This window comes from Capra hircus, chromosome 5 (assembly GCF_001704415.2).
Source record: "Capra hircus breed San Clemente chromosome 5, ASM170441v1, whole genome shotgun sequence".
NCBI classification, from domain to species: Eukaryota; Metazoa; Chordata; class Mammalia; order Artiodactyla; family Bovidae; genus Capra; species Capra hircus.
The window spans coordinates 93,729,580-93,854,610 of record NC_030812.1 but is presented as its reverse complement, the minus strand read 5'-3'; the positions used below and the strand labels follow the sequence as shown (position 1 = coordinate 93,854,610).

The window sequence follows — 125,031 nt, the reverse complement described above, 5'->3', positions numbered from 1 at the left end:
CAGTTCAGTCACTTAGTCATGTCCAACTCTTTGCAACCCCATGAATCGCAGCATGCCAGGCCTCCCTGTCCATCACCAGCTCCTAGAGTTCACTCAGACTCACGTCCATCGAGTCAGTGATGCCATCCAGCCATCTCATCCTCTGTCATCCCCTTCTCCTCCTGCCCCTAATCCCTCCCAGCATCAGAGTCTTTTCCAATGAGTCAACTCTTCGCATCAGGTGGCCAAAGTACTGGAGTTTCAGCTTTAGCATCATTCCTTCCAAAGAAATCCCAGGGCTGATCTCCTTCAGAATGGATTGGTTGGATCTCCTTGCAGTCCAAGGGACTCTCAAGAGTCTTCTCCAACACCACAGTTCAAAAGCATCAATTCTTTGGCGCTCAGCCTTCTTCCCTTGGGCTTCGCTTGTGGCTCAGCTGGTAAAGAGTCTGCCCACAATGTGGGAGACCTGGGTTCGATCCCTGGGTTGGGAAGATCCCCTGGAGAAGGGAAAGGCTACCCACTCCAGTATTCTGGCCTAGAGAATTCCATGGACTATACAGTCCATGGAGTCACAAAGAGTCGGACACGACTGAGTGACTTTCGCTTTCGCTTTTGCAGCCTTCTTCACAGTCCAACTCTCACATCCATACATGACCACAGGAAAAACCATAGCCTTGACTCAAACTACCACACAATTGCACTCATCCCACATGCTACTAAAGTAATGCTCAAAATTCTCCAAGCCAGGCTTCAGTAATACATGAACCATGAACTTCCAGATATTCAAGCTGGTTTTAGGAAAGGCAGAGGAATCAGAGATCAAATTGCCAACATCTGCTGGATCATCAAAAACACAAGAGAGTTCCAGAAAAAACATCTATTTCTGCTCTGTTGACTATGCCAAAGCCTTTGACTGTGTGGATCACAATAAACTGGAAAATTCTGCAAGAGATGGGAATACCAGACCACCTGACCTGCCTCTTAAGAAACCTGTATGCACATCAGGAAGCAACAGTTAGAACTGGACATGAAACAACAGACTGGTTCCAAATAGAAAAAGGAGTACATCAAGGCTGTATATTGTCACCCTGCTTATTTAACTTATATGCAGAATACATCATGAGAAGTGCTGGCCTGGATGAAGCACAAGCTGGAATCAAGATTGCCAGGAGAAATATCAATAACCTCAGATATGCAGATGACACTACCCTTATGGCAGAAAGTGAAGATGAACTAAAAAGCCTCTTGATGAAAGTGAAAGTGGAGAGTGAAAAAGTTGGCTTAAAGCTCAACATTCAGAAAACGAAGATCATGGCATCTGGTCCTATCACTTCATGGGAAATAGATGGGGAAACAGTGGAAACAGTCGCTGACTTTCTTATTTGGGCTCCAAAACCACTGCAGATGGTGATTAAAGCCATGATATTAAAATTGCTTAGTCCTTGGAAGGAAAGTTATGACCAACCTAGACAGCATATTTAAAAGCAGAGACATTACTTTGTCAACAAAGGTCTGTCTAGTCAAGGCTATGGTTTTTCCAGTAGTCATGTATGGATGTGAGAGTTGGACTATAAGAAAGCTGAGCACTGAAGAATTGATGCTTTTGAGCTGTGGTGTTGGAGAAGACTCTTGAGAGTCCCTTGGACTGCAAGGACATCTAACCAGTCCATTCTAAAGGAGATCAGTCCTGGGTGTTCATTGGAAGGACTGATGTTGAAGCTGAAACTCCAATACTTTGGCCAACTGATGGGAAGAGCTAACTCATTTGAAAAGACCCTGATGCTGGGAAAGATTGAGGGCAGGAGGAGAAGGGGACAACAGAGGGTGAGATGGTTGGATGGCACCACTGACTCGATGGACATGAGTTTGGGTAAACTCAGGTAGTTGGTGAGGAACAGGGAAGCCTGGCGTGCTGCAGTCCATGGTGTCACAAAGAGTCAGACATGACTGAACCACAACAACAAGAACAAAACGTAAGTGTTTTCTCAATTTCTGTGAATTGTCCTAGCAAATTATTGATCCTGAGGAGAGGGCCATGGGAACCTCTGGATTGTAGCCATTCGGTCAGATGTATGGGTGGCCTTCTGGGACTTGAGACTCCCTCTGCAGAGGAGGCAGTCTTGTGAGACTGAGCCCTTGACCTGTGAAAAGTGAAAGTGAAGTTGCTTGGTCATGTCCAACCCATTTTGACCCCTATCAGGCTCCTCCATCCATGGAATTTTCCAGGCAAGAGTACTGGAGTGGGTTGCCATTTTCTGATAAACTCCTTACTTTTAAACTAGCTGGAGCCAACTTTCTTGTCTGTAGCTGGGTAAAGGCCTTCTTACTGGGGAAGACAAAGGTCTGTCTAGTCAAAGTTATGGTGTTCCCAGTAGTCATGTATGGATGTGAAAATTGGACTATAAAGAAAGCTGAGCACCAAAGAACTGATGCTTTTGAACTGTGGTGTTGGAGAAGACTCTTGAGAGTCCCTTGGACTGCAAGGAGATCAAACCAGTCAGTCGTAAAGGAAATCAATTCTGAATATTCGTTGGAAGGACTGATGCTGAAGTTGAAGCTCCAATACTTTGGCCACCTGATGCAAAGAACGGACTCAGTGGAAAAGACCCCGATGCTGGGAAAGATTGAAGGCAGGAGGAGAAGGGGATGGCAGAGGATGAGATGGTTGGATGGCATCACTGACTCGATGGACATGAATTTGAGCAAGCTCCGGGAGTTGGTGATGGACAGGGAAGCCTGGCATGCTGCAGTCCATGGGATTGCAAAGAGTCAGACACGACTGAGCAACTGAACTGAACTAGGGAAGAAGTGTTCAAGCAACAAGGCAGAATCAAGACAGGAAACTGTGCTTTTGGAGGAAATGGAGGACCTAATGGAGGGGACTAGGTGGTGGAACGTGGACTTCTTGTTCCCATGGTAACACTGAGTCCTGTCCCCAACTTGCTGCTCAGGATACATGTTCTCTTCCAAGTGGAACATGTAAGTTTCTAAGAGTAGCCTTTGTTTTTATCGGTCACCATACACCTCAGGGAGTGGGGCCAAGAGTCAGGATAAAAGATGGGTCCTGTACAATCTACTCTATGTTTATGCTCAGTCGCTTCAGTTGTGTCCAACTCTTTGTGAACCTATGGACTGTAGCCTGCAAGTCCACTCTATTCATGGGATTCTCCAGGCAAGAAGACTGAAGTGGATTGCCATGCCTTCCTCCAGGGTATCTTCTTGACCCAGGGAATGAACCTGCATCTCCTGCATTGTCAGGCAGATTCTTTACCCAGTGAGATACTACACTGTATCAATAGACTGTCCACACTTCTTGCTTTATTTAAACAAATGCATCAGTATACAGAATGGTTAAAATTTAAAGTACTCTAAAGATCATCTCCAACTCTCTTTGAGTCACATTAAAACTGAGGTCCAGAGAGCTTAAGAAGATAACTAATATGGTTATAGGGGCTTCCCTGGTGGCTCAGATGGTAGAGCGTCTGCCTGCAATTTGTGAGGCTCGGGTTCAATCCCTGGGTTGGGAAGATCCCCTGGAAAAGGAAATGGCAACCCACTCCAGTACTCTTGCCTGGAAAATGGACAGAGGACAGAAGAGCCTGGTAGGCTATAGTCCATGGGGTCTCAAAGAGTTGGACATGACTGAGCGACTTCACTTCACTTCAATATGATTATGGTTGTCTGCTCTTTACAAAGCTTTGTGTCTATAAAAACTTTGGTCCTTGCAGCAGCCCTGTGAGGTTAAGTGACTGGGCCAAAGGCTCTTGGATTAGCCTGTGGCAAAGCTGAGCCTGAAATCTGCACTTCAGGGGCTCTGCAGGCCAGTCCTGGCTTGCAATGGCAGCTGAACTGTTGCAACAACATCTAAGCATAGACTTCTGTGTTTATAAAAGTACCACTCTGAGATCACGTTAAAATGAAAAAAATAAAATCTTCAATCACAGAATCGCAGAGTGAAAAATACTGCTCTATACAATTTTTGTTTCTGTGCAGAAAGGATGACTAAGTAATCTAGGCTCTCCTTAGAAGCTGCAGAAGGGTCTTGTGCAATTCCCTCTCTTACAAAACACCCATCTTATCACAAACCACAAAATCTGATTATTTATTTCAAAAGAAATACAGAACTGGAAGTGATAACTCATGTTTTTTGTAACAAATGTGAACTCTGAGTCATGATCTGTCCAATATTAGAACACAAACCAGGAGTGTGGCACTGGTTTCTCTGCTGGGAGCTCTATTTCCCTGTGGTCAGATTAATGCATTAAACAATTTGGTGGAATAATCTACACGAGGTTAAATTGCAATTAAAGGTGCTAGATAAGATGTGTTTTAACAGGGGTTGCCTTGTGCAATATATGTATAAACATATGCACAGAGTTTTACATTCTATAAAAATACAGAAAAAAACATAATGGTATTTTTAGCAAACATGAAAACAGTGTGCTGTTGCTTCAATACAAAGTGTCCATGAGAATTCTAGGCTAAGTCTTCTATTTCTATAACGGTTAACTTATAACCGCTTAATAGAACAAGGTCATTTTTGGAACACATCATCCAACATCTGGTCTACCATCTGCTGGCTGAATAAAAATTCACATGACTCAGGCACAAAAGGAGCAATTTTCTACATCATTTCAGTTCTCATTCTTCTCTCAGTTACAAAAACAAAGGCTATATGATCATTTGAAAGATGCTCTCAGAAAGACACTTGAACTTCATTTTGTGCAAAAGGTAGGTTTCTGAAAAAAAAATTGCATAAATTATTTTTTCCCTGTTTTATTGAACCTCATTTCCTATGCACGGGAAATGTCCAAATTTTAAATAAGTTTTATTCTGAATCTTTTAAAAATATAGGAGTTCAAATTTTTATGGAATACTGTTATTTATGTTTGTATTTTTTAAAATTTATGTTTTGTTGAAATAGTTGGTATATAACATTATATGTCACAGGTGTACAATATAGGGATTTACCATTTTTAAAGGTTACACTCCAATTATAGTTATTATAAAATATCAGTTATATTCCCAAAATATAGTTCACATCTAATAGTTCACATCTCAGTCCTTTGCCCCTATGTTGCCCCATGCTGTTATTTATTTTTTTAAATAATCTAATTGAAGAAAGTGGGGAAGACCACTAGACCATTCAGATATGACCTAAATCAAATCCGTTATGATTATACAGTGGAAGTGAGAAATACATTTATGGGACTAGATCTGATAGACAGAGTGCCTGATGAACTATGGACAGAGGTTTGTGACATTGTACAGGAGACAGGGAGCAGGACCATCCCCAAGAAAAAGAAATGCAAAAAAGCAAAATGACTGTCTAGGGAGGCCTTACAAATAGCTAAGAAAAGAAGAGAGGTGAAAAGCAAAGAACAAAAGGAAAGATATACCTATTTGAATGCAGAGTTCCAAAGAATAGCAAGAAGAGATAAGAAAGCCTCCCTCAGTGATCAATGCAAAGAAATAGAGGAAAACAGTAGAATGGGAAAGATTAGAGGTCTCTTCAAGAAAATTAGAGATACCAAGGGAACATTTCATGCAAAGATGGGCACAATAAAGGACAGAAATGGTATGGACCTAACAGAAGCAGAAGATATTAATAAGAGGTGACAAGAATACACAGAAGAACTGTACAAAAGATCTTCATGACCCAGATAATCACGATGGTGTGATCACTCACCTCGAGCCAGACATCCTGGAATGTGAAGTCAAGTGGGCCTTAGAAAGGATCATTATGAACAAAGCTAGTGGAGGTGATGGAATTCCAGTTGAGATATTTCAAATCCTAAAAGATGATGCTGTGAAAGTGCTGCACTTACTATGTCAGCAAATTTGGAAAACTCAGCAGTGGCCACAGGACTGGAAAATGTTAGTTTTCATTCCAATCCCAAAGCTAAAGAATGCTCAAACTACTGCACAATTGCACTCATCTCACATGCTAGTAAAGTAATGCTCAAAATTCTCCAAGCCAGAATTTACCAATACGTGAACCATGAATTTCCAGATAGTCAAGCTGGTTTTAGAAAAGGCAGAGGAACCAGAGATCAAATTGTCAATATCCTCTGGATCATTGGGAAAGCAAGGGAGTTCCAGAAAAAACATCTATTTCTGCTCTGTTGACTATGCCAAAGCCTTTGACTGTGTAGACCACAATAAACTGTGGAAAATTCTGCAAGAGATGGGAATACCAGACCACCTGACCTGCCTCTTGAGAAACCTGTATGCAGGTCAGGAAGTAACAGTTAGAACTGGACATGGAACAAGACACTGGTTCCAAATAAAAAAAGGAGTTCATCAAGGCTGTATATTGTCACCCTGCTTATTTAACTTCTATGCAGAGTACATCATGAGAAATCCTGGATGGAAGAAGCACAAGCTGGAATCAAGATGCTGGGAGAAACACCAATAACCTCAGATATGCAGATGACACCACCCTTATGGCAGAAAGTGAAGAAGAACTAAAGAGCCTGTTGAAGAAAGTGAGAGAGGAGAGTGAAAAAGTTGGCTTAAAGCTCACCATTCAGAAAACTAAGATCATGGCATCTGGTCCCATCACTTCAAGGCAAATAGATGGGGAAACACTGGAAAGAGTGTCAGATTTTATTTTTGGGGGCTCCAAAATCACTGCAGATGGTGACTGCAGCCATGAAATTAAAAGACGCTTACTCCTTGGAAGGAAAGTTATGACCAACCTAGACAGCATATTCAAAAGCAGAGACATTACTTTGTCAACAAAGGCCCACCTAGTCAAGGCTATACTTTTGCCAGTAGTCACGTACGGATGTGAGAGTTGGACTATAAAGAAAGCTGAGCACTGAAGAATTGATGCTTTTGAACTGTGGTGTTGGAGAAGTCTCTTGAGAGTCCCTTGGACTGCAAGAAGATCCAACCAGTCCATCATAAAGGAGATCAGTCCTGGATGTTCATTGGAAGGACTGATGTTGAAGCTGAAACTCCAATATTTTGGCCAACTGATGTGAAGAGCTGCTTATTTGAAAAGACCCTGTTGTTGGGAAAGATTGAAGGCAGGAGGAGAAGGGGACGACAGAGGATGAGATGGTTAGATGGCATCATGGACTCAATGGACATGAGTTTGGGTTAACTCCAGGAGTTAGTAATGGACAGCAAGGCCTGGCATGCTGGGATCACAAAGAGTTGGACACAGCTGAGCGACTGAACTCAACTGAGTGGATATTGCCTGAAAAATTATTAGTCTGGTGTTCCCATAGCCATTTTCTTTTTCCTTCATTTTTTCCCATATTTCTAAATTAGATTATTCTATAAGGAAGTGTTGTCTCACCTCCACTATTTATTCATATATTTAATTACACCTCCTTTTTATGGAATCATGGATAATTTTATTATTTATTGGTAATTTTCTTCCAGCTGAAACCGTTGAGAGTTCTTTCTAGTCGGCTTTTGTGTCATTTTGACGTGTTCCCATACATATATATATATATATTTTTTTTTTTTTTGCTTGTTTTTGTGTACTTCATTACTTTCTGTGAACACAAGATGCTCCAGATTTATTTTGTATTTTCCCTTCCCTAGTCCTAAAGTCAATCACTTCTGCAGAGCCCTCAGCCCTTTTGACGATGGTGTTTAGAAGCCATGGTCTGGACACTAGTTCTGCTCATTGCTATTCGGGTGTCATGACTTCTAATTCCTACTCGTGGGTTAGTATAAAGACATGTACATTTATGTCTTTCTATCTATCCTGTTTCAAAGTCCACTTTGATATGAGTATCTGTCCCCAACTTTCTTTTCATTTCCATTTTTATGGAATATATTTTTTTAATCCTCTCACTTTCAGTCTGTATGTATCTTCAGCTCTGAACTGAGTCTCCTGTAGGCAGCATATAGACGGGTCCATTTTTTTAAAATCCAATTAGCCACCTTATATCCTTTGATTAGAGCGTATAGTCTGTTAACATTTAAAATAATTTTTGATAGGAATGTACTTAGCCATCTTGCTGCCTGTTTTCTCGTTGTTTTTTAGTTCTCTGTTTTCCTCTCCTTTTAGTTTCTTCGTTTGTGGTTTGTTGATTGTCTTCAGTGTTATGCTTGTGTTCCTGTATCTATTATAGGTTTTTAATTTGTGGTTTCTGTGGTGTTCATATACAGTGAACTATCTACTAGTTGTAAAATGGTAGGCATTTAAGCTCAAACACATTTTAATAGAGATACATTTTTAACTCCCTCTGCCCATGTTATGTGTTTTTGGTACCATATTTCACATTTTCATGTTTGTGTGCTGGGTCGCTAAGTCATGTCCCACTCCGTGACCCCATGGACTGCAGTGCTCCAAGCCTTCCCTGTTCATGGGATTTTCCTGGCAAGAATACTGGAGTGTGTTGCCATTTCCTCCTCTAGGATTTTACATTTTTATGTTTACCCCTTATTTCTTTTTTTTTTTTTTCAGTTTCTAAAAGGAAGATTTATTCGACAAGTTTCACTTAGCGCAATACACCTAAAAGGAAAATCACAATACAATGAAAAATTTAAATCAAGGCCTCAGAATTTCATACAAACACCAAGACCAAAATCCTAAAGTATTGGTATTGCGTGTCAAATTTCCCCCATTAACTTAAAAAAAAAGCTTAAACTTATGTGCCATAGAGGTTATTAAATGAAACTAGAATTAACAAACATGCCAAATGTTTCACTTTTAATTGTAGACACAGCTCCTATATTGAGTTTTACAAAAAAAAAAAGCATGTCTTTCAACATGCATCCAGACAGTGTTCAATGTAATGTGATGTAAGAGCAACATTTAACATAATTCAACTGCTTTAACCTAAATACACTTACTGCTTAAGTACATCCTACAATAGAACTAACTTGAGAAAAGCTGAAAATTATTTAACAGTAATAGTTTACTCAACCTAGTTGTTACATCCTAGATGAATGTGTGTTCAAAAATACTGAACCTTAAGTCTTTAAAACAATCCTGATTTCCACTTAGAGTAAGCATAAATCACAAGCTTGTATTGCAAAACTGTTAAAACTTAAGTTTTTCTTTTAAAAAATGTTGACCAAGAGTCAGTGACCAGGGCCAGTTACACTCCCCATCCACCACTCATACTGGACATGCTAGATATCCCTCCCATTCCGTTCACTCCCACAGATGCTCGGCTTCCACTACTGTAGTAGCTGCTGCTCACTGCTCCTTGGCTGCCTATGCAATGTGTGATTGAAAATCACTGGAGTTTTCCTGTAAAACTTGGTCGTATCCACTCATGCTGCTCTGGCCACCATAGCCGCCTCCATAACCACCACTCAGCTGCTGGCTAGCCGGGCCACCGTAACTGGACTGGTTTGACAAGCCCATGCCTCCCATCATTTGGCTACCATAAGCACCACCGCTTGCTCCTGCTGTAGAATTCAAGTAGAGTTCTACATATCTGTGTTCACCGCTTGCTCCTGCTGTAGAATTCAAGAAGAGTTCTACATATCTGTGTTGCATATTTGCTTTGTCTTTCGACATAGCTGCCACAGCATCTTCGTGAGTTGCAAATTCGACATCTGCTTCACCAGTTACTCTGCCATCAGGACCAATTTCAATATGCACTCTCACAGGGTTGAGTGGTGAAAAAAAATTATAAATGCCATTCTCAGTGGCTCTGTAAGGCAATCCCCGCATGTGTACACAGTGTCCTGTTGTGCTCTGGAAAGTAGAGCCACCATCCCCGTATCTGTGATCAGACATTCCTGAAAAACAGTAATTGAGGTCTCTTCCGAATCTATCTGACCCAAATCCATAGCCATCATTATAGCCATTATAATCATCATAGCCTCCATAACCTCCACCATAAGCACCACGCCTCATCCTTTCAAAGCCCGCTCCTCTTCCAATGCTGTTATACCCTCTGCCAGCCCCAGGTCTGTCATAGGGACCTGGTCGCTGCATGGCCATAAGTTTTCGTGGTGGATCATAGTGAGTTCTAACTTCAGCTCGACTGCTCTTAAAGATTTCGATATACCTGTGCCCTATTCTTTCCTTGTGTTTCTTTAGAGCCTTTTCAGCTATTTCCTGTGAAGCAAACTGCACGAAGGCCTCCCCCGTACTCCTCCCCTGGAAGTCCACCGGCAATGTTATCCCATTTGGCACGATTTCCAACCCTGAGAAGAACTGAACAATTTCTTCCTTGCTACATCCAAAGGGGAGTCCTCTAAGCCGTACAAAGCCATCATTGGCCGTGTCAGGACTATTTGGACCAGTATGCTTCAACACCCAATCCATTTCAACGTTGTTTGACTTGAATACTTCAACATATCTGTGTCCCATAGTTTCTCTGTCTTTTTTCAGGGCCAATTTGACTTCATCTTCTGATTCAAGTTCAACAAAAGCCTCTCCACTCGGTCTGCCTTCTCTGGTGTAGATGAAACGAATACCTTGAGCCCCATTTTGAATTTTGCAGTCAGAGAAAAACCGCTGCACTTCGTCTGCAGAGCAAGACCAAGGCAAGCCCCGGACCTTCACCACGAACCCCTCACCGCCTTCGGTGCCCAACATCATGGTCTCCTAGTGGGTGCTGGCGTCGAATCAGACTGCAAGACGGGGGACCGCAGTCAGACCTGCAAACACAACTTCGGCGCGGCTGAGACGAAAATCTACCCCTTATTTCTTGTAGCTATAGTTGATAAAAAATTTTTTTAACCTTCATACTAGCTTATTTAAGTGGTTGATCCACAGACTCTATTATATACTTGCCTTTACCAGTGCATTTTTCCTTTTCCATAATTTCTTATTTCTTATTGTAGCTTTTTCCTTTTTCACTTAAAGAAGACCCTTTAATGCTTCTTGTGAGGTTGGTTTAGTACTAATGAACTCTTTCAGTTTTTGCTTTTCAGAGAAATTCCTTCTCCTTCAATTCTGAATGATAACCTCAAGTTGTACATTTTCTCTTTTAAAACTTTAACTATGTTATGCCACTCCCTTCTGGCCTGTGAAGTCTCTGCAGAAAAATCAATTGTTAGCCTCATGGGGCTACCTTACACGTGACTCTTTCTCTTGCTACCTTTAAAATTCTCTTTAACTTTTGTCATTTTAATTAAGAGATGTCTCTGTAGGGTCTCTTTGGGCTCATTTTGCTTGGTGACTCTTTTTCCTGTACCTGGAAATCTATGTCCTTCCTCAGGTTCAGAGAGAGTTTTCAGCCACAATTTTATTAAGTACACCTTCTATCTCTTGCTCACTCGTCTCTCCTTCTGGGGCCCCTATATTGCTAATGTTAGTAAGATTGATGTTGTCCTAGAAGTACTGAGGCTATTCTTATCTATCCTCTTTTTAAATTTGTTTTTCTTTTTGTATTCTGAGTGGATGATTTCCATTATTCAATCTTCTAGGTCACTTATGTGTTCTTCTGTATCAACTAATCTGCTGTTAATTCCTTCCGGTGTATTTTTCATTTTAGCTATTGTAATCTTCAGCAATGACTGGTTCCTTTTTATATTTTTCAGTTCCTTGTCAAAAACGTCACTCTATTTATCTATTCTTTCCCCAGGTTTCAGTTAGCATTCTTATTACTGATGCTTTAAACTCTTTATCTAGCAACTTATTTATCTCTGCTTCATTTGGGTTTTTTTTTTTCCTTGTTCTTTCATGTTAAACAAATTCCTCTGTCTTCTCAATTTGTTTAACTTTCTCTGCCCCATGAAATTAGGTGAAACAGTTACCTTTTATGGTCTTGAAGGCCTGTCTTTGTGTAAAGCATCCTGAGCAGTCTGCGGTGCCCCGTGGTTCTGGTGGGAGAGCTGGATCTGAAGTGAGCATGTTTTCCCTTGGGTGTGCTGGCAGCCCCCACCTCGGTGGGAGGTGAGGCCAGAGCTGGAGCCACTTAAGCCAGAGCCAGGGACAAACTGGAGCTTCTCTTATGATCAATGGCTGTTACCCTGACAGAGGTGGAGATGGGGCCCAAGAGGCTGTGGCAGGAGGCCTGAGGGAGTTGTTTCTCCCTGATACGTGATGGTCATGATGGTGGTTTCTCCCTCGATGTGCATCGCAGCCAGGGCCTGAGGGCTTGCTTGGTGCTTCACTTTAGTGCTGGTTTCACCTTTTCCCTGGTATACGTGACGTGGTTAGAGGCTGGATCGGGGTCAGAGGGGCTGTTGCCACACTACTCAGCTGGTTTTGCTCTCATTAGTTGTGGTGGTCTCCACCCCGGAGCTAACTGCACTCCTCCCAGGTGTGGGCAGGGACGCGCATGCTGACAGTGGCTGCCTCAGTCTCCGTCAGAGGCAGAGGCAGGGACCACGCTGGCTCCGTTCCCCTAAGTGTGTGCGTGCTCGTGGCAATGGCAGCCCCCACCCTAGTGCTGGTTAGCTCTAAGACCCTCTCTTCCCAGTCTGTCTGCTCCTTCTGAGCTTGGAGCTCCCCCAGGACCCATTCTACCCTTTTCCAGCATCCAGCAGTCCTCTTTTACAACTGCTTTGGGCTACTCTTCCCTTGTTTAGTCGGATCCCATTTGTTTTCTTTCATACCTGACTCGTAATTTCTATTTCACTAAGGATATTCTTTCCTGTTTCCCAATTCTTCATATAAAATTTTTCTGTCATTTTGGGGGCATGAGGTGGGAGTGGGCGATTAAAACTTGCACCAAATGTGGCATTATAATCTAGTCTGATTATAATCAGATCAGTATTGATCATTGGAGCTGGGTCTCAGTGTATTATTCTCCACATCTAAATTCTCCTTTAGCAGACTGGCTACATAAATTATCTTGGGAAAGTATAAAACCTGCCTCTAATTATCTTCTGGATCTAACTACCAAATTCCAAGAAATATGGAAACTACAACAAATTAAATAAAACCATGTGTAATCAATCAGCTAAATTCATTGAGGAATTATGTAGGAAAAATGAATCAATTCCAACAAATCAATGTCATAGGAAAAAAGTGTGTATGGGTGAAGCAGTATAGGTTAAGAGACTAGGGGGACATTTCAAGCACATGCAAATGTGGACCCTTTTGGATCCAGCTTCGAACAAACTAATTAAAAAAATTTTTTTGAAACAATCAGGGAAATCATTTAATAAATTTAAGCTATTATTAGTTAATATTAAGGAATTATCATTCATTTCATTGGATATGATAAGGGTATTTTAGTTATGTTTTAAAAAATTCATTAAATTAAAAAAAATTCTTATTTGCTAGAACAGGGGTAAGCAAAAAAAAAAAAACAAAACATGTGCTTAGTCACTCAGTCATGTCTGATTCTTTGCAACCCCATGGACTGTAGCCTGCCAGGCTCCTCTGTCCATGGTGATTCTCCAGGCAGGAATACTGGAGCAGGTTACCATACCCTCCTCCAGGGGATCTTCCCAACCAAGGGATTGACACCAGGTCTGCTGCACTGCAGGCGGGTTCTTTACTATCTGAGTCACCAGGGAAGCAAACAATAGCCACAAATAAAAATAAACTTTGACTGGAACACATTCTACCCACTGCCATTGACTATGGATGCTTTCCTGATACGACAGCAGAGATGAGTAGCTGCAGTGGAGATAGGGCAGCCTGCACAATGTCAACTGTTTACTCTCTGGTCCTTCACAGAAACTGTCTGTCAACTGGCTAGTAGGGGAGAAGAATAAATAAGTAGTTTGAGATAAACCGATGTATACTACTATATACAAAATAGATAAATGACAAGGATCTATGGCACAGGGAACCATATTCAATATCTTGTAGTAACCTATAATGGCAAAGATCTGAAAAAGAATACATATATATACATGATACATAATCACTTTGCTGTATACCTGAAACTAACACCACATTGTAAATCAACTACACTTCAACTAAAGAAATCATTGTAACAACTCCTTGAGGTGGATATTATGAAGGCTGATTTATTAATGAAACATTAGAGGCTTGGAGACATTAATTAATTTATAGCTAGGAAAGAGCAGAGAAAGAATTTGCCTGGTACTGTCCTTAGTCACTGTTGTCACTGATATGACATATTCACATTGTTAAGTGGACAAGCCACATCTGTTTAAAGGTCAAGAAATATTTCACAAGCATGTAGAGTCTATAAAAGAACACAAACATTGGCACCTTCAGCAGAGAAGCTTTTCATCAATGCTGTTCCCTGGTGGCTCAGCTGGTAAAGAATCCACCTGGAATGCAGGAGACCTGGGTTTGACCCCTGGGTTGGGAAGATTCCCTGGAGAAGGGAACAGCTACCCACTCCAGGATTCTGGCCTGGAGAATTCCTTGGACTGTATAGTCCATGGGGTCGCAAAGAGTCTGACACGACTGAGCGGCTTTCACTTCATTTCATGAGCCTTAAAAGACCGATTTTCTGGTCGGTGTTAGAGTTGCTAAGTTTGCCTGCTTGTTAAGGTAGATGTTTGGTCTTCACACCCATTTATCTCTTTACATTTCTCTCTCTCCTGTAAGATTCAAGGCTTAGTAGGGACCGTATCTATACCATGTACACTAAGCCCAGCTCCTGGAATAAGAAGAGAAGCTCAAATGTGTTTCCTGAATGAATGACCAACAACATCCACATCACAACCTCATCCCTGAGTGTCAAGTCTCCTTGTGCTGGACACAGAGGCACAAACAGATCCTAAAGCTCCAGCACCAAGAAAGGACTCTTGCTGCACATTAAGCGCTCAGCCTGTACACCAGAAGATCATTTATTATTGCTTGATGGTCTGCTTTTCTAGGTGATGGAGGAGATGTAACCTATTTCTTAACCTCTAGAGTGGTTTTCGTGGCAGAGGCCTGGGGAGGCATACTGTGGTTGGAGCAGTTGTTTTAGTTGCGAAGGTCAATGCCGGGGTGTTACATGCCCATTCTTGCCTGTGCTGATATTAGTCTACTCAACCTGGCTCTGTCCTTTTCCGGAGATTTCAAGCGAATGAATCATGCTTGGCTGCCATTAAAAGGGGAAGGAGATGACTGCTGGATGTGAGGGGGGATATTTGCAGAGTCTGGAGTAAGGTATCTTTACAGATAGACAGGATGTGAATTTAGCACCTGAACAGCCCCTATGGTAGAAAACTAGACACAAAATCCCCCCATGCACACAGGGGATGCTGAACATCAAGGTTTGGACCTCTGAGCAACGATGCTAGCTTTGCCCTTCTTCAGTGCAGGGGTATTAAGTCAGTTTTTCAACTAGCACAAGGCAATGGCTGGTGCATTCCAGGGAAATGGGTGCAACAGAGAGAAACACATCCACAGATCCAGGAAATGATTAACTTTTATTCCTGCCTCATATACAGCATACTGTCTGCCAAAATTAGGAGTTAAATATAATTTAATGGAGATAAAATACTGAAAATATCATTGGGACAATTTAAAAAAAATGTTATCATGAATACAGAAAGAAAAAGAGCCAGTAAACAAAACAAAGCTGAAACAGGTGAAATAAGAACAAAATCTCTCCAACTTTGAGATAGTACATATTCATTTCTCTTTCCCAGGTTGAAGTTCCCTGGGGCAGCTATTGAGATCAGGCTGCAGAGGAGAAGGTAATTATTGCACTGAGAGTGTACGTGATTCACGGAAGCAAGCCTACGTCCCAGACAGGGAAGCCGAGGCTACTGGAGACTGCATCTAAGTCTTCTTCTGCTTTACTGAGGTCTCAGAGAAGCGGAAGCTTCAGGACACTTGTGGTCACTGCCCCAGATGTGGCTGGACTTGGTTTTTCCTGAGTCCTTAGCTCTTACCAAGGTTTAAAAATGGGTGCTCTCATTGTCTGTCGTGTTCAGCTGCAAATATTCCAGGGTGCCCTTCTTGTAGCTGGCCACCCGGGTTGGTTTTCGGTTCCTTATCCCCAAGGCCTGTCTTTTCTGTAAAGAGCTGGCGATCATGTCGGCGAACTCAGCTTGCAAGCGCTGTTGATTCTCCCTGGAGAGACAAGAGTATGGAGGGAAAAGGGAACTTCTCAGCCATTCAAATAGACTAGCCCTCAGCTCCAGAACTGCCTGTTTCATTCACTGATTCCTTGTTGAATGCCTACTCTGTGCTGCATGCGGGAAGTCCAGAGAACACAGAACGACCCTTGGCTTCCACCAATAAGCCTAAAGAACTGTCACCCTTGCTCTGTGTAGTTGTAGGGAAAGCAGAATATATTTCAAGCAAGAAATTATATTTTGATTTCAAAGTAAGATAACACAATGTGGAATTCAGAGGTGAGGTTAGGTTTACACATACCACTGGAGCTAGAGGAAGAGAAGCCAAGAGGGTGCTAAGCCCTAGTGTGTGTGCTACGTAGCTTGTCGTGTCCGACTCTTTGCAACCCCATGGACTATAGCCTGCCAGGGTCCTCTGTCCCTGGAATTCTCCAGGCAAGAATACTGGAGTGGATTGCCATTCCCTTCTCCAGGGAGCTTTTCCGACCCAGGGATCAAACCTGGGTCTCCTGCATTGCAGGCAGATTCTTTACCGTCTGAGCCACCAGTCACCACAAAACTCTAAGAACGTGTTGGTCCCACACTTTCCTAGGAATGTGGGTCTTTTCTGGGGAGGGCTCTGAATGAGTGGAGGGTTTTAAGAGATTAAGAGCACCTGGGTTGCTCTTAGCAAGGGGCCAGGTTCCCCCATGCCATACGGATGCTCTGCACTGTTTTGGCATCTCTATGGTGTTGCCATCTGTCTGGGTCCCGCATCCAGGCGTCTGCACGACAGGGCTTCTCTACCACAGCAAAAGCTGTTCCAATAGCCACGTGACTCACTGCAGTGGCCCAAATGCAACTGGAAGACCATTTGAGTCACCTTTAGGGAAACTGAAACCGGTTAATTAGACCTGCAGCCTGTTTTCCTCATCTCAGGGAGAACACACACTCCATGTGAAGACCCCAAACCACAGTCCTGAAGCTGGGGAGTTCCTGTTCCATCAGGTGACTCAGCAGAGAGCTGTACGCAGGGGTGGAAATGCACTGGTCTCCTGTCCCTAGTGTGCTCTACTCTTGACCACATGTGCAGGGGGTGAGCCCTAAACTGTCCTTTGGTCTCCTGAGCGAGCCTGAAACACTCCAGCAGCCAGAGAAGGGGGGTTTCCAAGCCTTTTCAATGTGTGTCAACTCTCATCTTGGATTCAATGCCTCATTGCCACTGGCAAAGCACTCGCCAACAGTTCAACTGCCTGCACACAGTACAAGATACAAAGCCAAGACCTCGACTTCCCGGCTCCTCCCCACCCAGCCAGCAGCTTACGCAGTTGGAGGGGTCGGCAGGTTGTACTCCTGGTCCTTCACCCCGGTCAGCCAGTAGGTGGTCTCAGTTCCTCTGCCCTAGAAAGACAAGAAAGGTGTGGACCATGGAGGCCAACAAGGCAGTCGGCTGTAACCCACCGTTCTGACGAGCATCAGCTTCCAAGAGACGTTTCCCCTCTGAGTTTGTCATCACAGCCTATATTTCAATACAGCACCTGTTCCTGGTATGATTTGTGTTATCTCCAGACCAATCTTTATTTCTAAGCACCTTTAAAAAAGTATCTCTCATCCACCAGGCATTTTTTTTTTTTTTTCAAACTAGAATTTTCTTTTATTCCCCAAAAGACATTTCCAAATATCACCTTAGCAACAGCACAAAAACTCTAAATGAAGAAGGAAGAAAATTCGTCTATGGTCCTGCTACTCCAATGAATCCAAATGGTTTCTGTCGTCCACATTTTATTCTGGCCGTTTTTGCCACAAAACTTTTGCCACAGTTTCCCCACCTGAAGTGTGTAAATTACAAACACACGTGCCTCATGATAAACACGCACTAACTGACATTTGCTGGGTACATCTGCAGGCTCTAAAATAAATGGTAGCAACAGGAAATTGTTTTTGGCTGGAGGTTGTGTTTGAAAAGCAGACTGGATAGTTATATTTTTAAAAACCACTCATTCAAAAAAAATCTAGTGATTTGGGGCTGTGTTTGACTGACTGTAATATTTGAACTTCCCAAGTGTTGCCAATGGTAAAGAATCTGCTTGCCATTGCAGGATATGCAAGAGACTTGGGTTCAATCCCCGGAAGTAGGAAATGGCAACCCACTCCAGTACGCTTCCCTAAAAAATCCCACGGACAGAGGAACCTGGCGGGTTACAGTCATGGCGTCGCAGAGTCAGACACCACTGAGCACATACGCCTAACCACTTGCACTGTAATAATCCACACACCACTTCTATTTTGGGGGGAACACTGCAGAGAATGTGTTTACAGAGAATTAAAATAGCCAGTGTTGTTCGGACACAACTACCTAAAGGAGGCTCTTCCAAGTTGCCATCAGTGTAGGGGCCGATGCTGCTACGGCTGGTGGAGGCAGATGTTCGGAGCCATTCACTGCCTTCAGATCAGTTGTGAGTCTGGTCAACCTTCAACAGACAGCCTGTGGGCCACCTGGTGGCTCTGAAAGGCGGTTGCTCTAAATGTGCGGGACAGCAATTCCCACTCTTCTCTATGCCTCACAGTCACTTGATTAAAATACAGATCTCCGATCTATACCCAAAGAGAGTTGGACTCAGCAGGTCTGGTGGGGTGTCCGTGTTTAATTGTTAAGTCATGTCCGACTCTTTGTGATCCCGTGAACTGTAGCCCACCAAGCTCCTCTGTCCATGGGATTCTCCAGGCAAGAATACTGGAGTGGGTTGCCATGCTCTCCTCCAGGGGATCTTCCCAACCCAGGAATTGAACCCACGTGTCTTATGTCCCGTGCCTTGGCAGGCAGGTTCTTTACCACTAGAGCCACCCGGTGGCGCTATTAGGTATATATCTCGATGGATTCCTTACCTTTAAGTAGGTTTCTCCTCTTACTTCATAGAGGAACTGGCACTCTGTCCTCTTCAGGATGGCTATGGTGGAGCCGCTGACATGGATTCTCAAGGCTGGAAATGCAAAATAGATCAATGAAAACCGCGTCCATTTTGAATGCTATCATAGGGCCCCGTTTGTTTCCCCTTGAGCCAGAATATTTACTATGAGTGCTCTTGACGGCTTAGATATTATCATTAAACAAACAAAAAAACACTTTAGAATAGCATCAGTGAGATGAGAACTATTATCAGACACGGGGAGAGGGTCTGGTGCTGGTTTTCAGGGTCCTGAGTGAGGAGGCTCTCTAGATTAAGCCCCGGAGCTTCTCATTACAGCTCAGAGATTGGAGCCCCTGGGCCTGGGTTTGGATTTTACTTTGTGGTGCTGAGCTAAAAAGCTGAAATTTGGTTTGGGGTCTCCACGTAAATGGCAACCCACTCCAGTATTCTTGCCTGGAGAATTCCATGGACTGAGGAGCCTGGTGGGCTATAGTCTGTGGGGTTGCAAAGAGTCGGACATGACTAAACAGCTAACACTTTCTCTTTTACATGGATCTAAGAGTATTACGTGGATCTAAGGACTTCCCGGGTGGCTCAGACAGTAAAGCATCTGTCTACAATGCAGGAGACCCAGGTTTGATTCCTGGGTTGGGAAGATCCCCTGGAGAAGGAATTGGCAATCCACTCCAGTACTATTGCCTGGAAAATCCCATGGACAGAGGAGCCTGGTAGGCTACAGTCCATGGGGTCGCAAAGAGTCAGACACGACTGAGCGACTTCATGTTCACGTTCAAGAGTATTCCAGGTACAGCGTGCCTGAATGCACTGCAAATGAACCCAGACTAATAAGAACAGTCAAACTGAGCCATAAAGGAAGAAAAAAATTATGATCAGTAAGCGGCAATATGTAGCAAGGACTGGACTGACCCAGGCTCACAGTCAGTCACTGTGAAGAGTCATTCTTCACCTCACTGGCCGTATTATGCATTTTCATCCTACAGTTCCCCTTGGTTGGGGCAGAATCTTTGTCCTCTAAGAAAAGTCCTCTCCTTTCTTACGGAGGCCAGTGGATTCCATCCGAGAGGCTGTGTTGACTGTATCTCCGAACAGGCAATAACGAGGCATCTTGATCCCCACAACTCCAGCGGCACAGGGACCTGTGAGGGACAGAAGGCAAGAAGGTGGAGGCCACGGAAGTCACAGAGTGGTGTTCAGGTGGGTGAGCCTCTTCTCAAGATCACAACGCTCAATGCCTCATTAGATGGGAGAAGTGGTTTAAGGGGTAAATATGAGCTGTGACCTTGGTTCCAAATGAATGCACTGGTTAGGGGATAGCATCATTATCCAAATCACGCTTTCAGGAAGTGTTTTGCTCTAGCAAAGAAAAGCACATTTTTGAGAAACAAGAAGACATTTTGAGATCAGCACGCAAAGGTGGAAAATGCTCCTTAGTATATTACACGGAAGGCTCACAGCCCAGAGCTCTGAATCACTGGTGGGCACAGTGCACTTGGAGGCTCAGTGGCCTGTCTGTTTTATTTTTGGGCTTCCTTGGTAGCTCAGCTGATAAAGAATCTGCCTGCAATGCAGGAGACCCCCAGTTCGATTTCTGGGTCGAGAAGAACCCCTGAAGAAGGGATAGGCTACCTTCTCCAGTATTCTCGGGCTTCCCTGGTGGCTCAGACAGTAAAGAATCTGCCTGCAATGTGGGAGACCTGGGTTCAACCCTGGGTTGGGACGATCCCCTGGAGGAAGGTATGGCAACCCCTCCAGTATTCTTGCCTGGAGAATCCCCATGGACAGAGGACTCTGGCAAACTGCAGTCCATGAGGTTGCAAAGAGTCCCACATGACTGAGTGACTAAGCATGGCACAGCACAGCATTTTAGGGATTGGTGGCCTGATGATGGAAGACCCAGATGACAAGGACTTGGAATCTTCTTCCCTGCACTGTTCATGTACCACGTGAATGCAGCAGGAAGGGGGAGCCTACAACACAAGGATACCCCAAAAGGCAGAACAAAAGTCAAGGCCAGATGATGCACAGGGGCATATCAGATAGGCAAGGAGGGCTGCTCAAGCAAGTATGTGTGTGGAAAGACTGAATGCAAGGAGTTAAAATTTGTAGAAGTTAAAGATTAACTCAGAAACTACAAAACCAGGTTTTGGATAGAGGCAACTATTGATTTTCTGGTTTGTTTATCAGGTTTTGATCTATATGAGTTTCTTTATAGATCTGTCCTTTGAACACTGTGTTTACAGACACTGGAAAAAACAGAACATTAAGTTGTGCATTGCTTATGTACACTTGAAAAAAAAATACTAAGTACTGAACCTTCCCTGTTAGACTCAATGCCAAAATACAAAACAGAAACAAACAGTAGCAGCAGCAGCTACTTGATTAGATCTCTGAGGAAGCCAGAATACGACAGATAAACTTATCTATGAAACAGATTCACAGACATAGAGAAAAGACTTGTGGTTATCAAGGGGTAGGGGAGGGATGGATCGGGAGTTTGAGATTAGCAGATGCAAGCTATATTATATATACGTATAACCAAATCACTTTGCTGTACACCAGAAACTAACACAGTATCATAAATCAGCTATACTCCAATTTTAAAAAAAAGGTCTCTAAAACTTCTCAATCACATCAGAAAGATAATAAAATCCACTTAAGATACTGTAATATTTTACTGAAAAAAAAATTTACAGAAGTCAGAGATGGGGAGAGGGAGGGAATGGGGAAGAGATAAATAGTAAACGTGCTGTGCTGTGCTTAGTCGGTCATTCGTGTCCAACTCTTTGCTACCACATAGAGTGTAGCCTGCCAGGCTCCTCTCTCCATGGGGATTCTCCAGGCAAGCATACTGGAGTGGGTTGCCATGCTCTCCTCCAGGGGATCTTCCCAACTCAGGGATGGAAGCACTGCACTGCATTGCAGGCGGATTCTTTACCATCTGAGCCACCAGGGAATAGGGTGACTTAAACAGGAGGTCTGGAGCTTGTTACTTTAGTTGGTGGTTGGTGTTTATCATTCCATGAGTGCTGTCGTGACTGCTGTTTCCTAGAACTCTCCAGACACTTATTATAGGCCTAATTATGTCAGGATATGTAACTGGACCTCGTATTTGGCAGGCAGATTCAAGAGTAAGCCTCATGTGAAAACTGATCTCCTCTGAGGATCCTTCAACCTTTCTAATTTAGTTGGTGTGCAGACCTCTGGTGTACACACGGCTCCCGACTACTACAGTGCTCAGCTGCCTACCGGAGTGAATTCCAATGCGAATCCATATTGGGAGGCCAGGAAGATGCTCCAGCTCAAAGGTCCCCACGAAGCTGAGGAGGTCCAAGGCCATCTTGGCAATGTCTATTGCATGCCGGTTGCCATTTCTCTTAGGCAAACCGCTGGCCACCATGTAGGCATCACCAATGGTTTCCACCTGCGGAAGCAGTTTCTCATCAGTGAATCGGTCCCTTCTAAAGGCACCAGAAAGTAAAGATAAGCAGTTTATTGCACATCAAATGCAGAAATGTTCGAGAACTCATATGAGCATAGCCCTGTACACTTATTCTGGGACTAGTTCAAGACTAGTATTATGCTAATTTCTTCAGGGCTTTTATAGCTTAGTTAGGATGCGGTGTGTGCATGCTCAGCCATGTCCAACTCTCTGTGGCCCTATGGACTGTAGCCTGCCAGGCTGTGTGGTTGAAATTTTCCATGAAATTTTCCAAGCAAGAATACTGGAGCAGGTTGTCACTTCCTTTTCTAGAGGATCTTCGCGACCCAGGGATCAAACCCGCATCACTGCGTCTCCTGCATTGGCGGGCAGATTCTTTACCACTTCGCCACCTAGAAAGCCATGGCCTACTGAAAAAGTTGATAAAACAACTATAAAAGATTTTAATTGAATGAAGTACTTTATAATAATGCAAGTCATGTAGATGTGGTGACAGTTCCATAGTGTTGAAACAATCTGAATGGCTTTATGTAATTTTAGGAAACCATCTCTAATTACCAGAAAAGTCATGTTTAGCGCTCTACTTTTCAAAAACTATTTGATAAAAAGATAATTGTAGGTTCCTCTAAGACATAAAAGGGCTTCCCTGGTGGCTCAGGTGGTAAAAAATCTGCCTGCAAGGCAGAAGACTTGGGTTCGACCCCTGGGTTGGGAAGATTTCCTGGAGAAGGGCATGGCAAGCCACTCCAGTATTCTTGCCTGGAGAGTCCCATGGACAGAGGAGCCTGGGAGACTATAGTCCACAGGGTGGCAAACAGTGGATACGACTGAGTGACTTTCATTTTCAGTTCACTAAAGACATAATACACATTCTTGTACCGGATGCTTCCAAACACTTTTCTTGTAATAGGAAGTAGACTTCTATCAACATTATTCTTTGACATTTTCCCTTTTAATTTCATTTTCATAATCATATGCATGGTTCATATGTGTTGGTTAGTTAATTTCTTCTTTCTGAATATCTCTAAAATGCATAATCACTATTCAACCGGAACTCCTGTTAGTAAGACCTTCTGATCTACACAGGGCGAGGATTTCAACTTCTGACCACTCTTATTCTTCCACTTCACTTGTAGCTCAGACTCAACCACTAATTTACTAACTCTTAAATGACAAAGGCAAAGACCTGAGTAAAGTCAGCTCTCTAAAATCTATAGGTTCCACACTGTGGATTCAATGAATCATGATTCAAAAATATTTAAACAAAACTGTAGAAAGTTCCAAAAAGTAAAACTTGAATTTACGACAACTCCAGCAACTATTTTACATAGCATTTACATTGTATTAGATATTAAAGTAATCTAGAAATGATTTAAGTTAAGAGTACATGGGTATGTAGGTTGTATGCAAATACTATGTTATTTTACGCCAGGGACTTGAGCACCTGGGGATCTGGGGATCCGTGACAATCCTGGAAGCATCCCGAGGCAGAGGTGCTAGGGGTAGCAAAGGAAAACTATAATAACAAGAACAGCCAATTCTGGCTCTGCTGACCTGGGGCCAAACCATCATTCAGCCTGTTAGATGGAGCGGTTACCTTGTACACGTCGTGGTGGTCCAGAATGTGGTCAAAGTTCTTATAGATGTCATTGAGCATGTCCACCACTTCCATGGGGGTACTGTACTTGCAGATGGTAGTGAACCCTACAATGTCACTGAAGTAGACTGTGACTTCCTCGTAGAGCTCAGGCTCCACGAAGCCTTTCTCCTTCAGAGACTTGACCACCAGCCTAGATGAGGAAGGAAAGAACAGGGCCTTCAATTTCAGTAAATTCCTTCTTCCTCTACGGAAATCTTTGAGACAGTACTAACTGTTCACCAGGAATTCTAGAACTGAGGATTTCCAGTGAGTAGTGTGGTGAGGAACCAAAGACAGTTTGCAAATACCAAGCCTAGGAACATATTACACACACAGAGCACGTGTATGTAGCCTCAGATGAATAGGAGGTTCAGTAGTAATTTAATACCTGATTATAACTCTAATAAATGTGAGTCGTGTCCAACTGTATGTGACCTCATGGACTGCAGCCTGCCAGGCTCCTCTGTCCATGGAGTTTTCCAGGCAAGAATACTGGAGTGGGTTGCCATTTCCTCCTCTAGGGGATCTTCCCTACCGAGGGATTGAATCCGGTCTCCCACATCGCAGGTGGATTCTTCACCATCTGAGCCACCAGGGAAGCCTTCCTCCACTAAAGATGGCTCCTATTTTATTTTAAATTAATTTTTACTGGAGCACAGTTGCTTGATTAATAAATATAATGTGTTAGCTTCTACTGTATAGCAAAATTAATCAGCTGCACATACACATATATCCCCTCCACTCTGGACTTCTTCCAGTTTAGGCCACACAGAGCAGTGAGTAGAGCTCCCTGTGCTATTCAGTCGATTCTCATTAGTTACCTATTTTACGTGTGTGTGTGTGTGTTAGTCGTTAAGTTGTGTCTGACTCTTCTGTGACACAGTGGACTGCAGCCCAACAAACTCTTCTGTCCATGGCATTTCCCAGGGAGGAATGCTGGAGTCAGTAGCAATTCCCTTCCCTAGGGGATCTTCCCAGTGCAGGGATAAAACATGGGTCTCCAGCATTGCAGGTAGATTCTTTACCATCTGAATCACCAGGGAAGCCCCAGCATCTATATCACACATAGTATCAACAGTGCGAATCTGCCAATCTCAATCTCCCTATTTCTCCCACCCACCCCTCTCCCACTCGGTGTCCATACATTCGTTTTCTACATCTTTGTCTCTGTTTCTGCTTTGCAAATAAGCTCATCCATACCATTTCTTGTAATATGGCCTCTACTATGAGGCTGAAAGAAGATGGCAAAGAGATTAATGCTTTAATTTTCATTTTTATATGAAGGAGAGACAGTGACTGGCCTAAGGTCTCAGACTCAGTAACAGTGGCCAACAGGTGTTGGAACATGCTGCTGCTGCTGCTGCTAAGTCGCTTCAGTTGTATCCAACTCTGTGCGACCCCATGGACGGCAGCCCACCAGGCTCCCCTGTCCCTGGGATTCTCCAGGCAAGAACACTGGAGTGGGCTGCCACTTCCTTCTCCAGTGTTGGAACCTAGGTCGCTCTAACTCTGCCATCCATGCTCCTTCCATGGCACTGGAAAACAATCTCTTTCTTTTAGCAATTTAGATAGTGCAAACCGGGACACAGCTTAGCAAGAACGTGCATCTTTAAACACAATGATCTGATGAAGAAAATGCAAGAGGCAACAATCCTATATAAATGTAGAGAAGGGACTTCCCTGGTGGTCCATGACTAAGACTCTGCACTCCCAATGCAGGGGACCCAGGTTCGATTCCTGCTCTGGGAACTAGATACCACATACCCTAACTAAAATTTCACATGCTGCCAATAAAGATCCTGTGTGCCGCAACTAAGATCCAGCACAGCCAAACTAATACATAAAAATAAATAGAGTAAGAAAAGTACAGAGAAAACCAACACTAGATAAATATGCTTTGGCTTTCCACCTTAAGGGCTGAGGCACAACTCTGGAGTCCTGTACAGTCACATCCGTGGAAGGACTTCCTTACCTTGGGAGCAACATGAAATTAAGTTGGTCAGCCCTGTCCCTCTCTGCCTTGTACAGCTGTGTCCTTTCCTCCACCAGATGTTCCAGGTTCCGGGAATACAGCTGTAGACGTCGGATCAAGGTATCCATGTAACTTTCATTTTTTTGGTCATGGAAAAGGCTATAGGTAGAGACAGATAAAGAGCTCTCCATATTATTAAGAGAACATAAATAATCATTAAAGCAATAGGCAGATATTATGAACAGGTAATTAAAGAAAGAATAAAAACGGCCAACAAATATGGCAAAAAATTTAATCTCGGGAAGGATCAAAGAAATAGAAGAGACATTAGAAAAAAAAGAAAATCAAATGTTAGCACAATGGCAATCAGTGTAAGTAAGATGGAGGAAAAATATACATTATAGTTTTCCTGGAGGAAAATACAGTAAAATGCATCATAAATCTTAAGAATGCTTATGTCAACCAGCCTCTCAATTCTACTTAGAATTATCCGAAGGAAACTATCACGAATGTACTGAAAGTGAACTATAAAGAAAGTAGCAGTTATTCCTCACAAACAATCATTTAAAAGTTCCCCTAAATGTATAACAAAAAGTAATCAAATTATTATGAAATGATGGACTATCAAATACAAATTAAAATTGCGAAGTACACAGAAAGAAACTTCTTTTACATTATTTAAGTGAAAAAAGCCAGTTTATGTAACAGCAAACATTATCATCTCATTTTTAATTTTTGAAAACTGGTCATTACCTGCTAAAAAATAGGTGATTTTTTGTCCTTCTTGTTTGCTTCCTATTTTTAAAAGTTTTAATAAGGAACAACTTTCAATAAAAGGAAATATAAGAAAAGAACCTCATACGGCAGAAAGCATCACAACATTACAGAGCAATTTTCCTTCAATTAAAAAATAAATTAAAAAAAAGGAAAGAACCAAGTAAAGTAAATCTGAGCCTTATATTACCCCTCAGAATAGAGAGTCAGGGTCCTAAAGCAAAAGCCCTAAGTCTATTTTGTTAGATTGAGATGACTTAGATGAGATGCCAGCTCTTCGTGACCCTGTGACCCACCTGGGTGCAGACCCCAGTCGGAAATTATAGCTGTTGTGAGAACTGGAGACAATGTTCACGACACAACCCAAGGGATGAATAAATTCTACTGTTTCATCATCATAACAATAATTAAACTGGTCATTTCTGTGCTCCAAAAGGAGAGACTATGTTGTAATCCCCTTGGTACGGGGTGGGATGTTTGTTAAAAATTTAATACATTTCTTACTATGTTAAAAAAAAAAAAACCCCAAACAGAAAATTGACATGTGGACTTCACTTGTAGCTCAGTCGGTAAAGAATCAACCTGCAATGCAGGACACCCAAGTTTGATTCCTGGGTCAGGAAGATCCCCTGGAGGAGGAAACGGCAACCCACTCCGGTATTCTTGCCTGGAGAATCCCATGAACCTACAGTCCATGGGGGCTGCAGGAACTGGACACAGCTGAGTGACTAAAGCACCACCACCACCACAGTATTATTAACTAATGTATAGATTTTGTTCAAATTTCACAAAATTTAATGCTAGTATCCATTATTTGTTTTTATACCTTATTCAAGATTTCACATTGTATTTAGCTGCACTGAGCAGCTTCAGCTGCATGCAACAAATTCTGGTAAATTCTCTCTTGTTTTTATTCTAAGCATTCTCTAATTTTCCTTGTTATACCTTCTTAGATACACCTATCATTTAAAAGTGGACATTTAATTTCCAAGTACATGGGGTTTTTAAAATATCTTTGATTTTAATTTCTCATTTAAATGCTTTCTTCTCTGCAATCACCGTGTTTTTTCATTTTTCTGACTTTATTGAGGCTTTCAAGGGCTAGGTCTCTCTTGGTAAATGCCACATTTGGACTTGAAAATATGTGGGTATCTTCAAGTATCTTTTGATATTGATTTCTAACATAATCTCACAGTGATAAGAAAACATACTTTGTATGATTTCCACACCTTTAGATCATGAAAGGAGAAGGCAATAGCTAGCCACTCCAGTACTCTTGCCTGGAGAGTCCCATGGACGGAGGAGCCTGGTAGGCTACAGTCCACGGGGTCTCAAAGAGTCGGTCACGACTGAGCAACTTCACTTTCACTTTTCACTTTCATGCATTGGAGAAGGAAGTGGCAACCCACTCCAGTATTCTTGCCTGGAGAATCCTAGGAACAGAGGAGCCTGGTGGGCTGCCATCTATGGGGTCGCACAGAGTCAGACACGACTGAAGCGACTTAGCAGCAGCAGCAGACCATGAAATGTTTGCACCTTATTTCATGTCCCTGGATATGTTTCAGAGACTCCTAGTTTATAGTTGATGGGAACCTGAATAGAATTTGTATACTACTGTTGTATGAAAATTGTATAAATCTTAATCATATTGAATTGGTTCATGGTGCTTTTCAGGTCTACCATATCCTTCTACTTTTCTCTATATTCATTCTATTAACTTTTGAGAGTTTGACATTGAAACTCCAACTAAAAATCTTAATTTATCTTAAATTATAAGATACTTAAAAATAATTGTACTATAAAATAATTTTAAAATTCTTGTACTATAAAATACTTAAAAAATAATTGTACTATGTAGTGGAACTATATGTAACTTTGTTCTGTATTTTCCAAGTCTCCTGTAAATGTGTTATCATACTTTCATAATTTAAAAATTAAAAAAGAAAGAGAAAAAAATTCGTACATTTCTGAATTCTATCACAGATCTGTTACAACTGGAAACTGCTAGGTTTGGGAAGAAGAGAAGTTTTTAACAAGGTCCCCAGGAGATTCTCACCAGAAACCATAAAGAAATCTAGCTGGGTAGAAAGAATGAGGGAGCAGGTGGAAAGGATGAAGATGGATAATCTGATTTCATGATGAATTGATACAATTAAAACAGTTTCCTCAACCTTGGCTGTGTATTTTAATCACCTGAGGAGCTTATTTAAACTCCTGATGATACCCTGCACCCAGATCAATTACATCAGACTCTCTCAGGCAGGACTCCGGCATCAGTAGTTTGCAAATATCCCCAGGTGACTTCAGTGCGCAGCCAAGTAGAGAACCACCACATTAGAGGCTAAATACCAGGGGTCTAGTTCTATCTTCATGAGCTCACATTTCATCTGTCACACATAGTTTCACCTGCTCTTAGTAATAGCTCTGGGAAGGAATGAAAAAGGGCAAGATTGAAATCATTTATTATTTCCTGCTCTTTCCCCACATCGGGTGGTTCAGATCAAGCAATCAATGGCCACACCTTCATTGTCTTCACTCTACCCCAGAGGTCCTCAACATTTCTGGCGCCAGGGACTGGCTTCATGGAAGACAACTTTTCCATGGACTGGGCAGTGGTGGGGGTGGGGGAGGGAATGGTTTCAAAATGATTCAACGACGTTACATTTGCTGTGCGCTACATTTCTATTTTGTGGCAATCTCAGGATACTCTGCCCTGACTTTAGGGTCAGGGTTCACGCTTCTGTGAGAATTGAATGCTGCTGCTGATTTGAAAGGAGGCAGAACTTGGGTGGTAACGTGAGCAAGGAGAAACGGCTGTAAATACAGATGAAGCTTTGCTAGCTGCCCCCCAACCCCGCCTCACCTCCTGCTGTGTGGCCTGGTGTGTGGGGGGTTTGGGACCACTACTCCACCCCATCTCAGTCCTGGGCTTTATTTAGCTTCACTAAGTGTCTGAGCCTCTCTGACTTAACGAAACTACATAAAGAGCTAGAAGGAACTGCAGGAGTCATCTACAGAAAATTCATTCCAATTTTACGAGCAACAGAATTGGTAACCATAACTAGCTATTGTTAGGTCCTAGCCTAGAAACTGGATCTCCTAGGGCTATTTTTCTCACTGCATTGTACCTATCTCCAAACACGGGAAATCTAAAATTCAGTCTTACTGGATAACTGTATGTTACTTTTCTCTTCATCCTGAATTATACTCTGATTCAGCCAAAGTTCCTGATCTTATGATTTTTAAAACTCTAAGGAACTTGCTGATGTTAAGAATTATCCAGGGGTTTTAAGATCCTCAGGATTCTACTAGACTTCTAAATCCTAATTACCTGCAGAAGGGTAAGGGAACTCTATTTTTTTAACAGATATAATCATGATCAGTCAGAATCTATTTTCTAATCAGGCTCGTTTTGCCCTTGAACATAGTACTTAGCTTTTCAAGTGATTATTTCTCGAGAAAATGGTCTGTTCATCTCCATATCATTTTAATTTTTTGGAGACAGGTATTACAATCTGTGATTTTTCATTAGAAAAGGCATTCTCATACTTAGCTACCACTGAATGTCAACTATTAGAAAAAACTGAAGCTAGTGGGGGAAAGTAAAAATGTCCGCCATACCCAAATATCTTGGCCAGGGTATTCTCAATTTTCTTGAAATCTGGCCTTTTTTCTGGATCTTCCTCCCAGCAGCTTTTGACAAGTAGATAGACCTGGAAGAAAGAAGAGGGCGAACTGAAGTAACTCAGAAAAAGACAAATGCCATATGGTATCACTTATATGTGAAGTCTAACATACGGCACAAATGAACCTCTCTATGGAAGAGAGACTCACAGGCTTAGAGAACACAGCTGTGGTTGTCAGAGGAGCAGGGAGACGGGAGGGCTGGGAGTGTGGGGTTGGTAGATGCAAACCACTACCTTTAAAATAGATAAAAACAAGGTCTTACTATAGATAGCACAGGGAACTATAGCCAATCCCCTTGGGATAAACTATAATGGAAAAGACTATGAAAAAGAAGGTATAAATGAGTCACTTTGCTGTACAGCAGAGATTGGCACAAGACTGCAAATCAGCTGTACTTCAAATAGATAAATAAGAGGTGGATTAGCTCAGACGGTGGTATCCTATTCTGTTCCGTGATGTAAGCAACTAAAGCAGGGAATGGTTTTAAAACATCTCAACTCTCACAACGAGTATGAAATGGCCCAGTTCCCTGTGGTCATCACTGCCTGCACTACTTTGCCTCACCCTTCCTTTCGATCCTAGGCTAAGGAAAAACAGCAATATTGATTTGGACCACGTGGGAAGGGAGAGACAGAACGCCTTACTGACATTTGCTGGGTTTGTGCTGGGGAGGGGGATAAATAACTGGGCTTGGTGAGTGCCAGGCAACTCTAAAATGAGAGTGAAGCTGTATGACATTAGTTTTCAGCTGTGCCTGACCATGGGATTGTCTGGGGAGCATTCACAAAATTTCTTAGGACTTCAGGAGCGTCTGAATTAACTGGTTTGTGAAGGGACCTTGTTAGGGTTCTCAGATATAGCAAATACAAATACAGGACACCCAGTTAAACTTGAATTTCAGATTAAAAAATTAATAACTTCCTTAGCACAAATATGTCCCAGGTATGACATGGGCAGAGGACATTAATGTATGTACGTTTGTAAGTTTCCCAGCTGCAGTGAAGAGAAACGAGGCAGGGGGTGGGGGTGGGGGTGGGGGAGGCGGGGAGGGGAGGTGGGAGGATGGGAGGGATGGGAGGGTGTGTTGGGGGGGTGGGTACAGAGGGAGAGGACAGGAAGCCCATGGAGCCATCATCTCATTTGATTCCGCTTGTTTGCAGCTTTTGTGGGATCAAAAAGCATGCTGAAGACCATCTGCTTTAAATTAAGTTTGCTCTTCACTCTCAACACAAACAGGATCACAAATGGTACTAGTTACAGTCCCTGTCTGCATTCGTTTGCTTTAACGAAGAGTGCCTGGGGAGGGAGAGGACCACGGTATAGAACTGTAGTTGCCCGTATTCACCACTAGGTGGTACCCTTGCCCAGGAAAACGATCCGCTGGCTCACTGCCTTAGAGGAAGGGAGGGACAGAAGCGTCGACAAGTGAGCTGATGCAGCGTGCATGCGTGCCCAGTTGCTTCAGTCGTGTCCGACTCTGCAATCCCATGGACCGTAGCCCACCAGGCTCCTCGGTCAACAGCACATGCTCTTCAGGCCAAGTCTGGGAGTTTCAGACCTGTATTCTATTGGAGCCAGCTGCTGCTGGGGCTGCTAAGTCGCTTCAGTCGTGTCCGACTCTGTGCGACTACTAGAAGACAATTCCTCATTTCCTATTCCAGAACCACCCAGCCGCACAAGTCTATGGACAAGGAGGCGGCTTTGGTGAAAGCTGTTTTAAACAGGAGGATATACTCAGACTAGAAAGGAGGGTTTGAGAGGAGAGATGCTGATGTGCGAAGAGGAATTCCAGGATCCAGAAAAGCAACAGGAAGGGAAGGGATGAGGAGAAGGCAAAATAGGAGTGGATGTAGCTCAGAACACCTTGGGGTACAACCTGCCTTTCCTGTTGAAAAACAGAAAGAAATAAAAAAAGGCCCATTCATGCTCGGTAGAGTCTGACCATAAACCTCATCTAGCAGGTCACTTGCAAACTGAAGCAAAATGTTATCTTTATCCTGCAAGGAACAAAAGTTTAAAAAAATTTTCTTCAACAGCCATAAATATTTTTTTTTAACATTTACTTACCATATGCTGGATTATAACCGCTCAGATAAAATTCTAAAGAAAAAATTAGGATTTTTTTTTCTCCACAGTCCTTAAAGGCCTTTGTGAAGGATTATAAAACAATTAAGCAAATACAGAGCGCCTCCATTTTCTTCAGAGGACAGATAGAGTGAATGTACATTTCTTTATTGTTTCTAGATATTGGCATATTTATTTTATAATCAGGAGGCAGTTTTATAAGCCTAGTAACTGTATCACACTGACATCTGCTCTTCTAGCTCCTAAATACTGAGAACGTGATGTGTGCTGGAGGAGCTCTTTTGTGAGTTGGGAGGATGACAGGCTGATAATGGCTCCCAAGGATGTGTCCCAACCCCTGGAACCAGTGAATGCTACCTTACTTGGAAAAAGGGTCTTTGCAGGTGTGATTAAGGATCTTGCAATGGGAAGATAATTCTGAATTATCCTTTTTCAAAAAGGTTTTTTAAAAGCCCAATTTTATTTTATTTTTTAAAACTTTTTGGCTACATGGTATGTGGTTATCTTAGTTCCCTGAGAAGGGACTGAACCAGGCCTCCTGCATTGGAAATATGTAGTCTTAAACAATGAACCACCAGGGAAGTCCCTGGGCTGAAACTTCAGTACTTTGGCCACCCGATGTGAAGAGCCAGCTCATCAGAAAAGACCCAGATTCTGGGAAAGATTGAGGACAAAAGAAGAGCGTGGCAGAGGATGAGATGGTTAGATCGTATCACTGACTCAATGGGCATGAATGAGTTTCAGCAAACTTCAGGAGACAGTAGTGAAGGACAGGGAAGCCTGGCGCTCTGCAGTCCATGGGGTCGCAAAGAACTGGACATGACTCAGCAACTAAGTAACAGCAACAGTCACATGTATCCTCATACAGGAGAAAGTAGGAGATTAGACAGAAATGGAGAATGTGGCCTGGAGGCAGAGATTAGAGTCTTGCGGCCACAAGCCAAGGCATGTCAAGAGCCACCAGAAGCTCCTGGGAGAAGTGAGGAATGGGCTTCCCGTAGAGCCTCTGGAGGAGGCACGGCCTCTGACAACTCATTTCAGACTTCTGGCCTCCAGAACTGTAAGTGGATACATTTCCTTGGTGTTAATCCACTGAGTCTGTGCTCCTTTGCTGCTGCAACCCCAAAGAAACTCATGTGGGAGACATACTCACTTCCAGCTCTTTTTCCTCTGCTGTTTCCAGGAAGAGATCGGGGCGGAAGGGTTTCACTCCGTTGGAATTCTCCACTCTGAAAATCTTCTCTGATGGGACGAGAACCATTCGAATTACAAGAAAGAATGCAGTGTGAAGAAATTTTAGCAGCAGCCTCCAGACTCTGAATGGGTTCCCGGACCTGGATGGGGAGCCGGCGGGAATGTGGCAAAGCCTAGGCTAGCACTCAACAAACAGATGTGAATGAATGGATGGGCCACCAGGGCAAGGGGGCTTAGGCCCTCTTACACCCAGGGAGTACCTCAGTTAAAGCTATAAGCCCTTTAAAACTTAACTCAAAGAGCACTGTCTTAGGGAGGTTTCTTCTGACCGAGATGCTAGCCTGTCCTCCCTACACCCTTCAGCTACCTTCATCCTCCATATGGTAAGAGCTGGCGCGCAGGAAGCACTCAGTGAACCGAGAACTGGACGCATGGAATGAAACACTTCCCCCTAACGAGGACCTACTGTAGAGCACAGGGAACTCTGCTCAGGGTTACGTGGCAGCCTGGGTGGGAGGGGCGTCTGGGGAGAACGGACACATGGATATGCATGGCTTAGTCACTGTGCTGTCCACCTAACACTATCACACCGTTGTTAATCGGCTGTACTCCAATACAAACACAAGGTTTAATGATTTAAAAAAGAATAGTCAAGTTTAATATTCCATGGGGAGTCAGTATAATCTCCAAATCAACTTTCTAGAATTTAAAAAACTATGCTACCCGCCCCCCCCAACACACACACATACATACACACATGAGATGGATAGCATCACCGACTCAATGGACATGAACTTGAGCAAACTCTGGGAGACAGTAGAGGATGGGGAAAGCTTGGCGTGCAGCAGTCCACGGGGGGCACAAAGAGTCAGACATGACAGCAACTGAGCGACAGCAACAACCCCCCCTACACACACACATCAAAAGAGGACATGTGACAGAACTACAACATTCTCTTAGTAAGACCTCAAGGATGCACGTGGTCCTGTTAGTGATCTAGTTCAGGTGTTAAAGACGCATATCTCTTAATGGAATCAGAAGGGAAGCAGGAAATTTCAAGGCACAGCTCTTTAACTCAGTATTGCTGACAGTGGCGGTGGCTGGCAGTAGGGTATTGTCCTGCGCTTTTCAGAGCCCTCTGACATTTCATACTATCATTGAATCCCTCCAACCACCCTGTGCGGTGTACAGCATGGGAGTGACACTGCTCTTGCTGACAAGGGGACTGAGACGTGGTCACAGAAACCTCGGGGTCTCGGTCAGCCTAGAATTCCTGCTGGCTCCCAGAGAAGGTCCTCACCTTTCTGGTCCCGACAGCTGAGCGTGTAGAAGGTTTCTCTCCGCTGGATGATCTCCTGGGCGATGATGCCGTAGCTGTACACGTCTCCTTTCTGCGAAACGCTGGCTACGCGGAGATGCTCTGGGGCCGTCCACAAGTCTGTGTGTTCAGCAGTGAGACTTTAACGTTGAGGGGGTGAGTAGCCCAGAGATCCCCGACGCGCTATTAAGTCCCTCCACCACACTAATGCTGGCGATGGGGGCAGAATAGACACTTGCCTTCCGAGCTGACCAGGTAATGCCAGGATCTGGGTGAGGAAACATGGAATGCCTTCCCTAAAACTGCCTGGGTCATAGTCCTAAAAACCCTCAAGGTCTACCTAGAACAGCGCCTAGGGTACAGGGAGTGCTCAGTAAATGTTTGTGGGGTGAATTCAGTAGAATGTAAGAGGCCGAGGATTTAATAGTTTATGGAACATGCAGCATAAACCTATGAAAGCCTTTATAAATATTTTAAAATTATATATTTAATGTAATATAAAACACTGTGCATGCTCAGTCACTCAGTCGTGTCTGACTCTTTGTGACCCCATGGACTGCTGCCCACCAGGCTCCTCTGTCCATGGGCTCTCCCAGGCAAGGGTACTGGCATGGGTTGCCATTTCCTTGTCCAAGGGATCTTCCTGACCCAGAAATCAAACCCAGGTCTCTAGCATTGCAGGCAGATTCTTTATCACTAAGTCACCTGGGAAGCCCATATAAAACACTACATGTATATAAAGATTTAATAACTATATACTTACAAATTTTATGTAATATAAAACACATTTCTTTTAGTAAATATAAATATATTTACTATATATATGTTTGCTGGTGGTGGTTTAGGCCCTAAGTCATGTCTGACCCTTTTGCAATGTAATGGACTGTAGCCCACCAGGCTCCTCTGTCCATGGGATTCTCCAGCCAAGAATACTGGAGTGGGTAGCCATTCCCTTCTCCAGGGGATTGAACCTGAGCCTCCTGCATTCCAGGTGAATTCTTTACTGACTGAGCCACCAGGGAATCGCCATCTATGTATATTTACTAAAAGGAAATAATGGGCTTTCCAGGTAGTTCAGACGGTAATGAATCTGCCTGCAATGCAGGAGACACGGGTTCAATCCCTGGGTAGGAAAGATCTCCTGGAGAAGTGAATGGCAACCCACAACAGTATTTTTACTAAAAGACAATAAAGACAGCACATTGAAACAGAGAGACAGTCACTGATAATTTCCAGATGTGATATAGTAGCAGCCATGAGGTCAGCTAATACACAGATGTGCTTTCTTTGGTTCCTGTGGTATTCTTTAAAAAAAAAAAAAAGCATACGATTTACTCACATTTTACTAGCGTGCAAGCTATTACTACTGCTTCCCATCAAGTTCATTTCAAGAGTGAAGCACTCCTGTGTCTGGCTCTTATAGTCACTTGGGTTTGGGACCCCCACTACATATCTTATTTTTAATAATGGGGGCATACAATTAATTATTCTCCAACATCCCTTGGGAGTTTTTAAGGATCACCTAGCTCCCTGTAGACTTCTTGAGATTTCTACCTTCAGCAGTTTCAATTACATAAATCAACAGATTCGTGTGTTTAGGTATAGTGAGATGCTTATGATAAAGCACACTTTCCCCATCTGGCTTTCCATCCAAGTGTTCACTGCATTTTCAGATGTATGTCTTGTGAATTTATGTGGCTAGTGATGCATTAAAAATGGATCCTAATGGTTGGGCTTGTAGGAGAGGGAAGTAAATCTACTTATGCTAAGATTTCAGGTAACTGACCCCACAGACAGGCTTATATAACTGCATGTTCGGGAGGGTAGCCTTGGATCTACAATTCATCTGATTTTGTGTCGTGGTGAGTCATTTCATGAAGGGGCTTTGCTCACTCCACGATGAACCCAGGCACCCAGCAGGTTCTCAATAAGCACTAACCGGATTTAGTCCAATGTCTTAGCATCCTTGACATAGCTAAAGTGGGTGCGGGATTGTAATTTTTCGTCCATTATGGAAAACTAAAAGCAGTGCAAAAATAGAATTAGAGGTAGAATTTAGTTTTTGAGAAATTTAGTGGTATTTTGAGGCATATATGGGTCCTAGCCCTCTGAGGCTGTTTAACCCTGAGTTCTAATAAAGAACTGGCAAACGTTCAACATGAAAAGCCCTTGATACTTTACAAATCACTTTTTTTGACTCCCATCACCACTCTTGAAAGGGATACATAACAATATATTTTACCGATAAGACTTAGGTTTTCTAAGCATCATCATTTCTTATCATTATCACAGATAAACAAATGATGTCTAGAATTTGGAAAGGGGTCTTCAGTCTTATACTCTATCTTTTTGGGCAATTCTCTTAGCCTTTCTGAGCTTTAGTTCTGTCTTCTATAAAACGGGAGGGTTCAATAAGGGGATTTCTGAGGTCTCCTACGGCTCTAACTTTCTGTATTTTTTCACACAGTCCTGCCTCCACAAGCCTATAGCTCCTTCGTGATTTCTCCCTTGAATCAAGGGACCCACAGATGGAGGAAACCCACAGAGGAGATCTGTTCAACTTGACAAGCACACACTGAACACTGAGAAGGGGGCAATGCTGGGGAGTGAGCCAGCTACTGCCTCTTACGGAAGTGGTTTTCCTGGTCAGTATCACCGTTTCCTGAGCACTTTACATGGACTTGTGCAAAAATTAAAAAAGAAAAGTGTTTAAGTGGGAAACTAGTGAAAATTTCATTCACGACAGACCTTTTCTTGGAGGCAAAATGGAATTGCAGCCAAAATCGGTGATCTTCACCACCATTCTACTGTCCACCACGCAGTTGGTCGACTTTAGACGGCCGTGGACTTCTGTCTTACTGGAGTGCAGATACGACATTCCCTGTAGTTTTTCAGATACAGGAAAACAAAGAGATATGACACTCCTCAGCTGCTCTGCCCTTTGCAAGAAAGAGGTGACTTGGTGAAATCATTTCGGCATGTGGATAGAATCACCGTCGAGTTTTAAATTTAACTCCATTAACTTTATAAAATATTGTTAAAGCCTTAACATTTGCCTAAGTACTGCATCCAGTTTTGAAGGTTATTTAGGTGACACAGTAAAAGGCAACTGTCTAAAGACTCTGGTTAAGTAGTTGCAGACAATATGAAGCAAAGATTGATCCTATTTTTTAGTGTTTTTTTTTACCACTTATTCAGCCTGTGACCTTGGGTATATCTTTGGTTCTCTGCTACCTCAATATGAATATGAAAATAATACGAATAATAAGGCTTTGCCTTCCAGAAGGGAGAGGTTAGGCTAGATTATTTCTTAAAATCTAATTGCTTTCGATCTCTTTTGAAACAGAATGTTTCATTCGGTTTTGAAAGTTCTTTTTCGGCTGTTGTGACTCCCCCTGGCGGCCAGAGGTGGTGGTACTGCAGACACTAGTGTTCAGCCTTGGTCCTGGGAGTGAACTGAGGCAAATAAGATATTGTACTACCTTTTTTTCCCCAATTGATTCCGATGCTATGTGTCTTTCAGGTGATTTAAGACTGTATCAAATAGCTCACTCTTGGGACTGGTTTTTCTTCATTCTTGAATGGGGCCCTAGTTACTGGTATCCACTTCCTTTTCATAGCATGTCTAGGAAATATACATGTCCAAATTTTTTATTGCCTCATGCAAGATGAATGCCTGCCCTTACATTTTCTCTTACATTAAGGTGAAGATTCAGTTATCTTCCCTGAAACTTTATGTGATTTTTTTTTTTTTTTTACTTCCAGCAAATCTATGAAAAGGTGTGCCTGCAACCCAGTGTAGAAAGAATAAAAAAAATAATAAGTCAATATATATACTGAATACTTGCTTGTCAGGCCTTATACAAAGCCCATGTATTGTTTCGTAAAATCTTCACAAAAACCCTATGACACAGGTAGGTACTCTTTCGTTATTATTTAAGAGATGAAGAAACCAATGCGATAGCTGGCTAGGTCTGTTTTCCAGATTTAACTTTCATAAATATCTTTCATGTCTGTGGGTCTCTTACCTTAGCAATGTCATACAAGACAGAGATCTTAAACTCCCAGTCCATGAATGTACCATCAGGGTAAGAAATGGTGTCATTTAAAACTTCCTGAGCAGGAGAAAAAGAAAAGGAAGATGAGTTGTCTAAAGGATACCACTGTGGAGAGATTCTAACAGGCAAATAATGATCTTTTGTTTTTTATTTTTTAACATGTTGATCACACCCCGAGGCATGTGGGATCTTAGCTGCCCAACCAGGGATTGAACCCACGCCCCCCTGTGGTAGAAGCGTGAAGTATTAATATTGGACCACCAGGGAAGTTCCAATAATGATCTAATCATGAGTCCTTGGGCTCAGGAACAAGCTAGAACTCCACTGTCCTGGTTTTCTTGAACATATGTTTCTTTTCTCTCTAAGAAACACTGGGTGGTTCTTTATCACAAGGAGATGAGCACGAGATGCCCACAGATCCCAAATCCTGGTTCTTCACCAGACAGAGGTAAAGGAGTGAGCAGGTACCTGCCAGGAGAGTGGGCTGGTGAGCCTGATTCACAAGTGCCTGGCTTGCAGGCTCTGTATCATCAAAATTACACTAGTGTTTTCCAACAAGGAATTGCTATCAGGAAATCCCTTTAGCTAGGATTTCATTTTTACTTACAAGACCGATTGCATCAATTGGTTTAATAGCTCTAAGTGTTCCATATTAAGTCCTCTGTCATTAAGACAGAGTTCTTGAATTTTTGCCTTAACTGTATGAGCTAGAGTTTTGAACTCATAGTATTATCATAGTATCTATCAAGATACAGGGTATTTAAACTAAGCTAATTCTTCACAGTAAAACTCTAAGCAGGACCCTAACTGAAAACCTAACAACAATTTCTTGTCTGGGGAAAAAGCCCAGTTTTAACTTAGGTACTGTACCAGTAATTTCCAACAAAGGGCCCAAAGTCATCGGTTGTTTCAGATGAGGTTGCTGAAGCGGTGGGTAACCAGTCAGTTTAAGGGAGGGGAGTTATGAGCAGACAGACTCTTCTGTTAGCACCTGATATGCGGCTTTTGTTTATTTGTTTATTATCTCTTCTCCCTATGAAAATGTCCTCTGTGATAATCTTCACTTACTGGTGTATCTAAATTTTTTGTCACGTTGAAACCAAATGATTCAGATATGGTCTAGCCCTCATATGGAAAGTATTTCTAACTTTGAGGGACTTTAAATTATTATTATTAGGAATGTATGTTTATTTTATTGTATCAGCAGCAATTTAAATGAACATTTTCAGCACCAATTAAAATGATCTTATATATAGCCTTTCTCCAAAGACCATTTGATATGATGCATTAGAATAATATTTTTTCCATTCATAAAACTAACCATATCTAACTGTATTATGCTTTTCATATATGACTTGGCTTAGAGTTACCTGTATTGCGTTTATAATTTTTCCATTTATATTGATAAATGACATTAGTCTTTAATCACATTTTAGTATCAACTATATGTTAGCCTTGTTGAATGTTAAATGAATTTAGAAGATGTTCATGTGTTTCTTTAACTTTAGAGCAGTGTTTATATAGACAATGAGAATTATTCATTGAAGTTTAGAAAAATTAAACTGAATCTGGTTTTCTTTGTAATGAAAATGTTAATGTCTTCTACCATTATTGACTTCCTTAAGTTTTTACTTCTTGAGTCAAGTTTTCATAATTATATTGTTTCTGAAATTTTTCCCTTTTTTAGACTTTATAATTTAATAGTCATGATATATTCTTTCATAATTGAAAGTATCTTTTTCATAGCTTTTTAATTTTCATTTTATTTTTATGCTTGCTTTAAAGATTTAATTAGAAGTATAAGAGGCTTGTGTATTTTATAGTTTTTAAAAAATAAACAACTCAAGAATGCACTTTAAAATTTTATCAGTTTTATAACAATTGAATTGTGGTTTCCTTTCCTTTAGGCCATAGTTATTCTAAACTTTGCATTGAATATTTAGATTATTTTTTAAAAGAGAGAACAGCATTTAGGGCTATGATTTTTTTTTCCTTGAGGATACATTTGAGTTTATGCCATACATACATTTTTAAATCTACATTTTTTTTCTAATAACCATCCAGTTTTCTCTTAATACAGAAACAAATATGCAAATAAAATAAAATGAATGGAGAGGCAATCACTTTTCCACATTTCCGCATTTGTTCTTTGTTTTTTCTTTTTTTTTACATACACAGAATTTTATTAAATTTTTTGTGAGAAAAAGAACACTCTAAGATGCCAAATTTCGTATAAGTTAGAGAACTTAGTGAATATGGTGAAAAAAAATCAAAAGGGGAAACATGATTTAAATAATCTCACAAAAGAGCAAAAATACATCTTCATATAATAATCATCAAACTGTAAAATTAAGAAAGGAAATCTTTTTTATTTCTTTTATAAAAGAATATATTTCAAAGTCTCACCTGTTGATGATTTCATTCAAAAAAATTTATATTCTAAACATATGAGTAGTCTCACTCTTACCAACGTTTTACCAACATGAATGTTTTAATCCATGGTAGATGGGGGATTTAGACTACTCATTCACAGTGAGATAGAATGTCAGCATTTTTTGTAGTACAGCAGTTTTTTCAAGTCTACACTCCTGAATATTTTTTAGCTAGTTAGCTCAGCTGGTAAAGAATCCGCCTGCAATGCAGGAGACCCCAGTTCAATTCCTGGGTCAAGAAGATGCCCTGGAGAAGGGATAGGCATTCTTGGGCTTCCCCGGTAGCTCAGCTGGTAAAGAATCCGCTTGCAATGTGAGAGTCCTGGGTTCGATCCCTAGGTTGGGAAGATCCCCTGGAGAAGGGAACAGCTACCCACTCCAGTATTCTGGCCTAGAGAATTCCATGGACAGAGGAGCCTGGCAGACTACAGTCCATAGGGTCCCAAAGAGTTGGACACAACTGAGTGACTTTCATTTCACTTATAATGATATAATAGGGATAAATGGACAAAATCTGAGTGATCTAGTTTGATAAGCATATGGGCCCATACATGTTTCCTAATAACTCTCTGCTGTTATTATTTCACTGAGTGAGTATTTGAAATTTCTGCTACACTTTTTTTTTTTTTTGGTATATGGTTGGCTGGTTAGAAAATTGGAAATGATTCTGGTTCCTTACCCGGAGGGATCCTCTCTCGCAGTACTCAATCACCCCAAAGATCATGGAATCAAGCTTCACCGTGCCGTAGAACTTGGTTAGGTTGTAATAGTCAATCTGAAGCAACTAAGACATAACACACTCATTTACAAAGCAGCTCAGGCAGAAAAGAGCACCTGATTAAAACCTAACAATATACTAATAAAACATGCCGGGTCTCAGATCTCTGGGAGGATATACTACTGCTCTTGATACAAGGAAGCATCAGTGTGTCTCCTTCTGCACTTGGCATTGATCTGACCTCATGGGCTTTCTTTTGTCTGCAAGAGGACCTGAATACAAACCTTTGACTACTCTCCCATCACATCAGGACCACTTTCTAGGACATGCCAGCATGTTCTGTACCATCAAACATCTCTGACAAAATTTGGGGGGAGAATTTTTAACAAGAAGTATGGTCACCCATTCCTGGTCTGCGGGCTTCTCTGTCAGGACTCCCTAATAACACCTTGTTCCACCAGGGACCTCAATGCTTGGGGAAAACGGAGTAAAGTTATTTCTCACTTAAAGGTCTTAAGTGAGCATACCTTGTTCAATTCTATCTTCTGTTTCTCAGTGAAGTTGCCATCATTGTGCTTGAGATCCTTTAGAATCACTCGCTGCAAAGATCAATTGAATTAAGGAGATAGTGTAGCATGACCGCCAAATGCATGTTATAATCATCTGCTCACATGACTATCTTCCCACTCTACTGTAAGCTTTTGAAAGCGGTAACATTCTTTCACTGCTGTTTATATCCTTGGTGCCTAGTGCCTGGGATGTGGTAGGCTCATATGAGAATGTTTCTTTAAAATGATTAAGTGAAAAAAGGAGGAAGGAAGGAAGGAAAGAAAGGAGGGAAGGAGGAAGGAGGGGAGAAAGGAAGGAAGAAGGAAGAAAGGAAGATACAAAACTTTGCTATGGGATTGTTACATCCCCACTGCAATGATTCAAAATACAATACAGGGTTGCCTGGACTGCTCTGAATCTATTATTTTTCCTTTTCCTTCCTACACTCTCCCCCTCTTAAAAATTCTATTTTTTCTTCAGTAGACCCAGGACTTGTGAATATTGTAAGTGGTGAAGCAGAGCCCTGCCCAGCCCTGTGAAAGGCTCTAACAGCATCCCTTGGGTCAGCCCCAGAATCCGGGCCATCACACTGCCGACATCAGAGCTGGGGCCACAATGAGTCAGAAGGCCCAGCACGTATCCCTGATTGAGAGTTCAGAAAAGCAGAGGAGACTAGTCACCTTTTTGTCGTATTTGCACTGTCGCAGTCTCTGGATTGTGTCTCGCCTCTTGTCCTCATCGATCTGGCACAAGAACAAGCTAATTATTCCAGAGGCTCCACGTCTTGGCTTCCCACCTGCCGGTCAAAGGCTGAGAGACTCTGCCTGAGTCTACTGCGGTTGGTTCACAGCATGCCAGGCAGGCTCAGAAAAACTGTTATTATTGTCCTGTGTCCCCTCTCATGCTCACCTCCCCCCTCCAATGGTACCTTCTTTCCAAGTATCCACCAACCGCACACTTAATTCTGGGTTTTCTCCCCGCTTCTTGTAGCCTGTTTCAGCCAGAGACTTCCTTTGCTTCCTTCCCGCCCAGCCCCCCAGACTATTGGGAACCATCGCCTGTAGCTACAGACAGATGCTCTCAGGGAATCATGTTTGGCGTCTGAATTGCGAACTCATGCCTCAGGGCCCAAGTAGCAGTGCAAGTGAGGACTTCTTGCTGGGGCTTAAGGAGGCAGCCGCATCAGCTTGGGGTTCAGCCTGGAGTTGTGAGATCAGCTGGTTTGTCAATAGAAGCCAGTAATTTATTTGGCGGTGCTGGGTCTTAGTTGCAGCATGTGGGGTCTAGTTCTAGGTGTGGCCGGTGGGATCTAGCTCTCTGGCCAGGTACTGAACCTGGGCCCCTTGTATTGGGAGCGCGGAGTCTTAGCCCTTGGACCATCAAGGAAATCCCAGTAATTAATTTTAAAAGAAGTTAAATATTGACTGAAACACAAAACACACACACACACACACACACACACACACACACACACACACGCAGGCTAGATATGGCTCTTGGTCTGCTACTCGAAAGGCAGAAAAGATTATGAAACATTGCATCTTTCCACTCAATTCTTATAAAAACCTGTGATGTATTTTATTTGTTAAAAGTTACCTCATAGGGACGTTTTGACAATGTGAGTGAAATAAGTAATATCCAATTCCATGCATGATGCCTGGCACAGCGCAGATTAATAAACGTCACTTGTCTCCCCTTCTCCTGTTTCTCATTTTATTTGTGGGGTACAAAGGGTTACATGGCACCATGTGTCACCCGATAATCTACGGAACCTGAGTGTGACTTCTCGTCTAGTGTTCTTTTTACCCTCTCAAGCCTTGATTGCGTCATTTAAACCATTTGAACCTTAGTCCCTTATTTGGGCAATCCTAAAAGGAAGACTCTTGAGAGTCCCTTGGACTGCAAGGAGATCCAATCAGTCCATTCTATAGGAGATCAGCCCTGGGTGTTCTTTGGAAGAAATGATGCTAAAGCTGAAACTCCAGTACTTTGGCCACCTCATGCAAAGAGTTGACTCATTGGAAAAGACTCTGATGCTGGGAGGGATTGGGAACAGGAGGAGAAGGGGACGACCAAGGATGAGATGGCTGGATGGCATCACAGACTCGATGGACGTGAGTCTGAGTGAACTCCGGGAGTTGGTGATGGACAGGGAGGCCTGGCGTGCTGCAATTCATGGGGTCGCAAAGAGTTGGACACGACTGAGCGACTGAACTGAACTGAACTGAACTTACAGGGATACTTAGGGATCAAATGACACCAAGGTGGTGACACTTTCTTACAAGCAAAGGTGTTTTATCCTCAAATGAATCCTCTTGATCATTATTTTCTGTCTGCTGCCCTCCCCTCGAACTTTGCTGACATCTCTCCCTCTGGCTGCCTTGGTTTGCTGACCCTCTCCATTCTAGCCTCGGATACGCTCTTCATCCTCTCGCCCCTGAGTCTTGCTTCCTTACCCAGAGCTCGAACCACTGCCTGTCCCGTCACGTGGCATTTTCCCCTCTCACTGACTCTGGTCGATCCCTGTGGGTCTTCTTCTGGTCCTGTCTGATTCTCAGCAGGGGAAAACCTCTTCTTACAGCTAATCCCTGGTCGCCTGCTCCCCAGCTGGTCTGTAACTCGGCGTAACAGTGACTCCCCATGCTCTGAATCACTTCTAACCTTCCTCCTCATGGCAATTTGTCCCAAAGACCTCCTCCTTAACCAGGTGAGCGGCTAATGATGAATTAACTCATAAAAATTCTGTCATTTACAAGTGGTAGATGAGTTATACTCTTAGGAGTATTTACATTTTAACAAAACACACAGCAACACGATGTTTTGGGCTTATCTCAAAAGAACAAAGTGTAGTACAGGGTTCTGAGGCGGAGGGAGAGGCTTGTGAGGGGTGGAGCCGAGGTAGGACCTGGGCAGAAGTGGGTGGGAGCCCAAACTGGAGTCACACCAGAGACGGGGCCCGCTCTCTCCTTGTAGAGGTCTCCTCCTCCCTTCCTAGGGTACTGCCACTAAGTCATTCAGGTCGATGAATTCTCTCTTTGAAAATCCAATGATCTTACAATCGTTTACAATTACAGTCATAGGTTTTGATGAGAATCAAATGGAAAGATGCCATGTGAAATGTAAATGACTGTAAGATTATTGGATTTTCAAAAAGAGTATTCATTGATTTCTTCCTGACACATGCCAGAGATAGATTGATCTTTTCTTAATTTAAGAATTTTTTAAAAATCATTTATTTTTTTGGTCACACTGCAAAGCATGGGGGAATCTTAGTTTCCTGACCAGGACCCAAACCTGTGCCCACTGCAGTGGAAGTGTGGAGTCCCAGCCGCTGGACTGCTGGGGAAGTTCCTGGTCTTTGTCAATAGCATTTTTATTTCTGTGGCTCAGGATGTAGTAGGAGTGTTACTTTGGTGCATGGACCATTTCTGGAGGAAAGGGAGGCCTAGTCCTCACTCAGCTATGAGGGGATCTGAGCCACTAGAGTGCCGTGTGCAGGACGTGGGGTGGGATGCCCAGAGAGGTGGTGGAAAGGCTCTAAACACAAACCTGACTCATGTGGCAATTTCATTTTTGCTGATTCTAAGGAGGGAGGTGTCTCAAGTCACACCGCCCTGTCGGCTTGGCCCTATTCCGAGGGACTCTGCTCATTCCTTCATGTGGAGGTTCTGGGACTCCACCTCCCCCTAGTTTGCTTTGGTATAAAACCTCTGGGATTTCCCTGGTGGTCCAGTAGTTGAGAAGCTGCCCTGCCAATGCAGGGAACAGGGCTTTGATGCCTGGTCTGGGAGGATCTCACACGCCATGGAGCGACTAAGCCTGGGTGCCCCAACTGCTGAGCCTGTGCCTGAGAGCCGGTGCTCGGTAACAAGAGAAGCCACCGCAGTGAGAAGCCGGAGCACCGCAACTAGAGGGTAGCCCTCGCTCGCTGCAACTAGAGAAAGCCTGCGAGCAGCAACGAAGACCCAGGGCGGTCAAAAACAAATGAATTAAAATCCGAAAAAAACCCAAAAAACCTCTGATGGTTAAGTGTTAGTGTCACACTTCCACAGGGTGGGTTCAGATTGTGGCCCGTTCTTGAAATTCTAGCCCCGTTGCCTCAAAGAGCTCAGAAACAATGAAACAGGTCCAGGCATCGGGCACATGAGAAATGCTCAGAAGAGCTGGCAGGTTACATCTGCAGGAACCTGACTCACTAGTGTGTGTGACCCGGACCCGCTGCTCGACTCTTTGTCCTTCATTTTCCTCATCAGCAAAGTTAGGATGATAAAGTTCATCTCCTGAGGTCCTGGTGAGGAGGAGATAAGGCCACACGGGCCTCGAATTAACCGCAGCCCATGGGAGGCAGTATTGCTGGTGGCTGCTGAGCCTTCCTGGCTGAGCGCAAAAGTGTGGGAAAAGGATTCTTTCTTCAGCAGTGAGAAAGTAAGTCCTATGTCCTGAGTGTGAGAGAGTAGTTCCCCCAAGTTTAGGGGAACTCAGATGCCCTACCCATTCCTACATCCCTTCCATGACAAATCCTCCCTCTCTGCACTCCTCTTCTGGGTCACATGCAAAAAATGAATAACACACCATACCACTGCTGCTGCTGCTGCTGCTGCTAAGTAGCTTCAGTCGTGTCCGACTCTGTGTGACCCCATAGACGGCAGCCCACCAGGCTCCCCCGTCCCTGGGATTCTCCAGGCAAGAATACTGGAGTGGGTTGCCATTTCCTTCTCCAATGCATGAAAGTGAAAAGTGAAAGTGAAGTCGCTCAGTCGTGCCCGACTCTTAGCAACCCCATGGACTGCAGCCCACCAGGCTCCTCCATCCATGGGATTTTCCAGCCAAGAGTACTGGAGTGGGGTGCCATTGCCTTCTCTGTACCACAGCCTCCACCAAAGTGTTCACTGGATCAAGTAGCACCATGAAGAATCAAGGGAAAGGCAGGAACCTGAGAATTCTAACATCTAGGTCTTGGATTCTGAAACAAATGACCCTGCCTGGCACGTTCCGTACCATGGACCAAAGTCTCCTCAGATCCTTGGGGAGGTGCACGAGCCCACACATTCTTCCCCAGGTCAGGGACACCTTACCTTTAGGCTAACGTGGTTGGTCTCGTTGGACTCCAGAGGAAAGATGTCTTCAGGAGGAATGTGGGACCACTTCTTCTGACGAAGCGCGTGTTCTCTCTTATATTTTCTGTGAAAGGAACACAACCAGCCCACAGGCTTTTATTATGCTCTTTCATTATGCCATTCCATTTCTGACCATTAGTTGACATCTAGAGCTCTGATTGGGGGGGGCTTCCCTGATGGCCCAGTAGATAAAGAATCTGCCTGCAATGCAGGAAATATGGGAGACTCAGGTTTGATTCCTGGGTTGGGAAGATCCCCTGGAAGAGAACATGCAAGCTACTCCAGTATTCTCGCCTGGCAAGTCCACGGGGTTGCAAAAAGATTCAGTCAGGACTTAACAACAAAGCCTCTTCAGCCTGAAAGTATGTAATACTTAACCAAATGCTTAACAACAACAACAATATTTAAATACTTAACAAAGACAACAATACTTAACTTAACAACAAAGCCTCTTCAGCCTGAAAGGATGTAATAGAGCAGCTTTGGAATTTTCCATAATGTATTAATAAAAGAGCAGAAATAGCTATTTCCACCTACAGAATGCCAATTCTATGGTCACTATACAGACTTTATTTCAATTCCCCACAACAGTTCAGATGAGGATACTGAAGCCAAGTAACACGTTTAAATTGCTAATAACACAGTTAAGATCACACAACTGGTTAGTCTCAGAGATCTGAGATTACGAGATTTGAGTTCATGTGTCTCAGGAAGACTCCCTAGAGGAGGGCATGGCAACCCACTCCAGTATGTGTGCCTGGAGAAACCCACGGACAGAGGAGCCTGGTGGGCTACAGTCCACAGGGACTCAAAGAGTCAGACACGACTGAAGCAACTTAGCACACACACACGCATGTCTCTGATGGCAAGCTCTAACTCATCCACTCGGTAGCATTCTGCCCTAGGTAGACTTCTTGATGCGGAGTGCCTTTATAATCTGAGCTCTGTCCAGAGACGCTCCTGTGAATGTGCACTATCAACAGGCATCAGCCACCCCTCCACCTGAGAGATGAGCACCGCAGGTTAGCCCGCAGGTACCTGAGCACCAGGAGAGCAATGAGAAGCAGCAGGACCACCGTTCCCGCGAGCGTGAAGACGGCAATCATCAGGATCTGAGGGCCTGTGGCAGAAAAGACAGTGGAAACTATACTAGGAAGGATCCCTGAAAAGACAACAAGTCTTCATTTCACAAGATTCCAGGTGCATACGATAATTTCAGCAAGCGGAAAAGGAGAGATCTTTTAAGATATCTGTTTCTTAGAGAGAGGCAAATGTCATATGTTAACACTTGTATTTGTAATCTAAAAAAAAAAACAAAATACAATGGTGAAGTGGAAGACTTCACCTTCCAATACAGGGGTTGTGGGTTTGATCCCTGGTCAGAGAGCTAAGATCCCATATGCCTCGTGGCCAAAAAACCAAAACATAGAACTGAAGTAATATATTAAAAAATTCAGTAAAGACTTTAACAATGGTCCACATCAAAATGATCTTGAGAAAAAAATTTTTTAAATGATACAAATGAACTTATTTACAAACTAGAAACAGACTCACAGACCTAGAAAGCAAACTTACAGTTACCAAAGGGGAAAGGTGGGAGGGAGGATAAATGAGAATGAACATATACACAATACTATATATAAAATAGACAATCAACAAGGACCTACTGTATAACACAGGGAACTCTACTTAATATTCTGTAATAACCTACTAGGGTGAAGAATCTGAAGAAGAATGGATATATGTATATGTAAACTGAATCATTTTACCATACACCTGAAACTAACACAATACTGCAAATCAACTATATTCCAGTATAAAATAAAAATAAAATTTAGGGCTGGGTTGGGGTAGGGGGTGAGAAGCAGGTTCAAGAGGGACAGGACATATGTATACTTATGGCTGATTCACTTTGTTGTGTGGCAGAAACCAAGACAGCATTGTAAAGAGATTATCCTCCAATTAAAAATGAAAAATTTTGAAGAGTAGGAAATACTTCAAAAGTAGGAAGTCAAGACATACCTGGAGTAACAGGCAAATTTGGCCTTGGAGTACAAAATGAAGAAAGTCAAAGGCTAACAGAGTTTCGCCAAGAGAATGCACTGGTCACGGCAAACACCCTCTTCCAACAACGCAAGAGAAGACTCTACACATGGACATCACCAGATGGTCAACACCGAAATCAGGCTGATTATATTCTTTGCAGCCAAAGATGAAGAAGCTCTATACAGTCAGCAGAAACAAGACCAGGAGTGGACTGTGGTCAGGAACTCAGGTCAGGAACTCTCAGGTCAGGAACTCCTTATTGCCAAATTCAGACTTAAAGAAAGTAGGGAAAACCACTAGACCATTCAGCTATGCAAGCTGCGCGGTTCATCACTCAGTTGTGTCTGACTCTTGCGACCCCATAGAAGGTAGCCTGCCAGGCTCCTCTGTCCATGGGATTCTCCAGGCAAGAATACTGGAGTGGATTGCCATTTCCTTCTCCAGGGGATCTTCCCAACCCAAGGATCGAACCCAGGTCCCCTGCATTGCAGTCAGACTCTTTACCAACTGAGCTATAAGGGAAGCCCCCATTCTGGTATGACCTAATCAAATCCCTTATGACTATATAGTGGAAGTGAGAAATAGATTTAAGGGACTAGATCTGATAGAGTGCCTAAGGAACTATGGGAGGTTAATGACAATGTACAGGAGACAGGAATCAAGACCATCTCCAAGAAAAAGAAATGCAAAAAAGCAAAATGGCTGCCTGAGGAGGCCATACAAATATCTGTGAAAAGAAGGGGAGTGAAAAGCAAAGGAGAAAATGAAAGATATAAGCATCTGAATGTAGAGTTCCAAAGAATAGCAAGAAGAGATAACAAAGCCTTCCTCAGCGATCAATGCAAAGAAATAGAGGAAAACAATAGAATGGGAAAGACTAGAGATCTCTCCAAGAAAATTAGAGATACCAAGGGAACATTTCATGCAAAGATGGACTCAATAAAGGACAGAAATGGTAGGGACTTAACATAAGCAGAAGATATTAAGAAGACGTGGCAAGAATACACAGAAGAACTGTACAAAAAAGATCTTCATGACCCAGATAATCACTATGGTGTGATCACTCACCTAGAGCCAGACATCCTGGAATGCGAAGTCAAGTGGGGCTTAGGAAGCATCACTACCAACAAAGCTAGTGGTGGTGATGGAATTCCAGTTGAGCTATTTCAAATCCTCAAAGATGATGCTGTGAAAGTGCTGCACTCAATATGCCAGCAAATTTGGAAAACTCAGCAGTGGTCACAGGACTGGAAAAGGTCAGTGTTCATTCCAATCCCAAAGAAAGGTAATGCTCGAACTATTGCACAACTGCACTCATCTCACATGCTAGCAAAGTGATGCTCAAAATTCTCCAAGCCAGGCTTCAACAGTACATGAATTGTAAACATCCAGGTGTTCAAGTTGGATTTAGAAAAGGCAGAGGAACTGGAGATCACATTGCCAACATCTGCAGAATCATCAAAAAAGCAAGAGAGTTCCAGAAAAATATCTACTTCTGCTTTATTGACTATGCCAAAGCCTTGACTATGTGGATCACAACAAACTGGAAAATTCTGAAAGAGATGGGAATACCAGACCATCTGACCTGCCTCCTGAGAAATCTGTATACAGGTCAAGAAGCAACAGTTAGAACTGGACATGGAACAACAGACTGGTTGCAAATTGGGAAAGGAGTAGGTCAAGGCTGTATATTGTCACCCTGATTATTTAACTTATATGCAGAGTACATATGTGAAATGCCAGGCTGAATGAAGTACAAGCTGGAATCAAGATTGAATGGAGAAGTATCAATAACCTCAGAAATGCAGATGACACCACCCTTATGGCAGAAAGCAAAGAACTAAAGAGCCTCTCGATGAAAGTGAAAGAGGAGAGTGAAAAAGCTGGCTTAAAACTCAACATTCAAAAAACAAAGATCATGGCATCAGGTCCCATCACTTCCTGGCAAATAGATGGGGAAACAATGGAAACAGTGGCTGACTTTATTTTGGGGGGCTCCAAAATAACTGCAGATGGTGATTGCAGCCATAAAATTAAAAGATGCTTGCTCCTTGGAACAAAAACTATGACCAACCTAACAGCATATTAAAAAGCAGAGATATTACTTTGCAACAAACGTCTGTCTAGTCAAAGCTATGGTTTTTCCAATAGTCATGCATGGATGTAAGAGTTGGACTATAAAGAAAGCCGAGTGACAAAGAATTGATATTTTTGAACTGTGGTGTTGGAGAAGACTCTTGAGAGTCCCTTGGACTGCAAGGAGATCCAACCAGTCCATACTAAAGGAAATCAGTCCTGACTATTCACTGGAAGGACTGATGCTAAAGCTGAAACTCCAATAATTTGGCCACTTGATGCGAAGAACTAACTCACTTGAAAAGACCCTGATGCTGGGAAAGACTAAAGGTGGGAGGAGAAGGGGACAACAGAGGGTGAGAAGGTTGGATGGCATCACTGACTTGATGGACATGAGTTTGAGTAAGCTCTGGGAGTTGGTCATGGACAGGGAAGCCTGGCATGCTGCAATCCATGGGGTCACAAAGAGTCAGACACAACTGAGCAACTGAACTGAACTGAGTGAAAAATGAAAATTAATTTAAAAAATTAAATTTGGAAAAGATATCCTTCTTTTTTAATCTCTTCATTGGTAACAGAGATGCTACGTTTTTGTTCTCTGAAGAAAATTGTTTGGAATGTGCCTCCAAAGTGGTATCATTTCAGTTACCCTTATAGTTTATACATCTTTTTTCTTATGGGAGCGCTTCACTGGTGGCTCAGATGGTAAAGAATCTTCCTGCAAGGCAGGAGACCAGGGTTTGATCCCTGGGTCAGGAAGAACTACTGGCGATGGGAATGGCAACCCACTCTAGTATTCTTGCCTGGAGAATGCCATGGACAGAGGAGCCTGGTGGGCTACAGTCCATGGGGTCGCAAAGAGTTGGAACCGCTGAGTGACTGACACTTTCTTATGGGAATCATCAAATGTTAGATCCAGAACAGACTCTGGATGGGAAGACTATCTGATGTCTTTGAAACTGATATACCTAAGGAGGATTCAAAAAGAAGAAACTGACAACTGGTTTTCCATTCAGAGAACAAATCAGAGGTAAAGTAGGTCAGTGTGGAATGCACAGTAAATGATAGTGTTGCCCACTGGTCCTTTCCACGCTCAACCAGGTCATTGAGCGAAGTCAATAGGAAGTGTAAGGAATTTGACTTTTCGGTATGTAGGTGAAGCTGTACAGATGGAGGAGTTTGAGAAACTCACAGAAGAGTAAGTAAATTTAGGAAAATGTGGATTCAACCCAACGAAGCATTGAAGCTGAGCTCTGCATGGGCGGAAGACTAGAGTGAGAAGGACAACAATAACGAAACTGTACAAGAAGGTCATTGTTCACACATGCCTCACAGGCTGCCTCTTGAATCCTCTGACTTCCTATTCTATTCGGAAGGTAGAGGGTTCAAGAAGAAGAAATGGGATGGACTCCAAGCAACAGATAGTGTATAAGAAGCTAGACGATAATAGCAATATGGTGAAGAAGACAGGTATTTTTCTTACAGCAAAAATATGAGAGATAGTCAAATTCTAACGATAAATGTTCAAGGAAGGTGTCGTCTAAAAATAAAACTGTAAAATATTTTGAGAATATGGCATTTAAAAAATCCATGAGAGACACTGGAGCTATACAGAGAAATGTTATTCTGACAGCTATTGGGCCTTATAAAAATAATAATACTGAAAATATTTAATGATTTTCAATTTAAAGAATCAACCTACAGGTAAATGACAGAAGCCTTCTTATAGCTAGCAAATAAATATTATCAGCCCTGACAAATAAAAGAAAAATACAGGAGAATTTGGGACGTGAGAAGGAGGTAGAAGGAAGCATAGAGACATGAACATCTTCATCTTACACCTGCGGGAAGCAAGAAGCTTTATATATGTTTGATAGAACTCCAGGCTTATGCATATTAATTAAAATTACAAATGTAAAATTATAAACACTAAATGTATTGACAAAAACAACTATATTGAAATGAGCTTAGAGAAAAGTATGCCTAATGAAAATGAACCAAATTTTAACTTATCAATACAAGAAAGATAACATCTATATCTGATAAATCAAGAAATACGTGCATATAATTTAGAAATATGCAAAAAATTAAGCAGAAAGGACAAGACCAAGGATGCACAGAGGCAGGACTAGGTACCCTCACCTTCTGTTATGAATATTTCTATTCTCACATTTTAAAATCATGTGCATGAATTTTTCTACGATAAAAATAAAATGAAAAAAATCATTTAGTGTTTACAACTTTTTTTTGCATCTTTGGACATAAATATTCGTTCAAATTTAAACTTTTTTCCCTAAAAATTGATTCAGTTCAGTTCAGTCGCTCAGTCGTGTCCGACTCTTTGCGACCCCATGAATCACAGCACGCCAGGCCTCCCTGTCCATCACCAACTCCCGGAGTTCACTCACACTCAAGTCCATCGAGTCAGTGATGCCATCCAGCCATCTCATCCTCGGTCGTCCCCTTCTCCTCCTACCCCCAATCCCTCCCAGCATCAGAGTCTTTTCCAATGAGTCAACTCTTTGCATGAGGTGGCCAAAGTACTGGAGTTTCAGCTTTAGCATCATTCCTTCCAAAGAAATCCCAGGGCTGATCTCCTTTAGAATGGACTGGTTGGATCTCCTTGCAGTCCAAGGGACTCTCAAGAGTCTTCTCCAACACCACAGTTAAAAAGCATCAATTCTTCGGTGCTCAGCTTTCTTCACAGTCCAACTCTCACATTCATACATGACCACTGGAAAAAACCATAGCCTTGACTAGACGGATCTTTGCTAGCAAAGTAATGTCTCTCTTTTCAATATGCTATCTAGGTTGGTCCCAACTTTTCTTCCAAGGAGTAAGCGTCTTTTAATTTCATGGCTGCAGTCACCATCTGCAGTGATTTTGGAGACCCCCAAAATAAAGTCTGACACTGTTTCCACTGTTTCCCCATCTACTTCCCATGAAGTGATGGGACCGGATGCCATGATCTTCGTTTTCTGAATGTTGAGCTTTAAGCCAACTTTTTCACTTTCCACATTCACTTTCCACATTCACAAGAGGCTTTTTTGTTCCTCTTCACTTTCTGCCATAAGGGTGGTGTCATCTACATATCTGAGGTTATTGATATTTCTCCCAGCAATGTTGATTCCAGCTTGTGTTTCTTCCAGTCCAGCATTTCTCATGATGTTCTCTGCGTATAAGTTAAATAAGCAGGGTGACAATATTCAGCCTTGATGAACTCCTTTTCCTATTTGGAACCAGTCTGTTGTTCCATGTCCAGTTCTAACTGTTCTAACCTGCATATAGGTTTCTCAAGAGGCAGGTCAGGTGGTCTGGCATTCCCATCTCTTTCAGAATTTTTCACAGTTTATTGTGATCCACACAGTCAAAGGCTTTGGCATAGTCAATAAAGCAGAAGTAGATATTTTTCTGGAACTCTCTTGCTTTTTCCATGATACAGCAGATGTTGGCAATTTGATCTCTGGTTCCTCTGACTTTTCTAAAACCAGCTTGAACATCTGGAAGTTCATGGTTCACATATTGCTGAAGCCTGGCTTGGAGAATTTTGAGCATTACTTTACTAGCGTGTGAGATGAGTGCAACTGTGCAGTAGTTTGAGCATTCTTTGGCATTGCCTTTCTTTGGGACTGGAATGAAAACCGACCTTTTCCAGTCTGTAGTGATGTGGAATTGCTTACTATTCACTGCGGAAAGCCTTGGCCAAGCCAGCTGAGGGCAGAGCATCCTGAGACCTTGTTGCTCAGGAGACACTTGGCTGGCCTGTCTAGTGACAGTCAGTGTTATACACAGTTGTAGTTCAAGTTGCACAGATGAACGTCTGGCCGTGTCAGGGCTTTCATGCCATGATGGGACCTCAGCTCAGGTAGGTAGGTAACCATTGTTATGACCCAAGCATGTGTGCTCTAAGGCAAAAGGGGAGAACTTAGAGGTCAAGCTCACTGACCACCCCTCAGCCTGACGACATCAAGTATTCCTTGCTTGAAACACACTGAATACATTCCTTGAGTTTCCTGTAGTAAAATGTAAATAGAATGAGCCTATTGTCTCTATGTTCATTCTGCCAATTGCCAAACCTAGTTTTCTATAGGAAAAGTTATGTCAAAGGGTGGATAGAACACATATTAAAGATAGGTATAGCTAAATTAGAATGGGATATTTTCAGTGTTTTATCAGAATTGTAACATCATTCATTGGGCAGAGAAGTAAAGTCCATATTTACAAATCTGGCACATCTTATTCAGACAATAAGTAAAACAAAACAAAACCACAAGCTAATTGCATAAACCATAGAATGTACTCTCCTCCAAAACAACTTCAGGGAAAGGAAATTCATGAAGGATCTCTTACCCCGGCCTGGAATATCATTAGGAAGTTTGTGGTTCTTCCAGATGAATGTGGGGCTCTTATCCACAGGGCTAGTCTGGTTCACACGGGTGTCATAGGTCAGAAGAACCTTGTACTGTGTCAGGGCATGAAAGAGAAGATGCGTGAACAGAAAAAGACACTTAGAATGACTTCTGATGAGGCTCACCATCCTTCCCAATGACATCTGAATTTTTTAAAATTATTTTTTATTGGAGCATAGTTGCTTTACCATGCCGTGTTAGCTTCTACTCTACAGCACAGTGAATCTGCCATATATATTTCTCAGTGAAACAAGGCAAATGATACATAGCTGGGAACTAGTTAGGATCTACTTGGTGCTCATCATGAACACTATTAGGCCGCATAGTTTTCTGTTTTTAATGACCATACATTATGCCTGCCCAATAAATATTCTCCGCATCTTTAGAGAATTCAAGTCTTTCATTTTACAAATATGAAAACAGAGGCAAGAAAAATTAAATGGCTAGCTCTAAGTCACATGACAAGGGAGGCACAATATTAAATATTAAATATTTCCACAATATTAAACTGCTATTAAAAATGATGGCTTGAGAAAATACACCATAGTTAAAATTCATTATCTATATTTATACACATCAAGGGGCTGCTAGAGAATTCTACATTCCTTAAGTTCTATCAATTACATGATTTTTGAATCTCTTCTATCTCTATGCTCTAATGTGCTTTCTTATAAAAAGTTTCTTTTTGAAGCAATGTGCCAATAGAAATATTAATATATCCTTAAATTACTGCTGCATATATCAGTCAGTTTTGTAGGAGACTTCTCCAAAATGATCATCCTTCTAAAATTCAACACCGCTCCCTCAAAACATGCTGGACCAAAGTTTTACATTCTCAAAACTATACTCCTAACTTGACAGCAGAATATAAGCTAATATTACATAGTAATATAGTAATATGTATTATATTCACACACAATACTATACCATGTGTATATATAGTGTGTGAATATAAAGCATAACATTACAGGGCTATTTTTATGTGCCTGAGGGATCAAACAATTCATGATGTTCATGAGATTGCAGAGGGAGAGAACAGGGAATGTTTCATTGAAATTTTTAGTTTTGGAAATGAATAAACAATTCTTAAAAAAAAAAAAACAAAAACAAACAATGACCAAAAAGAAAACCTGTCATTTTCTCATTGGTATCCCATCAATAGTCTGGTCTTCATATCAGTGTTTTCTGGGTGGGTATATTTTGTACAGTAAATAGAGTGGATATTCTGAATAAGAAGTTCTATGGAGAAAATGTCTAAGGAATATGGCCCCAAGAGGGGCATAACTGTAAATCTGAAATTAACTTGTGGATTCTAAACATAACTTCTCCTAGTCCTTCGCTATGACTTGCCTTTCAGGATAACCGTCCTCACCCAGTCACCTAATCCCAAGTTCTTGATAAGAACATACTTTGCTGGTGTCCACAGAGGTGTACAGAAGGTACATGGTATTGTCAATATCCCCACAGGCATCCAGAGTCACAGGACCCACATGCCCTAGGGCGAAATCAGAAACAATTAGAGACCATCAGTGACTTCCTGACTGAAAGACCAGTTACATCCTGACACGGGGCATAAAGTAGATTCAGATTGCTCTATTTTACTGAAAAATGCTTGACCTTAATGATGTAATAGAAGGCATTGGTTCTTGGCTCTGAGATCGCTGAAGGATATTTCTACGAGAGACACTATTTAGAGAGAAGGAGAACTCTCTTTCACTGCATGTAGGATGATGACACTAAATGTAATTAGCCAGGAGATTTCTCCTGATGAATCGAGACAAGTTTTTGCTGAGAGTATTAACTAGTGGCACAGTGTGTTTAAGACTTCCCTGGTGGCTCAGACAGTAAAGCGTCTGTCTACAATGCAGAAGACCCGGGTTCAATCCCTGGGTCGGGAAGATCCCCTGGAGAAGGAAATGGCAATCCACTCCAGTACTATTGCCTGGAAAATCCCATGGACAGAGGAGCCTGGCAGGCTACAGTCCATGGGGGTCGCAAAGAGTCAGACAAGACTGAGTGACTTCACTTTCACAGTGTGTTTAAGTCATTGCATAACCTAAAGTAGATTGCCAAAGGGTCAAAATCCCTTCACTATCACTTATTAGCTGAACACGCTAAGAAAATTCAGTTCTTGGAGCCTCAGTTTTCTCATCTATGAAATTTTAGCCACATAGCATGAGTCATGGCTGGTTAGGTTAAAAAAAATTACCAAGTATCAACAATTTCACATGGTTCAAAATAAAAGCTCGTATTGTTTACTGCATCAGGCTCAGTACTAAGTGCCTTATATGCACTTATCATTTTAATCCTCCTGGAACACCATGACACACAAACTGTTATTGTCTCCATTTTACTGATAAGAAATCTGAGGTCAGAGATATTATTTAATTGTTCCAGGTTATAGGTACAGCTAGCAGGTGGCTAAGTACCACTTCTGGTCATAGAGGTGCAAGTAAAAAGGTGGAGGCCACCGTCTGCATCTTCTCCCCCTCCGTCAATTGCTGATATGACTTTCCCCCACTGCCAATGTGACTTTCTAGGAATATAAAGGGTTGGTGCTTCCTTTGTTTCTCTCTTTTCCCCCTTGAGAGCCAGGCTTTGAAGACTACAACATTCAAGCAACTTCATGTATGGGGGAAGCTAGAAAGTGACTACACATGCCGAGGGGAAGGCAGAGACTCAGAAAACCTGAGAAGACCTCAAGTTTCCATCTCAGGCTGATCCTTAGCAGAGATGGCCTGCAACAATAAAAACAAAAAGAAAAAGCAAGTAACAGCAAACCCTGAGAAGGAGAAAATTCACCATTCCCCAGATGATTTTCAGGATTACCACATTATTAGATTTGAATGTCCAGTTTTCAACCAAAATTATAAGTCATATGAAGAAACAGGAAAATATGATTTATTCAATAGAAAAAAATAAAGAAACCAGTGGAAGCCATCCCTGAGAAAGCGATGTTGGGTCTACTAGACAAAGGCTTTAAAACAACTACCTTAAAGATGCTCAAAGACCTAAAGACATGGGTAAAGTCAAGGCAGTGATGTATGAACAAAATGGAAATATTAGCAAAAAGATAGAAATCATAAAAAAAAATTCTGGAACTGAAAAGCATAGAGGCTAAAACAAAAAATTCAAAGGCATATTTGAGCAGGCAAAATAATTAGTGAACTTGAAGATGAAAAAGAAAGTGAAAGTGTTAGTCACTCAATTGTGTCCGACTCTTTATGACCCCATGGACTATAGCCCAACAGGCTCCTCTGTCCATGGAATTCTCCAGGTTAAAATACTGGAATGGGTAGCCAGTCCTTTTTCCAGGGATCTTCCCAACCCAGTGACTGAATCTGGGTCTCCCTTATTATGGGCAGCTGCTTTGCTGTCTGAGCCCCAGGGAAGCTGGAACTAGAAGAAAGGACAATGGAAATCACCAAAACTGAGGAAAATAAATTAAAAAGATTGCAGAAAAGTGGACAGACCTTAAAGGACCTGCGGAATACCACTAAGCAGATCAACGCATGCATTGTGGAAGCCCCAGAGGGAGAAGAGAAAGAGAGAGAATATTTGAAGAAACAATGGCTGAAAATGTCCCAAATCTGATGAAAGATATGAATATAAACATCCAAGAAGCTCAACAAATGCCAAGTAGAATGAATTTAAAGACATCCATGCCAAGACACATTATAAGCAAATCGTCCACAGCCAAAGACATAGAATTTTGAAAGCAGCAGGGACAGAAGTAATTGATCACATATAAGAGATATTTAATAAGATTATAAAGCAGATTTCTCACTATATACTCTGAAGATTAGAAGGCAGTGGGCTGATATATTCAAAATGCTAAAAGAAAAAAATATTAACTAAGGATCTGTTACTCAACAAAGCTGTCTTTCAAAAGTGAGAGTAGAGTAAGATATTCTGAAATAAATAAAAGCTGAGAGATTTTTACCAACCAATCTTCCCTGCAAGAAATTCTCAAGGGAGTCTAGGAGGTTAAAATGAAAGAACACTAGACAGTAGCTTGAAGCCATACGAAGAAATAAACATTTCAGTAAAGGTAAATAAGCAAGCAATTACAAAAACTAGCATTATTATAAAAACAATGTGTTATTCCACTTTTTCTTTTCTACATTACTTAAGAAGTGAATATAGTAAACAAATTAGTCTGAAACTTGTATTACTGTAACTTTGATTTGTAACTCCACCTTTTGTTTTTGACAATTTAGGAGACTAATGCTTAAAAAATAATTAGTTTACTATTTGGACACAAAGTATAAGGATATAGTTCTGCAACACCAATGTCTGAGAGGGATGGAAATGGAGCTGTTAAAGGAGCAGAGTTTTGTATTTACTGAGGTTAAGCCAGTATAAATTCAAATTAGCGGGTCATAATTTTAGGATCTAATCCCCATGGTAACCACAAAGAAAACAGCTAAAGAATACACATGAAAAAAATTTAAACATTTCGGTGTAAAGAAATAAATACAAAAGAAGACAGTAATGGATAAAATGGGGATGAAAAAGCTATGCAGTATATAAAAAACAAATAGCAAAATAACAGAATAAATCTCTCTTTATCAGCATGGAGATCCAACCAGTCCATCCTAAAGGAAATCAGTCCTGAATATTCATTGGAAGGACTGATGCTGAAGCTGAAACTCCAATACTTTGGCCACCTGATGTGAAGAGCTGACTCACTGGAAAAGACCCTGATGCTGGGAAAGACTGAAGGTGAGAGGAGAAGGGGATGACAGAAGACGAGATGGTTGAATGCCATCACCCACTCAATGGACATGAGCTTGAGTAAATTCTGGTAGTTGGTGATGGACCGAGAGGCCTGGTGTGCTGCAGTCCATGGGGTCACAAAGAATCAGACTGAGTCACTGAACTAAACTGATCAGTAATTACTCCAAATGTAAATGGATTAAATTCTCCAATCAAAGATAGAAATTGGAAAATTAGATTAAAAAGTGATCCAACTATTTGATGTCTATAAAGAGATTCACTTTTGATCCCAAGACACAAATAGTTTGAAAGCAAAAGGATGGAAAAGGATATTCCGTGTAAGTATTAACCAAGAGAGCAGAGGTGGATATACTGACATCAGATAAAACTGATCAGACTTTTCATCAAAAAAGTTTATAAGAAACAAAGACTTTAATTATATTAATAAAACACTCAATAGGGCAAAAAGATATAAATAAGTATAAACATTTATGTACCTAATAACAGACCAACAAAATATATGAAGCAAAAACTGGCACAAAATAAACTATTCTACAATAGTGTGCCAGTAGAGAATCTGCCTGTCAATGCAAGAGATGCAAGAGGCCCAGGTTTGATCCCTGGGTCGGGAAGAGCCCTCAGAGTAGGAAATGGCAACCCACTCCAGTATTCTTGCCTAGAAAATTCCATGGACAGAGGAACTTGGTGGGCCACAGTCCATGGGAGAGCAAAGAGTCAGACACAACTGACCACACATGCACTCTTTTATACAACAATAGTCGGAGATTTTAACACTCTACTTTCTCCAATGAACAGAATAACAAGATAGAAAATATGTAAAAAAATAGAGGACTTGAACATAACAAGAAACCAACTAGACGTAACAGACCAATATAGAACATTCTACCCAACAACTGAGCTTTTGCACATTTGTTGCCTCCAGTTAAGTTAAAGGTATTTAACTGTTGACCCATCTATTGCCACACCCTCTCTTTACTGTCCACAGGGAGCGCATCTGGAGAAACTGTAAGTGTAGTTTGCTCTTAGGCACCTGGTACCTTCAAAAGTGATGTTCCTGAAAGCATGAGCAAATTTAGAGGTGGTAACATCTTCTCCATTTTCAAGAAATATCTTCAGCATATGTCCAAAAAGCAAGACTCCATCCAGGTAGGCAGCAGCAAAATCATTTTTTGCCTAAATTAGAAAGGAAAAATCCTAAAATGAGTTCAAAGAAAAAAAACCAAGATTCTGGTCTGGAACCTGGAAAAAACATTGTTGGGGTCAAGCAGGGTAACTTGAAAGGTAAAAGAATATTAATGGAACTGCGGGGATGGGATTAAAGGAAATTTTGGAAAAACTTTCTTTGGACCAGGGCTCTTTCTCACCCCCACATCACAATTCTGTCTTCCCTTGGGATCAATTAACTATGAACACTGCCTTTAGGGAAAGAACTAAAAGCGGCTGGGCTTCCTCCTTCCCATGATGATGAAATATTTTATTTCAACCAGGAAGAACAACATACAGCATTTTCAGTTCTCATAAGGTTTTATACAGAAATAATATTTTCATTTGAAAATAAAAGAGAACAGCAACAAAAACAACCCCACTGCCTTTGAGTAGTGTGATGCGATAGGAAGAGTTTTGCTTGGATGATACCACTGTATTTGCTTGGGAGAGAGTCCTGGCTGGGTGTTAAGGGCAGACACAAATGTCTGCCCTGGCGAACATAAGAGGTCCACTTTCTCCAATGAATAGAATAACAAGACAGAAAATATGTAAATTTTCTCTGCCTCTGTGACAGTTGTGTGGTGGTCTTTACAGGGCTGGATTCAAAGCTCAGTGCCCCTGAGACCGAATGAGCTCAGACAGTTTGGCCCACCTACCTGTAAAGAATCACACTTTTGCCTGCGCCTAGAAGCTGTGCAAGTGAAATGTGAATATGACACCCAGAAGTATATTTGCTAAAAAACATGAAAAGGGAAAAACGAAAACATCTCTCATTGGCTTCAGTGTCTTTTGCTGAAATCATCTTTTCATGAGATGAAAAGCAGCAGTTAAGACCCAGCCCCTGAAGGGGTTAGAGCCCCAAATTTTGGCAGGTTGCAAAACAGAGGGCTTAGAACTGCCAGTCTAGGCAAAATGGTGATTCTCTCAAAGGTCCCCAACTTTCCTTGCTGCTCTTTGGGTCTCGTCATCCTAAAGTTGTTTGGGGGCTTCAGGCCTGACCGCCCCTTACCCCTTCCCTTCTCCAAACCTGCTCTCAACCGTGTGTGAGGCCAGAAAACATCCAGTGACTTTAGCTGGGTTAAGGTGCAGTGACCATCAAAATCCAATGCGGTATTAGAGAATGGGGTTTTGCATTTAATCAAGACATTAATGATTTAATGTCCAATTGGAGGCTCTTCTTCTGGGACAAACGTTAAACCAGGTGGGATGCTGGAATAAAAGGAATAAACCAGGCCTCTCCTGTACAAATTCGGATGATAATCAACCTAATGAAAATACAGGACTGTGTCTTAACCTGGGAATATGTATCTTTAGAGGAACTCTCATACCAGGGCCAGGGATGTAAGGAGCTTCATCGATTCTACATTGTCTAATATGTAGCTCCCCTACGTTAGCAGGGCTTCTTCTGATCATCCTGCAACGTCGCTTCTGTTTGGATGTTATAGCAGCCTGCAGTGTGGTGCTGGACTGCAGCCTAGCACAGTGACATAGAGAACGAATTTGATTTTTTGCAAATTTATTAATTTATTTTCGGCTGTGCTGGGTCATCATTGCTGCATGTGGGATTTCTCTAGTTCTGACATGCGGTAGCTACTCTCTGCTGGCTGTGTGTGGACATTCCACTGTGGTGGCTTCTGAACACGGGCTCTAGAATTGCCGGCTCAGTAGCTGTGGTGCACCTGCTTAGCTTCCCCCATGGCATGTGGAGTTATCCTGGAGCAGGGGCTGAACCTGTGTCTCCTGCACTGGTGGCCAGATTCTTAACCACTGGACCACCAGGGAAGTCCTGGAGTTTTAATAGCAAGAATCCTGCTATTACACATAATTGGCTCAGTTAACATTTGCCGAGTAAACTGGAACCAGTGGGGGGAAGATTTGCTCATTTTAGAATCTGGGTCCTAAATGGAAGAATGGTATCTTACCCTTGCCAGAAGAATAAGAGTATATATGTCTATGCAGTTTACCAGTGAGAAATTATTGGAGGAGGAACTATTTGAGACGGAGTTTTCCGGAGGCAGGGTCAGAACAAGAACATTTTTCATGTAGTCAGGGGCTGTGACATTGTCCATGAAGTACTGGTCACTGGAATAAAAAGCACAAGTTTCTCATGAAAATCAGATTGCTGCAAAAAATGGAAATGGAACTCCTACCGATTTGTACATCAGCTTTGAGATAGTTTAAAACACTTTTTTTTCCCTCTGCAAAACTTTCTACTTTCCCCAGAAAAGTTTATTTTTTTCTAAACCTGCTACCTTGAATAGCAGAACTTAGATGCTGTGATTAACAAACACAAATGGATACGGAAGATCAGAATACAGATACTTGTTTTTTTATAAAGTTTATATGAATTTTAATATTTTAAAAATAAATATTTTGATAGGTTATTCTGAAATTAAAATAAACATGAAGGATCTAGAATATACTAACAAACAGAGGTTCATTTGTTTCTCTAGCAATTCACTGCAGATAATTCTTTAAAAAGAAAGAAGATTTTTGGGGAGCCCTGGATATGTAAGCTTGTTTTCAAGGTTTAATGACTCTTGGCTGATACCTGGAAACTTTCTTTTCCTTAAGTGCTCATAACGCTTCAGAGATTTAGGGATAGGATAGAGAGAAAGTTTATGAGTTCCATTTACTCTCCAGATGGTGAAACATAAACATGGAAAAAAATGAAGCATTTTCTCTAACACTGTATACTTCTTAACATTAGCTAACTGGTCCTTGTATTCTCAATTCCTGGGCTTACCAGTTGGCACTAGTGGTAAAGAAGCCACTTGCCAATGCAGGAGACATAAGAGCTGTGCCCTTGCAATGTGGGAGACCTGGGTTTGATTCCTGGGTTGTGAAGATCTGCTGAAGAAGGGAAAGGCTACCCACTCCAGTATTCTGGCCTGGAGAATTCCATGGACTGTATAGTCCATGGGGTTGCAAAGAGTTGGACACAACTGAGCGACTTTCACCTTCACTTTTGCTGTTTGGGTCTGGAAGATCCCCTGGAGATCTGGCAACCCACTCCAGTATTCTTGCCTGGAGAATCTCATGAACAGAGGAGCCTGGCAGGCTCCAGTCTATGGGGTCATAAAGAGTTGGACACGACTGAAGCAATGTAGCAGTACACATCCTCAATTCCTAGACACATTTGGCAGATTGAGGACCCTTGATACTATATCTATTTATTTTTAAGATATTTATTTATTTGGCTGTGTTTGGGTCTTAGTTGAAGCATGACAGATCCTCATGGCATCACATGGGATCTCCTGCTGTGAAGCACTGGTTTAGCTGGTCTGAGGTATGTGGGATCTTAGTTCCCAGATCAGAGATCGAACTCGTCTCCCCGGTATTTCAAGGTGGATTCTTAACCACTGGACCACCAGGGAAGTACTTGCTAATCATTTTAATGTTTTAATCTGCAAATAATACAACACACTTGAACTGCTGTTAGCCAGGATGACCATCATTTAATATTCAAACAGCAGATGAATATATCTATGTGCTGAGGACTGTGTTGAAGAGTTTGTTTATATTACCATACCTCATCCTAAAGGACCCTTATAGGTATTTTTATTCTCACTTAATAAATGAGAAGACTCAATCTCAAGATGCTAAGTAATACCCAGGAGGCAAATGAACTGAAAGTATCAGAATTATAATTTGAAATCCCAAGTTATGTCTAGTTTCAAATGAATCTCATGATCTTCCCGAAACACAGCCCGGTGTCCTTAGGGAATAGTGATAAAAGGAGGCCAATACTTTGGCAGTAGATGAGGAGTTTCTAAAAATAAAATTACACCAAACTGGTTCCACTGCAGTCACTGAAAGTGGCTATCAATATGGTTGCAGAAATAAAGTGTTGATAATTCTGCCCTCTTTCTTGTACTCTGCAGCTAATAAGGCTCAGCTGACTATATTATCTTCAGAAACTAGATATGCCTGCAGTTCCCATGCTTCATTTTTCTCAACACTGGGACAAGTACATTCAAGGTGTCTGAAATGACTAATCAGATATGATACACTGCGGTAACAGCTTCTGCTCTGAATACAGACAGCAAATGATCAATGATCCAGGCAGATAAGTGAAGTCATATGATTCAGCTGATGGAGCAAGAGACACAAGATGTACCAGCAACACCTGTTTAAAGCTTAATCTGACTCAGATATTACCTTGGCATTTTTTTTATGGGTTCTCCATTAAACTGTAACTACATTAGAAGATGAGTGGTAAAAAAAGCGGGGATGTAATAAAAGATGGTTTCTGTTCTCCAGAATTTTCTCCCCTTAGTGCCAGTGAAGTGCAGGGGAAAATTACCACCCAGTGACTACACTGCAGAGGGCAAAGAATAATCGTGTCAATCAAATTCACTTAACGGGAACTTTCCTCTTACCAAAGGTGGCTGAAGGAAAATAATCTAGGACCAAAGGCCACTAGTAATCGAAGGCGCAGATATAGCTCATGTTCTCAGAAATATGACTGGGATATTAACTGATTTATTACTGCCTGGGAAAAAGACCTTATGATCAGGCTGGAGACCAGGATCTTTGTTGAATGGGCATGTGGGTTGAATGTTTTTTCTTTTTAAATAAAACTTTTGTATTTATTCACTTATTTTTTAGTTTTTAAAATTTTATATTGGAGCATAGTTGATAACAATGTTGCATTAGTTTCAGGTGTATAGCAAAGGGTTTCAGTTATAGATATACATGTATCTGTGCTCAGTTCTGTTAGACTCTTTTGTGATCCCAAGACTGCAGCCCACCAGGCTCCTCTGTCCATGGAATTTTTTCAGACAAGAATACTGGAGTGGGCTGCCATTTCCTCCTCCAGGGGATCATCTCGACCCAGGGACTGAAACAGTCTCTTGTGTCTCCTGCCTTGGCAGGTGGATTCTTTACCACTGCACCACCTGGGAAGCCCATACATGTATCTATTCTTCTTCAAATTCTTTTCCCATGTAGGTTGTTACATAATATTGAGCAGTTTCCTGTACCACACAGTAGAAACCTTTCATATGGTCCTTAGACATGATAGTGATATCAAAGGTATACATCTCTGCTAACTATAATGAATTAAATAAGAATGCTAAATAAGAAATTAAACCCTGGTTACAATATTATCTTTATCCTGAATCCCATTTAAGGCTATGAAAAACATGAGAAAAGAGAATATCTTTTGGAAATCCTTATTTTCTTTCTGAAAGGAGAGTTCTTCCAAATATTATACCTACTTGAATAAATCCACGAGAATAATGACGATGTCTTCAGCCACTGCCCGGTCACCCCTGAGGTTGCGGATGGTTTCCGGTCTACCACACATAACAATCACTGCAGGAGAGAGAGCAAGACAGAGAGAAAAATACACAATAATCTGTTCCCAAGTAAGAAGGGAACCACATGATTGAATCTGAACCCAGTAAGTCTATGCATCATTCATGTTTTAAGATTAACACCAATTTCTCAAATTTATTCCCCCTCCACATTCTTTTTTTAACGGAGTCAGAGTAGAGCTGCATGGGATCTTAAAAAGGATCATCTAGCTCAGGCTTCTTTGTGGTCCAGTGGTGAAGAATCTGTCTGCCAACTCAGGGGACACAGGTTTGATCCCTGCTCTGGGAAGATCCCACATGCTGCAAGGCAACTAAGCCAGGGTGCTACAACCCCTGAGCCAGTGCCCCAGAGGCTGCGAGCCACACTACTGAAGACTAAGTGCCTACAGCCCGCGCTCTGCAATAAAAGGAATCACTGCAATGAGAAGCCTGTGCACAGCAAAGAGGGAGTAGCTCCTGCTTGCCCCAACTACAGAAAGCCCATGGACAGCAGTGAAGACCCAAGACAGCCAAACAACAAAATAAACAGATATTAATACATACAGTTTTAAGAAAGAATCATCTAGTCCATTTCCTTAATTTTACTGATTTAAGGAAACTATAGCCAAGGTGCCAATGAGATAAAAAAACTGGTAGATGACAGAAACAGCTCTGATAAGTATTTGCATCGGTTTAGTGCTTACTCCATTACATAAGGCTGGAGTAGTTACAGAAACTATTTTCATTAATAAATGAAATGCACTACCCACATGTAGGGTTTCCCTAGTGGCTCAGAGGTTAAAGCGTCTGCCTCCAATGCGGGAGACCTGGGTTTGATCCCTGGGTCAAACCCTGGAGAAGGGGCAACCCAGTCTAGTATTCTTGCCTGGAGAATCCCATGGATGGAGGAGCCTGGTGAGCTACAGTCCATGGGATCGCAAAAAGTCAGACATGACTGAGCAACTTCACTTTCACCCACATGTAAAGTTGTTGCAAAATATATAACTTAATGTGAGCATCAATAAAACCTTCCTAAGCACCTTTCCTTGGGTTTTGCTTGCAGCCTCTTAACTCAGAACTCAGTGACAGGGTTCCAATCTGACTCTCTAAGCTCTCCAATGCATTGTAACCAGATTTACGAAATGCATGGCTTGATGAGAAAGATGAGGGAGCTGGGAGATGCTTCCTTAGATCTTTTCCTACACTGTGTTGTCCAGTTGAATTGAAAACATTTTAGGGACATGAATCATTTTATATTTCTTTTTTCCCATATCTCGTTCAATGTTTTGCAAGTGGTAGGTTCTTAATATGGCAAATGCTTGATAATGAAAAGCAAGTGATGTTTTGAGGGATACCAGGAAATCCTGCCAAGCAAGAACCTTTGCTGGTAGAAAATTTGGCACTTGATTCCTGATATATCCTTATTTGTAAAAAGAGTCCTTAATACGTAAGTATTCTGATATATTCTTATTTGTAAAAAGATTTCTGTGGAGGGTGAAATAAATCACTGAATTACTTGGTGAGAATGATTTTATACCATTCACTTTTCATACTTGGTCTATAAATGAAAGATCACTGAGCAGGTGAAATAAAGAGAGAATAAAGCCAAGTGAAACAGTCTTGGCTTATCTTGTAATTTTGCCTAAGGCTAGATATCAATAAATACGTCCTCTTGGTCACTGGGGAAACAGGATTCAGAAGTATACAGACTCAACAGTATACTAGATTGTGGCGAACTTAAAAAGCAGTTTATTGGGACTTCCCTGGTGGTCCAGTGGCTAAGACTCCATGCTCCCAATGCTGGGGCCCTGGGTTTGATCCCTGCTCAGGGAACTAGATCTCAAATGCCACAACTGAGACTAGGCACGGCAAAATAAATGAATGTATTTTTAAAAAGCAGTTCACTGATTGTGGGGACTGTGATATCATTTTGGTTCATAAAAGCTGGCTTTTAGCCTTATCATTACTTTCATAATGCTGATATACTTTAAAATTTTATTTTATTTATTTATTTACGGCTGCACGGGGTTCCACATGGGCTTTCTCTGGTTGCGGTGCAAGGGCTTCTCATTCTGGCAGCTTCTTTTGTTGCAGAGCCCAGGCTCTAGGAAGCGTGGCCTTCAGCAGCTGTGGTGCTTGGGCTTAGCTGCCCCACAGCATGTGGAATCTTCCTGGACCAGGGATCGAACCCGTGTCTCCTGTTTTAGCAGGCAGACCCCCCAACTACTGGACCGTCAAGGCAGTCCCATGTTAATATACTACTTTGCTAATTTCTCCGAGGATAAGGTTTGAATCTGCAAAAGGAACCATATAATGGAGTTGCATGCAGCTACAGATCTTCCCAAACACACAAAATATACAGTAATGATGACAGCTCTGGGGGTAGATTTGTCCAAATCACTCATAGGGAGGTGATGGTTGTGAGGAAGTAGCCGGCAAGAAAACGATCTTGCTTCACGTCCTCTTACCATTGCTCTTCCTGTTCTGATCCATTAAGATGTCCTGAAACTCAGTATCTCCTCTCAACATCTCCTTGAAGCCTAGATTCTGAGAAAAATAGGAAACTCCAGCCTCCAGAGCATTGAGGTACCTAGAACAGAAACGAAGAGAAAGTCTAAGTAATCAGCTTAGTTTCTTCATGGCTTTCCATGTCGTTTGCTTACTGCTTACAGATCTCTTCAAGGAACTTGTTCATCTAAAATCCATGGCCACTGTAACACAATGGGCAATACACACCACAATCCCAAGGGTCAGGATGAATGTCTAATTTAGGGGGAGTATAGGGACAGTTTCAGGGGATCTTCATGTATTCATACACACAGAAGGTATTTCCCAGCTCCCTTCTAAACGCTTCTTGCTATTTGCTGAAGGAAGGCTACTCTGTTCTCATCCCATTATCACATAGAAATTGAAACTTTTGAATCTATAGTACAACAGTTCAGAGCTGATAGGAGTAATTTTTCCTCCTGTATGAAACTAACTTTTGTTCAGCCTAAAGTTTCTAAGATAATGTCTTGATGTTGATTCTTACAGTTCCCTAGATGTGTGTTCTAAGGGGAACCCTGTTGTAGTCCTCTGTGTGCTTTGGTGGAGAGAGATTTCAGGTTCCTTCAAGTCATTCTTTCTGCCACCTTTGCCAGAGTTGTGTGAGCTCTGTAGTTTCATTTTAGCAACGGTGCCCAGTGCTCTGTTCTCTCCAACAGTCTGATTCCTCTGAAAAGCTGTGAGAGAAATGATTTCTAACCTGTTGTGTAGGACAGGCAGAAAGCATATTCTCTGCTATCATGTCTGATTTCCATGCTCCTTAAACAGAGATCATGGTACTTGTCCTCTTTTCTACAGAGGGTTTACTGTGGGGAATTGACAAAACTAACGTGAAAGTACTTTCAAAACTGCAAAGAGTGTCACACATGCAATGAATGAGGATTATATTAATGACATCACGTTCCTTTCGGCCCCTTTGCTTTTACTTATTTATTCACTTCTAATCACTTTTAGTGGAACCGAAGTTTTCATCAAAGCTATATTTATTGCTACTTCACTTATGCCATTTGGAAAGAATTAGAAAAATATTTAGTCAATGTATTTACCATTACATAGACACTTGGTGTCAATCACACTGAGGCAAGGAAAACAGATCATTGTTAACTAACAGACTCTATAAGAAAAGGTAACTTTTTGAAAATATGTTCAAAAATCTTGTCAGAGTTCTCAAGACATATAACATGCTCCATATGATTCCTTTTTATTAATACGAAACATTAGCTGTTGCTATTGATTTAGATCATGAAATCAGAGGAAGTGTCATATGCTTCTAAGTGAAATTTCAATTTGATCTGAAGTTAAGGGGTACCTACTTCAGAGAACTGCGTTTAATAGATCTAGTTCAAATAGGTGTAACAAACAGCCTTATCTAAATATATTTACAGCTTAAGAATGAAATCAGTTAAATGTAAACTATGTACCAGTTGCATGTAAGAAAGTGGGTTGGTTTCCTTTCCCATCCTGTTACTTCATGGAACGAGCATCTGATAATAACTAGGGGTCTGCTGAGAGTTTATGGTTTGTCTCCATGGTTTATGGCTAAATGTCAGAAGGATATTAACGGTCTTGCTTACCAGAAACAGTCCTCAGTCTCTGTACTATTCTTGAAAACATACGCAGTGTTCCAGGGAAAAGGTTTGAATTGAAAATTGCCCTTCCAAAAGTCAACCAAAAAGTACATCAGCTTCCGAGCTGGAGACATCATCCTGGTTAAAGTTTCTTTGTAGTCACATGACAATCCAAAACTCCCAGCTGAAATCATGGGATAGTTTAAATCTGTGTCAAGGCTGTGCCAAGAGGTGAGAAATAAACCAATATCAGGATTAACTTAAGTAGCACAAGTAAGATCCTTCTTTAAGCTGTTTCAGCATGTGGGTGGAAATGACAAGAATGAAATCGGGTCATCCAAGCAGGTATTTGACTTACATAGGTCCCTCTCACTCAAGTGAATTTAAAGAATATTTATTGAATATGGCAACCCACTCCAGTACTCTTGCCTGGAAAATCCCATGGACGAAGGAGCCTGGTGGGCTGCAGTCCATGGGGTCGCTGAGGGTCGGACACGACTGAGCGACTTCACTTTCACTTTTCACTTTCATGCATTGGAGAAGGAAATGTCAACCCATCCAGTGTTCTTGCTTGGAGAATCTCAGGGACAGGGGAGCCTGGTGGGCTGCCATCTATGGGGTCGCACAAAGTCGGACACGACTGAAGCGACTTAGCAGCAGCAGCAGCACTGAACATATACTACATTCTAAGCATACTCGTGGCTTGGTTTCCAGGTGGTGCTAGTGGTCACCTCCCAATGCAGGAGACATGAGAGACGTGGGTTCCATCCCTGGTCCCTGGAGGAGGGCATGGCAACCCACTCCAGAATTCTTGCCTAGAGACTCCCATGGACAGAGGAGCCTGGTGGGCTACACTCCATAGGCTTGCAAAGAGTCAGACACGACTGAAGCGACTTAGCCTGCACACACGCACTGCCTTCTCTGGGCTTCCCTGGTGGCTCAGATGGTAAAGAATCTATCTGCAATGAGGGAGACTAGGTTAGATCCATGGGTCAGAAGATCTCCTGGAGGGTGTGGTAACCCACTTCAGAATTCTTGCCTGGAGAATCCCATGGACAGAGGAGGCTGGTGGGCTACAGTTCATAGAAATGCAGAGTCAGACATGACTGAAGTGACTTAGCACGCACAGGCACACACACACGTGGCTTGGTTACTTTGATTTATTCTAAGATGAGTTTCATCGGGTTGTCCTAACTTCTAGGCTAGGACATATGGACTTTGGGGCATAGGGCTAAGAAAAATAGAAAATGGGCCACCACAGCTATTACAAATGTTGTGAAGCCGAAAAGATGTCCCTGAAATTCCCCTCCATGCCCTGCTTTATTTTCAGCTCTTATACCCACTCCAGTATTCCTGCCTGGAAAAATCCCATGCACAGAGGAGCCTGGCGGGCCACAGTCCACTGGGTCCCAAAAAGTTGGACACAACTTAGCAACTGAGCACACAGGTGCTTCAGACTACCTTTGAGACAGGCATCACCCGAGGACTTTATGATTTTCCTTCTCCTGTTCGGCACATGGATCTACTCGTGGTTCCTTAAACATCAAGTCAGTTCAGTTCAGTCACTCAGTCGTGTCCGATTCCTTGGGACCCCATGGACTGCAGCACAACAGGCCTCCCTGTCCATCACCAACTCCCGGAGTCCACCCAAACTCATCTCCATTGAGTTGGTGATGCCATTCAACCATCTGATCCTAGGTCATCCCCTTTTCCTCCTGCCCTCAATCTTTCCCAGCATCAGGGTCTTTTCAAATGAGTTAGCTCTTTGCATCAGGTGGCCAAAGTATTGGAGTTTCAGCTTCAGCATCAGTCCTTTCAGTGAACATTCAGGACTGATCTCCTTTAGGATGCACTGGTTGGATTTCCTTGGACTCCAAGGGACTCTCAAGAGTCTTCTCCAACACCGCAGTTCAAAAGCATCAATTCTTCGGTGCTCAACTTTCTTTATAGTCCAACTCTCACATCTATACATGACTAGTGGAAAAACCATAGCCTTGACTAGATGGACTTTTATTGGCAAAGTAATGTCTCTGCTTTTTAATATGCTGTCTAGGTTGGTCATAGCTTTTCTTCCAAGGAGCAAGCGTCTTTTAATTTCATGGCTGCAGTCATGCCTTAAACATATCAAGCTTTATTTTCTATCAGGGTCTTTACAAATGCCAGAAATGCTGTGCCCCTGCCTCTTTGCCTGGTTGATTCTTACTGATCCATCAGGTCCTAGATTAAATCTCTTTATCCACCAGGAGAACTTTCCTTGATACCTGATACCAGGTAATCATTTGAGAGAGAATCTGTTTAATCTGTGTCTCCTCCACTTGACTGCAAGCACCATGAAGGTGAGGATCACACCTGGCTCGTTCACCTCAGTATCTCTGGGCTGTCAAGTTCATATGAAGATGTTTAATATGTATTTGAGAAAGGAAAACAACATCTCCTTCCATCTTTGGTGGTCTATTAAAGGTTTTCTCTGTGTAGACAAAGAGTGATCTTGATTCAGGGGGAGATGGAACCAAAAGAAAGGCATGTAGGAGGGATTTTTATTGGGGAAGGGTAATCTGGCAGAACGAAGTATTTCGTGGTAGTGAGAATTACACTGCATGAGACAAACAAGAGGGATGGGGGCAATTTTCCCGAAGCCAGAGAAGTATTTTCCCTCTAAAACATACTGGAAGATTTTTCCTTCTAAGTTGATATGGGCACTGTGTAAAGTACTTTAGTATGTTATTCATATAATCCTCAAATAGCATTATGAAATAAGAATCCTACCACTGTTCCTATTCTTACAGGCCTAAGGATGGAACAGCGCCCTGCCGAGGCCCTAGGGTGCTTTCCTTTGTGTTTGCGTCTGGGAAGACTTCCCTGGTGGCTCAGACAGTAAAGTGTCTGTCTACAATGCGGGAGACCCGGGTTCAATCCCTGGGTTGGGAAAATCCCCTGGAGAAGGAAATGGCAATCCACTCCAGGTCTATTGCCTGGAAAATCCCATGGACAGAGGAGCCTGGTAGGCTACAGTCCACGGGGTTGCAAAGAGTCGGACACAACTGAGCGACTTCACTTCATGTGTCATTTATTCAATTTTCAAATTATCCGAATTCACTATCTTCCCTGAATTTTGCCAGGAGTCTAACTTCATCTCTCGTGCTAAGTCAGTTCAGTATGCCTCTTTGCGACCCCATGGACTCTAGGCTCCTCTGCTCGTGGGCTTCTCCAGGCAAGAACACTGGAGCGGGTTGCCATGCCCTTCTCCCAGGGATCTTCCCGACCCAGGGATCAAACCCAGGTCTCCTGCACTGCAGGCAGATTCTTTACAGACTGAGCCACCAGGGACGCTGCAACTTCATCTCTACTCTTCATTTTGCTTCTCATGCTCAGATGTTAGTAACTGAACTGGAACAGCTACTGTCACTCACCCCACACTGAACAAGGGCAGAGTTACCTAGATGAGGGCATGACAGTGTTAGAGAGGCTGCAGAATACAAGGGCCCCGCACTGCTGACTGTATTACCTGAACTAGACTGCTGTTTGATAAATCACTTAAATATTGATGATTTCGTCCTGACTTCAAGTCACAGGGGTGTGAAAACAACAACAAACCAAGCTACTTACTACATTTGGAAGGTGGAATAGGTACACGAGGGCCCCATGAGGACACAGCCCATCTGTTTTTTACTCTGTAGGAGAAAAAACAAACAAACAACTAATCCCTAAAAATAAAACATGAATCAGTGTACAGGAAAGAAGCGGGCAAGGGGGAGGCTCTGAGAAGGCTGGAAAGTGGGCTCTTCGCTCTCATTCTAACATCTCAGAGATGTCTGAGCTGGGAAAGGCTGTGGAAGGAGGGAAGAGAATTCTGCTGAAGCTGTGCTGTCCAAACATGAACCTGGACTCTCTTTATCAAGGGGAGGACGTCCAGTGGCTAAAGAGGCACAGGCAGCTGTAACATCAGCAGTGTCTGTAGGCCATGTGGTGAACAGACTAGATTTGGAGGGGCTGTGGAGAGAGAGGGCAAGTTCCGGTTTTAGGGGAAGTGACAAGCAGGGCTGCAGAGAAAAAAATGCAGTGTAACTGCTTTGAAGACGACAGATCTCATACTCCACCCTTTCTCAAGGGGCACCTGACTAGGAATATTCCATCGACGGTGCTAGAGAACCATGTTACATCTACCTCTGGAGAGGTACAAAGAGGAGACACACCTTCGCAGAACTGCAAAGTGGAGTGTATTCAACTCTTGCTCACTCCGCACCCTCCACGATTTAAAACGGCGACTGTAATGAGCCACACCTCCTGACATGAGTGTGGCCAATCAGGTTGATTCTATGTTATTAATTAGAGCTTCAGAGCCATGCTCTGTGCCCAGCACTCTGCTTTATGAAGGGCTTTTCCTTAGGTTTCTGTCGTAGAGGGGCATCTCACAGCCTTCTTGCCTCTAGAGAGCTTGGAACACTCTTCAGCTCCGTAAAGCTCTGGTTGGTGTTAGGGCTGGGGTTGGGAGGAGGAAGTAGGCAAGGATCTCTCTCTTCCTATTTCTAGGTTTTGACATTACAGTTACTACTTTAAAGTTAGGTTTCAGATTCTGCTCTTAAACAATCAATCTGCGACCATGTATACGGTGATGACTTGCAATAGGTCTCTGGTGTAGAGTTTTGGGGGCCTCCCCAGTCGCTCAGCAGTAAAGAATTCGCCTGCAAGGCAGGAGCCACATGTTCAGTCCCTGGGTTGGGAAGATCCCCTGGAGGAGGGCACGGCAACCCAGTCCAGTATTCTTGTCTGGAGAATCCCACGGACAGAAGAGCCTGGCGGGCTACAGTCCACGGGGCCCCAGAGAGTTGGACATGACTGGGGACACATGCACATAGGGCTTTGGAACATTTTTTTGTAACAGGGCACCTTGGGTATTTCTTGAGGGGACACAAAGGCAGATCAGTTAATACCAACACTTAAATTTTTTTTAAACTTTAATAAACAATTGAAAACAAAATAATCCCCCTCCATACCACTGACTGTGTACAGACAACATAGCTAAGGTGCTCCCTACCTTCCTGGGTTCCTGGAGGGCCCTCTCACTTGGAAGATAGATGGGGAGAGAGTCAGAGCACCCCATCTCCAAATCAGCTGGGTAGCTGGAGGCAACGGGGGAGATGCTGGTGGGCAAGGGAGATGCTGGTGGACGGGTGGGATGCTGGTGGACGGGTGGGATGCTGGCGGACAGGGGAGATGCCTGTGGACGGGGAGATGCTGTTGGACAGCGGAGAAGCTGGTGGACAGGTGGGATGCCAGCGGACAGGTGGGATGTTGGCAGACAGGGGAGATGCCGGTGGTCAGGGGAGATGCTGTTGGACATCGGAGAAGCTGGTGGACAGGTGGGATGCTGGCGGACAGGTCAGAGAGCCCAGCCACCATTCCCCCAGGGCAGGAGGGTGAAAGCTGACCCCGCAGAGGCAGGCACTCACTGAAATAGTCCTGAGGAGGTCGAGGCCTTCACAGGTACTGCTCCGGCAGTCATTGGACTTATAAATCACACCTTCTGAATAGATGAAGGTAGCATTCACGGTCACATTGAGGCCTGTTATGCAGAATGAGGGAAAAGAGAAGACTAGTGTTATTTCTCAGTAAGTTTATACTGGCTGTGAGATTTATCTTTTGCCAACTGATGTGGGGAGGGGGGTGGAATTGTATATCCAGTTTTAAGCCTAGAAATATTTGAGTTCTGAGTTCTTATGTCACTCCCTGTCACTTCTTTCTTATTATTACTTTAATGACTTTAGCATTTTGTTTTTACTTTTATTTTGGGGCCACGCTGTGTAGCATGTAGGATCTTAGTACCCTGACCAAGGATCGAACTTACACCCCCTTCAGTGGAAGTGTGGAGTCTTTAACCATGGACCACCGGGGAGGCCTCCAATGAACACTTTTTAGACAATGGGATGGGGACTTCAAATTAAAGCTTAACTTATAAGCAGTTCCTCAGGTGTCATTTCAACCCTATCCTGCTTGCCATCTGCACACCATACCATGAGATCTCAGTGCTGGGAGGGTGAGGGGGATGTTATAGAATACAGGGTGATCCCAGATGCTTTCTCTCCTATAGAGAGCTTTGAGGATGGGATGGGACCAAAGTGTATTTGGATATGGGCTCTGGAGTCTAGGAAAGGGACCCTCTCAGCACATGAGAGCATGTGGAGGGTATGGACCAGGTGGAGGGTATGGACCAGGTGGGGGGTACGGATCAGGTGGAGGGTATGGACCAGGTAGGGGGTATGGATCAGGTGGAGGGTATGGACCAGGTAGGGGGTATGGACCAGGTTGAGGCCATGGCACATACAACCTTGGGAAGCTGATTTCCTAAGATTGAAGGAATCTTGTTTTAAAGTTTTCCACCAAGTCCTATGTATTCTTCCAAACCCACAAAGCTTTCCTAAGTACTCGGGGAAAATATTGCTCTCTTCCACTTGGACATCACCAACATGTGAACTCTTTCTATTGCTCAAGTTAGCCCTTAAGTATACGGTCTTAAGTTTTCCTGAACATCAGCACTTAATAAGCTTAGACCATGAATCCATCTTTCCTTCACAAGCTGCATTTCTTGAGTTTACTATGCATGACCATCCATCTGACAAAACGCATCATCAGATGCAGAAATCTGGGCCTCAGTTTACTCTTTCACCGCCCCCACCTTCTGATCCTCCTCTTACTAAGTCCATGCAAAGGCCTCTCACCATTATTGACTCTATTTTACAAAAGAGATGACTGAACTTACACTCAACGACTTGCTCAGTGTCACTCAACTAGTAAATGATGGAGCAGAGTGCAAATTCGGGTAATGTGAGTTCAGAGGTCAAAATCTGAGCAACACACTGCGCTGTTTATTTTATGTGCAGGGTAACTTGTTCTGCTAACAGCAGCAAGAGCGCAGCAACAACATCATTCAACGTCCTTGACAAGAACGACAGTAAGAGTGCCCACAATAAACACAACGGCCATTCAGTGAGTGCACAGTACGGATCAGTCGACGAATTAAGCACTTTACGTGAATCTCCTCATTTAATTCACACCATACTCACCACAGAAAACTATTTACTATGATTTTATAGGTGAAGGAATTGAAGTTCGGAAAATTTAAGTATAACTTGCTCAAGGTCACAGGTGATAAACGGTCGGATAAAAGACTGGAACGTGATCGGCCTCTGTCTGACTCCAAACCTCTGCTTCTAACCACAATGTTCCACCACTTTATTTTAATGAGCGAGTTAGTTCATGGTGGGTAGAGCTCTTAGAGTGGCGACACGATACACTCTGTGGAATCAGACAGATACAGGTTTGACTCCTACTTCAAAGAGACAACTTGTATGACTTCAGCAGAGTTATTAAGCCTCTGCTGTGAAACAGTGTCAGCAATGCTGATTGCACAGAACTGTGGTGAGTAAAGAGATGATATATCTTACCTAGCACCCGTGTGTGTGTGCTAAGGTGCTTCAGTCCTGCCTGACTCTTTGAGACCCCATGGACTGTAGCCTGCCAGGCTCCTCTGTCCGTGGAATTCTCCAGGCAAGAATACTGGACTGCGTTGGATGCCTTCCTCCAGGGGATCCTCCAGACCCAGGGATCGAACCCACATCTCTTACGTTTCCTGCTTTGGCAGGCAGGTTCTTTACCACTAGAGCCACCTGGGAAGCCCCACCAAGCACCTAACAGGTACTCAAAAAACAAGAACACCAAGCTCAGGTAGATCAAGAGAAATAGGTCACAAAGAGAGAAAGCTCTGGAAAACGGACACCAATTTGGGTCCTCGGACTTCAGATCAAATGTTCTTTCTACTACACCACACTGCCCATAGAAGGGGGTTTTATTAAGTGACCTCCTAGTTACGTTACAGCTCTAGATCAGATCCATCCGTTTACATCTGAATCTGGTCTCAGACAGGGTTGAAGAAGTGTATATTGTACAGAAGACAGTTATCACACATCCATGATGTATGACAACTACTGCTGCTATTGACACAGAATTTTAAATAAAGAAAATTGAGACATTCTCTCCTTAGAGGAAGTATCCTCATCCATAAATAACTATTAAGTTGTATGAAACAGTCACTGACTCAGTAATCACAATTGTGGCAATCTCCTCTCAAAGCATGGGAGGATGGTGAAACAATGTATGTGAAGATATTTATTGTCCTGAGTGCTAAGTTGCTTCAGCTGTGTCCAACTCTGTGTGACCTTATGGACTGCAGCCTGCCAGGCTCCTTGGTCTGTGGAATTCTCCAACTGGAGTGCATTGCCATGCCTTCCTCCAGGGGATCCTCCCGACCCAGGGATCGAACCCACATCTCTTACATCTCCTGCATTGGCAGGCAGTTTCTTTACCACTGAGCCACCTGGGAAGTTATTGCAGCAGCTTTTAAATAATCACGAGAAACTAAAAAGCAAGGGAATATCCCACTGTAGGGAATTACCAGATGATCTGGAAGGGTATCTAAGAGATACAGGACATCCATTCACATGATATATGAAGATTAAGCAACTCCAAGAAAGCCACTTGTAGAATAATGTGAAATGAAGAAGGTCAGAAAAGTGTTGGTGTGCTGTAGTGACTCCAATGATGTTCTTAACAAGAAACTTGGAAGCACATGAAAAGAATCTGGAAATATCCAGGTGACTGGAAATTATCAGGGGTGATAACTTTCTCTTTATCATACATGCTTTACCTAATGTTATAATTTATTTTAATAATTAAGAGATATACACAAACTAGTATAGATAGGATGGATTAATAACAAGGTCCTGCTGTATAGCACAAGGAACTATATTCAATATTCTCTGACAAACCACAATGGAAAAGAATAGGAGAAAAATATATATATATATAAACAACTGAATCATTCTGCTGTACACCAGAAATTAATACAACACTGTAAATCAATTATACTTCAATAAAACATAAAAAATAATTTTCGCATCCCCCTAAAACAGGAGTAAAATAAAGGACTGCTACACTGAATTTGGGGCTTCCCTGGTGGCTCAGATAATAAAGAATATGCCTACAATGCAGGAGACAGCTTCAGTCCCTGGGCGGGGAAGATCCCCTGGAGAAGGGCATGGAAACCCACTGCAGTATTCTTGCCTGGAGAATCCCCATGGACAGAGGAGCCTGGAAGGCTACAGCCCATGGAGTCACACCAGTCAGACACAACTGAAGGGATTTAGCATGCATACAGTGACTTTGATTGTAAATTTATCACATCAACTGCATCTTATAAGAATCGCCACCAGAGATGCAAAGAGAGAATAGATGGATTAAAAATCTTCATCAAAGACTCAGCATCTGTAGGAATTTTACTTGATTCATCTTCTTGATAGACAACCCTGTGAAATCTCAAGTCCAGACCAAATCCTGTCTCTGAGATGATGCAGAAGGAATCACAAGGCCCTGACACTCAGTAGTAAATCCAGTTTTATTTGGGGGTTATTTCACTGCTGCAAACACGTGGGTTGGACCCATTATTAGAGCAGAGTGTATAATGAGTGAACTCACTGAGGTAGGGCTCAAATCCTTCTTTCTGAAGATCTACTGCCTTGAAAGAGAGAAGGGCACTTAGAGGAGGCTGGGTGATCAGGCAAAGAACGCGAGGTCTTCACTTAGCAGCACTCTGGCTCCAGAGGAGGTAACAGGGAGAGTTCTGTTACCGTATTCTTACCGGCTTCAAGCAGACGCTGCCTCACGATTTTCACTCCCTCCTTCACCACCTCTTCCAAGCTGTCCAGGAACTCTGGGAAGGCCGAGTTGTTCATCATCAGGACGCTGATCTCGTAGCTGCCATCCTGGCAGTTCCGACTCACGTGGGAGGTCCAGAACGGCAGCCCCGGCCGGAGGAGCAGTGACCACAAAGCCAAGGCCAACAGTGGCGACTTCATGACCTCCCTCACCTCAGCACCATGCTCCTTGGGCTCACTGGCTTCACTCGGGGCTCTCAAGGAGGCAGGAGCTCCAGTCCGACAGCCTGTCGCTGGGTCCCTCAGTCCACTCTTCCCCACGCTTCTCTCTGGTCACCCCACCGGTCACGTGGACCGTAGGAGACAGCCTGCCTGCCGGCAATCAGCAGCTACATTATAGTGGGAGATAAACCAAAGTTCACTCTCTGTGTTTGCTCACGGAAAGGTCAGAGTTATAAACGGGGAGATTACCTGCGCCTCACCCAATTAAAAAACATCAGTTGGTGACACATCACTGAGAAAAGGGGAAAAGAGGAAGAGGGCGGTATTGCACATACCAAAAACGCTTTGGAAATGGAAAATAAAGGTCAAAGTGTTTAAGGCAAGCACAAATATGAAGGGTTATTAGCTTTTAGCTTACAGCTGCTCACTGAAACCAAACCAGGACGATCTGTGTTTCAGTCACCCAAGTCAGCAACTATTATTGAGACCTGACTCTCTGTGAGGCATTGGCAGCCATGAATGATATGGATACATTAATGTCTTCATGGAACCTGTATTCTGGTGGGGAAGACAAAGATTAAATAAGTCATTATGAATAATTAAACTCAATAATCAAAAGCAGTGCAGAGTGCCACGGGAGCACATGACCAGTTGCTGTTGATGTTGTTCAGTCCCTAAGTCCTGTCTGACTTTTTCCATCCCCATGCCAGGCTTCCCTGTCCTTCACTATATCCTGGAGTTTGCTCAAAGTCCTATCCATTGAGTTGGTGATGCCACCCAACCAGCTCATCTTCTGTCACACCCTTCTCCTCCTGACCTCAATCTTTCCCAGCATCGGAGTCTTTTCCAATGAGTCAGCTCTTTGAATCAGGTGGCCAAAGTACTGAGCTTCAGCTTCAGCATCAGTCCCTCCAATAAATATTCATGGCTGATTTCCTTTAGGATTACTTGATTGATCTCCCTGGTGTCCAAAGGACTCTCAAGAATCTTCTCCAGCGCTACAGTTTGAAAGCATCAATTCCTTGGTGCTCAGCCTTCTTTATGGTCCAACTCTCACAAGTAGTACAAGACTACTGGAAAAACCATTGCTTTGACTGCACGGACCTTTGTTGGCAAAGTGATATCTCTGCTTTTAATACACTGTCTAGGTTTGTCATAGCTTTCCTTCCAAGGAGCATCTTTTAATTTCATGGCTGCATGACAGATTAACCTAACCTATTCTGGAGAGTCAAGCATGCTTCCCTGAGGAGGTGTCCTTTGAGCTGAGCCTTGAAGGATGAACAGGAGTTAGCTGAATGGAAGAGAAGGAGAGAATGTGGGCAGGGGCAGAGCTTGTGCAAAGACCCAGAAGCAAGATGTGGCATGGATGTTTGAGGAACTGAAAGAGATACAGTATGACTGGAGTGAAGAAAGCTAGTCCCGTGCAATAAAGAATGCCAGAGGAGTAGGCAAGGGTAAGCCAGGGAGTTTTCTGTAAACCATGAAGACTTTGGAACTTTAATCAACAATGGAATGGATAAAAAAGAGGTGGTACATATACACAATGGAATGTTACTCGGCCATAAAAAGAAATGAAATTGTACCATTTGCAGAAACATGGATGAACCCAGAGTCTGTCATACAGAGTGAAGTAAGTCAGAAAGAGAAACACAAATACCATATACTAATGCATACATGTGGAATCTAGAAAAATGGTACGCACTCAGTAGTTTCAGCCGTGTCCAATGCTTTGTAACCCTATGGACTGTAGCCCGCCAGGCTCCTCTGTCTATGGGATTCTCTAGGCAAGAATACTGGAGTGGGTTGCCATTTCCTCCTCCAGGGGATCTTCCTGACCCAGGGATCAAACTCTAATCTCTTGCATTTCCTGCATTGGCAGGCGGGTTCTTTACCAGTAACTCCACCTGGGAAGCTTGAGAAAAACAATACAGATGAACTTATCTGCAAAGGAGAAACAGACCCAGACACAGAAAACAAACATGGATACCAAGGAGGGAAGACAGGCAGCAAAGCCAGTCTACAGACAGTGGGTTGTGGTGAAGGGAAATACAGTGTTTGTAACAGGTGCCAGGCGAGAACAACAAGCAGCTAATGCTCAAAGACCAAAACTTCCCGATGGTCTTCAGGGAAAGGATTTTAACGACAGAGTTGGGGTGAGGGTTGCAGGGTGTGTGATTAGCTCATGGACACTTTTCTGATGGGTAGAAGGTTGACATGGTGGCATTTCAGGAATCTCAATCATGCATTTTCCAGCTCCAACCAGGCTAGGATCTACATGTTTAGGGTCAGCAGTTTCCACCTAAGTAGGGGGGTGGTCTGGTTTCTCTAAAAAATAACTTAAGGACGTGTGTCAGACACTGTTATATGTTTTTCTCGAGGAGAACTAGGACTTTATGATCCCATGCTTCAGTTTTACTTATTGCTCAAGTTGTTATCACCTTCCTCGCTTGACTGACTCTTCTTAGCTCCCGTTTTTCCCCTTCTTCAATGATTAGTTGATTGAGTCTGTTTTCTGAAACAGGCCAGGGAAACTAAGGTTTGTTTTTTTTCCTAAAGGGAGGAAAGGGGAACACAGAAGGGTCTGCAATGAGGAAGGCGCTGCAGGGCTCTGCTCAGATTCATATATACAAGTATATTTCGAGACTTGTGTCTGGAAGATGAGATTGTTTATGTATGATTGCTTAATAATTCTGAAGGAGGTGACTCATCGGCTGAGAATGAAAGGAGAGCTGGGCTAGTCCGAGGCTTGAGAAGGGAGGGACTTGAAAAGCTACCACGATGAGTGAGAGAAGGGACTGATAAGAGGTGTGTCCTAAGGTTGTTTGGCAGGGGTGAGTAGGGAGACAAGGAGATGAGTGACCAAATCTATGGTGGTCCTACTCAGCCTAGATTTATGATTTTCTCCAGGCATTCTGAGCTGCTCTAGAACAGGTATAGCAAAGGGAATGGCGGGGCTTAACCTGGAGTTTTTCTAGGGACGTGCAATGAAAGAACAAATGGATTAAAAAAGAAATGAAGAAAGCCAAAAGAGTGGGGAGATGGACTATAAGACGTAAACTGGATTTAAAGGCTGAAGAGCATGCAGAAGGGGAGTGAGGGAAAGCCAGAAAGAAGAGGCTTGAGGGAATTCCCTGGTGATCCAGTGGTTAGGACTTTCACTACAGGGAAGGAGCGCTCAATTCTTGGTTAGGGAACTAAGATCCCGCATGCCATGCTGCTGCTGCTGCTAAGTCGCTTCAGTCGTGTCCAACTCTGTGCAACCCCATAGACGGCAGCCCACCAGGCTCCTCAGTCCATGGGATTCTCCAGGCAAGAGTACTGGAGTGGGGTGCCAGCACCTTCTCTGGCATGCCATGAGGCAAAGCCAAAAAAAAAAAAAAAAAAACAGAGAGAGAGAGAGAGAGAGAAGGGGCTTGAAGGGTAGAGTAGTGAGGCAGAACAGGTGGAGAGGCGACAACTGAAACAAACAAACACCTGGAAGGGTACAGTCTGCCGTTAAAGGGCGGACTTTCTACATTAAACGGTGGGCTTTCTGCATTACTGATTTGAGCAGTTCAAGGCGGCTGAGAGCAGGGAGGGAAAATGTCTCTAAACAGAGGAGCTCAAGGAACTCAGAGTCCAGCCTGTTAGACAGTCACCTCCTGGGTATGAAAATCAACCAGATTGATGGCAGGCCCTTACTGGAGAGGAATCCTCTAGGGAGAACAACCAGGACTTTAGTAATGACAGTGGTTGACAAAAAGGGAGAGTGTGTATTGCGGCTGATGATACGGGCCTCAAGGGAACAGAGGTAGGTTTTATTTTTTTTTAAATTTTAAATTATGAGGTATATCATACATGTTAAGGCATATCTGCAATAAACATACACCAATTAAAAGAACAATAAAATGAACACTCACTTATATACATTATAGCCTATAAAACATTACTAGAGTCTTTGTACCACTCTGCACCCCATTCCTAACACATTACCCTCCTTCTCTCAGTCTAGCCTGGAAGTGTATAGAAGAGTTTATGAAGTGATAAAGGGTATTGGGCCACTTATTGATTATGGTGTAGCAATATGGGGAAGACAAAATGCTAGGAGGTAGGACACCAGGGCTTCCCTGGTGGTCCAGTGGTTAAGAGTCTGCCTTGCAATGTAAGGGACCCTGCTTCTATTCCTGGTCCTGGAAGATCCTGCATCTGAGCCCACGTGCGCAAGTACTGAAGCCCGAGTGCGTAGAGCCCGTGCTCTTTAACAAGAGAGGCCACCACAGTGAGAAGCCCCCGCTTGCTGCAACTAGAGGAAGCCTGCACGCAGCAACGAAGACCCAGTGCAGCCAAAATAACTAAACACATGAAAGTTAAGATGCAACACCAGGTGTCCACGTTTGAGGGGATGACTGATGTGGAATAAAGTGGGTTCAATCCTAGTGTCTCCTGGAGGAAGAACGGCAGATGCTCAGACTTCACAGAGGAGTCAGCTTTGATTCAGAAGGAAGGCACTGGGGTTATTTTACAAGGTGGGTGGAGTAGGTGGTAATGAGTGACTGACAGTGGTCAGGAGTAGGTACCCCTGGGGACTTTTAGTGGACATCAGGAAGAATGGAACAGGAGGCTGCAGAGAGGCACATGGCCATCACAAGGCTGATTAACCTTTGCTACAGGTAACAATTTTATGTGTTGCACATTGGGTGGCCAAGCATGGACTCAAACCTGGTTGTCTAACTGTTAATATGTCGCTATTCCCATTTCCTGGGCTAGGAGAAAAAGTAGACTGTTTTTTTCTATTTCATCTGCAAATTGCAAATATGAAAAAAAGCCATGTCAAGGGATGGAGGAAGTAGTAACTGTCAGGTGCTTTTAATTCAGATGTGAAAACAAAAGGCAGATGCAGTTCTGGGAATCCTCTGATTAGAGCATGAAACCAGGAAAACATTCTCAAAAGGGAAGGAACAAGATAACATTCCTTCCTGGATCCTTTAAGGTAAAAATCATACATCTTCTTTACGTTGCAAAACTATTGGCATGTAGATCATGATTAAAGGGAGGGAGGTTCTGCTGGGAAAGTTTCAAGGGTCAAAAGCAAATATTGAACACCGAGTTGGCAGATTTATGAGGTGCACTTTACAATAGAACACAAAAGCCCTAAAGATATGAGAAAAAAAAAAAAAGGGAAACTATTTCACGTGGGAAGGAGCAGCTGAGCAGGTCACCTGCATGTGCCATTCTTTCATTTCTGACAACACTTTGGGTCTCTTTTGTATGTTTCCCATTAAGATCCCCTGCTCACTATTGAAACCCTTAGCATCTCTACATTCTGTAGCAGTCCTAGGCTTCCTCTGTCCCTGATTGAAGTGGAGATGCAAAAGTGAGTTGTTCAAAAAGGATTTTATGAACTAATGTAACTGATGAAACTAAAACATGAAAGCTTTTTTAAAAATAAGCACAAAAGTAAACATTCTGATTTGAACTTGTTGAGGAAAACTGGCTATAGTAAAATACTTCTCTTTTTTCCAGTGTTATTGAGAAATATTTCACATACATCACTATATAAGTTTAAGGCATACAGCATGATGGTTTGCTTTATGTTTGTTGTGAAATGATTATAATAGGTTCAACTAATACCCATCTTGTCATATACAGACAATGAAAAGAGGGAAAAAATGAAAACATTCTCCTTGTGATGAGAACCCTTAGAATTTACTCTCTTAACAGCCTTCCATCAATACAGCAGTGTCAGCCGTGAGTATTTCTGAACCTATGATTTAATAGACTCACCAGATTAGCTGAAATACACCCTGAATGCCTGCAGCCCACTGGACGTGAGTACTTCTGCTTCCTCCAATCAAGCCATTTGTTTACCAAGGGTCTGTTGTGTTTGTGCCCAAATTTGCCAAAGTGATAAAGACTCCACCTGCTAATGAAGGAGACACGGGTTCAATTCCTGGGTCAGGAAGATCCCCTGGAGGAGAAAATGGCAACCCACTCCAGTATTCTTACCTGGGAAATCCCATGGACAGAGGAGCCTGGCAGGTTACAGTCCATGGGGTTGCAAAACAGTGGGATGTGACCTATCGACAACAACAACAAACCTGATTAAACAATTTAAAAACTGTTGAAAAGTTTAAACAAAGACAAATTACTAAGAAAATAGCTGTGGAAAGACTGCTATAAAACACAGGAAAATAACAAAGAAACCTAAGAAACACTTTGTCCTCGGAGAGCTTGTCAATTACCTTAAAACATGTAATACCAAAAGTAGTATTAAGATGCATTTTGCTTAAGAAATCTGATATAGCGGGGAGGGAAAAATTGGGAATTTGAGATTAACAGATACATACTATTATATATGAAATAAAACAACAAGGACCTACTGTATAGAACAGGCAACTATATTCAATATCTTACAATAACGTAATGGAAAAGAATCTGGAAAAGAATATATATATACATATATACATATATATTCACACACATAACTGAATCACTTTTCTGCAAAGCAACTATACTTTAATTAAAAAAAAGAAGAAAGCAAGCTGATACAGAGGTTCAATCTAAGGACTAAGATTCCAAGAAAATTACCTGGCCTGATATCAACCAGTGAGAGAACAAACAAACATGAATATATTTTGAGATTTAAAAAACAACAACTTTTAAGGTATAAATAAAAAATTTTAGATGATTTCTACTTTACTGTCTTTTCCTGTGGAGGAAATACTTACTGGTCCTATTCACACAGGATAACATGATGCCGGACGGGTTCAGGTAACTAAAAGTCTACATGGTTTTGTTGAGCACTCAAGAGTTAAGATAGCTCAGATGGTAAAGGATTTGCCTGCAATGCAGGAGACCTGGGTTTGATCCCTGGTTTCAGAAGATCCCTTGGAGAAGTGAATGGCACCCCACTCCAGTATTCTTGCCTGGAGAATTCCATGGACAGAGGAGCTTGACGGGCTACAGTTCATGGGGTTGAAAAGAGTCGGACATGATAGAGAGACTAACATTTTCACTTAAGTGTGTTTGGTTATGCAAACCTTCTGAGTTAGGCACAGAGAAACGTAAACGGCTTGATATAATATGAGGAAATGTGAAGTTCCCAGGGCTAACCCAGGAACAAGGGAATGAGAGAGATGCAAAGTTAAAATGAAAGAAACGGGAGTTATGTATTGGGTTGGCCAAAAAGTTCATTTGGGTTTTAAGTAACACTGTACAGAAAAATCTGAACGAAATTTTTGGTCAACCCAATAGAAAGAAATGGCCAACGTGATCGGGACTGAAGACTCTTGAGAACAAGGATATATAAAATACATAAGAGGTTGCAGGTTGCTTGTCTTTTCCTTAAGGAAAAGATGCTTAACTCCATTCATACAATAGATTATTTATTGAGCCCCCTAAACCATCTCAGCATTGGAGTTACACAAATGAACCCCTTTCTGCCTTCATGATAATTGTATTCTAGCGGGAATTTAAAACTGGTAAGCATGAGACAGGGTGCTCAGGGCTGGTGCACTGGGATGACCCTGAGGAATGGGATGGGGAGGGAGGTGGGAAGGGGGTTCAGGATTGGGAACACATGTACACCCATGGCTGATTCATGTCAATGGATGGCAAAAACCACTACAATACTGTAAAGTAATTAGCCTCCAATTAAAACAAATAAAAAATAAAATAAAACTGGTAAAACTGGGTGAAAGTTCCTCAGTTGTGTCTGACTCTTTGGAACCCCACGGGCTGTAGCCTGCCAGGCTTCTCTGTCCATGGGATTTTCCAGGCAAGAATACTGGACTGGTTTGCCATGCCCTCCTCCAGGGGACTTCCTGACCCAGGGATCGAACTCAGGTCTCCCACACTGTAGGCAGATTCTTTACCATCTGAGTCACCAGGCAAGCCCACTGTGTAACTCTTCCCAAACCTTCAGTCAAATCTGTGGTAGACACCACTTGCCTAACCTCTGGGAATTGTGGACAAGTGCTCACATCTGTGTCTAGATGGATGGGGCAAGAACAGGAATGGGATGGCTAAGTGATTCTCAGAAGTAGCAGTCTCAAGTCAGAGATGAACATGGTAGTTTAAGTCTTCAGGGCTTGATGAAATACTGGGGAGTGTTTTTGGACTTTCTACAAGGATGAAATAAGAGTCAAAGTCATCTTATGTAGATTTCCAGGTCAGGTAACCCAACTGACACTCGAATCACTACTGTACACTAGGGCTGAAGAGCTAAATTCAGCACCAGCGCCTGGGCGCTTCAGGCTGACAAGTTTGTTTCTTTTCCTGGTTCCCATTCCAAAAGAAACGCTATTTAATCCTTGAGCAATGTTTTCCTCGGGGCTTCCCAGGTGGTGCTAGTGGTAAAGTGCCCACCTGCCAATGCAGGTAGACGTAAGAGACGCTAGTTCCATCCCTGGGTCGGGAAGATCTCCTGGGGGAGGGCATGGCAACCCTCTCCAGTATTCTTGCCTGGAGAATCCCATGGACAGAGGAGCCTGGCGGGCTACAGTCCACAGGGTCACAAAGAGTCAGACACGACTGAGCGACTTAGCACACACAGTCTTCTTCTCCCTCCTTCCCCAGCCCATTATGTATAGTCTTCTTATGTGCTCAGGAAAGGCTGGAGTAGATGAGTGTTATATACTTGCAGGGGCAGCTGGAATTCTGTTCAGTTTCCCAGCGACTCTTGCATTACCTCCTGGGTCCAGGTGGCTATGTTTACATACTAAGGGAAATATGCGTTGGAGACAGCAGTAATGCATCTCAATTGTCATAAAGATCCCCGTGCTCTGGAAATAACTTTGTTTGTTTTCTCTTACCTCCAACACACGGAAGGAAACAGACCCTAGGCTGCCAAAGAGTGGATATTGGGTTGACAAGTCAATTCTGAAAAAGGAACTCTGTATTCTCCTGTAGAGAAGTCAGAGGTTACTCTTCCCCACCCCTACCCACCCCCTATTCTCTCCCTTCAAGGGCAGCTGAAGAATTACTTCCTCATAATTATATGGGTTAAAATAATAGCTTGGGAAAGAAGGGGAAAAAAAAAAACTGATCAGTCCCTTGAAGTGTAAACTTCTTACAAATAGAGTAATTGCCAGTTTTGTTTACTGATGCTTCTCTAGGTAGTAGGAAATGTCAGGCAAGCATTTAAACAACAGAACTGTGTATCTAGAGGTAAAGAAGAGCTTCTTTGAGTCTCAGGAGGCAGTCTGATATTCTTAAACAAAAAAACCAAACCCACAAAACTTGAAGCTGGATTTGAATCATGTCTCAGACCTTTGTTAAGCATATGAACTTGGGCAGATTACCTACAATTGCTGATCTTCAGTTTTATTATAAGGTAAATTTAATTTCTATTCTAGCCAAGAAGGCTGAGCTGTGACCCTTGGTGGCGTCTGGATGTGGATAGGTGTGCCAGGTGATGGATGGGATTTGTCCAGACAATATTCACTCACCTGGAGTTCAACAGTCACACCATAGGTGATTCATTCTCAGGGAAACAGCCAAACAACAGTTGCCAGATTATTCAGGCCCATCTCCAATCCAGTCCATACATGCAGACCTTAGTTCAGAAGAGAAAAAGACCTGGAATAAAAAACTAAAACCACCTGATACACAGCTCAGTAGAATACTGAGTCACAGATATAACTGCCCAGGGGCTCTCTAACAGGCTCCCTCACACAAAGCAGAGGAATGTTGTTCTTCACTTGATCAAAAGTTGGCAGCCTGTTCCGGAGCTTTGAGAGTCCTCGCCAAATGCCTGGGGCTACGGGAGCTGTTGCTGCACCCACTGGGGGACTTCAGTGCATGAGCAGACTGTAGCCACCAGGGCAGAATCCGCTGCAGACCCTCATGCCCATAGGACAAACAGACTTACTGGACAATATTCAGGACATGCCTGGCAAGTCCCAGAAATACTCACAAGAGCTCCAACAAATGAAAATTAAGTTTCTACTAACTATTCTGTTAAGTTTCTAGTAACTACTGTTATTATGAACTTTGCAGAGTCTTGTATGGGGAAGTTTGGTTTAATTAAAGCAGAAAATGATGTTATGAAGTTCCTGGCCCCTCGTTGGCTTCCCTGGTGGCTCAGCTGGTCAGGAATCTGCCTGCAGTGCAGGAGACCCCAGTTCAGTTCCTGGGTTGGGAAGGTTCCCTGGAGAAGGGATAGGCTACCCACTCCAGTATTCTTGAGCCTCCCTGTGACTCAGAGGGTAACCTAGTTAGTGGTTGGTATTCCTGGATGCCATTCTCTAAACGGCAGGATCAACTGCTTCTTCCTTTGTGCTATTTTGTGTATACTAGGTATATCTTCTCTAATTTTAACTGAAATTAATTGAATTGAAAAAGCTAAGTATATGGCAACTTCACTTTATTAGAAAAGAGTGGTAGTGGAAAGAAATTTCAGTTGCACTCAAGAAATAACTGTGTAATTGCTGCTGCTAAGTTGCTTCAGTCGTGTCTGACTCTGTGCGACCCCATAGACAGGCAGCCCACCACGCTCCCCCATCCCTGGGATTCTCCAGGCAAGAACACTGGAGTGGGTTGCCATTTCCTTCTCCAATGCATGAAAATGAAAAGTGAAAGGGAAGTCGCTCAGTCATGTCCAACTCTTCGTGACTCCACGGACTGCAGCCTACCAGGCTCCTCCATCCATGGGATTTTCTAGGCAAGAGTACTGGAGTGGGTTGCCATTGCCTCCTCCAACTGTGTAACTAGATGTGATTAAAACATTATCCCCAAAACAAATACTTGGAATCTACCATAGGAACAAAAGTTTAAACTATGTTTATTTAGATAAACTTTTTTATTATTTGAAATATATTTACACTGCATTAGCAGGATATATTTGAGAGAAAGAACAGAAATTCTGAAATGTAGAATGGCAGATATTCCTTTTCACGTTATGTATCAGATTAGGAAAAGCAAATCTGTCGAATGTTTAAAACTTGGCAAAATTATTTGAAGAAGGAGCAAGTGCCTGGTGAATTAGGATTAGATGTAAAGGGATAAGAAAGTCAAAGGGAGAAAACTTATTAATCCTTCAAGATTGAAGAAACTGGTTGCCTAAAGACATATCATATCAAATGTATCAGACATGGCTACATTTAATACATTCTGTTTTAAAAAAAGTCTGTAAAAAATTGAAAGGAGTCTTACAGTTTTGCTACTGGATTTGAGCAAACTCTGAGAGATAGTGGAGGACAGAGGAGCCTGGCATGTACTGTAGTCCATGGGGTCACAAAAGGTCAGATAAATTAGCAACTAAACGACAAGTTGGAATAATATACCAGTTTTTTATTTTTTGTTTTTGTTTTTGTTTTTTTGTATTTGGAGCCAAGACTTCTTTCTTTTAGGTCTCAAACACTTTTACAGACTTTTGAGATCTAGACAGTGATAGACTGTCCCTAACAAGTAAGGATGTAAAAACAGACTGTGAGAAAGAAACCAAACCCATTTACAGCTGGCATGCATAACATCCCTGTGAAATAGAAGAAGCGTATTTAAATTAAGGTGTTTGTCAGAGAAATGGAGGCCAAGAGCCAACAAGACAGAGTACAAAACTGTAAATTTGTCAGGGAAGAAAATATAGTTATATGAGGACGTGACTGTAGGGAGGAGTAAGAATTTCTGGCGTAAGTTTCAAGAGCAAGCTCCATGAGCAGTCTGAGACACAAACGTGAAATCAGCAGGAATGATAATGGTGCCAGAGGTTTGGATTTTGCTATTGAACCAAACTCGGGTCCACCCACCCCCACATAAGGCCACTGACTGGGTTGTGATGAAGGAAAGTGCAGTTTTTATTACAGGCACCAGACAAAAAGTTTGGGACAGCTAAGGCTCTAAAAACCCAGATTCCCAATGGGTTTCAGGGAGGCATTCTTAAAGACCAGTGAGGCAGGGGAGTCCCAGGGTATGCGACCAGCTCCTGCAGTCCTCTAATTGGTTGGTGATGAGGTGACAGTGCAGTATCACAGGGGTTAACACCATCAAGGCTCAGGCTCCCCTATGTCTGACAGCTCATGGTCATCAAATAGTTCATTTCTTCCATTTGGTGGGGATTTTAGCTTCTGTAAAACAACTGAGGAAATGTGCATCAGATACTGTTAGCTAGGTACTTCACAGAGGAGCTAGAGCAGAGGACCTGGGGAAGGGGTCTGTCCCTGGATGGTTCCATAGGGTCCTGCTATGTTACAACTTAATCATGAAAAAATGGAGGAAGTTGGATCAAGAAAGTCTTGGTATCAGATTTCTTGTGTATGGTTGCTATGTATGCTTAGCCACTCAGTCGTGTCCAACCTTTGTGACCCCACAGACTGTGTAGCCTGCCAGGCTCCTTTGTCCATGGGGTTCTCCAGGCAAGAATACTGGAGTGGGTTGCCATTTCCTCCTGCAGTTTATGGTTGCTACTCAGGGTATACAGTGCTACTGATGGAGAATCTCTGCATGACTACAGAAGAACTAGAGGCTTAAAAAACAACAACAACAAAAAACAGGCTATGTGTTTCCTCCTAAAAGAAGGATGGTTAAGACAGATGGTTAGGAATAACAAAACATTTTCACAGCTTGGTTTTAAGTTGAAGAAAGTAGGACAAAGTAGACAAAAATTGAGATAAATTTCAAATTCCCTCTTTCAAGTGGAGGACTTCTAGAAAAGGTATCCTCAGATGAAGAGAAAACAATCCCTAATCAGAACATGCAAGAAGCAAGGAACAATAGACTGGTTCAAAACTGGGAAAGGAGTTGGACAAGGTTGTATATTTTCACCCTGCTTATTACTTAGCTCACATGCAGAGTACATCATGAGAAATGCTGGACTGGATGACTCACAAGCTGGAATCAAGATTGCCAGGAGATGCTGCAGAAAAGTCGGCATGACTCTCCTCTTGGTCCTGAGAGGTCCCTTCCAAATGGGCCAAAGGACTCTACATATTGCCAGCCTATGTTTGGCTTTGACAGTTCATGCACAGTTCCAGCTGAATTCCTCTTACCAGTGTCAAGGTTTGCTTGTTCCAGAGATCAAGCCCTGAGCCTTTGGAGTGGGAGCACTGACTCCAAGACCCTAGACTACCAGAGAACTAACCTCAGGGAGTATCAAATAGTGAGAACTCACAAAAAGGAAACCACATGAATACAAGACCGGGCATCACCCAACCACCAGTAGCACCCTGTGCAGGATGCCTCACCTAAAAAATAAACAAAACAAAAATGCAAACCTAATCATCAGCAGACAGGATTACCACCTCACTCAGCCTTGCCCATCAGAGGGAAAACAAACAAACAAAAAACTCAGCACAAATCTCACCCTATAGGAAACTTATACAAACCATTGGACTAAACTTAGGAGGGCAGAAAGGAAGAAAGGAAGGTAGATTTCAGCCTTGAAGCCTGGGGAAAGGTGACCTCAAACACAATAAGTTAAAAAAAATTTTTTTAAGGCAGAGAAATACTGTACAAATGAAGGAACAAACTAGAAACACAAAAATAAAAATCAATGAACAGGAAATAGTTAAACTACATGGAAAAAAAATCAGAATAATGATAGTAAAGATGATTAAAAACACTGAAAACAAAATGGAGAAAATGCAAGAATAAATTAAAGACTTAGAAAAATTAAAGAATAAACATAAAAACAACACAGTTACTGAAATTAAAAATACTCTAGAAGGAATCAGTAGCAGAATATCTGAAACAGAGGAATGAATCAGTGAGCTGGAAGATACAATGGAAGATACAGATAACTTCTGATGATCAGAAAAAAGTAAAAAGAATGAAAAGAGCTGAGGATAGTCTCAGAGACCTCTGGGACAATATCAAATGCACCAACATTCGAATTATAGGGGTCCCAGAAGAGGAAGAGAAAAATAAAGGGTGTGAGAAAATTTTTGAAGAGATTATAGTTGAAAATTTCCCCAACATGGAAAAGGAAATAGTCAATCAAGTCCAAGAGGTGCAAAGCATCCCATACAGGATAAACCCAAGAAGAAACACGCCAAGACACATACTATTCAAACTAACAAAGACTAAACACAAAGAATGTTAAAAGTAGCAAGGGAAAAGCAACAAGTAACATACAAGTGAAACCCCATATGCTTAACAGCTGATCTTTCAGCAGAAACTCTGCAGGCCAGAGGGGAGTGGAAGGATGTATTTAAAGTACTGAAAGGGAAAAATCTATAACCAAGATTACTGTACCTGATAAGGATCTCATTCAAAATTGATGGAGAAATAAAAAGCATTTCAGACAAGCAAAAGTTAGGAGAATTCAGTACCACCAAACCAGCTTTACAATAGATGGTAAAAGGACTTATATAGTCAAGAAATACAAGAGAAGAAAAAAGATCTACAAAATCAACTCCAAACAATTAAGAAAACAGCAATTAGAACATGTGTATCAATAATTACTTTAAATGTACATGGATTAAATGTTCCACCCAAAAGACACACACTGACTGAATGGATTAAAAAAAAAAAAGTACCATATATGCTGTCTACAAGAAATCCACTTCAGACCTAAAGACACATAGAGACTGAAAGTGAGAGGATGGAAAAGTATATTCCATGCAAATGGGAAGCAAAAGAAAGCTGGAGTAGCAATCCTCATATCGGACAAAATAGACCTTAAAATAAAGAATATTACAAGAGATAAGGAAGGACACTACATAATGAGCAAGGGATGAGTCCAAGAGGAAGACATAACAATTGTAAACGTCCACGCACCCAACATAGGAACACCTCAGTTCATAAGACAAATGCTAACAGACATAAAAGGAGAAATGGATAGCAACACAATAATAGTAGGGGACTTCAACCACCCACTCACACCAATGGACAGATCATCAAAACAGAAAGTTAATAAGGAAACACAAGTCTTCAATGATACACTAGATGAGATAGATCTCATTGATATCTTCTGGACATTCCATCCAAATGCAGAAGAATACACCTTTTTCTCAAGTAAACATGGAATATTCTCCAGGATAGACCACATCTTGGGTCACAAATCAAACCTTAGTAAATTTAACAAAATTGAAATCATATCAAGCATCTTCTCTGACCAACATGCTATAAGACTAGATATCAACTACAAGAAAAAAACTGCAAAAAACACAAACACATGGAGATTAAACATCACATTTCTAAATAACCAACAGGTTACTGAAGAAATCAAAAGGGAAATCAAAAAATTTCTAGAAACAAATGACAATGAAAACACGACAACTCAAAACCTATGCAATGCAGCAAAAGCAGTTCTGAGAGGTAAGTTTATACCAATACAATCCTACGTCAAGAAACAAGAAAAACATTGAATAGACAACCTAACTTTACACCTGAAACAGCTGGAAAAAGAGAACAAAAAACCCCCAAAATTAGTAGAAGGAAAGAAATCATAAACATCAGAGCAGAGATAAATGAAAAAGAAATGAAAGAAACAATAGTAAAGATTAATAAAACTAAAAGCTGGTTCTTTGAGAATATAAACAATATCGACAAGCCTTTAGCCAGACCCATCAAGAAAAAAAGAGAGAAGAATCAAATCAACAAAATTAGAAATAAAAAAGAAGAGGTTACAACAGACAGTGCAGAAATACAAAGGATTATAAGATACTATTATGAACTACATGACAATAAAATAGATAAACTGGAAGAACTGGACAGATTCTTAGAAAAGTTCAATCTTCCAAGATGGAATCAGGAAAAAATAGAAATTATGAACAACCCCATTACAAGCACTGAAACTGAAGCTGCAATCAAAAAACTCCCAAAAAACAAAAACCCAGGACCTGAGGGCTTCACAGGAGAATTCTATCAAGTATTTAGAGAAGAGCTAATGTCTATCCTCCAGCAAAATGTGAACCGTGAAATTCCAGATGTTCAAGATGGTTTTAGAAAAGTCAGAGGAACGAGAGACCAAATTGCCAACATCCGCTGGATCATCGAAAAAGCAAGAGAATTCCAGAAAAACATCTATTTCTGCCTTACTGACTATGCCAAAGCCTTTGACTGTGTGGATCACAATAAACTGTGGAAAATTCTGAAAGCGATGGGAGTACCAGACCACCAGACCTGCCTCTTGAGAAACCTGTATGCAGGTCAGGAAGCAATAGTTAGAACTGGACATGGAACAGACTGTTTCCAAATAGGAAAAGGAGTACATCAAGGCTGTATATTGTCACCCTGCTTAGTCAACTTATATGCAGAGTACATCATGAGAACCACTGGGCTGGATGAAGCACAAGCTGGAATCAAGATTACTGGGAGAACTAACAATAGCCTCAGATACGCAGAAGACACCACCCTTATGGCAGAAAGTGAAGAAAACTTAAAGAGCCTCTTGATGAAAGTGACAGAGATGAGAAAGTTGGCTTAAAGCTCAACATTCAGAAAACTAAGATCATGGCATCCACTCCCATCATTTCAAGGCAAATGGATGGGGAAACAATGGAAGACTTTTTTGGGGGGGCTCCAAAATCACCGCAGATGGTGACTGCAGCCATGAAATTAAAAGATGCTTACTTCTTGGAAGGAAAGTTATAACCAACCCAAACAGCATATTAAAAAGCAAAGACATTACTTTGCCAACAACGGTCCATCTAGGCAAAGCTATGGTTTTTCCAGTAGTCATGAATAGATGTGAGAGTTGGACTGTGAAGAAAGCTGAGCACCAAAGAATTGATGCTTTTGAACTGTGGTGTTGGAGAAGACTTTTGAGAGTCCCTTGGACTGCAAGGAGATCCAACCAGTCCATCCTAAAGGAGATCAGTCCTGAGTGTTCATTGGAAGGACTGATGTTGAAGCTGGAACTCCGATACTCTGGCCACCTGATGCAAAGAGCTGACTCACTTGAAAAGACCCTGATGCTGGGAAAGATTGAAGGCAGGAGGAGAAGGGGACAACAGAGGATGAGATGGCTGGATGGCATCACTGACTCAATGGATATGAGTTTGGGTAAACTCTGTGAGCTGGCGATGGACAGGGAGGCCTGGCATGCTGCAGTCCATGGGGTTGCAAAGAGTTGGACATGACTGAGCGAATGAACTGAACTGAACTGAATGTCTATCCTTCCGAAACTCTTTCAACAAACTGAACAGGAAGGAACACTTCCAAACTGATTCTATGAGGCCACCATCATCCAGATACCAAAATCAGACAAAGAAAGCACAAAAAAAGAAAACTACACGACAATATCACTGATGAATATAGATGCAAAAATCCTCAACATTCTTCAGCATTGCCCTTCTTTAGGAATGGAATGAAAACTGACCTTTTCCAGTCCTGTGACCACTGCTGAGTTTTCCAAATTTGCTGACACATTGAGTGCAGCACTTTCACAGCATCATCTTTTAGGATTTGAAAAAGGTCAGCTGGAACTCCATCACCTCCATTAGCTTTGTAGTGCTGGTTCCTAAGGCCCACTTGACTTCACACTCCAAAATGTCTGGCTTTAGGTGAGTGACCAACCACATCATCGTGGTTTTCCAGGTCATTAAGACCTTTTTTTGTATAGTTCTTCTGTGTTTTCTTGCCACCTCTTTCTTAATCTCTTCTGCTTCTGTTATACACACACAGTCGCTCAGTCATGTCTGACTCTTTGCAACCTCATGGACTGTAGCCTGCCATGCTCATCTATCCATGGAATATTCCAGGCAAAAATATTGGAGTGGGTAGCCACTCCCTTTTCCAAGGGATCTTCCCGACCCAGGGATCAAACCAATGTCTCCTGCATTGCAGGCAGATTCTTTACCTTCTGGAGCTTCCCTTGTGGTTCAGCTCATAAAGAATCTGCCTGCATTGAGGTTGACCTAGGTTCAATTCCTGGGTTGGGAAGATTCCCTGGAGAAGGGAAAGGCTACCCACTCCAGTATTCCGGCCTGGAGAATTCCATGGACTGTATAGTCCACGGGACTGCAAAGAGTCGGACATGACTGAGTGACTTTCACTTTTCCACTTTCTTTACCATCTGAGCCACAAGGGATGCCCCTGCTTCTGTTAGGTCCTTACCATTTTGTCCTTTATCATGTCCATCTTTGCATGTAATGTTCCCTTAATATCTCCAATTTTCTTGAAAAGATTTGTAGTCTTTCCCATTCCTCTATTCTTTGTGTTGTTCAAGTAAGAAGGCTGTCTTATCTCTCCTTGCTATTCTCTGGAACTTTGCATTCAGTCAGGTATATTTTTCCCTTTCTCCCTTGACTTTTGCTTCTCTTTTCTCATCTATTTGTAAAGGCAAATATCATGTTGGTATTCTGAAAACAGTTTAACTCTGCTGACCCTTTAAAGTGTCTTGAGGACCTTCACCCGAGGAGTCTACAGACCATGCTTTGAGAACCACTACTTTACATGGTAGTTATCTTATCACGTTGTAGGTCTCCTCACCTATTCTTCTCTGCCTTGCTAAACTGCACTCACTTAAGGATGTTTGCATGAACTGCTCCCTTGGCTGGGAACTCTGCCACTGGTATCTTTATTGTTATCAGATTTCAACTCAATGGCACCTCCTAGAGACACCTGTTGTGCTTAACCAGTTCAAAGAACACCTCTCTCCCCTAGTCACTCTCTATTATGTTACTTCACATTACTTTCTTTATGAAAGTTATCATCATTTGATACTATCTTGTTTGTTAATTAATATGCTTCCTCTATTAGAATTTAAGTGTGGTAATCCAAGGAATTGAGTTGTCTTACTCATTTTTGTACTTCCAGCTCCTAGAAGAGTGCAGTCAAAATTCAATAAATATTTCAAAAGACCGTGAGGAATTAAAAGAAAAAGCAGATACTGCAGCAATTTGAAAAGCACAAAGCCTAATAAGGCAGTTTATTACAGTTTTCAGTATTAATCTTCCAAGGACTACTATCTCATGACATTTTTTTCATTGTTTATAATCAACTTTAATACTCTGTCCACACCAGTATAGAACTTGCATTGTTCTATTTTCCATTTCCCATTACTACACTTAGATGGAATGTAAAATACTTTAAGGCATAGACAAAGAAGCTAGAAAGGCACGTAAAATATCCTTCTACTTAAAAAAAGTAATTTTTTTCTAATCTATTTTTAGAGTATAGTGTATGTAAAGGTTAACATTTATGAGCATGATCAATCTGGGATATTTGACATCTTTGGTATTTTGAGTTTTCTTATTCAGGAACATGTTCTGTCCCTTTACTCATGTCTTTATTGATGCATCTAAATGAGGTTTTACTATTTTCTATATAAGTATACTGTGTATTATTTATTAGAATTATTCATAACTACTATGTATTATATGCTTTTGTTGTTATTGTAAGTCAACTGTAAGTTGTACTTTTAAAATCTACTGTTTATGTATAGAAATTTAAAACTTTTTGTATTGATCTTGTATCTGGAAATCTTGCTAAGCTCTTTTATTGCATACTAATAATTGGTAAATGAAAGTTTTTTGGTATATAAAAGCACATCATTTACTAAATGATTTTTTTTTCTTTTTATTATATTGCTCCAAATAGAAATCAGGAGACTACGCATCTTAATTTGCCTAGGTGGGTTGGTAAGATTGTTTTTATATCCTTATTTTCCCTCCTTTCTAACGTACTGCTTTCACCTAACAGTATATATCTTGCTGTATTTCCTATTTTAAAGATAATGATATTTAACATTTCACCATGAAATTCACTGTAGGAATTCAGTTTCTATTTTTTCAGATTATTTTATCATGTTAATGACATTTGCTTCTATTTGTAGGTTCCAAGTTTCTAAACATAAACAATGTTTTAGTTGTACTGTTTTCTCTACCTATTGATATGATCAAATGTTTTTTCTACTTTTATTTTTTCATGAGGAAATTTTATCAGTTTATTTGTCATACTGAACTATTGCTGGAATAGTTGCATCCTGAAATAAACTCCACTTGGTCATGATATATACTTATTTTCTTATGTATACATTGCTAGATTTGGTTTGCTATTATTTTATTTGGACTTTTACATCTATGTCTTGAGTGATATTTATCTGTCATGTACATTTATACCATGAGAAAGTACTGCCTATGTCAGGTTTTGGGGTCAAGGTTATGCCAATCTCATAATATATGTTGGGGAGCATTGTTTCTTTTTTCTATTCTTTGGAAGAGTTTGTATAAGATTAGAATAATCTGCTGAATATTCAGGGAGGGTGAGACGTTTTAAGACAACAAAAAAAAAGTGAAAATCACAAAGGAATAGCTAGGTTTTTTTTCTCCTACATTAGAATTATGAACTTCTATTCATCAAGTGCACTATAAAGAGTGAAAATACAACTAAGAGAAACTTGTAGTATGAACAACACCAAAGGGTTAATATGCACATATTACCGTAAGACATCTACAAGTCAGTAAGAAACAATCAAATGTAAAAATGACATATGTAATTTCATTCTAATCACTGTCTCCTGTATCCTGTTCTCCCAACCTTACGTAGGTAACAGTTTTTATTAATTTCATTTTAAATCATTCCAGCTTTTTAAAAGTATAGAGGAATATATATTTTCTTACCTTCTTTCTTGCCTACTGACATCATTTAAAGGCAAAAGTCCCTAGAACTATGCTCACATCTGTACAGAGATCTTCATTCTTATTTTTCAAATAGCTGCACAATATTTCATCATGCAGCTGTTTTCTATTATTTATTTAGGCAGTCTTATTTTATTGAACATGAATTTTTCCCAATCCTTGGCTACAAATATTGCTCCAGTGGGTAATCTGTACATGATTTATACTTGGGATTTAGTGTGGTATGATTTTGAAATTAACCTCCAACTACAACCATAGCTCCATTGATTTTTCCTGGCAACAAACTCTTTGGTTGGTGACGACAACAAATTTTACTAAAAATCCCAAACCTACCATACACCAGGAATTAGTGTGGGTCTGAATAAATATGGCTTAACCAGAGACAAGGACTTTCTGAAAAGATTTAAACAGACTGAAGTTTCTGTACTGGGTTGTGTCTCTCCCACTGGAGATAAAATGGGAAAGTTGCTCAGTCATGTCCAGCTCTTTGTGACCCCATGGAGTACACAGTCCATGGAATTCTCCAGGTCAGAATACTGGAGTGGATAGCTGCTCCCTTCTTCAGGGGATCTTTCCAACTCAGGGACTGAACCCAGGTCTCCCGCATTGCAGGCAGATTCTTTACCAGCTGAGCCACAAGGATACTGAATATTAATATGCACTGGTAGACATAATTAAATGACCAAGAAGAAATTACAATTCCTTGTAAACAGTTTACAGACAACAATAAAAGGGAGATGTTAATGCTTCAGGGTAATTACAATATTAATCTCACTCAAATTATCAACTGCTGTTTCTCAAAATGAATCTTTAAAATAAGTTTAAAAAGTAATATGTGTATGATATCAAATCAAATAGAAAAAAAATCTTATCATGTCCCTACAGATATGTCAGCCTCACTTCACATAGGAAATTTTAAGTCTGACTCCTTGTTTTGTAAGTTTGAATATTATTGCTTCTATCATTGCCTCTATGGTTCCTGCGTATCTTTCACTCCAACAGTGTAAAAGTTTTATTGCCAGATTGCTAACATTTACTTTCTACTCAGCAAAGACAAAGCAAAAACAGCCTGCCTTGTTACTAGCATAAGAATCTAGGTTTGCTCTTCATTTCTCATGAAACCATCTACCATATGAAAATAATTTTAATTAGCTACATTCTTATAAAGGCTTTCCTGGTAACTCAGAGGTAAAGAATCTGCTCAATCCTCTGAGTCAGGAAGATCCCCTGGAGAAGGAATGGCAACCCATTCCAGTATTCTTGCCTGGGAAATCCCATGGACAGTGGAGCCTAGCAGGCTACAGTCCATGGGGTCACAAAAGAGTTGGACACAACTTAGCGACTATTCAACAACAACACATTCCTATTAGACTAGACTGTTACAGAGTCCAAGATACATGAAAAGGTAAATTCTATGGTTGATAAAACTAAATGGAATTGTCAATATATAGCTTACACCTACAGCTGGTATTATATATTTATTTCATAATTTCAGAAAAAGATACATTATTTAATAGCAGGGTATCAACTGCAAGATGATTTTGACTGAATTGATTAATTATTTAAATCAAATTACCAGTACATTTTTTTAAATGCCCATGTTAACTTGATTGTTTCACTGCAAAGAGTAGGTTCCATTTTAGCAAATTAAAAGACCAACTTGATAAATATATTAAATGTTCATCTGAGAATAAAAGAAGTATTTCTACATGTCTCAGTTCAGTTCAGTCACTCAGTTGTGTCCGACTCTGTGACCCCATGGACTGCAGCACACCAGGCCTCCCTGTCCATTACCAACTCCCAGAGTCTACTCAAAACTCATGTCCATCTACATGTCTAGATGATATAAATATCAAGAAATTGTCTACAGTTAATTATACAACTAAAATGGAGATAGCAATGATCACACTGGGGCAAAGAAATAGAAAAGAAATATATTAGCTTAATATAAAGGCTTAATATAAAAAAGAAATATAAAAAATATAAAAGCTTAATGAGTTATTTAGCAGTTGTTTTTAAAGCTAAAAGTTTCAGTCCTCACCTGATATTTGTCTTGCCACCCTGAGCAGATAAGTACCCAGTCAGAACCACAGCTCCATCTATCTGTGCGTGACAACAGTCTTCTTGGTCGGTTGGTGACATAACAACATCCACAGTCCATGGGTAACCCAGATCCATGATTCACAAGGGGTCATTACCTTTGGGGGGTTGAATACAAAAGTCTTTATCAAAGCACTTCACTAAAGATCCATTGGTATCTCAGTCAGGACATATCAGATCATGGATATTGGATCATGGGATCATGTGGATGTTTTTCTCCTGAACAGTACCTGACCTGAAACGCCAAATTAAACAATGGTCAAAGTGAGCTGGGCAAAAGCAAAGTGCAGAATGGGAAGCTGATTTTTTATGGGCAGTAGTAGAGAAAATTTTCTCATTCCTTGAAGCGTTTATATAAAAACCACATCTCATATCTACTAAATAGCTAAATACTAAATAGCTAAAATGTACCATTTTACTATTAAGAATTCAAACCATCAATTGTCTGCTGATTCTCTACAAATGGCTTCATGCAAAAGAGTCAATCTGTAATGATTCACATTTAGGTTCCAAGTTTTAAATTAATTCTGTTGTCAGGATATGGTCTGCAATGAATGACAATTTTAATGGTTATTTTCACCGCTTTTGACTGTGTCCTATTTATAGCTATAGCATAAGCAAAGGAGAAAAAGAGGATGTTTTGTGTAATCTTTATTTCTGTCATCTTCCTCACATATATTTTTTCTGATCTCTACCACAAAATCAAATATTATTTAATTTAGTGAAAGGAACAAAATTATTATGTTAAAAAGGAAATTACTTCACTGAGTATTTTTTTTTAATCCTAAAACAATTTTGGATCTCTAGGAATAAAAAATGGAAGAGACAAAAAGAGTCAGTTACCAGATGAGAGGTTTGGATCTTGCTAGGAAAAGAAGTGAGACCTTTCATGCAAGTAAGACAAAATGAGTTAATTAATTTTTAAAACTTTCCATAATTTTAAATTAAAATTATTATAAAAACACAGCATTTATGGATTAAAAAGTAAAAATGACTTTTGTGTATGTTTTACTCCTTTCCTAACACTGCTCTCCCAAAATAATGACTGGCAGTTTAATTCTTTCAGACCTTTTTATATTTATATGTATTTTCCTATTGTCCTTATTTCCTTTTTCTACCTTTAATTTCTTTTCATCTAATTATGCCAAGAAACTTTTCTTCCCAGAAGGAACAATATCATATCTAAAGCCCTGATAGCATATTTACATGGCAAGCAGATGTGTTAGATGGATGCTACCTTTGCATAAAACAAAAAATATTCAAGTTACCTAGCCGTAGTAGTGTCATATACACACAAATGACACATATATATAGGTTTCTCTGGTGGCTCAGATGGTAAAAAATCTGCCTGCAATGCAGGAGACCTGGGCTCTATCCCTGGATTGGGAAGATGCCATAGAGAAGGGAATGGAAACCCACTCCAGTATTCTTGTCTGGAAAATCCCATGGACGGAGGAACCTGGTGGACTGCAGTTCATGGGGTCACAAAGAGTCAGACATGACTGAGTGACTGATACATAAACACAATAAATGAAGACGGTATTTTAGATCATTTTGAAGTGTACTAGTAAATTAACTGGCTTGCCAAACTAATGGATCTGTGTTAAAAACAAGTTCATAATTTAAAAAAGGAAGATAACAATGATAATGACTCAAAACATGTTTCAAGGAAAGCCAAATAGTTAACAATAAGCAAAATATAGTTTTGCTTTTTAAGACATAGTTTAAGCAAAACATCATTATCAATTATATTAGGTTTTATAATAACATTGATTTATAGTTTTCTGGTGGCTCAGAGGTTAAAGTGCCTGCCTCCAATGCGGGAGACCCAGGTTCAATCCCTGGGTCGGGAAGATCCCCTGGAGAAGGAAATGGTAACCCACTCCAGTATTCTTGCCTGGAAAATTCCATGGACGGAGAAGCCTGGTAGGCTACAGTCCACGGGGTGGCAAAGAGTCGGACATGACTGAGCAACTTCACTTCACTTCAAGTAATTTATACAGTCTGCTTTCACAGTATTTTTAATATGAACTGTAAGCATAAAGAGTAAGCATCTGCTGTACTTTGACATTTAAGTAACATAAAAATCAAAATGTCTTAAACTAATACAAGAATTCTATAAGACAGTTTTCCCTTCACTCAAATTTGAAAAAGGGCTTCCTCAGTGGTTCACTGGTAAAGAATCTGACTGCAGTGCAGGAGACGATCCTTGGGTGGGGAAGATCCCCTGGTGGAGAACACCGTAGCCCACTCCAGTATTTTCGCCTGGAGAATCCCATGGACAGAGGATCCTGGTGGGCTACAGTTCATGGGGTTGCAAAGGGTTGGGCACAACTGAGCAACTAATACATAGAACAGGCTGGTATAATTTTTAACAAAAATAAAGAGACAAGTGGATTATCAGAAACAAGGAGGAAAAGCTTGAATGAAGATCATGGCAATATGCTTACATTAAAAGAAAAGCAATATCTCAAGTCAACAACCTAACTTTAAAGCTCAAGAACCTAGAAAAAGAAACTAAGTCGCTGGTGTATTAAGAATTGCAGGTGACAAAACAGCACATCAGATGAGGTAAAATAATAATAAATAAATGGAATTCAAGTTAATGGATACCCAAAGGCCAAAAAAATAAATTAAACCAAGAGAGTTACTCAGAGTGATAAAAGGTAACAACCTATAAAGAAGGTAGGGCAGTCATGAAGTTTAAATACCAAATCAGAAAAAAGAATTCTGTAAAATAAATACTATTCAAAATATGAGGATAAATTGACAGAAACAGAAACATAGGTAACAAGAAGATACTATCAGGAGCAATATGTATTGAGTAGATAAAAACAGCGATAGAGTCTATTTTGAAAATACAATAATTAGCAATATTGAATAAATAGATACAAATTGAGTTGTCATATTTTAAACCACATGTTATGCCTCCTTATCCAAGATCCAGAAGACATTTTCAAAACTGGTCATATATGAAATTTCAATAATTTCCAAAAAGAAGAAATTATAGAGCTCACAAATTTCTAGCCCAAATTAATAACTAGAAATTAATATTGATAACTAAAACAAGAAAACATTATAACTATAGGTAAAATTTTAACCTCTTTAATAATTTGGTTAGGATGAGATGAAATCTAAAATGCACTGGGGATAACAGGTTTTGGAGAAGTGGTAAAAAATGATATTAAGGAAATTATAAGATAAAACATAATATAAGTAAAAGTTGTTTAAAGTTTTTAAAAAGATAAATTATTTTTGAAGATAACAATAAACAGACTTCTGAAAAATACCAGAAAAAAGATAACACAAAGTCAATGTGTTGATTCTAACATGAATGTGTTGACTTTAAAATGAAGTGGTCTCCCTGCCTATTCCTCCATTATCTTGGGAAGACACATGTAACTTAAGGTCCACTTCAGAGCTAGTTACAACAGCTAGGACATGGAAGAAACCTAGATGGCCATTGACAGATGAATGGATAAGGAAGTTGTGGTACCTATACACAATGGAATATTACTCAGCAACAAAAACAAACACATTTGAGTCAGTTCTAATGAGGTCGATGGCCCTAGAGCTTATTATACAGGTAAGTCAGAAAGAGAAAGACAAATATCATATATTAATGCATATATATGGAATCTAAAAAGATGGTACTGACAACCTTACATGCAGGGCAGCAAAGGAGACATAATAGACTTTTGGTCTCAGTGGGAGGAAAGTATTCTTGCCTTGAGAAACCCATGAACAGTATGAAAAGGCAAAAAGGTATGACACTGAAAGATGAACTCCCCAGGTTGGTAGGTGCCCAATATGCTACTGTGAAAGAGTGGAGAAATAACTCCAGAAAGATTGAAGAGATGGAGCCAAAGCAAAAACAACACCCAGCTGTAGATATGACAGGTGATGGAAGTAAAGTCTGATGCTGTAAAGAGCAGTACTGCATAGGAACCTGGAACGTTAGGTCCACAAATCAAGGCAAATTGGGAGGTCAAACAGGAGATGGCAAGAGTGAACGTTGACATTTTAGGAATCAGCGAACTAAAATGGACTGGAATGGGTGAATTTAACTCAGATGACCATTATATCTACTACTGTGGGCAGGAATCCCTTAGAAGAAATGGAGTAGCCATCATAGTCAACAAAAGAGTCTGAAATGCAGTACTTGGATGCAATCTCAAAAATGACAGAATGATCTCTGTTCATTTCCAAGGCAAACCATACAATATCACAGTAATCCAAGTCTATGTCACGACCAGTAATGCTGAACAGGCTAAAATTGAACGCCTCTATGAAGACCTACAAGACCTTCCAGAACTAACACCAAAAAAAGGTGTCCTCTTCACTATAGGAGACTGGAATCCAAAAGTAGGAAATCAAGAGATACCTGGAGTAACGGAAATTTGGCCTTGGAATACAAAATGAAGCAGGTCAAAGACTAATAGAGTTTTGCTTAGAGAATGCACTGGTCATAGCAAACACCCTCTTCCAACAACACAAGAGAAGACTCTACACATGGACATCACCAGATGGTCAACACCAAAATCAGATTGATTATATTCTTTGCAGCCAAAGATGGAGAAGCTCTATACAGTCAGCAAAAACAAGACCGGGAGCTGACTGTGGCTCATATCATGAACTCCTTATTGCCAAATTCAGACTTAAATTGAAGAAAGTAGGGAAAACCACTAGATCATTCATATATGAGCTAAATCAAATCCCTTACAATTATACAGTGGAAGTGACAAATAGATTCAAGGGATTAGATCTGATAAAGTGCCTGAAAATCTATGGACAGAGGTTTATGACACTATACAGGAGGCAGTGATCAAGATCATCCCCAAGGAAAACAAATGCAAAAAGGCAAAATGATTATCTGAGGAGCCCTTACAAATAGCTGGGGCTTCCCTGGTGGCTCAGAGGTTAAAGCGTCTGCTTGTAATGCGAAGACCTGGGTTCGATCCCTGGGTCGGGAAGATCCCCTGGAGAAGGAAATGGCAACCCACTCCAGTATTCATGCCTGGAGAATCCCATGGACAGAGGAGCCAGGTGGGCTATAGACCATGGGGTTGCAAAGAGTCGGACACGACTGAGCGACTTCACTTTCACTCTTTCACTTTACAAATAGCTGAGAAAAGAAGAGAAGCTAAAGGCAAAGGAGAAAAGGAAAGATATACCTATTTGAATGCAGAGTTCCAAAGAATAACAAGGAGAAATCAGAAAGCTTTCCTCAGTGATCAGTGCAAAGAAATAGAGGAAAATAATAGACTGGGAAAGACAAGAGATCTCAAGAAATTGAGATACCAAGGAAACATTTCATGCAAAGATGGGCACAATTAAGGACAGGAAAGTATCAACCTAAAAGCAGCAGATGCTAAGAAGAGGTGGTAAGAATACACAGAAGAACTATACAAAAAAGATCTTCCCAACCCAGATAATCATGATGGTATGATCACTCACCTAGAGCCAGACATCCTGGAATGTGAAGTCAAGTGGGCCTTAGAAAGCATCACTACGAACAAAGCTAGTGGAGGTGATAGAGTTCCAGTTAAGCTATTTCAAATCCTGAAAGATGATGCTGTGAAAGTGCTGCACTCAATATGCCAGCAAATTTGGAAAACTCAGCAGTGGCCACAGGACTGGAAAAGGTCAGTTTTCATTCCAATCTCAAAGAAAGGCAATGCAAAAGAATGCTCAAACTACTGCACAATTGCACTCATCTCACACGCTAGTAAAGTAATGCTCAAAATTCTCCAAGTCAGGCTTCAGCAATACTTGAACCATGAACTTCCAGATGTTCAAGCTGGTTTTAGAAAAGACAGAGGAACCAGAGATCAAATTGCCAACATCCGCTGGATCATGGAAAAAGCAAGAGAGTTCCAGAAAAACATCTATTTGACTATGCCAAAAGCCTTTGACTGTATGGACCACAACATACTGTGGAAACTTCTTCAAGAGATGGAAATACCAGACCACCTGACATGTTTCTTGAGAAATCTGTATGCAGGTCAAGAAGCAACAGTTGGAACTGTTGACTATGCCAAAGCCTTTGACTGTATGGACCACAACATACTGTGGAAACTTCTTCAAGAGATGGAAATACCAGACCACCTGACATGTTTCTTGAGAAATCTGTATGCAGGTCAAGAAGCAACAGTTGGAACTGTTGACCATGCCAAAGCCTTTGACTGTATGGACCACAACATACTGTGGAAACTTCTTCAAGAGATGGAAATACCAGACCACCTGACATGTTTCTTGAAAAATCTGTATGCAGGTCAAGAAGCAACAGTTGGAACTGACCTGGAACAACAGACTGGTTCCAAATAGGGAAAGGAGTACGACAAGGCTGTATATTGTCACCCTGTTTGTTTAACTTATATGAAGAGTACAACATGGGAAACGCTGAGCTGGAGGAAGCACAAGCTGGAATCAAGATTACTGGGAGAAATATCAATAACCTCAGGTATGCAGATGACACCACCCTTATGGCAGAAAGTGAAGAACTAAAGAGCCTCTTGATGAAAGTGAAAGAGGAGAGTGAAAAAGTTGGCTTAAAGCTCACCATTCAAAAAACTAATATCATGGTATCCGGTCCCATCACTTCATGGCAAATAGATGGGGAAACAGTGGAAACAGTGGCTGACTTTATTTTTTGGGGCTCCAAAATCACTGCAGATGGTGACTGTAGCCATGAAATTAAAAGAGGCTTACTCCTAGTAAGGAAAGTTATGACCAAACTAGACAGTATATTAAAAAGCAGAGACACTACTTTGCCAACAAAGGTCCGTCTCATCAAGGCTATGGTTTTTTCAGTAGTCATGTATGGATGTGAGAGTTGGACTATAAAGAAAGTTGAGTGCCGAAGAATTGATGCTTTTGAACTGTGGTGTTGGAGAAGACTCTTGAGAGTCACTTGGACTGCAAAAAGATCCAACCAGTACATCCTAAAGGAAAACAGTCCTGAATACTCATCGGAAGGTCTGATGTTGAAACTAAAACTCCAATACTTTGGCCACCTGATGCGAAGAACTGACTCATTTGAAAAGACCTTGATGCTGGGAGAGACTGAAGGAGGGAGGAGAAGGGGACAACAGAGGAAGAGATGGTTGGATGGCATCACCACCTGACATGAATTTCAGTAAATTCTGGGAGTTGGTGATGGACAGGGAGGCCTGGCATGCTGCAGTCCATGGGGTTGCAAAGAGTCAGACATAACTGAGCAACTGAACTCAACTGATGGCTTATTTATCTCTGAATCTTCAAAAGTTAACAGATCTTCGGATAAAAGAGGTAAATATTCAAACTAGAAGAGATCTAGTTTGCTACAGGATCTAATTTCAACAGGACTTCATTTCACATTGCAAGAAAAGCATTTTGGAAGCGCTTTAAATTCTTTATCTAACAAATGTGTAGTAAAGCATTCTACATTTTCTGAAGTTAACTCCTGAAAATCTCAGTTGTAATTTCAGATAACTTGTGTTCTCAATTATCTGACACCCTTTTGATTTGGAAAATCATTTCTTCAGGACTGGATACTACCATGGGACTCAAACAGAAACAGACTTATCATGTTCAAATAATTTTTATATTTTTTATTAATTTATTTATTAATAATTAATTATTTATTAATATTTATAAACAATTAATTTATTTAATTTATTAATTATTATTTATTTATTTAATTTTTATATGAAATATTTGTATTATTTTATAAAGTACATAAAACATGAACAACAATATGCTGTGCTACAAGGGAAAATTAAGTTCTACTCAGTTCAGTTCAGTCACTCAGTTATGTCCGACTCTTTGTGACCCCATGAATTGCAGCACACCAGGCCTCCCTGTCCATCACCATCTCCCAGAGTTCACTCAGACTCACATCCATCGAGTCAGTGATGCCATCCAGTCATCTTATCCTCTGTCATCCCCTTCTCCTCCTGCCCCCAATCCCTCCCAGCATCAGGGTCTTTTCCAATGAGTCAACTCTTCGCATGAGGTGGCCAAAGTATTGGAGTTTCAGCTTTAGCATCATTCCTTCCAAAGAACACCCAGGACTGATCTCCGTTAGAATGGACTGGTTGGATCTCCTTGCAGTCCAACGGACTTTCAAGTGTCTTCTCCAACACCTCAGTTCAAAAGTTCTACTAGACAGGTTCAAAAAATATTGAGGCTACCATCAAAATTATAAACAAAAAATAATCCCAAGTAACTTAAATACTTAAGAAATAGATATTTTAAATTATCATATGAATACTTATTTTCATGCTCCACTGCAGTACCACCTTCATCCTCAATAATCTGATTCACACTAAATTGGGGGTTTAATAGGTACATTAACTATGTACTCAAATTCACTCATTCACTCCCTCAACAAATATAAACATACTCAAGTGTGCCATACCCGGATGCTTCCTTTTAAGTAACTTCGGGGTTTTCTTCACTTGAAGTAAAGAAAGTTGAGGTTCTGGAACTGTCTCACTGCCTAGAAATTTAATACATAACCAGCACCACAGATACGTTTGAGTATGGAGAAGAAAGTACTAAGAAGTGAAATGTCAGCACATGGGGGCTGGGGGCTCCATGGAAGCGGCAGCGGCACATAAGGGTTAAGAACCCCGCTGGGTTCAAATCCTGATTCCAGTACTTTCCCCCTGTATCCGTTATCTCGTCTGTAAAATGGTAATTAATACTAAAGAATTCATAGATTTGCTGGAGAATCGAATGCAAAAATGGAATACAATGTGTTCCAAAGTAGCTGATATTCATTAAACGGTATGATGCCAGCCTCTGCTACGGGAACAAGGGAAATGTTTTCCTGGCTAGAGTACATCTCGGATATATATGGCTTAAAATGAAATGTACATATATCACTGTCAAGGCTGGGAAACTACCCCAGAGCCAATCCAGACAACCAGTCCAGGAAGCTAAGTGATTTCACGATGTCCAGACAAGCCAGAGCTAGGGGAGATTAGTCAAGGTGCATGGGATCACACTGCATTTTAGGGTTCTAAGCCCCTTCCCAATTTCCAACACACAGACAAGCTGGTGAGGAAGGACACAGCCAGAAGTCGAACAAAGCCCTTAAAGGACTTCAGTTCCAGCCTCGTCCTTGCCGGCAGCACGCAGGTGGAGCCCGGTCTTCAGTCCCGCCTTTGACCCCAGGAAGCGCCCGCAAACCGGCGCTCCTTACTCGGTCTCTTGGGCAGGACAAATGGATAGGACTCCACGACTATACAGCTATCTCCCTACATCATTTTCACCGAACTATTTAGACTACAACCCGCCGCCCCACTCCTTCCTGCAGCCCCGGTCCGGGCGGTTCTGAACAGGACCGTCACTTAGAAAGCCAGGGTTTATCTCCTAGGTGAGACCGGGTCACAAGACCCTCTCTCTCCCGGGCAACAGTACTGCCTGCGCCCCGGCAGCGCTGCCGGCTAACTCCTGGATTCTCACGCCTCGGGGCTTGAGCACCGCCGCTGGGCAGTCGGGGGTTGGGATGCTCACCTGCTCGGCGCGACCACCTTTGTGCAGCTGACCCACGAGTAGCGCAGGGGCCGACGGTTTAGGCCCGGCCTTGCACTTCGCCCATACGCGGCCGCCCTGCATTCCGCCTCGGAGTTGGATTACCTCTCACTCAAACAGTCCGTCAATATATAAAATATTAATGTTTGGCAGGACCCCTGGGCGCAATTCTAGGCCTGCACCTCGCGCTTTCCTATTGGACACTACAATAGGTCTCAGAGGTGGGGCCAGCCCCATCGGCGAGAACCACGCCCTCTGATACCTCCCGTCCAACCGGAGGCAGAGAGCCGCACTTGCCTTATTTGCATACAAGTTACTCTACATAAGCTCAGATCCCGAGGCATTCGCTCCCAAAACACGTATTTCTAAGTTAACGATACCAGTTTCCCAAACGGAGTCCAAACTCAGCGCTTCAGCGTCTGAAACAAAGGGGGAGATCACTTACTGCCTTGCGATGCATTTCCCAGGCTACGTCCCTAGCGCGGGCCCCGGGCTCCCCACTTCGAGCTTTGCTGCTCACACCTCCCCCAGCCTCAAGCCTAACCCCGAAACATCCGTCCGAACAACTGCAATCGTAAAGCTTCTGAAGCACCTATTAGCACAGTCACCAGGAAACGTAAGCATTATCAACCCTTTTTTTGAGGTTTTGGTGGCCCTAAAAAGGGCCTTTTGGAATCTGATAAGCCGCAAGCACAGCTCAGCCACCGAAGCCGTAGAGGGTGCGGCCCTGGCGTTTCAGAGCATACACCACATCCATGGCCGTGACCGTCTTGCGCTTGGCGTGTTCCGTGTACGTCACTGCATCGCGGATCACGTTTTCCAAGAACACTTTGAGCACTCCACGGGTCTCCTCGTAGATGAGCCCTGAGATGCGCTTGACGCCACCACGGCGGGCAAGACGGCGAATTGCGGGCTTCGTAATGCCCTGGATGTTGTCCCGTAAGACCTTCCGATGACGCTTGGCACCTCCTTTACCCAGCCCTTTCCCCCCTTTGCCCCTGCCAGACATTTTCAACACGAAATCAACGCCAATCGCATAAAACAAGCTCGCAACAGTTGGAAGAACGAAGAACCTGGGCTAATATATCCTTATAGCGGACCTAGTTGAAAACCTCAAGATAGTGGGCGGAGCTAAGTCTCCAAGAGGTTTTTGTTTCGTTTTGTTTTTTTTTTTTAAATCCCTTCTCTACAAAATTTTTCGGTTGCTTAGTTGGGAAAAGTTTTTGTTATTTTTGCCATGAAATTGAGGAAAGACTCGACAGGAATTATGTTGCCGTTTTTCCATACTTAAAAAACGGTAGGCCAGATCCAGTGAGCGCTGGGTTTCCCTTGTCTCTTTCCTCCACCTCGTATGCCCCCGCCTCTCTCTAGCGCGCGGGAATTCTAATTTTATAGTTTTCAAACGAAAGGCACACTTTTATAATACTATTCTTAGACTAATTTGAAACTCAGTAGGAACTGGGAATGCTTTGAGTGAGTAAATTCGCTCAGTTGTGTCCGACTCTTTGCTACCCCATGGACTATAGCCTACCAGGCTCTTCCATCCATGGGATTTTCCAGGCAAGAATACTGGAGTGGGTTGCCATTTCCTTCTCCAGGGGATCTTCCCAACCCAGGGATTGAACCCAGGTCACCCTCATTGTGGGCAGACGCTTCATCGTCTGAGCCACTACCCAAAGCAGTTGCTTTACACCTGTGGGTCTTTTAAAGTCATCAGTTGGCGTAGAGGAAATCTTTCAATCGTTTTCTCTTTTGTGGCCCCCTGCAGAAAAAAATTAAAATCTTTTCCGAAGAAGTCTAACCTTACCCTTTCCTCCCCACCCCCACCGCCGACTTTTCTCTTGCAGCTGCTTCTGCACAATTTGCAGCTTTTATTGCTTCCTCCGTTCCCCACCCCCAGCCCAAGCACGGGGTTTTGCTTCTCAGTCAAATGACAATTTCTGTGATTAGCTAAAATAATGTAACGCTCTTATTTCATTAAAACTCGACGTTCTTGTGAAATAGTGGATGCCATGATCATGGCTTTAAATCAGGAGGTTCTCATTTCTTAAGAAATCCCTTGAGAAAAACGGAACTTTGAGTAGTGTCACCACTCTAGGAGACAGGACTGTTTTCCCAAAAGGTTCATACTGTGAAAAAAGGCAGCAGTATTTAAGTATGATTCATAACTCCTTCCCAGGACTTAACGCCATGAGGAATGAATATTTTGGTAAATTGTGCTCCCTGTACCTAGTCCTGACGAATAAGCCTTTCCAGTAGGAAAGCTTTATGGCAAATATTTGCTTATTATGTACCTATCCTCACCCATCTCTATAGCACAAAAAATATAGTGTTATTGTTGTTAAAGCAGAAATAAAAGAACCATCAGAACACAGGATGGCTGGGGGGTGGGGGTGGGGGTGGGGGTGGGGGTGGGGTGGGGAGTCCTAAATAGTCAAATTGAACCGCATGATTTTAATGCTTGATTCAAAAGAAGGAAAAGTTTGGCAGAGTCAGGATTCTTGTAATGGCAACATAGGGTTTTTGTTGTTGTTGTTGTTGTTTGTTTTGTTTTGTTTTTAGTATTTACTAAAAAATCAAGCTTAGAACATTTTCAAGTTAGAAATCTCTTTTGCTTACAAGGATTTTTTTTTAAGTGTCAATAATAATAAAGGTAATGTGTCAAAAATTTCGGGCATACTCAGCCCGAACTGCTAGAGGCATTTCTTGCTTGAGTGCTTAGTATTTGTTGACTAAGTTAACTAAGGAGTAACTCTCCTTCCTGATTTTTCTGTTTCTTACCACGGTTCCTTAATTTTTAAGACATTCTTTTCCTGAGAGCGACGGAGGAGGTTGAAACCTCAGAATCCGCTAAATTCAGCCGAACTCAATAAATTCAATGGAACCCCAACCGGACCTAGGTATTTATATCAGCGGTTATGTAAATGAGGACTGAGCAGTTTGCTCTTTTGATTGGAGAAAGGTGGAGAAGGTGGTCCTTCTGCCAGCGTCCTAATTGGGAGCAGAGCCTGCCTGTCATTGGTCACCGGAGCCAAGGAAGCTGCTGAGCCCAATGGGAAGGCGCTGCCTAGTGTCAGCAAAGTGTTGGTAGAGGCAGTTCCGGTGTGGTACGTTGCATTCTTGTACTAGGAACCGGATCGCTGGGTTTTTCCCTCTCGCTGGAGTTTTAGGCGAGAGACAAATATGTCTGGTCGCGGAAAGCAGGGCGGCAAAGTGCGGGCAAAGGCCAAGTCCAGGTCCTCTCGCGCGGGCCTGCAGTTCCCAGTGGGCCGAGTGCACAGACTGCTGCGCAAGGGTAATTACGCGGAGCGAGTGGGCGCCGGGGCGCCGGTGTACCTGGCGGCGGTGTTGGAATACCTGACGGCGGAGATCCTGGAGTTGGCTGGCAACGCCGCGCGGGACAACAAGAAGACCAGGATAATCCCTCGCCACCTGCAGCTCGCCATCCGCAACGACGAAGAGCTAAACAAGCTTCTGGGGAAAGTGACCATCGCTCAGGGCGGCGTCCTGCCCAACATCCAGGCCGTGCTGCTGCCCAAGAAGACGGAGAGTCAGAAGACGAAGAGCAAGTGACCCTGATGCCGCCACAGGGGAGCCGGCTTCCCAGCAAGGGCTCTCTCCAGAGTCGCCCCGCCCGCAGTGTTTTTGAATATGCTTGATGTTACGGAGAGCCGGAGCCATCTAGTGGGGAGGTGGGCGGCGAGACCAACTGGGTCGGGGGCCCAATAAAGTCGGTGAAAATCGTCTGGTCGAGAGAGCTGTGTAGTCGCGGGGCCCTGCCGGGAGACCCAGGGGCGACCGGGAGACCTTTGGAAGAGGTACTGGTGGGTCGGCTTGAGCCACTTTCTGGGCAGCTTTGTTCCGCAGCCACCCTCGAGGCGCTACGGGCGGATCAAGGGAGACCAGAAGGGACCCACTGGCGTGGAGGTGGGCAGAGTCGGGGGCTTTCCCTGCTCGTGCGGAGGCAGAGGCGACGCCGAGTAGGTGCAGATGAGGCTGGGCCAGTTGTTTTTACATCCGCCTCCCAGGGCCTGTGCTCCCTGTTAGGGCAGTTCCGGAACCAGTTCTAGGAAAGAGAGAGTGATGAAGATGTGGTCTTGGGCAGGAGGTTGTCTGTCCGGCCACACTTTTCAGAAGGGAGAATAACTTTGGATCTTGGAAGAGTAGCTTTGACGACACGGTGTCAATTTAACAGATTTTTCTTAGCCTGACAGCTGTTGTGTTTTCTTGTTTGGGGTGTCAGATATTTTTGTGTGCACGCTTATGTTCACATGTCTTTAAAATGAAGGAACCATCCAGTAATATGTGTAGTGCAGAAGCCTGAGTCATGAAGTTGGAAATTTGTTGCGCTGACACTCATGTTGTGTAATAGTGCAGCGCCTTTAGTCATGAGTTACCTGTACTTGAGGAGCTTTTTAAATGACTTTCTCAAGTTTCTAGCTTCATAATGGTCTTATCTCCACAATATCATATCCCTTTGGAAAGGTAATTGATTTGATTTTGCTTTATAACAACAAATCCCTCTCTTAAGGTCCCTTATGTTCTACCACTGGGCCTGAGGTAATGACCTCATTCCAACAACACCTATTGTGTTTGTGTTGCTTAATGGCAGAGCAAGGCTTTCATAAATATGTGAAATGTGAGAAAAGGCAAGGACAGATGGTATGGAGAGAAACATTTCTGCTCAGGAATTTACATTTAAAAGTTACACAGTAACAACCCTGGTCTTTCCTAGATTGACCCTTCCATTTCCCCCTTTTCTACAAGCTTCTTCTTGGCCTACAAAAAAGATCATTTATTTAGATTTCACATATTTGGATTCATCTTTTCCTTAAGTCAGAGTTGATGTCGTTCTGGGGAAAAGAAAAGGATATGTCTTCCACCATCAATGGTAGTAGTTGGCCTGTTTTCCTGGCATGGACTTTTATTTCTTCCCCAGTATTTACTGAGAACCTCTCTACGCTATGCACAGTACTGCGTAATGGGTTACTGCGGCCAGCACAGCAAGTAGGGATCGAAAGTGGTCAACTGCACAGTTTGGGAAAAAGAAACTAGAGACAGAATTAAAGTTTTAAAAATGGGACCGGGGGACTCAAGACTTCTTGGGTCAAGAGCCCTGTTCCTCAGAGCCACATCACTTTTATTTAGTGTCTTGGCAAGCAGAAAGTATCTGTTGTGCTACGGTGAAGTCAGCCTCCTGTGTCCCCAGTCATGTCTCCCATTTTATTGATTACTTTAAACTATCTTTGTTATCTTCTTGTACAAGGGCTGTCACCTAGCTGGAGGTCATAGACCCGCGTGTGCCTTGGGAAAACATCTTAGTGTGTGCACAAGCAGCGTTCTGAACTCGCGCTGACCCAGTGTTCCAAGGTCCACACTATGTTTTTCCTTAGCTTAGCAGGGCATGACAACCCCAGCTGATCAACCCGATGTACCTTTATTTAGGTTATGCTGCATTGCTATATTTTGCTTTTATTCTTTTCCCATGGTGATTTTCTCATGGCTTAGCCAGAGCAGTAGGTGGCTATTAACCCCTGCAGCAGGTGATGAGGATACCCTGGTCTATGAGACCAACTAGATTTCCACTCCTGAAGCTCACTTTTTTTTTCTGGGTAACTGAAGACTGGACAATAAACAAATAAGTGACCATCAAAGAAAGGATTCCCTTTCAGCTTCTGCTACTACTTGTGTCTCTCTATTGCTTGTGGAATGGATGTTGGGATTACTTCTCCCATGTGATCAAGTTTGAAGTATATACAAAAGTCAGGCCACACGTTTAGGAGGCAGATTATTGTCCCCTGTGTCCTAAAGAGAATAGACCCCAAGGGTACATACCTTGGGCAGTTTCCAAGATGTCCAACTCTTCATTCCACTTCCCGCCTCTTCAGACTTCCTTGTGTAAAATAGTCACAATAGCTATTTTGATGACCGAGATTGTTCCTTTTTTCCATGCCAGCTATTGTTCAGTTCAGTCGGTCAGTCGTGTCCGACTCTTTGCGACCCCCATGAACCACAGCACACCAGGCCTCCCTGTCCATCACCCACTCCCGGAATCTACCCAAACCCATTGAGTCGGTGATGCCATCCAACCATCTCATCCTCTGTCGTCCCCTTCTCCTCCTGCCCTTAATCTTTCCCAGCATCAGGGTCTTTTCCAATGAGTCAGCTCTTTGCATCAGGTGGCCAAACTATTGGAGTTTCAGCTTCAACATCAGTCCTTCCAATGAACACCCAGGACTGATCTCCTTTAGGATGGACTGGTTGGATTTCCTTGCAGTCCAAGGGACTCTCAAGAGTCTTCTCCAACACCACACTTCAAAAGAATCAATTCTTCTGTGCTCAGCTTTCTTTATAATCCAACTCTCACATCCATACATGACCACTGGAAAAACCATAGCCTTAACTAGATAGATCTTTGTTGGCAAAGTAATGTCTCTGCTTTTGAATATGCTGTCTAGGTTGGTCATAACTTTCCTTCCAAGAAGTAAGCGTCTAAATTTCATGGCTGGAGTCACCATCTGCAGTGATTTTGGAGCCCAGAAGAATAAAGTCAGCCACTGTTTCCACTGTTTCTATTTGCCATGAAGTGATGGGACCAGATGCCATGATCTTAGATTCCTGAATGTTGAGCTTTAAGCCAACTTTTACACTCTCCTCTTTCACTTTCATCAAGAGGCTCTTTAGTTCTTCACTTTCTGCCATAAGGGTGGTGGCATCTGCATATCTGAGGTTGTTGATATTTCTCCCAGCAATCTTGATTCCAGCTTGTGCTTCCTCCAGCCCAGCGTTTCTCATGATGTACTCTGCAGATAAGTTAAATAAGCATACTGACAATATACAGCCTTGACAAACTGCTTTACCTATTTGGAACCAGTGTGTTGTTCACTGTCCCGTTTTAACTGTTGCTTCCTGACCTGCATACAGGTTTCTCAAGAGGCAGGTCAAGTGGTCTGGTATTCCCATCTCTTTCAGAATTTTCCATAGTTTATTGTGATCCACACAGTCAAAGGCTTTGGAATAGTCAATAAATCAGAAATAGATGTTTTTCTGGAACTCTCTTGCTTTTTCGATGCCAGCTATTGTATGCTCAATAAATAGAAGTACCAGTATCTACAGGGATATGGGCTTACCTTTATAGGTTAAAGTAGAGGTAACTAATGAATATTTTGTTATTTTTAATGTCCAGTTGTTGGGAATTGTTCTCGTTATTACTGCCTTGTGGCATGATGAGCAGTGGAGAATAAAAAAGAGTATGGGTTGCTGGTTTTGACATTTACGTCTTAATTTCCTAAAAAATTTGAGGCATCTCGAAGATTAAAACCAAATGGTAAAGAAATAAGGGTATGACATTTATGAAAAAAACAAAAGCTTTTCTCTCTAAAGTTTCACAGGAGTCTAACCCTGTTACCTGAAGATAAAAACAGGCAAGATTCACAGATGTCAGTACACTGACGACCCCATTCTCATCCTATCTCAATCACCACTGTCCCAGAGATTCATAGGCTCCCCTCAGATACTTCCCCTGCGGCAAGATTCAGTCAGTCCATTTTAACCTCACCATTTCTGTTTTTGAGAGCTTTTTAAACCTGAATACTTTATTAGCTGTTAAAAATGCATTTGTTGTTGTTATTCAGTTGCCCAGTCATGTCTGGCTCTTTTGGACCCATGGACTGACGTGTGCCAGGCCTCCCTGTCCCTCACCATCTCCTGGAGCTTGGCCAGGTTCATGTCCATTTCATTAGTGATGCCATCCAGCCATCTCATCCTCTGAGGAGGATACCCCTTGCCAAATCAGTTCAGCTTGTGAATCTTCTATGCACCAACAGTTCTTGCCAGTGTGTGATTATTAACTTAAAAGGCCCATGTTTTTTTTCAAGCATGAGACCCAATGGAAAAAGATTTAGGATAGAAACTGGTGAGACCTGAATTCTGGTCTTTAGTAGATTTCTAATCCATAGCCGTGTATGTAGACACATATATGCTTTCCCAGGGAGATAAGCCATTCAGTGTGGCACGTTGTGACTTGGCCAGGATTCGTTCCTTCTTTGTTTTTCCTGCAGGACTAGTCTTGTCTTTGTGTCTCTGAGAGCTGGTCTGCTTAGTTTTATCTGCCTGGAATCAAAAGGTTTAGTCTGGCCCCATAATTGGTGATGACTATACGCAAACTCTTCACAAATTTCTTTCCAATGGTTGAAAGGTCATATACAACAACATGTAAGAACTTACTCTCTGGGAATGAGACTTAGCTTCAAATCCACTCATCTCCTCAGTAGCTGAGTGATTTTGGAAATGCTACTCAATTTCTTTAAATGTCAGTTTCATCTATTAACTGGGCATAATAGTAGAGTTACATCGGTGAGTTTGGAGGAAGATTAGAGCTAATGTGAACGAAGGCACTGAATTTGTCGTATAGAAATGCACTCAACGAATAGTAACAGTGAAACTGGATTTAGAGCAAGTGGCAGTCGTGATGGGACCTACTGAAGTTAGTAAACATCTGGTATTCTAGTAATTCTGTGATTTTTCAGATATCTCACCATAAAAACTAGCTTAGTTCAGTTCAGTCGCTCAATTGCGTCCAACTCTTTGCGACCCCATGATTCACAGCACGCCAGGCCTCCCTGTCCATCACCAACTCCCAGGGTTCACTCAAACTCATGTCCATTGAGTCGGTGATGCCATCCAGCCATCTCATCCTCTGTCGTCCCCTGCTCTTCCTGCCCCCAGTCCCTCCCAGGGTCTTTTCCAATGAGTCAACTCTTTGCATGAGGTGGCCAAAGTATTGGGAGTTTCAGCTTTAGCATCAGTCCTTCCAAAGAACACCCAGGACTGATCTCCTTTAGGATGGACTCGTTGGATTTCCTTGCAGTCCAAGGGACTCTCAAGAGTCTTCTCCTACACCACAGTTCAAAAGCATCAATTCTTCGGCGCTCAGCTTTCTTCACAGTCTAACTCTCACATCCATACATGACCACTGGAAAAAACATGGCCTTGACTAGACAGAGCTTGGTTGGCAAAGTAATGTCTGTTTTTGAATATGCTATCTAGGTTGGTCATAACTTTCCTTCCAAGGAGTAAGCGTCTTTTAATTTCATGGCTGCAATCACCATCTGCAGTGATTTTGGAGCCCAAAAAATTAAAGTCTGACACTGTTTCCACTGTTTCCCCATCTATTTGCCATGAAGTGATGGGACCAGATGCCATGATCTTAGTTTTCTGAATGTTGAGCTGTAAGCCAAATTTTTCAACTAGCTTAGTGGCTGTTTACTAATTATAGAACATCTACAACTCAGTCTAGAACAGAAAAGAGTCATAAATAGCAAAATTAACTTTGTGAACCTGAATTTGTATCTCCCGCTCCAAAGACAACCTAGTTTGGAATTAATAGTTTAAGTGTACCCACTCAGATTAAAAATGGAACCCATTTGTTCAACAATTTATTGAGTGTATATTGCATGTTATACCCATGATTGATAATCCACTGTCAAGAAAAATGATGACAATGTAATCAGAAAGATGATCATGATCTAGCAGACCACATGTTAAGAAAAGGAGATGCTCAGGGTGTTAAAGGTACAGGGAAGAGGCACCTGTGTCCCTCAGCCTGGTAGGGAGGGTGGCGCCTGAGATGGGTCCAGTGCAAGAGTGTGTCTGACATGACAGGGTGTGCTAGGAAGACAGCCCGCATGGAAGTACAGGAGTCAACAGACAGTACCTGTGGCCAGATGTAAGCATAACCAGAGGAAAAGTCTGGCCTGGAGATAAGAATTTGGGAATCATGATTAACAAGGTCTGTGTGGGTAAAATCATCCAGAGGGAATATAGATCTAGAGAGTATATGTAGAGAGATGTATCAGTAAATCTCTAGGAAACAGACAGGGCAAGTGGGGATGGGCGAGGTCTAATCCACTGTCAAGAAAGAGGAGCCATTCAGAGGTGAGAGGATGTGGCCTGGAGAAAGCATCAAGGGATAGAGATTTTTCACAGTTTGGCTCTATCACTGTGCTCCCTTACTCTACCTAAGTTGCCTTTACTTTTACATAGAACTGGGTAAGGTCTGTCTAGTCAAGGCTATGGTTTTTCCAGTAGTCATGTATGGATGTGAGAGTTGGACTGTGAAGAAGACTGAGCACCGAAGAATTGATGCTTTTGAACTGTGGTATTGGAGTAGACTCTTGAGAGTCCCTTTTACTGCAAGGAGATCCAGCCAGTCCAGTCTAAGGAGATCAGTCCTGGGTGTTCTTTGGAAGGAATGATGCTAAAGCTGAAACTCCAGTACTTTGGCCACCTGATGAGAAGAGTTGACTCACTGGAAAAGACTCTGATGCTGGGAGGGATCGGGGGCAGGAGGAGAAAGGGACGACAGAGGATGAGATGGCTGGATGGCATCACTGACTCGATGGGCGTGAGTCTGAGTGAACTCCGGGAGTTGGTGATGGACAGGGAGGCCTGGCGTGCTGTGATTCATGGGGTCGCAAAGAGTTGGACACGACTGAGCAACTGAACTGAACTGAGCTGGGATATGTTCTATAAAAGTTATTACATTTTCCTACCCAGGAGCTTCCCTGGTGACTCAGCAATAAAGAATCCTCCTGCCAATACAAGAGATGTGGGTTTGATTCCTGGGTCAGGGAGATACCCTGGAGGAGGAAATGGCAACCTGCTCCCCTATTCTTGTCTGGGAAATTCCATGGATTGAGGAGCCTTGGCGGGTTACAGTCCATGAGGTCACAAAAGAGTTGGACATGACTTAAAGACTAAATAATAATTACCCAGTGAATGCTGGCCAGTTGGCTCACTTTACCAGTGGCCCTGGAATAATGGCAATGTACTTTTCCCTTTTGCATTTTCACACTGCACATACAGAAATTAAAGGTATATATCTGTAGTGACACAAAACCATTTTTTAAAAAAAGCTCATAAGAATATTGGCAAAGAACCATTACAAAATACATCTTTGTTATCATCCCATTTATTTAAATAGCTTTTCACATATTTTAACTTTAATCAGTGTTTTAATTGCTTTAATCTTAACGAAGTTATAGAAACAGTGGCAACTTACTTTTTTATTGATGTATAGTTGATTTACAGTATTATGTTAGAGCAACTTATTAATTCATAAAGCCAGTGTAGGCATTTTAGAATGATTAAAGCATGAGAAATTTGACCCTGACAAACTTAATTAGTTGATGTTTAAATGTAGTTTGCCATGAGAGGAAAATGGGGAGTAAGAGAAAAAAAACAAAACTTAAAAAAAGGAAACCAGCTGGCTTCAGGAAGATATGAAATTATCACTGTAAGGCTTTATATTGTTTTCTGTACAAGGAGAGGAAAAAGA

At 42.1% G+C, this 125,031-nt stretch overlaps 4 protein-coding genes across 4 annotated transcripts; 1 reads left to right on the top strand and 3 right to left on the bottom strand.

Annotated features, from left to right (window-relative positions):
• On the bottom strand, positions 8,414-10,600 carry LOC108636049 (heterogeneous nuclear ribonucleoprotein H-like). Its single transcript, XM_018048450.1, has 2 exons — positions 9,221-10,600; positions 8,414-9,170 (listed from the first exon to the last, which is right to left on the bottom strand). The coding sequence occupies exons 1-2, from the start codon at positions 10,508-10,510 to the stop codon at positions 9,051-9,053; spliced, it is 1,410 nt and encodes a 469-aa protein (XP_017903939.1). The 5' UTR covers positions 10,511-10,600; the 3' UTR covers positions 8,414-9,050.
• GUCY2C (guanylate cyclase 2C) lies at positions 15,189-87,602 on the bottom strand. Its single transcript, XM_018048449.1, has 29 exons — positions 87,556-87,602; positions 87,334-87,472; positions 81,333-81,737; positions 77,092-77,204; positions 75,248-75,312; positions 71,648-71,860; positions 69,998-70,119; positions 67,452-67,548; positions 64,194-64,311; positions 62,061-62,196; positions 57,693-57,778; positions 56,225-56,336; positions 48,791-48,872; positions 47,711-47,816; positions 43,316-43,378; positions 42,614-42,685; positions 42,048-42,152; positions 38,907-38,993; positions 37,627-37,759; positions 34,861-34,998; positions 33,520-33,608; positions 30,216-30,307; positions 25,821-25,979; positions 23,807-23,999; positions 22,017-22,191; positions 19,808-19,906; positions 18,727-18,821; positions 17,165-17,241; positions 15,189-15,856 (listed from the first exon to the last, which is right to left on the bottom strand). The coding sequence occupies exons 3-29, from the start codon at positions 81,547-81,549 to the stop codon at positions 15,682-15,684; spliced, it is 3,219 nt and encodes a 1,072-aa protein (XP_017903938.1). The 5' UTR covers positions 81,550-81,737; positions 87,334-87,472; positions 87,556-87,602; the 3' UTR covers positions 15,189-15,681.
• LOC108636047 (histone H4) lies at positions 114,338-114,741 on the bottom strand. Its single transcript, XM_018048448.1, has one exon. The coding sequence runs from the start codon at positions 114,700-114,702 to the stop codon at positions 114,391-114,393; it is 312 nt and encodes a 103-aa protein (XP_017903937.1). The 5' UTR covers positions 114,703-114,741; the 3' UTR covers positions 114,338-114,390.
• On the top strand, positions 116,710-117,439 carry LOC108636046 (histone H2A.J). The gene has a single exon (XM_018048447.1). The coding sequence runs from the start codon at positions 116,877-116,879 to the stop codon at positions 117,264-117,266; it is 390 nt and encodes a 129-aa protein (XP_017903936.1). The 5' UTR covers positions 116,710-116,876; the 3' UTR covers positions 117,267-117,439.

Coding starts and splice junctions, on each gene's coding strand:
- LOC108636047 (XM_018048448.1), bottom strand. CDS start 114,702: ATGTCTGGCAGGGGCAAAGGGGGGAAAGGGCTGGGTAAAGGAGGTGCC.
- LOC108636049 (XM_018048450.1), bottom strand. CDS start 10,510: ATGATGTTGGGCACCGAAGGCGGTGAGGGGTTCGTGGTGAAGGTCCGG. Junction 9,171..9,220: donor AGAGCAGCATGAGTGGATAC/GACCAAGTTTTA, acceptor ACACATTGCATA/GGCAGCCAAGGAGCAGTGAG.
- LOC108636046 (XM_018048447.1), top strand. CDS start 116,877: ATGTCTGGTCGCGGAAAGCAGGGCGGCAAAGTGCGGGCAAAGGCCAAG.
- GUCY2C (XM_018048449.1), bottom strand. CDS start 81,549: ATGAAGTCGCCACTGTTGGCCTTGGCTTTGTGGTCACTGCTCCTCCGG. Junction 67,549..69,997: donor TCAGAACAGGAAGAGCAATG/GTAAGAGGACGT, acceptor TCTCTCCTGCAG/TGATTGTTATGTGTGGTAGA. Junction 18,822..19,807: donor GATGGAATCCACTGGCCTCC/GTAAGAAAGGAG, acceptor TTGCATTTCCAG/CCTTGAGAATCCATGTCAGC.